Here is a 142,031-nt window from a genome sequence, read left to right on the forward strand (position 1 = left end):
AGGCTAAGGCCGTAGGCTCCCAAAATGTATAAAGGCTCTTAGTGCGAGGAGGCCTATTCTGCCGCGTGGTCCCAATTCAGGAAAGAACTGAGAACAAGGGCAGACTAGAAACTAGTTGCATACTCTGAGTTTAGTGCACGTCCAGTCCCTTACGCTCCCAATACGTATCAATGCTCTTACGGCGAACAGGCCTAGGCGGCCGTGTGTTCCCAGTTCAGGAAAGAACTTAGAACAAGGGCAGACTAGAAGCCAGTTGAATACTCCGAGTTAAGTGCACGTCCAGTCCCTTAGGCTTCCAATACGTATAAATGCTCATAAGGTGAAGAGGCCTATGCGGTCGTGTGTTCCCGGTTCTGGAAAGAGCTTAGAACAAGGGCAGACTGGAAGCCAGTTGAATACTCTGCGTTAAGTGCACGTCCAGTCCCTTCGACTTCCAAAATGGGTCAACCCTCTTAAGGCGAAGAGGCCTATACGGCCGTTTGTTCCCAGTTCAGGAAAGAACTTAGAACAAGGGTAGACTAGAAGCCAGTTGGATACTCTGAGTTAAGTGCACATCCAGTCCATTGTGCTTCCAATACGTATAAATGTTCTTTAGGCGAACAGGCCTGTGCGGCCGTGTGTTCCCAGTTCAGGAAAGACCTTAGAACCAGGGCAGACGAGGAGCCAGTTGGGTACTCTGAGTTAAGTGCACTTCTAATCCCTTAGGCTTCCAAATGTTATAAACGCTCTTAAGGCGAACAGGCCTATGCGGCCGTGTGTTCCCAGTTCCGAAAAGAACTTAGTACAAGGGCAGACAGGAATCTTGTTGGATACTCTGAGTCCGGGCACACAACGACGCTTATGCTTCCCAAACCTAAACGCGATCTTCAAGTGAAGATTCACAAATGGCAGTTTGTTCCCAGTTATGGAATGAAGTTAGAACCTGGGCGCACTGAAGGCAAGTTGAATACTCTAAGGTAAGTGCACGCTGTCCCTTCTGCTGCCAAAACGCGTATAATCGCTCTTAAGGTTAAGTCCCATAAGTGGCAGCCAGTTCCTCGGTGAGGAAAGATCTTAGAACAAGGGCAGACTAGAAACGTATTGGACACTCTGAGTTCAATTCAAGTGAAGGCCCTGATGCTTCCCAAACCTACAAACGCACTGAAGATGAACACTCCTAAACGGCAGGGTTTCCCCAGTGGAGGAAAGGTGTTCGAACAAGGGCGTTCTCTAGGCAGGTAGGAGACCGTGAGTTAAGTGCCGGGCAATGCACTTCTGCTTCCAAAACGTAAAATCCCGCTGAATTCTAAAACCCATTCTGGCAGTGTTTTCCCAGTTGAGGAAAGAAGTGAGAAGAAGGACGGTCTGAACGCTGCTTGTATACTCTGAGTGAACAGCACACCCAGTCCCTTTGACTGGCAAAACGTATCATCGCTCTTTAGGTGAAGTCTCAGTGGAGGCAGTGTGTTCGCAATTCAAGAAAGAACGCAGAGCAAAGGTGGACCACAAGCAGTTGTAAGCTCTAAGTAAAACCAGGCTAAGGCCGTAGGCTCCCAAAATGTATAAAGGCTCTTACGGCGAGGAGGCCTATTCTGCCGCGTGGTCCCAATTCAGGAAAGAACTGAGAACAAGGGCAGACTAGAAACTAGTTGCATACTCTGAGTTTAGTGCACGTCCAGTCCCTTACGCTTCCAATACGTATCAATGCTCTTACGGCGAACAGGCCTAGGCGGCCGTGTGTTCCCAGTTCAGGAAAGAACTTAGAACAAGGGCAGACTAGAAGCCAGTTGAATACTCCGAGTTAAGTGCACGTCCAGTCCCTTAGGCTTCCAATACGTATAAATGCTCATAAGTTGAAGAGGCCTATGCGGTCGTGTGTTCCCGGTTCTGGAAAGAGCTTAGAACAAGGGCAGACTGGAAGCCAGTTGAATACTCTGCGTTAAGTGCACGTCCAGTCCCTTCGACTTCCAAAATGGGTCAACCCTCTTAAGGCGAAGAGGCCTATACGGCCGTTTGTTCCCAGTTCAAGAAAGAACTTAGAACAAGGGTAGACTAGAAGCCAGTTGGATACTCTGAGTTAAGTGCACATCCAGTCCATTGTGCTTCCAATACGTATAAATGTTCTTTAGGCGAACAGGCCTGTGCGGCCGTGTGTTCCCAGTTCAGGAAAGACCTTAGAACCAGGGCAGACGAGGAGCCAGTTGGGTACTCTGAGTTAAGTGCACTTCTAATCCCTTAGGCTTCCAAATGTTATAAACGCTCTTAAGGCGAACAGGCCTATGCGGCCGTGTGTTCCCAGTTCCGCAAAGAACTTAGTACAAGGGCAGACAGGAATCTTGTTGGATACTCTGAGTTCGGGCACACAACGACGCTTATGCTTCCCAAACCTAAACGCGATCTTCAAGTGAAGATTCACAAATGGCAGTTTGTTCCCAGTTATGGAATGAAGTTAGAACCTGGGCGCACTGAAGGCAAGTTGAATACTCTAAGGTAAGTGCACGCTGTCCCTTCTGCTGCCAAAAGGCGTATAATCGCTCTTAAGGTTAAGTCCCATAAGTGGCAGCCAGTTCCTCGGTGAGGAAAGATCTTAGAACAAGGGCAGACTAGAAACGTATTGGACACTCTGAGTTCAATTCAAGTGAAGGCCCTGATGCTTCCCAAACCTACAAACGCACTGAAGATGAACACTCCTAAACGGCAGGGTTTCCCCAGTGGAGGAAAGGTGTTCGAACAAGGGCGTTCTCTAGGCAGGTAGGAGACCGTGAGTTAAGTGCCGGGCAATGCACTTCTGCTTCCAAAACGTAAAATCCCGCTGAATTCTAAAACCCATTCTGGCAGTGTTTTCCCAGTTGAGGAAAGAAGTGAGAAGAAGGACGGTCTGAACGCTGCTTGTATACTCTGAGTGAACAGCACACCCAGTCCCTTTGCCTGGCAAAACGTATCATCGCTCTTTAGGTGAAGTCTCATTGGAGGCAGTGTGTTCGCAGTTCAAGAAAGAACGCAGAGCAAAGGTGGACCACAAGCAGTTGTAAGCTCTAAGTAAAACCAGGCTAAGGCCGTAGGCTCCCAAAATGTATAAAGGCTCTTACGGCGAGGAGGCCTATTCTGCCGCGTGGTCCCAATTCAGGAAAGAACTGAGAACAAGGGCAGACTAGAAACTAGTTGCATACTCTGAGTTTAGTGCACGTCCAGTCCCTTACGCTTCCAATACGTATCAATGCTCTTACGGCGAACAGGCCTAGGCGGCCGTGTGTTCCCAGTTCAGGAAAGAACTTAGAACAAGGGCAGACTAGAAGCCAGTTGAATACTCCGAGTTAAGTGCACGTCCAGTCCCTTAGGCTTCCAATACGTATAAATGCTCATAAGGTGAAGAGGCCTATGCGGTCGTGTGTTCCCGGTTCTGGAAAGAGCTTAGAACAAGGGCAGACTGGAAGCCAGTTGAATACTCTGCGTTAAGTGCACGTCCAGTCCCTTCGACTTCCAAAATGGGTCAACCCTCTTAAGGCGAAGAGGCCTATACGGCCGTTTGTTCCCAGTTCAAGAAAGAACTTAGAACAAGGGTAGACTAGAAGCCAGTTGGATACTCTGAGTTAAGTGCACATCCAGTCCATTGTGCTTCCAATACGTATAAATGTTCTTTAGGCGAACAGGCCTGTGCGGCCGTGTGTTCCCAGTTCAGGAAAGACCTTAGAACCAGGGCAGACGAGGAGCCAGTTGGGTACTCTGAGTTAAGTGCACTTCTAATCCCTTAGGCTTCCAAAGGTTATAAACGCTCTTAAGGCGAACAGGCCTATGCGGCCGTGTGTTCCCAGTTCCGCAAAGAACTTAGTACAAGGGCAGACAGGAATCTTGTTGGATACTCTGAGTTCGGGCACACAACGACGCTTATGCTTCCCAAACCTAAACGCGATCTTCAAGTGAAGATTCACAAATGGCAGTTTGTTCCCAGTTATGGAATGAAGTTAGAACCTGGGCGCACTGAAGGCAAGTTGAATACTCTAAGGTAAGTGCACGCTGTCCCTTCTGCTGCCAAAAGGCGTATAATCGCTCTTAAGGTTAAGTCCCATAAGTGGCAGCCAGTTCCTCGGTGAGGAAAGATCTTAGAACAAGGGCAGACTAGAAACGTATTGGACACTCTGAGTTCAATTCAAGTGAAGGCCCTGATGCTTCCCAAACCTACAAACGCACTGAAGATGAACACTCCTAAACGGCAGGGTTTCCCCAGTGGAGGAAAGGTGTTCGAACAAGGGCGTTCTCTAGGCAGGTAGGAGACCGTGAGTTAAGTGCCGGGCAATGCACTTCTGCTTCCAAAACGTAAAATCCCGCTGAATTCTAAAACCCATTCTGGCAGTGTTTTCCCAGTTGAGGAAAGAAGTGAGAAGAAGGACGGTCTGAACGCTGCTTGTATACTCTGAGTGAACAGCACACCCAGTCCCTTTGCCTGGCAAAACGTATCATCGCTCTTTAGGTGAAGTCTCATTGGAGGCAGTGTGTTCGCAATTCAAGAAAGAACGCAGAGCAAAGGTGGACCACAAGCAGTTGTAAGCTCTAAGTAAAACCAGGCTAAGGCCGTAGGCTCCCAAAATGCATAAAGGCTCTTAGTGCGAGGAGGCCTATTCTGCCGCGTGGTCCCAATTCAGGAAAGAACTGAGAACAAGGGCAGACTAGAAACTAGTTGCATACTCTGAGTTTAGTGCACGTCCAGTCCCTTACGCTCCCAATACGTATCAATGCTCTTACGGCGAACAGGCCTAGGCGGCCGTGTGTTCCCAGTTCAGGAAAGAACTTAGAACAAGGGCAGACTAGAAGCCAGTTGAATACTCCGAGTTAAGTGCACGTCCAGTCCCTTAGGCTTCCAATACGTATAAATGCTCATAAGGTGAAGAGGCCTATGCGGTCGTGTGTTCCCGGTTCTGGAAAGAGCTTAGAACAAGGGCAGACTGGAAGCCAGTTGAATACTCTGCGTTAAGTGCACGTCCAGTCCCTTCGACTTCCAAAATGGGTCAACCCTCTTAAGGCGAAGAGGCCTATACGGCCGTTTGTTCCCAGTTCAAGAAAGAACTTAGAACAAGGGTAGACTAGAAGCCAGTTGGATACTCTGAGTTAAGTGCACATCCAGTCCATTGTGCTTCCAATACGTATAAATGTTCTTTAGGCGAACAGGCCTGTGCGGCCGTGTGTTCCCAGTTCAGGAAAGACCTTAGAACCAGGGCAGACGAGGAGCCAGTTGGGTACTCTGAGTTAAGTGCACTTCTAATCCCTTAGGCTTCCAAATGTTATAAACGCTCTTAAGGCGAACAGGCCTATGCGGCCGTGTGTTCCCAGTTCCGCAAAGAACTTAGTACAAGGGCAGACAGGAATCTTGTTGGATACTCTGAGTTCGGGCACACAACGACGCTTATGCTTCCCAAACCTAAACGCGATCTTCAAGTGAAGATTCACAAATGGCAGTTTGTTCCCAGTTATGGAATGAAGTTAGAACCTGGGCGCACTGAAGGCAAGTTGAATACTCTAAGGTAAGTGCACGCTGTCCCTTCTGCTGCCAAAACGCGTATAATCGCTCTTAAGGTTAAGTCCCATAAGTGGCAGCCAGTTCCTCGGTGAGGAAAGATCTTAGAACAAGGGCAGACTAGAAACGTATTGGACACTCTGAGTTCAATTCAAGTGAAGGCCCTGATGCTTCCCAAACCTACAAACGCACTGAAGATGAACACTCCTAAACGGCAGGGTTTCCCCAGTGGAGGAAAGGTGTTCGAACAAGGGCGTTCTCTAGGCAGGTAGGAGACCGTGAGTTAAGTGCCGGGCAATGCACTTCTGCTTCCAAAACGTAAAATCCCGCTGAATTCTAAAACCCATTCTGGCAGTGTTTTCCCAGTTGAGGAAAGAAGTGAGAAGAAGGACGGTCTGAACGCTGCTTGTATACTCTGAGTGAACAGCACACCCAGTCCCTTTGACTGGCAAAACGTATCATCGCTCTTTAGGTGAAGTCTCATTGGAGGCAGTGTGTTCGCAATTCAAGAAAGAACGCAGAGCAAAGGTGGACCACAAGCAGTTGTAAGCTCTAAGTAAAACCAGGCTAAGGCCGTAGGCTCCCAAAATGTATAAAGGCTCTTACGGCGAGGAGGCCTATTCTGCCGCGTGGTCCCAATTCAGGAAAGAACTGAGAACAAGGGCAGACTAGAAACTAGTTGCATACTCTGAGTTTAGTGCACGTCCAGTCCCTTACGCTTCCAATACGTATCAATGCTCTTACGGCGAACAGGCCTAGGCGGCCGTGTGTTCCCAGTTCAGGAAAGAACTTAGAACAAGGGCAGACTAGAAGCCAGTTGAATACTCCGAGTTAAGTGCACGTCCAGTCCCTTAGGCTTCCAATACGTATAAATGCTCATAAGGTGAAGAGGCCTATGCGGTCGTGTGTTCCCGGTTCTGGAAAGAGCTTAGAACAAGGGCAGACTGGAAGCCAGTTGAATACTCTGCATTAAGTGCACGTCCAGTCCCTTCGACTTCCAAAATGGGTCAACCCTCTTAAGGCGAAGAGGCCTATACGGCCGTTTGTTCCCAGTTCAAGAAAGAACTTAGAACAAGGGTAGACTAGAAGCCAGTTGGATACTCTGAGTTAAGTGCACATCCAGTCCATTGTGCTTCCAATACGTATAAATGTTCTTTAGGCGAACAGGCCTGTGCGGCCGTGTGTTCCCAGTTCAGGAAAGACCTTAGAACCAGGGCAGACGAGGAGCCAGTTGGGTACTCTGAGTTAAGTGCACTTCTAATCCCTTAGGCTTCCAAATGTTATAAACGCTCTTAAGGCGAACAGGCCTATGCGGCCGTGTGTTCCCAGTTCCGCAAAGAACTTAGTACAAGGGCAGACAGGAATCTTGTTGGATACTCTGAGTTCGGGCACACAACGACGCTTATGCTTCCCAAACCTAAACGCGATCTTCAAGTGAAGATTCACAAATGGCAGTTTGTTCCCAGTTATGGAATGAAGTTAGAACCTGGGCGCACTGAAGGCAAGTTGAATACTCTAAGGTAAGTGCACGCTGTCCCTTCTGCTGCCAAAAGGCGTATAATCGCTCTTAAGGTTAAGTCCCATAAGTGGCAGCCAGTTCCTCGGTGAGGAAAGATCTTAGAACAAGGGCAGACTAGAAACGTATTGGACACTCTGAGTTCAATTCAAGTGAAGGCCCTGATGCTTCCCAAACCTACAAACGCACTGAAGATGAACACTCCTAAACGGCAGGGTTTCCCCAGTGGAGGAAAGGTGTTCGAACAAGGGCGTTCTCTAGGCAGGTAGGAGACCGTGAGTTAAGTGCCGGGCAATGCACTTCTGCTTCCAAAACGTAAAATCCCGCTGAATTCTAAAACCCATTCTGGCAGTGTTTTCCCAGTTGAGGAAAGAAGTGAGAAGAAGGACGGTCTGAACACTGCTTGTATACTCTGAGTGAACAGCACACCCAGTCCCTTTGACTGGCAAAACGTATCATCGCTCTTTAGGTGAAGTCTCATTGGAGGCAGTGTGTTCGCAATTCAAGAAAGAACGCAGAGCAAAGGTGGACCACAAGCAGTTGTAAGCTCTAAGTAAAACCAGGCTAAGGCCGTAGGCTCCCAAAATGTATAAAGGCTCTTACGGCGAGGAGGCCTATTCTGCCGCGTGGTCCCAATTCAGGAAAGAACTGAGAACAAGGGCAGACTAGAAACTAGTTGCATACTCTGAGTTTAGTGCACGTCCAATCCCTTATGCTTCCAATACGTATCAATGCTCTTACGGCGAACAGGCCTAGGCGGCCGTGTGTTCCCAGTTCAGGAAAGAACTTAGAACAAGGGCAGACTAGAAGCCAGTTGAATACTCCGAGTTAAGTGCACGTCCAGTCCCTTAGGCTTCCAATACGTATAAATGCTCATAAGGTGAAGAGGCCTATGCGGTCGTGTGTTCCCGGTTCTGGAAAGAGCTTAGAACAAGGGCAGACTGGAAGCCAGTTGAATACTCTGCGTTAAGTGCACGTCCAGTCCCTTCGACTTCCAAAATGGGTCAACCCTCTTAAGGCGAAGAGGCCTATACGGCCGTTTGTTCCCAGTTCAAGAAAGAACTTAGAACAAGGGTAGACTAGAAGCCAGTTGGATACTCTGAGTTAAGTGCACATCCAGTCCATTGTGCTTCCAATACGTATAAATGTTCTTTAGGCGAACAGGCCTGTGCGGCCGTGTGTTCCCAGTTCAGGAAAGACCTTAGAACCAGGGCAGACGAGGAGCCAGTTGGGTACTCTGAGTTAAGTGCACTTCTAATCCCTTAGGCTTCCAAATGTTATAAACGCTCTTAAGGCGAACAGGCCTATGCGGCCGTGTGTTCCCAGTTCCGCAAAGAACTTAGTACAAGGGCAGACAGGAATCTTGTTGGATACTCTGAGTTCGGGCACACAACGACGCTTATGCTTCCCAAACCTAAACGCGATCTTCAAGTGAAGATTCACAAATGGCAGTTTGTTCCCAGTTATGGAATGAAGTTAGAACCTGGGCGCACTGAAGGCAAGTTGAATACTCTAAGGTAAGTGCACGCTGTCCCTTCTGCTGCCAAAACGCGTATAATCGCTCTTAAGGTTAAGTCCCATAAGTGGCAGCCAGTTCCTCGGTGAGGAAAGATCTTAGAACAAGGGCAGACTAGAAACGTATTGGACACTCTGAGTTCAATTCAAGTGAAGGCCCTGATGCTTCCCAAACCTACAAACGCACTGAAGATGAACACTCCTAAACGGCAGGGTTTCCCCAGTGGAGGAAAGGTGTTCGAACAAGGGCGTTCTCTAGGCAGGTAGGAGACCGTGAGTTAAGTGCCGGGCAATGCACTTCTGCTTCCAAAACGTAAAATCCCGCTGAATTCTAAAACCCATTCTGGCAGTGTTTTCCCAGTTGAGGAAAGAAGTGAGAAGAAGGACGGTCTGAACACTGCTTGTATACTCTGAGTGAACAGCACACCCAGTCCCTTTGACTGGCAAAACATATCATCGCTCTTTAGGTGAAGTCTCAGTGGAGGCAGTGTGTTCGCAATTCAAGAAAGAACGCAGAGCAAAGGTGGACCACAAGCAGTTGTAAGCTCTAAGTAAAACCAGGCTAAGGCCGTAGGCTCCCAAAATGTATAAAGGCTCTTACGGCGAGGAGGCCTATTCTGCCGCGTGGTCCCAATTCAGGAAAGAACTGAGAACAAGGGCAGACTAGAAACTAGTTGCATACTCTGAGTTTAGTGCACGTCCAGTCCCTTACGCTTCCAATACGTATCAATGCTCTTACGGCGAACAGGCCTAGGCGGCCGTGTGTTCTCAGTTCAGGAAAGAACTTAGAACAAGGGCAGACTAGAAGCCAGTTGAATACTCCGAGTTAAGTGCACGTCCAGTCCCTTAGGCTTCCAATACGTATAAATGCTCATAAGGTGAAGAGGCCTATGCGGTCGTGTGTTCCCGGTTCTGGAAAGAGCTTAGAACAAGGGCAGACTGGAAGCCAGTTGAATACTCTGCGTTAAGTGCACGTCCAGTCCCTTCGACTTCCAAAATGGGTCAACCCTCTTAAGGCGAAGAGGCCTATACGGCCGTTTGTTCCCAGTTCAAGAAAGAACTTAGAACAAGGGTAGACTAGAAGCCAGTTGGATACTCTGAGTTAAGTGCACATCCAGTCCATTGTGCTTCCAATACGTATAAATGTTCTTTAGGCGAACAGGCCTGTGCGGCCGTGTGTTCCCAGTTCAGGAAAGACCTTAGAACCAGGGCAGACGAGGAGCCAGTTGGGTACTCTGAGTTAAGTGCACTTCTAATCCCTTAGGCTTCCAAATGTTATAAACGCTCTTAAGGCGAACAGGCCTATGCGGCCGTGTGTTCCCAGTTCCGCAAAGAACTTAGTACAAGGGCAGACAGGAATCTTGTTGGATACTCTGAGTTCGGGCACACAACGACGCTTATGCTTCCCAAACCTAAACGCGATCTTCAAGTGAAGATTCACAAATGGCAGTTTGTTCCCAGTTATGGAATGAAGTTAGAACCTGGGCGCACTGAAGGCAAGTTGAATACTCTAAGGTAAGTGCACGCTGTCCCTTCTGCTGCCAAAACGCGTATAATCGCTCTTAAGGTTAAGTCCCATAAGTGGCAGCCAGTTCCTCGGTGAGGAAAGATCTTAGAACAAGGGCAGACTAGAAACGTATTGGACACTCTGAGTTCAATTCAAGTGAAGGCCCTGATGCTTCCCAAACCTACAAACGCACTGAAGATGAACACTCCTAAACGGCAGGGTTTCCCCAGTGGAGGAAAGGTGTTCGAACAAGGGCGTTCTCTAGGCAGGTAGGAGACCGTGAGTTAAGTGCCGGGCAATGCACTTCTGCTTCCAAAACGTAAAATCCCGCTGAATTCTAAAACCCATTCTGGCAGTGTTTTCCCAGTTGAGGAAAGAAGTGAGAAGAAGGACGGTCTGAACGCTGCTTGTATACTCTGAGTGAACAGCACACCCAGTCCCTTTGACTGGCAAAACGTATCATCGCTCTTTAGGTGAAGTCTCATTGGAGGCAGTGTGTTCGCAATTCAAGAAAGAACGCAGAGCAAAGGTGGACCACAAGCAGTTGTAAGCTCTAAGTAAAACCAGGCTAAGGCCGTAGGCTCCCAAAATGTATAAAGGCTCTTACGGCGAGGAGGCCTATTCTGCCGCGTGGTCCCAATTCAGGAAAGAACTGAGAACAAGGGCAGACTAGAAACTAGTTGCATACTCTGAGTTTAGTGCACGTCCAGTCCCTTACGCTTCCAATACGTATCAATGCTCTTACGGCGAACAGGCCTAGGCGGCCGTGTGTTCCCAGTTCAGGAAAGAACTTAGAACAAGGGCAGACTAGAAGCCAGTTGAATACTCCGAGTTAAGTGCACGTCCAGTCCCTTAGGCTTCCAATACGTATAAATGCTCATAAGGTGAAGAGGCCTATGCGGTCGTGTGTTCCCGGTTCTGGAAAGAGCTTAGAACAAGGGCAGACTGGAAGCCAGTTGAATACTCTGCGTTAAGTGCACGTCCAGTCCCTTCGACTTCCAAAATGGGTCAACCCTCTTAAGGCGAAGAGGCCTATACGGCCGTTTGTTCCCAGTTCAAGAAAGAACTTAGAACAAGGGTAGACTAGAAGCCAGTTGGATACTCTGAGTTAAGTGCACATCCAGTCCATTGTGCTTCCAATACGTATAAATGTTCTTTAGGCGAACAGGCCTGTGCGGCCGTGTGTTCCCACTTCAGGAAAGACCTTAGAACCAGGGCAGACGAGGAGCCAGTTGGGTACTCTGAGTTAAGTGCACTTCTAATCCCTTAGGCTTCCAAATGTTATAAACGCTCTTAAGGCGAACAGGCCTATGCGGCCGTGTGTTCCCAGTTCCGCAAAGAACTTAGTACAAGGGCAGACAGGAATCTTGTTGGATACTCTGAGTTCGGGCACACAACGACGCTTATGCTTCCCAAACCTAAACGCGATCTTCAAGTGAAGATTCACAAATGGCAGTTTGTTCCCACTTATGGAATGAAGTTAGAACCTGGGCGCACTGAAGGCAAGTTGAATACTCTAAGGTAAGTGCACGCTGTCCCTTCTGCTGCCAAAAGGCGTATAATCGCTCTTAAGGTTAAGTCCCATAAGTGGCAGCCAGTTCCTCGGTGAGGAAAGATCTTAGAACAAGGGCAGACTAGAAACGTATTGGACACTCTGAGTTCAATTCAAGTGAAGGCCCTGATGCTTCCCAAACCTACAAACGCACTGAAGATGAACACTCCTAAACGGCAGGGTTTCCCCAGTGGAGGAAAGGTGTTCGAACAAGGGCGTTCTCTAGGCAGGTAGGAGACCGTGAGTTAAGTGCCGGGCAATGCACTTCTGCTTCCAAAACGTAAAATCCCGCTGAATTCTAAAACCCATTCTGGCAGTGTTTTCCCAGTTGAGGAAAGAAGTGAGAAGAAGGACGGTCTGAACGCTGCTTGTATACTCTGAGTGAACAGCACACCCAGTCCCTTTGACTGGCAAAACGTATCATCGCTCTTTAGGTGAAGTCTCATTGGAGGCAGTGTGTTCGCAATTCAAGAAAGAACGCAGAGCAAAGGTGGACCACAAGCAGTTGTAAGCTCTAAGTAAAACCAGGCTAAGGCCGTAGGCTCCCAAAATGTATAAAGGCTCTTACGGCGAGGAGGCCTATTCTGCCGCGTGGTCCCAATTCAGGAAAGAACTGAGAACAAGGGCAGACTAGAAACTAGTTGCATACTCTGAGTTTAGTGCACGTCCAATCCCTTATGCTTCCAATACGTATCAATGCTCTTACGGCGAACAGGCCTAGGCGGCCGTGTGTTCCCAGTTCAGGAAAGAACTTAGAACAAGGGCAGACTAGAAGCCAGTTGAATACTCCGAGTTAAGTGCACGTCCAGTCCCTTAGGCTTCCAATACGTATAAATGCTCATAAGGTGAAGAGGCCTATGCGGTCGTGTGTTCCCGGTTCTGGAAAGAGCTTAGAACAAGGGCAGACTGGAAGCCAGTTGAATACTCTGCGTTAAGTGCACGTCCAGTCCCTTCGACTTCCAAAATGGGTCAACCCTCTTAAGGCGAAGAGGCCTATACGGCCGTTTGTTCCCAGTTCAAGAAAGAACTTAGAACAAGGGTAGACTAGAAGCCAGTTGGATACTCTGAGTTAAGTGCACATCCAGTCCATTGTGCTTCCAATACGTATAAATGTTCTTTAGGCGAACAGGCCTGTGCGGCCGTGTGTTCCCAGTTCAGGAAAGACCTTAGAACCAGGGCAGACGAGGAGCCAGTTGGGTACTCTGAGTTAAGTGCACTTCTAATCCCTTAGGCTTCCAAATGTTATAAACGCTCTTAAGGCGAACAGGCCTATGCGGCCGTGTGTTCCCAGTTCCGCAAAGAACTTAGTACAAGGGCAGACAGGAATCTTGTTGGATACTCTGAGTTCGGGCACACAACGACGCTTATGCTTCCCAAACCTAAACGCGATCTTCAAGTGAAGATTCACAAATGGCAGTTTGTTCCCAGTTATGGAATGAAGTTAGAACCTGGGCGCACTGAAGGCAAGTTGAATACTCTAAGGTAAGTGCACGCTGTCCCTTCTGCTGCCAAAACGCGTATAATCGCTCTTAAGGTTAAGTCCCATAAGTGGCAGCCAGTTCCTCGGTGAGGAAAGATCTTAGAACAAGGGCAGACTAGAAACGTATTGGACACTCTGAGTTCAATTCAAGTGAAGGCCCTGATGCTTCCCAAACCTACAAACGCACTGAAGATGAACACTCCTAAACGGCAGGGTTTCCCCAGTGGAGGAAAGGTGTTCGAACAAGGGCGTTCTCTAGGCAGGTAGGAGACCGTGAGTTAAGTGCCGGGCAATGCACTTCTGCTTCCAAAACGTAAAATCCCGCTGAATTCTAAAACCCATTCTGGCAGTGTTTTCCCAGTTGAGGAAAGAAGTGAGAAGAAGGACGGTCTGAACACTGCTTGTATACTCTGAGTGAACAGCACACCCAGTCCCTTTGACTGGCAAAACATATCATCGCTCTTTAGGTGAAGTCTCAGTGGAGGCAGTGTGTTCGCAATTCAAGAAAGAACGCAGAGCAAAGGTGGACCACAAGCAGTTGTAAGCTCTAAGTAAAACCAGGCTAAGGCCGTAGGCTCCCAAAATGTATAAAGGCTCTTACGGCGAGGAGGCCTATTCTGCCGCGTGGTCCCAATTCAGGAAAGAACTGAGAACAAGGGCAGACTAGAAACTAGTTGCATACTCTGAGTTTAGTGCACGTCCAGTCCCTTACGCTTCCAATACGTATCAATGCTCTTACGGCGAACAGGCCTAGGCGGCCGTGTGTTCTCAGTTCAGGAAAGAACTTAGAACAAGGGCAGACTAGAAGCCAGTTGAATACTCCGAGTTAAGTGCACGTCCAGTCCCTTAGGCTTCCAATACGTATAAATGCTCATAAGGTGAAGAGGCCTATGCGGTCGTGTGTTCCCGGTTCTGGAAAGAGCTTAGAACAAGGGCAGACTGGAAGCCAGTTGAATACTCTGCGTTAAGTGCACGTCCAGTCCCTTCGACTTCCAAAATGGGTCAACCCTCTTAAGGCGAAGAGGCCTATACGGCCGTTTGTTCCCAGTTCAAGAAAGAACTTAGAACAAGGGTAGACTAGAAGCCAGTTGGATACTCTGAGTTAAGTGCACATCCAGTCCATTGTGCTTCCAATACGTATAAATGTTCTTTAGGCGAACAGGCCTGTGCGGCCGTGTGTTCCCAGTTCAGGAAAGACCTTAGAACCAGGGCAGACGAGGAGCCAGTTGGGTACTCTGAGTTAAGTGCACTTCTAATCCCTTAGGCTTCCAAATGTTATAAACGCTCTTAAGGCGAACAGGCCTATGCGGCCGTGTGTTCCCAGTTCCGAAAAGAACTTAGTACAAGGGCAGACAGGAATCTTGTTGGATACTCTGAGTTCGGGCACACAACGACGCTTATGCTTCCCAAACCTAAACGCGATCTTCAAGTGAAGATTCACAAATGGCAGTTTGTTCCCAGTTATGGAATGAAGTTAGAACCTGGGCGCACTGAAGGCAAGTTGAATACTCTAAGGTAAGTGCACGCTGTCCCTTCTGCTGCCAAAACGCGTATAATCGCTCTTAAGGTTAAGTCCCATAAGTGGCAGCCAGTTCCTCGGTGAGGAAAGATCTTAGAACAAGGGCAGACTAGAAACGTATTGGACACTCTGAGTTCAATTCAAGTGAAGGCCCTGATGCTTCCCAAACCTACAAACGCACTGAAGATGAACACTCCTAAACGGCAGGGTTTCCCCAGTGGAGGAAAGGTGTTCGAACAAGGGCGTTCTCTAGGCAGGTAGGAGACCGTGAGTTAAGTGCCGGGCAATGCACTTCTGCTTCCAAAACGTAAAATCCCGCTGAATTCTAAAACCCATTCTGGCAGTGTTTTCCCAGTTGAGGAAAGAAGTGAGAAGAAGGACGGTCTGAACGCTGCTTGTATACTCTGAGTGAACAGCACACCCAGTCCCTTTGCCTGGCAAAACGTATCATCGCTCTTTAGGTGAAGTCTCATTGGAGGCAGTGTGTTCGCAATTCAAGAAAGAACGCAGAGCAAAGGTGGACCACAAGCAGTTGTAAGCTCTAAGTAAAACCAGGCTAAGGCCGTAGGCTCCCAAAATGTATAAAGGCTCTTAGTGCGAGGAGGCCTATTCTGCCGCGTGGTCCCAATTCAGGAAAGAACTGAGAACAAGGGCAGACTAGAAACTAGTTGCATACTCTGAGTTTAGTGCACGTCCAGTCCCTTACGCTCCCAATACGTATCAATGCTCTTACGGCGAACAGGCCTAGGCGGCCGTGTGTTCCCAGTTCAGGAAAGAACTTAGAACAAGGGCAGACTAGAAGCCAGTTGAATACTCCGAGTTAAGTGCACGTCCAGTCCCTTAGGCTTCCAATACGTATAAATGCTCATAAGGTGAAGAGGCCTATGCGGTCGTGTGTTCCCGGTTCTGGAAAGAGCTTAGAACAAGGGCAGACTGGAAGCCAGTTGAATACTCTGCGTTAAGTGCACGTCCAGTCCCTTCGACTTCCAAAATGGGTCAACCCTCTTAAGGCGAAGAGGCCTATACGGCCGTTTGTTCCCAGTTCAAGAAAGAACTTAGAACAAGGGTAGACTAGAAGCCAGTTGGATACTCTGAGTTAAGTGCACATCCAGTCCATTGTGCTTCCAATACGTATAAATGTTCTTTAGGCGAACAGGCCTGTGCGGCCGTGTGTTCCCACTTCAGGAAAGACCTTAGAACCAGGGCAGACGAGGAGCCAGTTGGGTACTCTGAGTTAAGTGCACTTCTAATCCCTTAGGCTTCCAAATGTTATAAACGCTCTTAAGGCGAACAGGCCTATGCGGCCGTGTGTTCCCAGTTCCGAAAAGAACTTAGTACAAGGGCAGACAGGAATCTTGTTGGATACTCTGAGTTCGGGCACACAACGACGCTTATGCTTCCCAAACCTAAACGCGATCTTCAAGTGAAGATTCACAAATGGCAGTTTGTTCCCACTTATGGAATGAAGTTAGAACCTGGGCGCACTGAAGGCAAGTTGAATACTCTAAGGTAAGTGCACGCTGTCCCTTCTGCTGCCAAAACGCGTATAATCGCTCTTAAGGTTAAGTCCCATAAGTGGCAGCCAGTTCCTCGGTGAGGAAAGATCTTAGAACAAGGGCAGACTAGAAACGTATTGGACACTCTGAGTTCAATTCAAGTGAAGGCCCTGATGCTTCCCAAACCTACAAACGCACTGAAGATGAACACTCCTAAACGGCAGGGTTTCCCCAGTGGAGGAAAGGTGTTCGAACAAGGGCGTTCTCTAGGCAGGTAGGAGACCGTGAGTTAAGTGCCGGGCAATGCACTTCTGCTTCCAAAACGTAAAATCCCGCTGAATTCTAAAACCCATTCTGGCAGTGTTTTCCCAGTTGAGGAAAGAAGTGAGAAGAAGGACGGTCTGAACGCTGCTTGTATACTCTGAGTGAACAGCACACCCAGTCCCTTTGACTGGCAAAACGTATCATCGCTCTTTAGGTGAAGTCTCATTGGAGGCAGTGTGTTCGCAATTCAAGAAAGAACGCAGAGCAAAGGTGGACCACAAGCAGTTGTAAGCTCTAAGTAAAACCAGGCTAAGGCCGTAGGCTCCCAAAATGTATAAAGGCTCTTACGGCGAGGAGGCCTATTCTGCCGCGTGGTCCCAATTCAGGAAAGAACTGAGAACAAGGGCAGACTAGAAACTAGTTGCATACTCTGAGTTTAGTGCACGTCCAGTCCCTTACGCTTCCAATACGTATCAATGCTCTTACGGCGAACAGGCCTAGGCGGCCGTGTGTTCCCAGTTCAGGAAAGAACTTAGAACAAGGGCAGACTAGAAGCCAGTTGAATACTCCGAGTTAAGTGCACGTCCAGTCCCTTAGGCTTCCAATACGTATAAATGCTCATAAGGTGAAGAGGCCTATGCGGTCGTGTGTTCCCGGTTCTGGAAAGAGCTTAGAACAAGGGCAGACTGGAAGCCAGTTGAATACTCTGCGTTAAGTGCACGTCCAGTCCCTTCGACTTCCAAAATGGGTCAACCCTCTTAAGGCGAAGAGGCCTATACGGCCGTTTGTTCCCAGTTCAAGAAAGAACTTAGAACAAGGGTAGACTAGAAGCCAGTTGGATACTCTGAGTTAAGTGCACATCCAGTCCATTGTGCTTCCAATACGTATAAATGTTCTTTAGGCGAACAGGCCTGTGCGGCCGTGTGTTCCCAGTTCAGGAAAGACCTTAGAACCAGGGCAGACGAGGAGCCAGTTGGGTACTCTGAGTTAAGTGCACTTCTAATCCCTTAGGCTTCCAAATGTTATAAACGCTCTTAAGGCAAACAGGCCTATGCGGCCGTGTGTTCCCAGTTCCGAAAAGAACTTAGTACAAGGGCAGACAGGAATCTTGTTGGATACTCTGAGTTCGGGCACACAACGACGCTTATGCTTCCCAAACCTAAACGCGATCTTCAAGTGAAGATTCACAAATGGCAGTTTGTTCCCAGTTATGGAATGAAGTTAGAACCTGGGCGCACTGAAGGCAAGTTGAATACTCTAAGGTAAGTGCACGCTGTCCCTTCTGCTGCCAAAACGCGTATAATCGCTCTTAAGGTTAAGTCCCATAAGTGGCAGCCAGTTCCTCGGTGAGGAAAGATCTTAGAACAAGGGCAGACTAGAAACGTATTGGACACTCTGAGTTCAATTCAAGTGAAGGCCCTGATGCTTCCCAAACCTACAAACGCACTGAAGATGAACACTCCTAAACGGCAGGGTTTCCCCAGTGGAGGAAAGGTGTTCGAACAAGGGCGTTCTCTAGGCAGGTAGGAGACCGTGAGTTAAGTGCCGGGCAATGCACTTCTGCTTCCAAAACGTAAAATCCCGCTGAATTCTAAAACCCATTCTGGCAGTGTTTTCCCAGTTGAGGAAAGAAGTGAGAAGAAGGACGGTCTGAACGCTGCTTGTATACTCTGAGTGAACAGCACACCCAGTCCCTTTGACTGGCAAAACGTATCATCGCTCTTTAGGTGAAGTCTCAGTGGAGGCAGTGTGTTCGCAATTCAAGAAAGAACGCAGAGCAAAGGTGGACCACAAGCAGTTGTAAGCTCTAAGTAAAACCAGGCTAAGGCCGTAGGCTCCCAAAATGTATAAAGGCTCTTAGTGCGAGGAGGCCTATTCTGCCGCGTGGTCCCAATTCAGGAAAGAACTGAGAACAAGGGCAGACTAGAAACTAGTTGCATACTCTGAGTTTAGTGCACGGCCAGTCCCTTACGCTTCCAATACGTATCAATGCTCTTACGGCGAACAGGCCTAGGCGGCCGTGTGTTCCCAGTTCAGGAAAGAACTTAGAACAAGGGCAGACTAGAAGCCAGTTGAATACTCCGAGTTAAGTGCACGTCCAGTCCCTTAGGCTTCCAATACGTATAAATGCTCATAAGGTGAAGAGGCCTATGCGGTCGTGTGTTCCCGGTTCTGGAAAGAGCTTAGAACAAGGGCAGACTGGAAGCCAGTTGAATACTCTGCGTTAAGTGCACGTCCAGTCCCTTCGACTTCCAAAATGGGTCAAGCCTCTTAAGGCGAAGAGGCCTATACGGCCGTTTGTTCCCAGTTCAAGAAAGAACTTAGAACAAGGGTAGACTAGAAGCCAGTTGGATACTCTGAGTTAAGTGCACATCCAGTCCATTGTGCTTCCAATACGTATAAATGTTCTTTAGGCGAACAGGCCTGTGCGGCCGTGTGTTCCCAGTTCAGGAAAGACCTTAGAACCAGGGCAGACGAGGAGCCAGTTGGGTACTCTGAGTTAAGTGCACTTCTAATCCCTTAGGCTTCCAAATGTTATAAACGCTCTTAAGGCGAACAGGCCTATGCGGCCGTGTGTTCCCAGTTCCGAAAAGAACTTAGTACAAGGGCAGACGGGAATCTTGTTGGATACTCTGAGTTCGGGCACACAACGACGCTTATGCTTCCCAAACCTAAACGCGATCTTCAAGTGAAGATTCACAAATGGCAGTTTGTTCCCAGTTATGGAATGAAGTTAGAACCTGGGCGCACTGAAGGCAAGTTGAATACTCTAAGGTAAGTGCACGCTGTCCCTTCTGCTGCCAAAACGCGTATAATCGCTCTTAAGGTTAAGTCCCATAAGTGGCAGCCAGTTCCTCGGTGAGGAAAGATCTTAGAACAAGGGCAGACTAGAAACGTATTGGACACTCTGAGTTCAATTCAAGTGAAGGCCCTGATGCTTCCCAAACCTACAAACGCACTGAAGATGAACACTCCTAAACGGCAGGGTTTCCCCAGTGGAGGAAAGGTGTTCGAACAAGGGCGTTCTCTAGGCAGGTAGGAGACCGTGAGTTAAGTGCCGGGCAATGCACTTCTGCTTCCAAAACGTAAAATCCCGCTGAATTCTAAAACCCATTCTGGCAGTGTTTTCCCAGTTGAGGAAAGAAGTGAGAAGAAGGACGGTCTGAACGCTGCTTGTATACTCTGAGTGAACAGCACACCCAGTCCCTTTGCCTGGCAAAACGTATCATCGCTCTTTAGGTGAAGTCTCATTGGAGGCAGTGTGTTCGCAATTCAAGAAAGAACGCAGAGCAAAGGTGGACCACAAGCAGTTGTAAGCTCTAAGTAAAACCAGGCTAAGGCCGTAGGCTCCCAAAATGTATAAAGGCTCTTAGTGCGAGGAGGCCTATTCTGCCGCGTGGTCCCAATTCAGGAAAGAACTGAGAACAAGGGCAGACTAGAAACTAGTTGCATACTCTGAGTTTAGTGCACGTCCAGTCCCTTACGCTCCCAATACGTATCAATGCTCTTACGGCGAACAGGCCTAGGCGGCCGTGTGTTCCCAGTTCAGGAAAGAACTTAGAACAAGGGCAGACTAGAAGCCAGTTGAATACTCCGAGTTAAGTGCACGTCCAGTCCCTTAGGCTTCCAATACGTATAAATGCTCATAAGGTGAAGAGGCCTATGCGGTCGTGTGTTCCCGGTTCTGGAAAGAGCTTAGAACAAGGGCAGACTGGAAGCCAGTTGAATACTCTGCGTTAAGTGCACGTCCAGTCCCTTCGACTTCCAAAATGGGTCAACCCTCTTAAGGCGAAGAGGCCTATACGGCCGTTTGTTCCCAGTTCAAGAAAGAACTTAGAACAAGGGTAGACTAGAAGCCAGTTGGATACTCTGAGTTAAGTGCACATCCAGTCCATTGTGCTTCCAATACGTATAAATGTTCTTTAGGCGAACAGGCCTGTGCGGCCGTGTGTTCCCAGTTCAGGAAAGACCTTAGAACCAGGGCAGACGAGGAGCCAGTTGGGTACTCTGAGTTAAGTGCACTTCTAATCCCTTAGGCTTCCAAATGTTATAAACGCTCTTAAGGCGAACAGGCCTATGCGGCCGTGTGTTCCCAGTTCCGCAAAGAACTTAGTACAAGGGCAGACAGGAATCTTGTTGGATACTCTGAGTTCGGGCACACAACGACGCTTATGCTTCCCAAACCTAAACGCGATCTTCAAGTGAAGATTCACAAATGGCAGTTTGTTCCCAGTTATGGAATGAAGTTAGAACCTGGGCGCACTGAAGGCAAGTTGAATACTCTAAGGTAAGTGCACGCTGTCCCTTCTGCTGCCAAAACGCGTATAATCGCTCTTAAGGTTAAGTCCCATAAGTGGCAGCCAGTTCCTCGGTGAGGAAAGATCTTAGAACAAGGGCAGACTAGAAACGTATTGGACACTCTGAGTTCAATTCAAGTGAAGGCCCTGATGCTTCCCAAACCTACAAACGCACTGAAGATGAACACTCCTAAACGGCAGGGTTTCCCCAGTGGAGGAAAGGTGTTCGAACAAGGGCGTTCTCTAGGCAGGTAGGAGACCGTGAGTTAAGTGCCGGGCAATGCACTTCTGCTTCCAAAACGTAAAATCCCGCTGAATTCTAAAACCCATTCTGGCAGTGTTTTCCCAGTTGAGGAAAGAAGTGAGAAGAAGGACGGTCTGAACGCTGCTTGTATACTCTGAGTGAACAGCACACCCAGTCCCTTTGACTGGCAAAACGTATCATCGCTCTTTAGGTGAAGTCTCATTTGAGGCAGTGTGTTCGCAATTCAAGAAAGAACGCAGAGCAAAGGTGGACCACAAGCAGTTGTAAGCTCTAAGTAAAACCAGGCTAAGGCCGTAGGCTCCCAAAATGTATAAAGGCTCTTACGGCGAGGAGGCCTATTCTGCCGCGTGGTCCCAATTCAGGAAAGAACTGAGAACAAGGGCAGACTAGAAACTAGTTGCATACTCTGAGTTTAGTGCACGTCCAGTCCCTTACGCTTCCAATACGTATCAATGCTCTTACGGCGAACAGGCCTAGGCGGCCGTGTGTTCCCAGTTCAGGAAAGAACTTAGAACAAGGGCAGACTAGAAGCCAGTTGAATACTCCGAGTTAAGTGCACGTCCAGTCCCTTAGGCTTCCAATACGTATAAATGCTCATAAGGTGAAGAGGCCTATGCGGTCGTGTGTTCCCGGTTCTGGAAAGAGCTTAGAACAAGGGCAGACTGGAAGCCAGTTGAATACTCTGCGTTAAGTGCACGTCCAGTCCCTTCGACTTCCAAAATGGGTCAACCCTCTTAAGGCGAAGAGGCCTATACGGCCGTTTGTTCCCAGTTCAAGAAAGAACTTAGAACAAGGGTAGACTAGAAGCCAGTTGGATACTCTGAGTTAAGTGCACATCCAGTCCATTGTGCTTCCAATACGTATAAATGTTCTTTAGGCGAACAGGCCTGTGCGGCCGTGTGTTCCCAGTTCAGGAAAGACCTTAGAACCAGGGCAGACGAGGAGCCAGTTGGGTACTCTGAGTTAAGTGCACTTCTAATCCCTTAGGCTTCCAAATGTTATAAACGCTCTTAAGGCAAACAGGCCTATGCGGCCGTGTGTTCCCAGTTCCGAAAAGAACTTAGTACAAGGGCAGACAGGAATCTTGTTGGATACTCTGAGTTCGGGCACACAACGACGCTTATGCTTCCCAAACCTAAACGCGATCTTCAAGTGAAGATTCACAAATGGCAGTTTGTTCCCAGTTATGGAATGAAGTTAGAACCTGGGCGCACTGAAGGCAAGTTGAATACTCTAAGGTAAGTGCACGCTGTCCCTTCTGCTGCCAAAACGCGTATAATCGCTCTTAAGGTTAAGTCCCATAAGTGGCAGCCAGTTCCTCGGTGAGGAAAGATCTTAGAACAAGGGCAGACTAGAAACGTATTGGACACTCTGAGTTCAATTCAAGTGAAGGCCCTGATGCTTCCCAAACCTACAAACGCACTGAAGATGAACACTCCTAAACGGCAGGGTTTCCCCAGTGGAGGAAAGGTGTTCGAACAAGGGCGTTCTCTAGGCAGGTAGGAGACCGTGAGTTAAGTGCCGGGCAATGCACTTCTGCTTCCAAAACGTAAAATCCCGCTGAATTCTAAAACCCATTCTGGCAGTGTTTTCCCAGTTGAGGAAAGAAGTGAGAAGAAGGACGGTCTGAACGCTGCTTGTATACTCTGAGTGAACAGCACACCCAGTCCCTTTGACTGGCAAAACGTATCATCGCTCTTTAGGTGAAGTCTCAGTGGAGGCAGTGTGTTCGCAATTCAAGAAAGAACGCAGAGCAAAGGTGGACCACAAGCAGTTGTAAGCTCTAAGTAAAACCAGGCTAAGGCCGTAGGCTCCCAAAATGTATAAAGGCTCTTAGTGCGAGGAGGCCTATTCTGCCGCGTGGTCCCAATTCAGGAAAGAACTGAGAACAAGGGCAGACTAGAAACTAGTTGCATACTCTGAGTTTAGTGCATGGCCAGTCCCTTACGCTTCCAATACGTATCAATGCTCTTACGGCGAACAGGCCTAGGCGGCCGTGTGTTCCCAGTTCAGGAAAGAACTTAGAACAAGGGCAGACTAGAAGCCAGTTGAATACTCCGAGTTAAGTGCACGTCCAGTCCCTTAGGCTTCCAATACGTATAAATGCTCATAAGGTGAAGAGGCCTATGCGGTCGTGTGTTCCCGGTTCTGGAAAGAGCTTAGAACAAGGGCAGACTGGAAGCCAGTTGAATACTCTGCGTTAAGTGCACGTCCAGTCCCTTCGACTTCCAAAATGGGTCAACCCTCTTAAGGCGAAGAGGCCTATACGGCCGTTTGTTCCCAGTTCAAGAAAGAACTTAGAACAAGGGTAGACTAGAAGCCAGTTGGATACTCTGAGTTAAGTGCACATCCAGTCCATTGTGCTTCCAATACGTATAAATGTTCTTTAGGCGAACAGGCCTGTGCGGCCGTGTGTTCCCAGTTCAGGAAAGACCTTAGAACCAGGGCAGACGAGGAGCCAGTTGGGTACTCTGAGTTAAGTGCACTTCTAATCCCTTAGGCTTCCAAATGTTATAAACGCTCTTAAGGCGAACAGGCCTATGCGGCCGTGTGTTCCCAGTTCCGCAAAGAACTTAGTACAAGGGCAGACAGGAATCTTGTTGGATACTCTGAGTTCGGGCACACAACGACGCTTATGCTTCCCAAACCTAAACGCGATCTTCAAGTGAAGATTCACAAATGGCAGTTTGTTCCCAGTTATGGAATGAAGTTAGAACCTGGGCGCACTGAAGGCAAGTTGAATACTCTAAGGTAAGTGCACGCTGTCCCTTCTGCTGCCAAAACGCGTATAATCGCTCTTAAGGTTAAGTCCCATAAGTGGCAGCCAGTTCCTCGGTGAGGAAAGATCTTAGAACAAGGGCAGACTAGAAACGTATTGGACACTCTGAGTTCAATTCAAGTGAAGGCCCTGATGCTTCCCAAACCTACAAACGCACTGAAGATGAACACTCCTAAACGGCAGGGTTTCCCCAGTGGAGGAAAGGTGTTCGAACAAGGGCGTTCTCTAGGCAGGTAGGAGACCGTGAGTTAAGTGCCGGGCATTGCACTTCTGCTTCCAAAACGTAAAATCCCGCTGAATTCTAAAACCCATTCTGGCAGTGTTTTCCCAGTTGAGGAAAGAAGTGAGAAGAAGGACGGTCTGAACGCTGCTTGTATACTCTGAGTGAACAGCACACCCAGTCCCTTTGCCTGGCAAAACGTATCATCGCTCTTTAGGTGAAGTCTCATTGGAGGCAGTGTGTTCGCAATTCAAGAAAGAACGCAGAGCAAAGGTGGACCACAAGCAGTTGTAAGCTCTAAGTAAAACCAGGCTAAGGCCGTAGGCTCCCAAAATGTATAAAGGCTCTTAGTGCGAGGAGGCCTATTCTGCCGCGTGGTCCCAATTCAGGAAAGAACTGAGAACAAGGGCAGACTAGAAACTAGTTGCATACTCTGAGTTTAGTGCACGTCCAGTCCCTTACGCTCCCAATACGTATCAATGCTCTTACGGCGAACAGGCCTAGGCGGTCGTGTGTTCCCAGTTCAGGAAAGAACTTAGAACAAGGGCAGACTAGAAGCCAGTTGAATACTCCGAGTTAAGTGCACGTCCAGTCCCTTAGGCTTCCAATACGTATAAATGCTCATAAGGTGAAGAGGCCTATGCGGTCGTGTGTTCCCGGTTCTGGAAAGAGCTTAGAACAAGGGCAGACTGGAAGCCAGTTGAATACTCTGCGTTAAGTGCACGTCCAGTCCCTTCGACTTCCAAAATGGGTCAACCCTCTTAAGGCGAAGAGGCCTATACGGCCGTTTGTTCCCAGTTCAAGAAAGAACTTAGAACAAGGGTAGACTAGAAGCCAGTTGGATACTCTGAGTTAAGTGCACATCCAGTCCATTGTGCTTCCAATACGTATAAATGTTCTTTAGGCGAACAGGCCTGTGCGGCCGTGTGTTCCCAGTTCAGGAAAGACCTTAGAACCAGGGCAGACGAGGAGCCAGTTGGGTACTCTGAGTTAAGTGCACTTCTAATCCCTTAGGCTTCCAAATGTTATAAACGCTCTTAAGGCGAACAGGCCTATGCGGCCGTGTGTTCCCAGTTCCGCAAAGAACTTAGTACAAGGGCAGACAGGAATCTTGTTGGATACTCTGAGTTCGGGCACACAACGACGCTTATGCTTCCCAAACCTAAACGCGATCTTCAAGTGAAGATTCACAAATGGCAGTTTGTTCCCAGTTATGGAATGAAGTTAGAACCTGGGCGCACTGAAGGCAAGTTGAATACTCTAAGGTAAGTGCACGCTGTCCCTTCTGCTGCCAAAACGCGTATAATCGCTCTTAAGGTTAAGTCCCATAAGTGGCAGCCAGTTCCTCGGTGAGGAAAGATCTTAGAACAAGGGCAGACTAGAAACGTATTGGACACTCTGAGTTCAATTCAAGTGAAGGCCCTGATGCTTCCCAAACCTACAAACGCACTGAAGATGAACACTCCTAAACGGCAGGGTTTCCCCAGTGGAGGAAAGGTGTTCGAACAAGGGCGTTCTCTAGGCAGGTAGGAGACCGTGAGTTAAGTGCCGGGCAATGCACTTCTGCTTCCAAAACGTAAAATCCCGCTGAATTCTAAAACCCATTCTGGCAGTGTTTTCCCAGTTGAGGAAAGAAGTGAGAAGAAGGACGGTCTGAACGCTGCTTGTATACTCTGAGTGAACAGCACACCCAGTCCCTTTGACTGGCAAAACGTATCATCGCTCTTTAGGTGAAGTCTCATTGGAGGCAGTGTGTTCGCAATTCAAGAAAGAACGCAGAGCAAAGGTGGACCACAAGCAGTTGTAAGCTCTAAGTAAAACCAGGCTAAGGCCGTAGGCTCCCAAAATGTATAAAGGCTCTTACGGCGAGGAGGCCTATTCTGCCGCGTGGTCCCAATTCAGGAAAGAACTGAGAACAAGGGCAGACTAGAAACTAGTTGCATACTCTGAGTTTAGTGCACGTCCAGTCCCTTACGCTTCCAATACGTATCAATGCTCTTACGGCGAACAGGCCTAGGCGGCCGTGTGTTCCCAGTTCAGGAAAGAACTTAGAACAAGGGCAGACTAGAAGCCAGTTGAATACTCCGAGTTAAGTGCACGTCCAGTCCCTTAGGCTTCCAATACGTATAAATGCTCATAAGGTGAAGAGGCCTATGCGGTCGTGTGTTCCCGGTTCTGGAAAGAGCTTAGAACAAGGGCAGACTGGAAGCCAGTTGAATACTCTGCGTTAAGTGCACGTCCAGTCCCTTCGACTTCCAAAATGGGTCAACCCTCTTAAGGCGAAGAGGCCTATACGGCCGTTTGTTCCCAGTTCAAGAAAGAACTTAGAACAAGGGTAGACTAGAAGCCAGTTGGATACTCTGAGTTAAGTGCACATCCAGTCCATTGTGCTTCCAATACGTATAAATGTTCTTTAGGCGAACAGGCCTGTGCGGCCGTGTGTTCCCAGTTCAGGAAAGACCTTAGAACCAGGGCAGACGAGGAGCCAGTTGGGTACTCTGAGTTAAGTGCACTTCTAATCCCTTAGGCTTCCAAATGTTATAAACGCTCTTAAGGCGAACAGGCCTATGCGGCCGTGTGTTCCCAGTTCCGCAAAGAACTTAGTACAAGGGCAGACAGGAATCTTGTTGGATACTCTGAGTTCGGGCACACAACGACGCTTATGCTTCCCAAACCTAAACGCGATCTTCAAGTGAAGATTCACAAATGGCAGTTTGTTCCCAGTTATGGAATGAAGTTAGAACCTGGGCGCACTGAAGGCAAGTTGAATACTCTAAGGTAAGTGCACGCTGTCCCTTCTGCTGCCAAAACGCGTATAATCGCTCTTAAGGTTAAGTCCCATAAGTGGCAGCCAGTTCCTCGGTGAGGAAAGATCTTAGAACAAGGGCAGACTAGAAACGTATTGGACACTCTGAGTTCAATTCAAGTGAAGGCCCTGATGCTTCCCAAACCTACAAACGCACTGAAGATGAACACTCCTAAACGGCAGGGTTTCCCCAGTGGAGGAAAGGTGTTCGAACAAGGGCGTTCTCTAGGCAGGTAGGAGACCGTGAGTTAAGTGCCGGGCATTGCACTTCTGCTTCCAAAACGTAAAATCCCGCTGAATTCTAAAACCCATTCTGGCAGTGTTTTCCCAGTTGAGGAAAGAAGTGAGAAGAAGGACGGTCTGAACGCTGCTTGTATACTCTGAGTGAACAGCACACCCAGTCCCTTTGCCTGGCAAAACGTATCATCGCTCTTTAGGTGAAGTCTCATTGGAGGCAGTGTGTTCGCAATTCAAGAAAGAACGCAGAGCAAAGGTGGACCACAAGCAGTTGTAAGCTCTAAGTAAAACCAGGCTAAGGCCGTAGGCTCCCAAAATGTATAAAGGCTCTTAGTGCGAGGAGGCCTATTCTGCCGCGTGGTCCCAATTCAGGAAAGAACTGAGAACAAGGGCAGACTAGAAACTAGTTGCATACTCTGAGTTTAGTGCACGTCCAGTCCCTTACGCTCCCAATACGTATCAATGCTCTTACGGCGAACAGGCCTAGGCGGTCGTGTGTTCCCAGTTCAGGAAAGAACTTAGAACAAGGGCAGACTAGAAGCCAGTTGAATACTCCGAGTTAAGTGCACGTCCAGTCCCTTAGGCTTCCAATACGTATAAATGCTCATAAGGTGAAGAGGCCTATGCGGTCGTGTGTTCCCGGTTCTGGAAAGAGCTTAGAACAAGGGCAGACTGGAAGCCAGTTGAATACTCTGCGTTAAGTGCACGTCCAGTCCCTTCGACTTCCAAAATGGGTCAACCCTCTTAAGGCGAAGAGGCCTATACGGCCGTTTGTTCCCAGTTCAAGAAAGAACTTAGAACAAGGGTAGACTAGAAGCCAGTTGGATACTCTGAGTTAAGTGCACATCCAGTCCATTGTGCTTCCAATACGTATAAATGTTCTTTAGGCGAACAGGCCTGTGCGGCCGTGTGTTCCCAGTTCAGGAAAGACCTTAGAACCAGGGCAGACGAGGAGCCAGTTGGGTACTCTGAGTTAAGTGCACTTCTAATCCCTTAGGCTTCCAAATGTTATAAACGCTCTTAAGGCGAACAGGCCTATGCGGCCGTGTGTTCCCAGTTCCGCAAAGAACTTAGTACAAGGGCAGACAGGAATCTTGTTGGATACTCTGAGTTCGGGCACACAACGACGCTTATGCTTCCCAAACCTAAACGCGATCTTCAAGTGAAGATTCACAAATGGCAGTTTGTTCCCAGTTATGGAATGAAGTTAGAACCTGGGCGCACTGAAGGCAAGTTGAATACTCTAAGGTAAGTGCACGCTGTCCCTTCTGCTGCCAAAACGCGTATAATCGCTCTTAAGGTTAAGTCCCATAAGTGGCAGCCAGTTCCTCGGTGAGGAAAGATCTTAGAACAAGGGCAGACTAGAAACGTATTGGACACTCTGAGTTCAATTCAAGTGAAGGCCCTGATGCTTCCCAAACCTACAAACGCACTGAAGATGAACACTCCTAAACGGCAGGGTTTCCCCAGTGGAGGAAAGGTGTTCGAACAAGGGCGTTCTCTAGGCAGGTAGGAGACCGTGAGTTAAGTGCCGGGCAATGCACTTCTGCTTCCAAAACGTAAAATCCCGCTGAATTCTAAAACCCATTCTGGCAGTGTTTTCCCAGTTGAGGAAAGAAGTGAGAAGAAGGACGGTCTGAACGCTGCTTGTATACTCTGAGTGAACAGCACACCCAGTCCCTTTGCCTGGCAAAACGTATCATCGCTCTTTAGGTGAAGTCTCATTGGAGGCAGTGTGTTCGCAATTCAAGAAAGAACGCAGAGCAAAGGTGGACCACAAGCAGTTGTAAGCTCTAAGTAAAACCAGGCTAAGGCCGTAGGCTCCCAAAATGTATAAAGGCTCTTAGTGCGAGGAGGCCTATTCTGCCGCGTGGTCCCAATTCAGGAAAGAACTGAGAACAAGGGCAGACTAGAAACTAGTTGCATACTCTGAGTTTAGTGCACGTCCAGTCCCTTACGCTCCCAATACGTATCAATGCTCTTACGGCGAACAGGCCTAGGCGGTCGTGTGTTCCCAGTTCAGGAAAGAACTTAGAACAAGGGCAGACTAGAAGCCAGTTGAATACTCCGAGTTAAGTGCACGTCCAGTCCCTTAGGCTTCCAATACGTATAAATGCTCATAAGGTGAAGAGGCCTATGCGGTCGTGTGTTCCCGGTTCTGGAAAGAGCTTAGAACAAGGGCAGACTGGAAGCCAGTTGAATACTCTGCGTTAAGTGCACGTCCAGTCCCTTCGACTTCCAAAATGGGTCAACCCTCTTAAGGCGAAGAGGCCTATACGGCCGTTTGTTCCCAGTTCAAGAAAGAACTTAGAACAAGGGTAGACTAGAAGCCAGTTGGATACTCTGAGTTAAGTGCACATCCAGTCCATTGTGCTTCCAATACGTATAAATGTTCTTTAGGCGAACAGGCCTGTGCGGCCGTGTGTTCCCAGTTCAGGAAAGACCTTAGAACCAGGGCAGACGAGGAGCCAGTTGGGTACTCTGAGTTAAGTGCACTTCTAATCCCTTAGGCTTCCAAATGTTATAAACGCTCTTAAGGCGAACAGGCCTATGCGGCCGTGTGTTCCCAGTTCCGAAAAGAACTTAGTACAAGGGCAGACAGGAATCTTGTTGGATACTCTGAGTTCGGGCACACAACGACGCTTATGCTTCCCAAACCTAAACGCGATCTTCAAGTGAAGATTCACAAATGGCAGTTTGTTCCCAGTTATGGAATGAAGTTAGAACCTGGGCGCACTGAAGGCAAGTTGAATACTCTAAGGTAAGTGCACGCTGTCCCTTCTGCTGCCAAAACGCGTATAATCGCTCTTAAGGTTAAGTCCCATAAGTGGCAGCCAGTTCCTCGGTGAGGAAAGATCTTAGAACAAGGGCAGACTAGAAACGTATTGGACACTCTGAGTTCAATTCAAGTGAAGGCCCTGATGCTTCCCAAACCTACAAACGCACTGAAGATGAACACTCCTAAACGGCAGGGTTTCCCCAGTGGAGGAAAGGTGTTCGAACAAGGGCGTTCTCTAGGCAGGTAGGAGACCGTGAGTTAAGTGCCGGGCAATGCACTTCTGCTTCCAAAACGTAAAATCCCGCTGAATTCTAAAACCCATTCTGGCAGTGTTTTCCCAGTTGAGGAAAGAAGTGAGAAGAAGGACGGTCTGAACGCTGCTTGTATACTCTGAGTGAACAGCACACCCAGTCCCTTTGACTGGCAAAACGTATCATCGCTCTTTAGGTGAAGTCTCATTGGAGGCAGTGTGTTCGCAATTCAAGAAAGAACGCAGAGCAAAGGTGGACCACAAGCAGTTGTAAGCTCTAAGTAAAACCAGGCTAAGGCCGTAGGCTCCCAAAATGTATAAAGGCTCTTACGGCGAGGAGGCCTATTCTGCCGCGTGGTCCCAATTCAGGAAAGAACTGAGAACAAGGGCAGACTAGAAACTAGTTGCATACTCTGAGTTTAGTGCACGTCCAGTCCCTTACGCTTCCAATACGTATCAATGCTCTTACGGCGAACAGGCCTAGGCGGCCGTGTGTTCCCAGTTCAGGAAAGAACTTAGAACAAGGGCAGACTAGAAGCCAGTTGAATACTCCGAGTTAAGTGCACGTCCAGTCCCTTAGGCTTCCAATACGTATAAATGCTCATAAGGTGAAGAGGCCTATGCGGTCGTGTGTTCCCGGTTCTGGAAAGAGCTTAGAACAAGGGCAGACTGGAAGCCAGTTGAATACTCTGCGTTAAGTGCACGTCCAGTCCCTTCGACTTCCAAAATGGGTCAACCCTCTTAAGGCGAAGAGGCCTATACGGCCGTTTGTTCCCAGTTCAAGAAAGAACTTAGAACAAGGGTAGACTAGAAGCCAGTTGGATACTCTGAGTTAAGTGCACATCCAGTCCATTGTGCTTCCAATACGTATAAATGTTCTTTAGGCGAACAGGCCTGTGCGGCCGTGTGTTCCCAGTTCAGGAAAGACCTTAGAACCAGGGCAGACGAGGAGCCAGTTGGGTACTCTGAGTTAAGTGCACTTCTAATCCCTTAGGCTTCCAAATGTTATAAACGCTCTTAAGGCAAACAGGCCTATGCGGCCGTGTGTTCCCAGTTCCGAAAAGAACTTAGTACAAGGGCAGACAGGAATCTTGTTGGATACTCTGAGTTCGGGCACACAACGACGCTTATGCTTCCCAAACCTAAACGCGATCTTCAAGTGAAGATTCACAAATGGCAGTTTGTTCCCAGTTATGGAATGAAGTTAGAACCTGGGCGCACTGAAGGCAAGTTGAATACTCTAAGGTAAGTGCACGCTGTCCCTTCTGCTGCCAAAACGCGTATAATCGCTCTTAAGGTTAAGTCCCATAAGTGGCAGCCAGTTCCTCGGTGAGGAAAGATCTTAGAACAAGGGCAGACTAGAAACGTATTGGACACTCTGAGTTCAATTCAAGTGAAGGCCCTGATGCTTCCCAAACCTACAAACGCACTGAAGATGAACACTCCTAAACGGCAGGGTTTCCCCAGTGGAGGAAAGGTGTTCGAACAAGGGCGTTCTCTAGGCAGGTAGGAGACCGTGAGTTAAGTGCCGGGCAATGCACTTCTGCTTCCAAAACGTAAAATCCCGCTGAATTCTAAAACCCATTCTGGCAGTGTTTTCCCAGTTGAGGAAAGAAGTGAGAAGAAGGACGGTCTGAACGCTGCTTGTATACTCTGAGTGAACAGCACACCCAGTCCCTTTGACTGGCAAAACGTATCATCGCTCTTTAGGTGAAGTCTCATTGGAGGCAGTGTGTTCGCAATTCAAGAAAGAACGCAGAGCAAAGGTGGACCACAAGCAGTTGTAAGCTCTAAGTAAAACCAGGCTAAGGCCGTAGGCTCCCAAAATGTATAAAGGCTCTTAGTGCGAGGAGGCCTATTCTGCCGCGTGGTCCCAATTCAGGAAAGAACTGAGAACAAGGGCAGACTAGAAACTAGTTGCATACTCTGAGTTTAGTGCACGGCCAGTCCCTTACGCTTCCAATACGTATCAATGCTCTTACGGCGAACAGGCCTAGGCGGCCGTGTGTTCCCAGTTCAGGAAAGAACTTAGAACAAGGGCAGACTAGAAGCCAGTTGAATACTCCGAGTTAAGTGCACGTCCAGTCCCTTAGGCTTCCAATACGTATAAATGCTCATAAGGTGAAGAGGCCTATGCGGTCGTGTGTTCCCGGTTCTGGAAAGAGCTTAGAACAAGGGCAGACTGGAAGCCAGTTGAATACTCTGCGTTAAGTGCACGTCCAGTCCCTTCGACTTCCAAAATGGGTCAACCCTCTTAAGGCGAAGAGGCCTATACGGCCGTTTGTTCCCAGTTCAAGAAAGAACTTAGAACAAGGGTAGACTAGAAGCCAGTTGGATACTCTGAGTTAAGTGCACATCCAGTCCATTGTGCTTCCAATACGTATAAATGTTCTTTAGGCGAACAGGCCTGTGCGGCCGTGTGTTCCCAGTTCAGGAAAGACCTTAGAACCAGGGCAGACGAGGAGCCAGTTGGGTACTCTGAGTTAAGTGCACTTCTAATCCCTTAGGCTTCCAAATGTTATAAACGCTCTTAAGGCAAACAGGCCTATGCGGCCGTGTGTTCCCAGTTCCGAAAAGAACTTAGTACAAGGGCAGACAGGAATCTTGTTGGATACTCTGAGTTCGGGCACACAACGACGCTTATGCTTCCCAAACCTAAACGCGATCTTCAAGTGAAGATTCACAAATGGCAGTTTGTTCCCAGTTATGGAATGAAGTTAGAACCTGGGCGCACTGAAGGCAAGTTGAATACTCTAAGGTAAGTGCACGCTGTCCCTTCTGCTGCCAAAACGCGTATAATCGCTCTTAAGGTTAAGTCCCATAAGTGGCAGCCAGTTCCTCGGTGAGGAAAGATCTTAGAACAAGGGCAGACTAGAAACGTATTGGACACTCTGAGTTCAATTCAAGTGAAGGCCCTGATGCTTCCCAAACCTACAAACGCACTGAAGATGAACACTCCTAAACGGCAGGGTTTCCCCAGTGGAGGAAAGGTGTTCGAACAAGGGCGTTCTCTAGGCAGGTAGGAGACCGTGAGTTAAGTGCCGGGCAATGCACTTCTGCTTCCAAAACGTAAAATCCCGCTGAATTCTAAAACCCATTCTGGCAGTGTTTTCCCAGTTGAGGAAAGAAGTGAGAAGAAGGACGGTCTGAACGCTGCTTGTATACTCTGAGTGAACAGCACACCCAGTCCCTTTGACTGGCAAAACGTATCATCGCTCTTTAGGTGAAGTCTCAGTTGAGGCAGTGTGTTCGCAATTCAAGAAAGAACGCAGAGCAAAGGTGGACCACAAGCAGTTGTAAGCTCTAAGTAAAACCAGGCTAAGGCCGTAGGCTCCCAAAATGTATAAAGGCTCTTAGTGCGAGGAGGCCTATTCTGCCGCGTGGTCCCAATTCAGGAAAGAACTGAGAACAAGGGCAGACTAGAAACTAGTTGCATACTCTGAGTTTAGTGCACGGCCAGTCCCTTACGCTTCCAATACGTATCAATGCTCTTACGGCGAACAGGCCTAGGCGGCCGTGTGTTCCCAGTTCAGGAAAGAACTTAGAACAAGGGCAGACTAGAAGCCAGTTGAATACTCCGAGTTAAGTGCACGTCCAGTCCCTTAGGCTTCCAATACGTATAAATGCTCATAAGGTGAAGAGGCCTATGCGGTCGTGTGTTCCCGGTTCTGGAAAGAGCTTAGAACAAGGGCAGACTGGAAGCCAGTTGAATACTCTGCGTTAAGTGCACGTCCAGTCCCTTCGACTTCCAAAATGGGTCAACCCTCTTAAGGCGAAGAGGCCTATACGGCCGTTTGTTCCCAGTTCAAGAAAGAACTTAGAACAAGGGTAGACTAGAAGCCAGTTGGATACTCTGAGTTAAGTGCACATCCAGTCCATTGTGCTTCCAATACGTATAAATGTTCTTTAGGCGAACAGGCCTGTGCGGCCGTGTGTTCCCAGTTCAGGAAAGACCTTAGAACCAGGGCCGACGAGGAGCCAGTTGGGTACTCTGAGTTAAGTGCACTTCTAATCCCTTAGGCTTCCAAATGTTATAAACGCTCTTAAGGCGAACAGGCCTATGCGGCCGTGTGTTCCCAGTTCCGAAAAGAACTTAGTACAAGGGCAGACAGGAATCTTGTTGGATACTCTGAGTTCGGGCACACAACGACGCTTATGCTTCCCAAACCTAAACGCGATCTTCAAGTGAAGATTCACAAATGGCAGTTTGTTCCCAGTTATGGAATGAAGTTAGAACCTGGGCGCACTGAAGGCAAGTTGAATACTCTAAGGTAAGTGCACGCTGTCCCTTCTGCTGCCAAAACGCGTATAATCGCTCTTAAGGTTAAGTCCCATAAGTGGCAGCCAGTTCCTCGGTGAGGAAAGATCTTAGAACAAGGGCAGACTAGAAACGTATTGGACACTCTGAGTTCAATTCAAGTGAAGGCCCTGATGCTTCCCAAACCTACAAACGCACTGAAGATGAACACTCCTAAACGGCAGGGTTTCCCCAGTGGAGGAAAGGTGTTCGAACAAGGGCGTTCTCTAGGCAGGTAGGAGACCGTGAGTTAAGTGCCGGGCAATGCACTTCTGCTTCCAAAACGTAAAATCCCGCTGAATTCTAAAACCCATTCTGGCAGTGTTTTCCCAGTTGAGGAAAGAAGTGAGAAGAAGGACGGTCTGAACGCTGCTTGTATACTCTGAGTGAACAGCACACCCAGTCCCTTTGACTGGCAAAACGTATCATCGCTCTTTAGGTGAAGTCTCATTGGAGGCAGTGTGTTCGCAATTCAAGAAAGAACGCAGAGCAAAGGTGGACCACAAGCAGTTGTAAGCTCTAAGTAAAACCAGGCTAAGGCCGTAGGCTCCCAAAATGTATAAAGGCTCTTACGGCGAGGAGGCCTATTCTGCCGCGTGGTCCCAATTCAGGAAAGAACTGAGAACAAGGGCAGACTAGAAACTAGTTGCATACTCTGAGTTTAGTGCACGTCCAGTCCCTTACGCTTCCAATACGTATCAATGCTCTTACGGCGAACAGGCCTAGGCGGCCGTGTGTTCCCAGTTCAGGAAAGAACTTAGAACAAGGGCAGACTAGAAGCCAGTTGAATACTCCGAGTTAAGTGCACGTCCAGTCCCTTAGGCTTCCAATACGTATAAATGCTCATAAGGTGAAGAGGCCTATGCGGTCGTGTGTTCCCGGTTCTGGAAAGAGCTTAGAACAAGGGCAGACTGGAAGCCAGTTGAATACTCTGCGTTAAGTGCACGTCCAGTCCCTTCGACTTCCAAAATGGGTCAACCCTCTTAAGGCGAAGAGGCCTATACGGCCGTTTGTTCCCAGTTCAAGAAAGAACTTAGAACAAGGGTAGACTAGAAGCCAGTTGGATACTCTGAGTTAAGTGCACATCCAGTCCATTGTGCTTCCAATACGTATAAATGTTCTTTAGGCGAACAGGCCTGTGCGGCCGTGTGTTCCCAGTTCAGGAAAGACCTTAGAACCAGGGCCGACGAGGAGCCAGTTGGGTACTCTCAGTTAAGTGCACTTCTAATCCCTTAGGCTTCCAAATGTTATAAACGCTCTTAAGGCGAACAGGCCTATGCGGCCGTGTGTTCCCAGTTCCGAAAAGAACTTAGTACAAGGGCAGACAGGAATCTTGTTGGATACTCTGAGTTCGGGCACACAACGACGCTTATGCTTCCCAAACCTAAACGCGATCTTCAAGTGAAGATTCACAAATGGCAGTTTGTTCCCAGTTATGGAATGAAGTTAGAACCTGGGCGCACTGAAGGCAAGTTGAATACTCTAAGGTACGTGCACGCTGTCCCTTCTGCTGCCAAAACGCGTATAATCGCTCTTAAGGTTAAGTCCCGTAAGTGGCAGCCAGTTCCTCGGTGAGGAAAGATCTTAGAACAAGGGCAGACTAGAAACGTATTGGACACTCTGAGTTCAATTCAAGTGAAGGCCCTGATGCTTCCCAAACCTACAAACGCACTGAAGATGAACACTCCTAAACGGCAGGGTTTCCCCAGTGGAGGAAAGGTGTTCGAACAAGGGCGTTCTCTAGGCAGGTAGGAGACCGTGAGTTAAGTGCCGGGCAATGCACTTCTGCTTCCAAAACGTAAAATCCCGCTGAATTCTAAAACCCATTCTGGCAGTGTTTTCCCAGTTGAGGAAAGAAGTGAGAAGAAGGACGGTCTGAACGCTGCTTGTATACTCTGAGTGAACAGCACACCCAGTCCCTTTGACTGGCAAAACGTATCATCGCTCTTTAGGTGAAGTCTCAGTTGAGGCAGTGTGTTCGCAGTTCAAGAAAGAACGCAGAGCAAAGGTGGACCACAAGCAGTTGTAAGCTCTAAGTAAAACCAGGCTAAGGCCGTAGGCTCCCAAAATGTATAAAGGCTCTTACGGCGAGGAGGCCTATTCTGCCGCGTGGTCCCAATTCAGGAAAGAACTGAGAACAAGGGCAGACTAGAAACTAGTTGCATACTCTGAGTTTAGTGCACGTCCAGTCCCTTACGCTTCCAATACGTATCAATGCTCTTACGGCGAACAGGCCTAGGCGGCCGTGTGTTCCCAGTTCAGGAAAGAACTTAGAACAAGGGCAGACTAGAAGCCAGTTGAATACTCCGAGTTAAGTGCACGTCCAGTCCCTTAGGCTTCCAATACGTATAAATGCTCATAAGGTGAAGAGGCCTATGCGGTCGTGTGTTCCCGGTTCTGGAAAGAGCTTAGAACAAGGGCAGACTGGAAGCCAGTTGAATACTCTGCGTTAAGTGCACGTCCAGTCCCTTCGACTTCCAAAATGGGTCAACCCTCTTAAGGCGAAGAGGCCTATACGGCCGTTTGTTCCCAGTTCAAGAAAGAACTTAGAACAAGGGTAGACTAGAAGCCAGTTGGATACTCTGAGTTAAGTGCACATCCAGTCCATTGTGCTTCCAATACGTATAAATGTTCTTTAGGCGAACAGGCCTGTGCGGCCGTGTGTTCCCAGTTCAGGAAAGACCTTAGAACCAGGGCAGACGAGGAGCCAGTTGGGTACTCTGAGTTAAGTGCACTTCTAATCCCTTAGGCTTCCAAATGTTATAAACGCTCTTAAGGCGAACAGGCCTATGCGGCCGTGTGTTCCCAGTTCCGAAAAGAACTTAGTACAAGGGCAGACAGGAATCTTGTTGGATACTCTGAGTTCGGGCACACAACGACGCTTATGCTTCCCAAACCTAAACGCGATCTTCAAGTGAAGATTCACAAATGGCAGTTTGTTCCCACTTATGGAATGAAGTTAGAACCTGGGCGCACTGAAAGCAAGTTGAATACTCTAAGGTAAGTGCACGCTGTCCCTTCTGCTGCCAAAACGCGTATAATCGCTCTTAAGGTTAAGTCCCATAAGTGGCAGCCAGTTCCTCGGTGAGGAAAGATCTTAGAACAAGGGCAGACTAGAAACGTATTGGACACTCTGAGTTCAATTCAAGTGAAGGCCCTGATGCTTCCCAAACCTACAAACGCACTGAAGATGAACACTCCTAAACGGCAGGGTTTCCCCAGTGGAGGAAAGGTGTTCGAACAAGGGCGTTCTCTAGGCAGGTAGGAGACCGTGAGTTAAGTGCCGGGCAATGCACTTCTGCTTCCAAAACGTAAAATCCCGCTTAATTCTAAAACCCATTCTGGCAGTGTTTTCCCAGTTGAGGAAAGAAGTGAGAAGAAGGACGGTCTGAACGCTGCTTGTATACTCTGAGTGAACAGCACACCCAGTCCCTTTGACTGGCAAAACGTATCATCGCTCTTTAGGTGAAGTCTCAGTTGAGGCAGTGTGTTCGCAGTTCAAGAAAGAACGCAGAGCAAAGGTGGACCACAAGCAGTTGTAAGCTCTAAGTAAAACCAGGCTAAGGCCGTAGGCTCCCAAAATGTATAAAGGCTCTTAGTGCGAGGAGGCCTATTCTGCCGCGTGGTCCCAATTCAGGAAAGAACTGAGAACAAGGGCAGACTAGAAACTAGTTGCATACTCTGAGTTTAGTGCACGTCCAGTCCCTTACGCTTCCAATACGTATCAATGCTCTTACGGCGAACAGGCCTAGGCGGCCGTGTGTTCCCAGTTCAGGAAAGAACTTAGAACAAGGGCAGACTAGAAGCCAGTTGAATACTCCGAGTTAAGTGCACGTCCAGTCCCTTAGGCTTCCAATACGTATAAATGCTCATAAGGTGAAGAGGCCTATGCGGTCGTGTGTTCCCGGTTCTGGAAAGAGCTTAGAACAAGGGCAGACTGGAAGCCAGTTGAATACTCTGCGTTAAGTGCACGTCCAGTCCCTTCGACTTCCAAAATGGGTCAACCCTCTTAAGGCGAAGAGGCCTATACGGCCGTTTGTTCCCAGTTCAAGAAAGAACTTAGAACAAGGGTAGACTAGAAGCCAGTTGGATACTCTGAGTTAAGTGCACATCCAGTCCATTGTGCTTCCAATACGTATAAATGTTCTTTAGGCGAACAGGCCTGTGCGGCCGTGTGTTCCCAGTTCAGGAAAGACCTTAGAACCAGGGCAGACGAGGAGCCAGTTGGGTACTCTGAGTTAAGTGCACTTCTAATCCCTTAGGCTTCCAAATGTTATAAACGCTCTTAAGGCGAACAGGCCTATGCGGCCGTGTGTTCCCAGTTCCGAAAAGAACTTAGTACAAGGGCAGACAGGAATCTTGTTGGATACTCTGAGTTCGAGCACACAACGACGCTTATGCTTCCCAAACCTAAACGCGATCTTCAAGTGGAGATTCACAAATGGCAGTTTGTTCCCACTTATGGAATGAAGTTAGAACCTGGGCGCACTGAAGGCAAGTTGAATACTCTAAGGTAAGTGCACGCTGTCCCTTCTGCTGCCAAAACGCGTATAATCGCTCTTAAGGTTAAGTCCCATAAGTGGCAGCCAGTTCCTAGGTGAGGAAAGATCTTAGAACAAGGGCAGACTAGAAACGTATTGGACACTCTGAGTTCAATTCAAGTGAAGGCCCTGATGCTTCCCAAACCTACAAACGCACTGAAGATGAACACTCCTAAACGGCAGGGTTTCCCCAGTGGAGGAAAGGTGTTCGAACAAGGGCGTTCTCTAGGCAGGTAGGAGACCGTGAGTTAAGTGCCGGGCAATGCACTTCTGCTTCCAAAACGTAAAATCCCGCTGAATTCTAAAACCCATTCTGGCAGTGTTTTCCCAGTTGAGGAAAGAAGTGAGAAGAAGGACGGTCTGAACGCTGCTTGTATACTCTGAGTGAACAGCACACCCAGTCCCTTTGACTGGCAAAACGTATCATCGCTCTTTAGGTGAAGTCTCAGTTGAGGCAGTGTGTTCGCAATTCAAGAAAGAACGCAGAGCAAAGGTGGACCACAAGCAGTTGTAAGCTCTAAGTAAAACCAGGCTAAGGCCGTAGGCTCCCAAAATGTATAAAGGCTCTTACGGCGAGGAGGCCTATTCTGCCGCGTGGTCCCAATTCAGGAAAGAACTGAGAACAAGGGCAGACTAGAAACTAGTTGCATACTCTGAGTTTAGTGCACGTCCAGTCCCTTACGCTTCCAATACGTATCAATGCTCTTACGGCGAACAGGCCTATGCGGCCGTGTGTTCCCAGTTCAGGAAAGAACTTAGAACAAGGGCAGACTAGAAGCCAGTTGAATACTCCGAGTTAAGTGCACGTCCAGTCCCTTAGGCTTCCAATACGTATAAATGCTCATAAGGTGAAGAGGCCTATGCGGTCGTGTGTTCCCGGTTCTGGAAAGAGCTTAGAACAAGGGCAGACTGGAAGCCAGTTGAATACTCTGCGTTAAGTGCACGTCCAGTCCCTTCGACTTCCAAAATGTGTCAACCCTCTTAAGGCGAAGAGGCCTATACGGCCGTTTGTTCCCAGTTCAAGAAAGAACTTAGAACAAGGGTAGACTAGAAGCCAGTTGGATACTCTGAGTTAAGTGCACATCCAGTCCATTGTGCTTCCAATACGTATAAATGTTCTTTAGGCGAACAGGCCTGTGCGGCCGTGTGTTCCCAGTTCAGGAAAGACCTTAGAACCAGGGCAGACGAGGAGCCAGTTGGGTACTCTGAGTTAAGTGCACTTCTAATCCCTTAGGCTTCCAAATGTTATAAACGCTCTTAAGGCGAACAGGCCTATGCGGCCGTGTGTTCCCAGTTCCGAAAAGAACTTAGTACAAGGGCAGACAGGAATCTTGTTGGATACTCTGAGTTCGGGCACACAACGACGCTTATGCTTCCCAAACCTAAACGCGATCTTCAAGTGGAGATTCACAAATGGCAGTTTGTTCCCAGTTATGGAATGAAGTTAGAACCTGGGCGCACTGAAGGCAAGTTGAATACTCTAAGGTAAGTGCACGCTGTCCCTTCTGCTGCCAAAACGCGTATAATCGCTCTTAAGGTTAAGTCCCATAAGTGGCAGCCAGTTCCTAGGTGAGGAAAGATCTTAGAACAAGGGCAGACTAGAAACGTATTGGACACTCTGAGTTCAATTCAAGTGAAGGCCCTGATGCTTCCCAAACCTACAAACGCACTGAAGATGAACACTCCTAAACGGCAGGGTTTCCCCAGTGGAGGAAAGGTGTTCGAACAAGGGCGTTCTCTAGGCAGGTAGGAGACCGTGAGTTAAGTGCCGGGCAATGCACTTCTGCTTCCAAAACGTAAAATCCCGCTTAATTCTAAAACCCATTCTGGCAGTGTTTTCCCAGTTGAGGAAAGAAGTGAGAAGAAGGACGGTCTGAACGCTGCTTGTATACTCTGAGTGAACAGCACACCCAGTCCCTTTGACTGGCAAAACGTATCATCGCTCTTTAGGTGAAGTCTCAGTTGAGGCAGTGTGTTCGCAATTCAAGAAAGAACGCAGAGCAAAGGTGGACCACAAGCAGTTGTAAGCTCTAAGTAAAACCAGGCTAAGGCCGTAGGCTCCCAAAATGTATAAAGGCTCTTAGTGCGAGGAGGCCTATTCTGCCGCGTGGTCCCAATTCAGGAAAGAACTGAGAACAAGGGCAGACTAGAAACTAGTTGCATACTCTGAGTTTAGTGCACGTCCAGTCCCTTACGCTCCCAATACGTATCAATGCTCTTACGGCGAACAGGCCTAGGCGGCCGTGTGTTCCCAGTTCAGGAAAGAACTTAGAACAAGGGCAGACTAGAAGCCAGTTGAATACTCCGAGTTAAGTGCACGTCCAGTCCCTTAGGCTTCCAATACGTATAAATGCTCATAAGGTGAAGAGGCCTATGCGGTCGTGTGTTCCCGGTTCTGGAAAGAGCTTAGAACAAGGGCAGACTGGAAGCCAGTTGAATACTCTGCGTTAAGTGCACGTCCAGTCCCTTCGACTTCCAAAATGGGTCAACCCTCTTAAGGCGAAGAGGCCTATACGGCCGTTTGTTCCCAGTTCAAGAAAGAACTTAGAACAAGGGTAGACTAGAAGCCAGTTGGATACTCTGAGTTAAGTGCACATCCAGTCCATTGTGCTTCCAATACGTATAAATGTTCTTTAGGCGAACAGGCCTGTGCGGCCGTGTGTTCCCAGTTCAGGAAAGACCTTAGAACCAGGGCAGACGAGGAGCCAGTTGGGTACTCTGAGTTAAGTGCACTTCTAATCCCTTAGGCTTCCAAATGTTATAAACGCTCTTAAGGCGAACAGGCCTATGCGGCCGTGTGTTCCCAGTTCCGAAAAGAACTTAGTACAAGGGCAGACAGGAATCTTGTTGGATACTCTGAGTTCGGGCACACAACGACGCTTATGCTTCCCAAACCTAAACGCGATCTTCAAGTGAAGATTCACAAATGGCAGTTTGTTCCCACTTATGGAATGAAGTTAGAACCTGGGCGCACTGAAGGCAAGTTGAATACTCTAAGGTAAGTGCACGCTGTCCCTTCTGCTGCCAAAACGCGTATAATCGCTCTTAAGGTTAAGTCCCATAAGTGGCAGCCAGTTCCTCGGTGAGGAAAGATCTTAGAACAAGGGCAGACTAGAAACGTATTGGACACTCTGAGTTCAATTCAAGTGAAGGCCCTGATGCTTCCCAAACCTACAAACGCACTGAAGATGAACACTCCTAAACGGCAGGGTTTCCCCAGTGGAGGAAAGGTGTTCGAACAAGGGCGTTCTCTAGGCAGGTAGGAGACCGTGAGTTAAGTGCCGGGCAATGCACTTCTGCTTCCAAAACGTAAAATCCCGCTGAATTCTAAAACCCATTCTGGCAGTGTTTTCCCAGTTGAGGAAAGAAGTGAGAAGAAGGACGGTCTGAACGCTGCTTGTATACTCTGAGTGAACAGCACACCCAGTCCCTTTGACTGGCAAAACGTATCATCGCTCTTTAGGTGAAGTCTCATTGGAGGCAGTGTGTTCGCAATTCAAGAAAGAACGCAGAGCAAAGGTGGACCACAAGCAGTTGTAAGCTCTAAGTAAAACCAGGCTAAGGCCGTAGGCTCCCAAAATGTATAAAGGCTCTTACGGCGAGGAGGCCTATTCTGCCGCGTGGTCCCAATTCAGGAAAGAACTGAGAACAAGGGCAGACTAGAAACTAGTTGCATACTCTGAGTTTAGTGCACGTCCAGTCCCTTACGCTTCCAATACGTATCAATGCTCTTACGGCGAACAGGCCTAGGCGGCCGTGTGTTCCCAGTTCAGGAAAGAACTTAGAACAAGGGCAGACTAGAAGCCAGTTGAATACTCCGAGTGAAGTGCACGTCCAGTCCCTTAGGCTTCCAATACGTATAAATGCTCATAAGGTGAAGAGGCCTATGCGGTCGTGTGTTCCCGGTTCTGGAAAGAGCTTAGAACAAGGGCAGACTGGAAGCCAGTTGAATACTCTGCGTTAAGTGCACGTCCAGTCCCTTCGACTTCCAAAATGGGTCAACCCTCTTAAGGCGAAGAGGCCTATACGGCCGTTTGTTCCCAGTTCAAGAAAGAACTTAGAACAAGGGTAGACTAGAAGCCAGTTGGATACTCTGAGTTAAGTGCACATCCAGTCCATTGTGCTTCCAATACGTATAAATGTTCTTTAGGCGAACAGGCCTGTGCGGCCGTGTGTTCCCAGTTCAGGAAAGACCTTAGAACCAGGGCAGACGAGGAGCCAGTTGGGTACTCTGAGTTAAGTGCACTTCTAATCCCTTAGGCTTCCAAATGTTATAAACGCTCTTAAGGCAAACAGGCCTATGCGGCCGTGTGTTCCCAGTTCCGAAAAGAACTTAGTACAAGGGCAGACAGGAATCTTGTTGGATACTCTGAGTTCGGGCACACAACGACGCTTATGCTTCCCAAACCTAAACGCGATCTTCAAGTGAAGATTCACAAATGGCAGTTTGTTCCCAGTTATGGAATGAAGTTAGAACCTGGGCGCACTGAAGGCAAGTTGAATACTCTAAGGTAAGTGCACGCTGTCCCTTCTGCTGCCAAAACGCGTATAATCGCTCTTAAGGTTAAGTCCCATAAGTGGCAGCCAGTTCCTAGGTGAGGAAAGATCTTAGAACAAGGGCAGACTAGAAACGTATTGGACACTCTGAGTTCAATTCAAGTGAAGGCCCTGATGCTTCCCAAACCTACAAACGCACTGAAGATGAACACTCCTAAACGGCAGGGTTTCCCCAGTGGAGGAAAGGTGTTCGAACAAGGGCGTTCTCTAGGCAGGTAGGAGACCGTGAGTTAAGTGCCGGGCAATGCACTTCTGCTTCCAAAACGTAAAATCCCGCTGAATTCTAAAACCCATTCTGGCAGTGTTTTCCCAGTTGAGGAAAGAAGTGAGAAGAAGGACGGTCTGAACGCTGCTTGTATACTCTGAGTGAACAGCACACCCAGTCCCTTTGACTGGCAAAACGTATCATCGCTCTTTAGGTGAAGTCTCAGTGGAGGCAGTGTGTTCGCAATTCAAGAAAGAACGCAGAGCAAAGGTGGACCACAAGCAGTTGTAAGCTCTAAGTAAAACCAGGCTAAGGCCGTAGGCTCCCAAAATGTATAAAGGCTCTTAGTGCGAGGAGGCCTATTCTGCCGCGTGGTCCCAATTCAGGAAAGAACTGAGAACAAGGGCAGACTAGAAACTAGTTGCATACTCTGAGTTTAGTGCACGGCCAGTCCCTTACGCTTCCAATACGTATCAATGCTCTTACGGCGAACAGGCCTAGGCGGCCGTGTGTTCCCAGTTCAGGAAAGAACTTAGAACAAGGGCAGACTAGAAGCCAGTTGAATACTCCGAGTTAAGTGCACGTCCAGTCCCTTAGGCTTCCAATACGTATAAATGCTCATAAGGTGAAGAGGCCTATGCGGTCGTGTGTTCCCGGTTCTGGAAAGAGCTTAGAACAAGGGCAGACTGGAAGCCAGTTGAATACTCTGCGTTAAGTGCACGTCCAGTCCCTTCGACTTCCAAAATGGGTCAACCCTCTTAAGGCGAAGAGGCCTATACGGCCGTTTGTTCCCAGTTCAAGAAAGAACTTAGAACAAGGGTAGACTAGAAGCCAGTTGGATACTCTGAGTTAAGTGCACATCCAGTCCATTGTGCTTCCAATACGTATAAATGTTCTTTAGGCGAACAGGCCTGTGCGGCCGTGTGTTCCCAGTTCAGGAAAGACCTTAGAACCAGGGCAGACGAGGAGCCAGTTGGGTACTCTGAGTTAAGTGCACTTCTAATCCCTTAGGCTTCCAAATGTTATAAACGCTCTTAAGGCGAACAGGCCTATGCGGCCGTGTGTTCCCAGTTCCGAAAAGAACTTAGTACAAGGGCAGACAGGAATCTTGTTGGATACTCTGAGTTCGGGCACACAACGACGCTTATGCTTCCCAAACCTAAACGCGATCTTCAAGTGAAGATTCACAAATGGCAGTTTGTTCCCAGTTATGGAATGAAGTTAGAACCTGGGCGCACTGAAGGCAAGTTGAATACTCTAAGGTAAGTGCACGCTGTCCCTTCTGCTGCCAAAACGCGTATAATCGCTCTTAAGGTTAAGTCCCATAAGTGGCAGCCAGTTCCTCGGTGAGGAAAGATCTTAGAACAAGGGCAGACTAGAAACGTATTGGACACTCTGAGTTCAATTCAAGTGAAGGCCCTGATGCTTCCCAAACCTACAAACGCACTGAAGATGAACACTCCTAAACGGCAGGGTTTCCCCAGTGGAGGAAAGGTGTTCGAACAAGGGCGTTCTCTAGGCAGGTAGGAGACCGTGAGTTAAGTGCCGGGCAATGCACTTCTGCTTCCAAAACGTAAAATCCCGCTGAATTCTAAAACCCATTCTGGCAGTGTTTTCCCAGTTGAGGAAAGAAGTGAGAAGAAGGACGGTCTGAACGCTGCTTGTATACTCTGAGTGAACAGCACACCCAGTCCCTTTGACTGGCAAAACGTATCATCGCTCTTTAGGTGAAGTCTCATTGGAGGCAGTGTGTTCGCAATTCAAGAAAGAACGCAGAGCAAAGGTGGACCACAAGCAGTTGTAAGCTCTAAGTAAAACCAGGCTAAGGCCGTAGGCTCCCAAAATGTATAAAGGCTCTTACGGCGAGGAGGCCTATTCTGCCGCGTGGTCCCAATTCAGGAAAGAACTGAGAACAAGGGCAGACTAGAAACTAGTTGCATACTCTGAGTTTAGTGCACGTCCAGTCCCTTACGCTTCCAATACGTATCAATGCTCTTACGGCGAACAGGCCTAGGCGGCCGTGTGTTCCCAGTTCAGGAAAGAACTTAGAACAAGGGCAGACTAGAAGCCAGTTGAATACTCCGAGTTAAGTGCACGTCCAGTCCCTTAGGCTTCCAATACGTATAAATGCTCATAAGGTGAAGAGGCCTATGCGGTCGTGTGTTCCCGGTTCTGGAAAGAGCTTAGAACAAGGGCAGACTGGAAGCCAGTTGAATACTCTGCGTTAAGTGCACGTCCAGTCCCTTCGACTTCCAAAATGGGTCAACCCTCTTAAGGCGAAGAGGCCTATACGGCCGTTTGTTCCCAGTTCAAGAAAGAACTTAGAACAAGGGTAGACTAGAAGCCAGTTGGATACTCTGAGTTAAGTGCACATCCAGTCCATTGTGCTTCCAATACGTATAAATGTTCTTTAGGCGAACAGGCCTGTGCGGCCGTGTGTTCCCAGTTCAGGAAAGACCTTAGAACCAGGGCCGACGAGGAGCCAGTTGGGTACTCTGAGTTAAGTGCACTTCTAATCCCTTAGGCTTCCAAATGTTATAAACGCTCTTAAGGCGAACAGGCCTATGCGGCCGTGTGTTCCCAGTTCCGAAAAGAACTTAGTACAAGGGCAGACAGGAATCTTGTTGGATACTCTGAGTTCGGGCACACAACGACGCTTATGCTTCCCAAACCTAAACGCGATCTTCAAGTGGAGATTCACAAATGGCAGTTTGTTCCCAGTTATGGAATGAAGTTAGAACCTGGGCGCACTGAAGGCAAGTTGAATACTCTAAGGTACGTGCACGCTGTCCCTTCTGCTGCCAAAACGCGTATAATCGCTCTTAAGGTTAAGTCCCGTAAGTGGCAGCCAGTTCCTCGGTGAGGAAAGATCTTAGAACAAGGGCAGACTAGAAACGTATTGGACACTCTGAGTTCAATTCAAGTGAAGGCCCTGATGCTTCCCAAACCTACAAACGCACTGAAGATGAACACTCCTAAACGGCAGGGTTTCCCCAGTGGAGGAAAGGTGTTCGAACAAGGGCGTTCTCTAGGCAGGTAGGAGACCGTGAGTTAAGTGCCGGGCAATGCACTTCTGCTTCCAAAACGTAAAATCCCGCTGAATTCTAAAACCCATTCTGGCAGTGTTTTCCCAGTTGAGGAAAGAAGTGAGAAGAAGGACGGTCTGAACGCTGCTTGTATACTCTGAGTGAACAGCACACCCAGTCCCTTTGACTGGCAAAACGTATCATCGCTCTTTAGGTGAAGTCTCAGTTGAGGCAGTGTGTTCGCAGTTCAAGAAAGAACGCAGAGCAAAGGTGGACCACAAGCAGTTGTAAGCTCTAAGTAAAACCAGGCTAAGGCCGTAGGCTCCCAAAATGTATAAAGGCTCTTACGGCGAGGAGGCCTATTCTGCCGCGTGGTCCCAATTCAGGAAAGAACTGAGAACAAGGGCAGACTAGAAACTAGTTGCATACTCTGAGTTTAGTGCACGTCCAGTCCCTTACGCTTCCAATACGTATCAATGCTCTTACGGCGAACAGGCCTAGGCGGCCGTGTGTTCCCAGTTCAGGAAAGAACTTAGAACAAGGGCAGACTAGAAGCCAGTTGAATACTCCGAGTTAAGTGCACGTCCAGTCCCTTAGGCTTCCAATACGTATAAATGCTCATAAGGTGAAGAGGCCTATGCGGTCGTGTGTTCCCGGTTCTGGAAAGAGCTTAGAACAAGGGCAGACTGGAAGCCAGTTGAATACTCTGCGTTAAGTGCACGTCCAGTCCCTTCGACTTCCAAAATGGGTCAACCCTCTTAAGGCGAAGAGGCCTATACGGCCGTTTGTTCCCAGTTCAAGAAAGAACTTAGAACAAGGGTAGACTAGAAGCCAGTTGGATACTCTGAGTTAAGTGCACATCCAGTCCATTGTGCTTCCAATACGTATAAATGTTCTTTAGGCGAACAGGCCTGTGCGGCCGTGTGTTCCCAGTTCAGGAAAGACCTTAGAACCAGGGCAGACGAGGAGCCAGTTGGGTACTCTGAGTTAAGTGCACTTCTAATCCCTTAGGCTTCCAAATGTTATAAACGCTCTTAAGGCGAACAGGCCTATGCGGCCGTGTGTTCCCAGTTCCGAAAAGAACTTAGTACAAGGGCAGACAGGAATCTTGTTGGATACTCTGAGTTCGGGCACACAACGACGCTTATGCTTCCCAAACCTAAACGCGATCTTCAAGTGAAGATTCACAAATGGCAGTTTGTTCCCAGTTATGGAATGAAGTTAGAACCTGGGCGCACTGAAAGCAAGTTGAATACTCTAAGGTAAGTGCACGCTGTCCCTTCTGCTGCCAAAACGCGTATAATCGCTCTTAAGGTTAAGTCCCATAAGTGGCAGCCAGTTCCTCGGTGAGGAAAGATCTTAGAACAAGGGCAGACTAGAAACGTATTGGACACTCTGAGTTCAATTCAAGTGAAGGCCCTGATGCTTCCCAAACCTACAAACGCACTGAAGATGAACACTCCTAAACGGCAGGGTTTCCCCAGTGGAGGAAAGGTGTTCGAACAAGGGCGTTCTCTAGGCAGGTAGGAGACCGTGAGTTAAGTGCCGGGCAATGCACTTCTGCTTCCAAAACGTAAAATCCCGCTGAATTCTAAAACCCATTCTGGCAGTGTTTTCCCAGTTGAGGAAAGAAGTGAGAAGAAGGACGGTCTGAACGCTGCTTGTATACTCTGAGTGAACAGCACACCCAGTCCCTTTGACTGGCAAAACGTATCATCGCTCTTTAGGTGAAGTCTCAGTTGAGGCAGTGTGTTCGCAGTTCAAGAAAGAACGCAGAGCAAAGGTGGACCACAAGCAGTTGTAAGCTCTAAGTAAAACCAGGCTAAGGCCGTAGGCTCCCAAAATGTATAAAGGCTCTTAGTGCGAGGAGGCCTATTCTGCCGCGTGGTCCCAATTCAGGAAAGAACTGAGAACAAGGGCAGACTAGAAACTAGTTGCATACTCTGAGTTTAGTGCACGTCCAGTCCCTTACGCTTCCAATACGTATCAATGCTCTTACGGCGAACAGGCCTAGGCGGCCGTGTGTTCCCAGTTCAGGAAAGAACTTAGAACAAGGGCAGACTAGAAGCCAGTTGAATACTCCGAGTTAAGTGCACGTCCAGTCCCTTAGGCTTCCAATACGTATAAATGCTCATAAGGTGAAGAGGCCTATGCGGTCGTGTGTTCCCGGTTCTGGAAAGAGCTTAGAACAAGGGCAGACTGGAAGCCAGTTGAATACTCTGCGTTAAGTGCACGTCCAGTCCCTTCGACTTCCAAAATGGGTCAACCCTCTTAAGGCGAAGAGGCCTATACGGCCGTTTGTTCCCAGTTCAAGAAAGAACTTAGAACAAGGGTAGACTAGAAGCCAGTTGGATACTCTGAGTTAAGTGCACATCCAGTCCATTGTGCTTCCAATACGTATAAATGTTCTTTAGGCGAACAGGCCTGTGCGGCCGTGTGTTCCCAGTTCAGGAAAGACCTTAGAACCAGGGCCGACGAGGAGCCAGTTGGGTACTCTGAGTTAAGTGCACTTCTAATCCCTTAGGCTTCCAAATGTTATAAACGCTCTTAAGGCGAACAGGCCTATGCGGCCGTGTGTTCCCAGTTCCGAAAAGAACTTAGTACAAGGGCAGACAGGAATCTTGTTGGATACTCTGAGTTCGGGCACACAACGACGCTTATGCTTCCCAAACCTAAACGCGATCTTCAAGTGGAGATTCACAAATGGCAGTTTGTTCCCACTTATGGAATGAAGTTAGAACCTGGGCGCACTGAAGGCAAGTTGAATACTCTAAGGTACGTGCACGCTGTCCCTTCTGCTGCCAAAACGCGTATAATCGCTCTTAAGGTTAAGTCCCATAAGTGGCAGCCAGTTCCTAGGTGAGGAAAGATCTTAGAACAAGGGCAGACTAGAAACGTATTGGACACTCTGAGTTCAATTCAAGTGAAGGCCCTGATGCTTCCCAAACCTACAAACGCACTGAAGATGAACACTCCTAAACGGCAGGGTTTCCCCAGTGGAGGAAAGGTGTTCGAACAAGGGCGTTCTCTAGGCAGGTAGGAGACCGTGAGTTAAGTGCCGGGCAATGCACTTCTGCTTCCAAAACGTAAAATCCCGCTGAATTCTAAAACCCATTCTGGCAGTGTTTTCCCAGTTGAGGAAAGAAGTGAGAAGAAGGACGGTCTGAACGCTGCTTGTATACTCTGAGTGAACAGCACACCCAGTCCCTTTGACTGGCAAAACGTATCATCGCTCTTTAGGTGAAGTCTCAGTTGAGGCAGTGTGTTCGCAGTTCAAGAAAGAACGCAGAGCAAAGGTGGACCACAAGCAGTTGTAAGCTCTAAGTAAAACCAGGCTAAGGCCGTAGGCTCCCAAAATGTATAAAGGCTCTTACGGCGAGGAGGCCTATTCTGCCGCGTGGTCCCAATTCAGGAAAGAACTGAGAACAAGGGCAGACTAGAAACTAGTTGCATACTCTGAGTTTAGTGCACGTCCAGTCCCTTACGCTTCCAATACGTATCAATGCTCTTACGGCGAACAGGCCTAGGCGGCCGTGTGTTCCCAGTTCAGGAAAGAACTTAGAACAAGGGCAGACTAGAAGCCAGTTGAATACTCCGAGTTAAGTGCACGTCCAGTCCCTTAGGCTTCCAATACGTATAAATGCTCATAAGGTGAAGAGGCCTATGCGGTCGTGTGTTCCCGGTTCTGGAAAGAGCTTAGAACAAGGGCAGACTGGAAGCCAGTTGAATACTCTGCGTTAAGTGCACGTCCAGTCCCTTCGACTTCCAAAATGGGTCAACCCTCTTAAGGCGAAGAGGCCTATACGGCCGTTTGTTCCCAGTTCAAGAAAGAACTTAGAACAAGGGTAGACTAGAAGCCAGTTGGATACTCTGAGTTAAGTGCACATCCAGTCCATTGTGCTTCCAATACGTATAAATGTTCTTTAGGCGAACAGGCCTGTGCGGCCGTGTGTTCCCAGTTCAGGAAAGACCTTAGAACCAGGGCAGACGAGGAGCCAGTTGGGTACTCTGAGTTAAGTGCACTTCTAATCCCTTAGGCTTCCAAATGTTATAAACGCTCTTAAGGCGAACAGGCCTATGCGGCCGTGTGTTCCCAGTTCCGAAAAGAACTAAGTACAAGGGCAGACAGGAATCTTGTTGGATACTCTGAGTTCGGGCACACAACGACGCTTATGCTTCCCAAACCTAAACGCGATCTTCAAGTGGAGATTCACAAATGGCAGTTTGTTCCCACTTATGGAATGAAGTTAGAACCTGGGCGCACTGAAGGCAAGTTGAATACTCTAAGGTAAGTGCACGCTGTCCCTTCTGCTGCCAAAACGCGTATAATCGCTCTTAAGGTTAAGTCCCATAAGTGGCAGCCAGTTCCTAGGTGAGGAAAGATCTTAGAACAAGGGCAGACTAGAAACGTATTGGACACTCTGAGTTCAATTCAAGTGAAGGCCCTGATGCTTCCCAAACCTACAAACGCACTGAAGATGAACACTCCTAAACGGCAGGGTTTCCCCAGTGGAGGAAAGGTGTTCGAACAAGGGCGTTCTCTAGGCAGGTAGGAGACCGTGAGTTAAGTGCCGGGCAATGCACTTCTGCTTCCAAAACGTAAAATCCCGCTGAATTCTAAAACCCATTCTGGCAGTGTTTTCCCAGTTGAGGAAAGAAGTGAGAAGAAGGACGGTCTGAACGCTGCTTGTATACTCTGAGTGAACAGCACACCCAGTCCCTTTGACTGGCAAAACGTATCATCGCTCTTTAGGTGAAGTCTCAGTTGAGGCAGTGTGTTCGCAATTCAAGAAAGAACGCAGAACAAAGGTGGACCACAAGCAGTTGTAAGCTCTAAGTAAAACCAGGCTAAGGCCGTAGGCTCCCAAAATGTATAAAGGCTCTTACGGCGAGGAGGCCTATTCTGCCGCGTGGTCCCAATTCAGGAAAGAACTGAGAACAAGGGCAGACTAGAAACTAGTTGCATACTCTGAGTTTAGTGCACGTCCAGTCCCTTACGCTTCCAATACGTATCAATGCTCTTACGGCGAACAGGCCTATGCGGCCGTGTGTTCCCAGTTCAGGAAAGAACTTAGAACAAGGGCAGACTAGAAGCCAGTTGAATACTCCGAGTTAAGTGCACGTCCAGTCCCTTAGGCTTCCAATACGTATAAATGCTCATAAGGTGAAGAGGCCTATGCGGTCGTGTGTTCCCGGTTCTGGAAAGAGCTTAGAACAAGGGCAGACTGGAAGCCAGTTGAATACTCTGCGTTAAGTGCACGTCCAGTCCCTTCGACTTCCAAAATGTGTCAACCCTCTTAAGGCGAAGAGGCCTATACGGCCGTTTGTTCCCAGTTCAAGAAAGAACTTAGAACAAGGGTAGACTAGAAGCCAGTTGGATACTCTGAGTTAAGTGCACATCCAGTCCATTGTGCTTCCAATACGTATAAATGTTCTTTAGGCGAACAGGCCTGTGCGGCCGTGTGTTCCCAGTTCAGGAAAGACCTTAGAACCAGGGCAGACGAGGAGCCAGTTGGGTACTCTGAGTTAAGTGCACTTCTAATCCCTTAGGCTTCCAAATGTTATAAACGCTCTTAAGGCGAACAGGCCTATGCGGCCGTGTGTTCCCAGTTCCGAAAAGAACTTAGTACAAGGGCAGACAGGAATCTTGTTGGATACTCTGAGTTCGGGCACACAACGACGCTTATGCTTCCCAAACCTAAACGCGATCTTCAAGTGGAGATTCACAAATGGCAGTTTGTTCCCACTTATGGAATGAAGTTAGAACCTGGGCGCACTGAAGGCAAGTTGAATACTCTAAGGTAAGTGCACGCTGTCCCTTCTGCTGCCAAAACGCGTATAATCGCTCTTAAGGTTAAGTCCCATAAGTGGCAGCCAGTTCCTAGGTGAGGAAAGATCTTAGAACAAGGGCAGACTAGAAACGTATTGGACACTCTGAGTTCAATTCAAGTGAAGGCCCTGATGCTTCCCAAACCTACAAACGCACTGAAGATGAACACTCCTAAACGGCAGGGTTTCCCCAGTGGAGGAAAGGTGTTCGAACAAGGGCGTTCTCTAGGCAGGTAGGAGACCGTGAGTTAAGTGCCGGGCAATGCACTTCTGCTTCCAAAACGTAAAATCCCGCTGAATTCTAAAACCCATTCTGGCAGTGTTTTCCCAGTTGAGGAAAGAAGTGAGAAGAAGGACGGTCTGAACGCTGCTTGTATACTCTGAGTGAACAGCACACCCAGTCCCTTTGACTGGCAAAACGTATCATCGCTCTTTAGGTGAAGTCTCAGTTGAGGCAGTGTGTTCGCAATTCAAGAAAGAACGCAGAGCAAAGGTGGACCACAAGCAGTTGTAAGCTCTAAGTAAAACCAGGCTAAGGCCGTAGGCTCCCAAAATGTATAAAGGCTCTTAGTGCGAGGAGGCCTATTCTGCCGCGTGGTCCCAATTCAGGAAAGAACTGAGAACAAGGGCAGACTAGAAACTAGTTGCATACTCTGAGTTTAGTGCACGTCCAGTCCCTTACGCTCCCAATACGTATCAATGCTCTTACGGCGAACAGGCCTAGGCGGCCGTGTGTTCCCAGTTCAGGAAAGAACTTAGAACAAGGGCAGACTAGAAGCCAGTTGAATACTCCGAGTTAAGTGCACGTCCAGTCCCTTAGGCTTCCAATACGTATAAATGCTCATAAGGTGAAGAGGCCTATGCGGTCGTGTGTTCCCGGTTCTGGAAAGAGCTTAGAACAAGGGCAGACTGGAAGCCAGTTGAATACTCTGCGTTAAGTGCACGTCCAGTCCCTTCGACTTCCAAAATGGGTCAACCCTCTTAAGGCGAAGAGGCCTATACGGCCGTTTGTTCCCAGTTCAAGAAAGAACTTAGAACAAGGGTAGACTAGAAGCCAGTTGGATACTCTGAGTTAAGTGCACATCCAGTCCATTGTGCTTCCAATACGTATAAATGTTCTTTAGGCGAACAGGCCTGTGCGGCCGTGTGTTCCCAGTTCAGGAAAGACCTTAGAACCAGGGCAGACGAGGAGCCAGTTGGGTACTCTGAGTTAAGTGCACTTCTAATCCCTTAGGCTTCCAAATGTTATAAACGCTCTTAAGGCGAACAGGCCTATGCGGCCGTGTGTTCCCAGTTCCGAAAAGAACTTAGTACAAGGGCAGACAGGAATCTTGTTGGATACTCTGAGTTCGGGCACACAACGACGCTTATGCTTCCCAAACCTAAACGCGATCTTCAAGTGAAGATTCACAAATGGCAGTTTGTTCCCACTTATGGAATGAAGTTAGAACCTGGGCGCACTGAAGGCAAGTTGAATACTCTAAGGTAAGTGCACGCTGTCCCTTCTGCTGCCAAAACGCGTATAATCGCTCTGAAGGTTAAGTCCCATAAGTGGCAGCCAGTTCCTCGGTGAGGAAAGATCTTAGAACAAGGGCAGACTAGAAACGTATTGGACACTCTGAGTTCAATTCAAGTGAAGGCCCTGATGCTTCCCAAACCTACAAACGCACTGAAGATGAACACTCCTAAACGGCAGGGTTTCCCCAGTGGAGGAAAGGTGTTCGAACAAGGGCGTTCTCTAGGCAGGTAGGAGACCGTGAGTTAAGTGCCGGGCAATGCACTTCTGCTTCCAAAACGTAAAATCCCGCTGAATTCTAAAACCCATTCTGGCAGTGTTTTCCCAGTTGAGGAAAGAAGTGAGAAGAAGGACGGTCTGAACGCTGCTTGTATACTCTGAGTGAACAGCACACCCAGTCCCTTTGACTGGCAAAACGTATCATCGCTCTTTAGGTGAAGTCTCAGTTGAGGCAGTGTGTTCGCAATTCAAGAAAGAACGCAGAGCAAAGGTGGACCACAAGCAGTTGTAAGCTCTAAGTAAAACCAGGCTAAGGCCGTAGGCTCCCAAAATGTATAAAGGCTCTTACGGCGAGGAGGCCTATTCTGCCGCGTGGTCCCAATTCAGGAAAGAACTGAGAACAAGGGCAGACTAGAAACTAGTTGCATACTCTGAGTTTAGAGCACGGCCAGTCCCTTACGCTTCCAATACGTATCAATGCTCTTACGGCGAACAGGCCTAGGCGGCCGTGTGTTCCCAGTTCAGGAAAGAACTTAGAACAAGGGCAGACTAGAAGCCAGTTGAATACTCCGAGTTAAGTGCACGTCCAGTCCCTTAGGCTTCCAATACGTATAAATGCTCATAAGGTGAAGAGGCCTATGCGGTCATGTGTTCCCGGTTCTGGAAAGAGCTTAGAACAAGGGCAGACTGGAAGCCAGTTGAATACTCTGCGTTAAGTGCACGTCCAGTCCCTTCGACTTCCAAAATGGGTCAACCCTCTTAAGGCGAAGAGGCCTATACGGCCGTTTGTTCCCAGTTCAAGAAAGAACTTAGAACAAGGGTAGACTAGAAGCCAGTTGGATACTCTGAGTTAAGTGCACATCCAGTCCATTGTGCTTCCAATACGTATAAATGTTCTTTAGGCGAACAGGCCTGTGCGGCCGTGTGTTCCCAGTTCAGGAAAGACCTTAGAACCAGGGCAGACGAGGAGCCAGTTGGGTACTCTGAGTTAAGTGCACTTCTAATCCCTTAGGCTTCCAAATGTTATAAACGCTCTTAAGGCGAACAGGCCTATGCGGCCGTGTGTTCCCAGTTCCGAAAAGAACTTAGTACAAGGGCAGACAGGAATCTTGTTGGATACTCTGAGTTCGGGCACACAACGACGCTTATGCTTCCCAAACCTAAACGCGATCTTCAAGTGGAGATTCACAAATGGCAGTTTGTTCCCACTTATGGAATGAAGTTAGAACCTGGGCGCACTGAAGGCAAGTTGAATACTCTAAGGTAAGTGCACGCTGTCCCTTCTGCTGCCAAAACGCGTATAATCGCTCTTAAGGTTAAGTCCCATAAGTGGCAGCCAGTTCCTAGGTGAGGAAAGATCTTAGAACAAGGGCAGACTAGAAACGTATTGGACACTCTGAGTTCAATTCAAGTGAAGGCCCTGATGCTTCCCAAACCTACAAACGCACTGAAGATGAACACTCCTAAACGGCAGGGTTTCCCCAGTGGAGGAAAGGTGTTCGAACAAGGGCGTTCTCTAGGCAGGTAGGAGACCGTGAGTTAAGTGCCGGGCAATGCACTTCTGCTTCCAAAACGTAAAATCCCGCTGAATTCTAAAACCCATTCTGGCAGTGTTTTCCCAGTTGAGGAAAGAAGTGAGAAGAAGGACGGTCTGAACGCTGCTTGTATACTCTGAGTGAACAGCACACCCAGTCCCTTTGACTGGCAAAACGTATCATCGCTCTTTAGGTGAAGTCTCAGTTGAGGCAGTGTGTTCGCAATTCAAGAAAGAACGCAGAGCAAAGGTGGACCACAAGCAGTTGTAAGCTCTAAGTAAAACCAGGCTAAGGCCGTAGGCTCCCAAAATGTATAAAGGCTCTTACGGCGAGGAGGCCTATTCTGCCGCGTGGTCCCAATTCAGGAAAGAACTGAGAACAAGGGCAGACTAGAAACTAGTTGCATACTCTGAGTTTAGTGCACGTCCAGTCCCTTACGCTTCCAATACGTATCAATGCTCTTACGGCGAACAGGCCTAGGCGGCCGTGTGTTCCCAGTTCAGGAAAGAACTTAGAACAAGGGCAGACTAGAAGCCAGTTGAATACTCCGAGTTAAGTGCACGTCCAGTCCCTTAGGCTTCCAATACGTATAAATGCTCATAAGGTGAAGAGGCCTATGCGGTCGTGTGTTCCCGGTTCTGGAAAGAGCTTAGAACAAGGGCAGACTGGAAGCCAGTTGAATACTCTGCGTTAAGTGCACGTCCAGTCCCTTCGACTTCCAAAATGGGTCAACCCTCTTAAGGCGAAGAGGCCTATACGGCCGTTTGTTCCCAGTTCAAGAAAGAACTTAGAACAAGGGTAGACTAGAAGCCAGTTGGATACTCTGAGTTAAGTGCACATCCAGTCCATTGTGCTTCCAATACGTATAAATGTTCTTTAGGCGAACAGGCCTGTGCGGCCGTGTGTTCCCAGTTCAGGAAAGACCTTAGAACCAGGGCAGACGAGGAGCCAGTTGGGTACTCTGAGTTAAGTGCACTTCTAATCCCTTAGGCTTCCAAATGTTATAAACGCTCTTAAGGCGAACAGGCCTATGCGGCCGTGTGTTCCCAGTTCCGAAAAGAACTTAGTACAAGGGCAGACAGGAATCTTGTTGGATACTCTGAGTTCGGGCACACAACGACGCTTATGCTTCCCAAACCTAAACGCGATCTTCAAGTGAAGATTCACAAATGGCAGTTTGTTCCCACTTATGGAATGAAGTTAGAACCTGGGCGCACTGAAGGCAAGTTGAATACTCTAAGGTAAGTGCACGCTGTCCCTTCTGCTGCCAAAACGCGTATAATCGCTCTTAAGGTTAAGTCCCATAAGTGGCAGCCAGTTCCTAGGTGAGGAAAGATCTTAGAACAAGGGCAGACTAGAAACGTATTGGACACTCTGAGTTCAATTCAAGTGAAGGCCCTGATGCTTCCCAAACCTACAAACGCACTGAAGATGAACACTCCTAAACGGCAGGGTTTCCCCAGTGGAGGAAAGGTGTTCGAACAAGGGCGTTCTCTAGGCAGGTAGGAGACCGTGAGTTAAGTGCCGGGCAATGCACTTCTGCTTCCAAAACGTAAAATCCCGCTGAATTCTAAAACCCATTCTGGCAGTGTTTTCCCAGTTGAGGAAAGAAGTGAGAAGAAGGACGGTCTGAACGCTGCTTGTATACTCTGAGTGAACAGCACACCCAGTCCCTTTGACTGGCAAAACGTATCATCGCTCTTTAGGTGAAGTCTCATTTGAGGCAGTGTGTTCGCAGTTCAAGAAAGAACGCAGAGCAAAGGTGGACCACAAGCAGTTGTGAGCTCTAAGTAAAACCAGGCTAAGGCCGTAGGCTCCCAAAATGTATAAAGGCTCTTACGGCGAGGAGGCCTATTCTGCCGCGTGGTCCCAATTCAGGAAAGAACTGAGAACAAGGGCAGACTAGAAACTAGTTGCATACTCTGAGTTTAGTGCACGTCCAGTCCCTTAAGCTTCCAATACGTATCAATGCTCTTACGGTGAACAGGCCTAGGCGGCCGTGTGTTCCCAGTTCAGGAAAGAACTTAGAACAAGGGCAGACTAGAAGCCAGTTGAATACTCCGAGTTAAGTGCACGTCCAGTCCCTTAGGCTTCCAATACGTATAAATGCTCATAAGGTGAAGAGGCCTATGCGGTCGTGTGTTCCCGGTTCTGGAAAGAGCTTAGAACAAGGGCAGACTGGAAGCCAGTTGAATACTCTGCGTTAAGTGCACGTCCAGTCCCTTCGACTTCCAAAATGTGTCAACCCTTAAGGCGAAGAGGCCTATACGGCCGTTTGTTCCCAGTTCAAGAAAGAACTTAGAACAAGGGTAGACTAGAAGCCAGTTGGATACTCTGAGTTAAGTGCACATCCAGTCCATTGTGCTTCCAATACGTATAAATGTTCTTTAGGCGAACAGGCCTGTGCGGCCTTGTGTTCCCAGTTCAGGAAAGACCTTAGAACCAGGGCAGACGAGGAGCCAGTTGGGTACTCTGAGTTAAGTGCACTTCTAATCCCTTAGGCTTCCAAATGTTATAAACGCTCTTAAGGCGAACAGGCCTATGCGGCCGTGTGTTCCCAGTTCCGAAAAGAACTTAGTACAAGGGCAGACAGGAATCTTGTTGGATACTCTGAGTTCGGGCACACAACGACGCTTATGCTTCCCAAACCTAAAAGCGATCTTCAAGTGAAGATTCACAAATGGCAGTTTGTTCCCACTTATGGAATGAAGTTAGAACCTGGGCGCACTGAAGGCAAGTTGAATACTCTAAGGTAAGTGCACGCTGTCCCTTCTGCTGCCAAAACGCGTATAATCGCTCTTAAGGTTAAGTCCCATAAGTGGCAGCCAGTTCCTCGGTGAGGAAAGATCTTAGAACAAGGGCAGACTAGAAACGTATTGGACACTCTGAGTTCAATTCAAGTGAAGGCCCTGATGCTTCCCAAACCTACAAACGCACTGACGATGAACACTCCTAAACGGCAGGGTTTCCCCAGTGGAGGAAAGGTGTTCGAACAAGGGCGTTCTCTAGGCAGGTAGGAGACCGTGAGTTAAGTGCCGGGCAATGCACTTCTGCTTCCAAAACGTAAAATCCCGCTGAATTCTAAAACCCATTCTGGCAGTGTTTTCCCAGTTGAGGAAAGAAGTGAGAAGAAGGACGGTCTGAACGCTGCTTGTATACTCTGAGTGAACAGCACACCCAGTCCCTTTGACTGGCAAAACGTATCATCGCTCTTTAGGTGAAGTCTCAGTGGAGGCAGTGTGTTTGCAATTCAAGAAAGAACGCAGAGCAAAGGTGGACCACAAGCAGTTGTGAGCTCTAAGTAAAACCAGGCTAAGGCCGTAGGCTCCCAAAATGTATAAAGGCTCTTACGGCGAGGAGGCCTATTCTGCCGCGTGGTCCCAATTCAGGAAAGAACTGAGAACAAGGGCAGACTAGAAACTAGTTGCATACTCTGAGTTTAGTGCACGTCCAGTCCCTTACGCTTCCAATACGTATCAATGCTCTTACGGCGAACAGGCCTAGGCGGCCGTGTGTTCCCAGTTCAGGAAAGAACTTAGAACAAGGGCAGACTAGAAGCCAGTTGAATACTCCGAGTTAAGTGCACGTCCAGTCCCTTAGGCTTCCAATACGTATAAATGCTCATAAGGTGAAGAGGCCTATGCGGTCGTGTGTTCCCGGTTCTGGAAAGAGCTTAGAACAAGGGCAGACTGGAAGCCAGTTGAATACTCTGCGTTAAGTGCACGTCCAGTCCCTTCGACTTCCAAAATGTGTCAACCCTCTTAAGGCGAAGAGGCCTATACGGCCGTTTGTTCCCAGTTCAAGAAAGAACTTAGAACAAGGGTAGACTAGAAGCCAGTTGGATACTCTGAGTTAAGTGCACATCCAGTCCATTGTGCTTCCAATACGTATAAATGTTCTTTAGGCGAACAGGCCTGTGCGGCCGTGTGTTCCCAGTTCAGGAAAGACCTTAGAACCAGGGCAGACGAGGAGCCAGTTGGGTACTCTGAGTTAAGTGCACTTCTAATCCCTTAGGCTTCCAAATGTTATAAACGCTCTTAAGGCGAACAGGCCTATGCGGCCGTGTGTTCCCAGTTCCGAAAAGAACTTAGTACAAGGGCAGACAGGAATCTTGTTGGATACTCTGAGTTCGGGCACACAACGACGCTTATGCTTCCCAAACCTAAACGCGATCTTCAAGTGAAGATTCACAAATGGCAGTTTGTTCCCAGTTATGGAATGAAGTTAGAACCTGGGCGCACTGAAGGCAAGTTGAATACTCTAAGGTAAGTGCACGCTGTCCCTTCTGCTGCCAAAACGCGTATAATCGCTCTTAAGGTTAAGTCCCATAAGTGGCAGCCAGTTCCTAGGTGAGGAAAGATCTTAGAACAAGGGCAGACTAGAAACGTATTGGACACTCTGAGTTCAATTCAAGTGAAGGCCCTGATGCTTCCCAAACCTACAAACGCACTGAAGATGAACACTCCTAAACGGCAGGGTTTCCCCAGTGGAGGAAAGGTGTTCGAACAAAGGCGTTCTCTAGGCAGGTAGGAGACCGTGAGTTAAGTGCCGGGCAATGCACTTCTGCTTCCAAAACGTAAAATCCCGCTTAATTCTAAAACCCATTCTGGCAGTGTTTTCCCAGTTGAGGAAAGAAGTGAGAAGAAGGACGGTCTGAACGCTGCTTGTATACTCTGAGTGAACAGCACACCCAGTCCCTTTGACTGGCAAAACGTATTATCGCTCTTTAGGTGAAGTCTCAGTGGAGGCAGTGTGTTCGCAGTTCAAGAAAGAACGCAGAGCAAAGGTGGACCACAAGCAGTTGTAAGCTCTAAGTAAAACCAGGCTAAGGCCGTAGGCTCCCAAAATGTATAAAGGCTCTTACGGCGAGGAGGCCTATTCTGCCGCGTGGTCCCAATTCAGGAAAGAACTGAGAACAAGGGCAGACTAGAAACTAGTTGCATACTCTGAGTTTAGTGCACGTCCAGTCCCTTACGCTTCCAATACGTATCAATGCTCTTACGGCGAACAGGCCTAGGCGGCCGTGTGTTCCCAGTTCAGGAAAGAACTTAGAACAAGGGCAGACTAGAAGCCAGTTGAATACTCCGAGTTAAGTGCACGTCCAGTCCCTTAGGCTTCCAATACGTATAAATGCTCATAAGGTGAAGAGGCCTATGCGGTCGTGTGTTCCCGGTTCTGGAAAGAGCTTAGAACAAGGGCAGACTGGAAGCCAGTTGAATACTCTGCGTTAAGTGCACGTCCAGTCCCTTCGACTTCCAAAATGTGTCAACCCTCTTAAGGCGAAGAGGCCTATACGGCCGTTTGTTCCCAGTTCAAGAAAGAACTTAGAACAAGGGTAGACTAGAAGCCAGTTGGATACTCTGAGTTAAGTGCACATCCAGTCCATTGTGCTTCCAATACGTATAAATGTTCTTTAGGCGAACAGGCCTGTGCGGCCGTGTGTTCCCAGTTCAGGAAAGACCTTAGAACCAGGGCAGACGAGGAGCCAGTTGGGTACTCTGAGTTAAGTGCACTTCTAATCCCTTAGGCTTCCAAATGTTATAAACGCTCTTAAGGCGAACAGGCCTATGCGGCCGTGTGTTCCCAGTTCCGAAAAGAACTTAGTACAAGGGCAGACAGGAATCTTGTTGGATACTCTGAGTTCGGGCACACAACGACGCTTATGCTTCCCAAACCTAAACGCGATCTTCAAGTGAAGATTCACAAATGGCAGTTTGTTCCCACTTATGGAATGAAGTTAGAACCTGGGCGCACTGAAGGCAAGTTGAATACTCTAAGGTAAGTGCACGCTGTCCCTTCTGCTGCCAAAACGCGTATAATCGCTCTTAAGGTTAAGTCCCATAAGTGGCAGCCAGTTCCTAGGTGAGGAAAGATCTTAGAACAAGGGCAGACTAGAAACGTATTGGACACTCTGAGTTCAATTCAAGTGAAGGCCCTGATGCTTCCCAAACCTACAAACGCACTGAAGATGAACACTCCTAAACGGCAGGGTTTCCCCAGTGGAGGAAAGGTGTTCGAACAAGGGCGTTCTCTAGGCAGGTAGGAGACCGTGAGTTAAGTGCCGGGCAATGCACTTCTGCTTCCAAAACGTAAAATCCCGCTTAATTCTAAAACCCATTCTGGCAGTGTTTTCCCAGTTGAGGAAAGAAGTGAGAAGAAGGACGGTCTGAACGCTGCTTGTATACTCTGAGTGAACAGCACACCCAGTCCCTTTGACTGGCAAAACGTATTATCGCTCTTTAGGTGAAGTCTCAGTTGAGGCAGTGTGTTCGCAGTTCAAGAAAGAACGCAGAGCAAAGGTGGACCACAAGCAGTTGTAAGCTCTAAGTAAAACCAGGCTAAGGCCGTAGGCTCCCAAAATGTATAAAGGCTCTTACGGCGAGGAGGCCTATTCTGCCGCGTGGTCCCAATTCAGGAAAGAACTGAGAACAAGGGCAGACTAGAAACTAGTTGCATACTCTGAGTTTAGTGCACGTCCAGTCCCTTACGCTTCCAATACGTATCAATGCTCTTACGGCGAACAGGCCTAGGCGGCCGTGTGTTCCCAGTTCAGGAAAGAACTTAGAACAAGGGCAGACTAGAAGCCAGTTGAATACTCCGAGTTAAGTGCACGTCCAGTCCCTTAGGCTTCCAATACGTATAAATGCTCATAAGGTGAAGAGGCCTATGCGGTCGTGTGTTCCCGGTTCTGGAAAGAGCTTAGAACAAGGGCAGACTGGAAGCCAGTTGAATACTCTGCGTTAAGTGCACGTCCAGTCCCTTCGACTTCCAAAATGTGTCAACCCTCTTAAGGCGAAGAGGCCTATACGGCCGTTTGTTCCCAGTTCAAGAAAGAACTTAGAACAAGGGTAGACTAGAAGCCAGTTGGATACTCTGAGTTAAGTGCACATCCAGTCCATTGTGCTTCCAATACGTATAAATGTTCTTTAGGCGAACAGGCCTGTGCGGCCGTGTGTTCCCAGTTCAGGAAAGACCTTAGAACCAGGGCAGACGAGGAGCCAGTTGGGTACTCTGAGTTAAGTGCACTTCTAATCCCTTAGGCTTCCAAATGTTATAAACGCTCTTAAGGCGAACAGGCCTATGCGGCCGTGTGTTCCCAGTTCCGAAAAGAACTTAGTACAAGGGCAGACAGGAATCTTGTTGGATACTCTGAGTTCGGGCACACAACGACGCTTATGCTTCCCAAACCTAAACGCGATCTTCAAGTGAAGATTCACAAATGGCAGTTTGTTCCCACTTATGGAATGAAGTTAGAACCTGGGCGCACTGAAGGCAAGTTGAATACTCTAAGGTAAGTGCACGCTGTCCCTTCTGCTGCCAAAACGCGTATAATCGCTCTTAAGGTTAAGTCCCATAAGTGGCAGCCAGTTCCTAGGTGAGGAAAGATCTTAGAACAAGGGCAGACTAGAAACGTATTGGACACTCTGAGTTCAATTCAAGTGAAGGCCCTGATGCTTCCCAAACCTACAAACGCACTGAAGATGAACACTCCTAAACGGCAGGGTTTCCCCAGTGGAGGAAAGGTGTTCGAACAAGGGCGTTCTCTAGGCAGGTAGGAGACCGTGAGTTAAGTGCCGGGCAATGCACTTCTGCTTCCAAAACGTAAAATCCCGCTGAATTCTAAAACCCATTCTGGCAGTGTTTTCCCAGTTGAGGAAAGAAGTGAGAAGAAGGACGGTCTGAACGCTGCTTGTATACTCTGAGTGAACAGCACACCCAGTCCCTTTGACTGGCAAAACGTATCATCGCTCTTTAGGTGAAGTCTCAGTTGAGGCAGTGTGTTCGCAGTTCAAGAAAGAACGCAGAGCAAAGGTGGACCACAAGCAGTTGTAAGCTCTAAGTAAAACCAGGCTAAGGCCGTAGGCTCCCAAAATGTATAAAGGCTCTTACGGCGAGGAGGCCTATTCTGCCGCGTGGTCCCAATTCAGGAAAGAACTGAGAACAAGGGCAGACTAGAAACTAGTTGCATACTCTGAGTTTAGTGCACGTCCAGTCCCTTACGCTTCCAATACGTATCAATGCTCTTACGGCGAACAGGCCTAGGCGGCCGTGTGTTCCCAGTTCAGGAAAGAACTTAGAACAAGGGCAGACTAGAAGCCAGTTGAATACTCCGAGTTATGTGCACGTCCAGTCCCTTAGGCTTCCAATACGTATAAATGCTCATAAGGTGAAGAGGCCTATGCGGTCGTGTGTTCCCGGTTCTGGAAAGAGCTTAGAACAAGGGCAGACTGGAAGCCAGTTGAATACTCTGCGTTAAGTGCACGTCCAGTCCCTTCGACTTCCAAAATGTGTCAACCCTCTTAAGGCGAAGAGGCCTATACGGCCGTTTGTTCCCAGTTCAAGAAAGAACTTAGAACAAGGGTAGACTAGAAGCCAGTTGGACACTCTGAGTTAAGTGCACATCCAGTCCATTGTGCTTCCAATACGTATAAATGTTCTTTAGGCGAACAGGCCTGTGCGGCCGTGTGTTCCCAGTTCAGGAAAGACCTTAGAACCAGGGCAGACGAGGAGCCAGTTGGGTACTCTGAGTTAAGTGCACTTCTAATCCCTTAGGCTTCCAAATGTTATAAACGCTCTTAAGGCGAACAGGCCTATGCGGCCGTGTGTTCCCAGTTCCGAAAAGAACTTAGTACAAGGGCAGACAGGAATCTTGTTGGATACTCTGAGTTCGGGCACACAACGACGCTTATGCTTCCCAAACCTAAACGCGATCTTCAAGTGAAGATTCACAAATGGCAGTTTGTTCCCACTTATGGAATGAAGTTAGAACCTGGGCGCACTGAAGGCAAGTTGAATACTCTAAGGTAAGTGCACGCTGTCCCTTCTGCTGCCAAAACGCGTATAATCGCTCTTAAGGTTAAGTCCCATAAGTGGCAGCCAGTTCCTAGGTGAGGAAAGATCTTAGAACAAGGGCGGACTAGAAACGTATTGGACACTCTGAGTTCAATTCAAGTGAAGGCCCTGATGCTTCCCAAACCTACAAACGCACTGAAGATGAACACTCCTAAACGGCAGGGTTTCCCCAGTGGAGGAAAGGTGTTCGAACAAGGGCGTTCTCTAGGCAGGTAGGAGACCGTGAGTTAAGTGCCGGGCAATGCACTTCTGCTTCCAAAACGTAAAATCCCGCTGAATTCTAAAACCCATTCTGGCAGTGTTTTCCCAGTTGAGGAAAGAAGTGAGAAGAAGGACGGTCTGAACGCTGCTTGTATACTCTGAGTGAACAGCACACCCAGTCCCTTTGACTGGCAAAACGTATCATCGCTCTTTAGGTGAAGTCTCAGTTGAGGCAGTGTGTTCGCAATTCAAGAAAGAACGCAGAGCAAAGGTGGACCACAAGCAGTTGTAAGCTCTAAGTAAAACCAGGCTAAGGCCGTAGGCTCCCAAAATGTATAAAGGCTCTTACGGCGAGGAGGCCTATTCTGCCGCGTGGTCCCAATTCAGGAAAGAACTGAGAACAAGGGCAGACTAGAAACTAGTTGCATACTCTGAGTTTAGTGCACGTCCAGTCCCTTACGCTTCCAATACGTATCAATGCTCTTACGGCGAACAGGCCTAGGCGGCCGTGTGTTCCCAGTTCAGGAAAGAACTTAGAACAAGGGCAGACTAGAAGCCAGTTGAATACTCCGAGTTAAGTGCACGTCCAGTCCCTTAGGCTTCCAATACGTATAAATGCTCATAAGGTGAAGAGGCCTATGCGGTCGTGTGTTCCCGGTTCTGGAAAGAGCTTAGAACAAGGGCAGACTGGAAGCCAGTTGAATACTCTGCGTTAAGTGCACGTCCAGTCCCTTCGACTTCCAAAATGGGTCAACCCTCTTAAGGCGAAGAGGCCTATACGGCCGTTTGTTCCCAGTTCAAGAAAGAACTTAGAACAAGGGTAGACTAGAAGCCAGTTGGATACTCTGAGTTAAGTGCACATCCAGTCCATTGTGCTTCCAATACGTATAAATGTTCTTTAGGCGAACAGGCCTGTGCGGCCGTGTGTTCCCAGTTCAGGAAAGACCTTAGAACCAGGGCAGACGAGGAGCCAGTTGGGTACTCTGAGTTAAGTGCACTTCTAATCCCTTAGGCTTCCAAATGTTATAAACGCTCTTAAGGCGAACAGGCCTATGCGGCCGTGTGTTCCCAGTTCCGAAAAGAACTTAGTACAAGGGCAGACAGGAATCTTGTTGGATACTCTGAGTTCGGGCACACAACGACGCTTATGCTTCCCAAACCTAAACGCGATCTTCAAGTGAAGATTCACAAATGGCAGTTTGTTCCCAGTTATGGAATGAAGTTAGAACCTGGGCGCACTGAAGGCAAGTTGAATACTCTAAGGTAAGTGCACGCTGTCCCTTCTGCTGCCAAAACGCGTATAATCGCTCTGAAGGTTAAGTCCCATAAGTGGCAGCCAGTTCCTCGGTGAGGAAAGATCTTAGAACAAGGGCAGACTAGAAACGTATTGGACACTCTGAGTTCAATTCAAGTGAAGGCCCTGATGCTTCCCAAACCTACAAACGCACTGAAGATGAACACTCCTAAACGGCAGGGTTTCCCCAGTGGAGGAAAGGTGTTCGAACAAGGGCGTTCTCTAGGCAGGTAGGAGACCGTGAGTTAAGTGCCGGGCAATGCACTTCTGCTTCCAAAACGTAAAATCCCGCTGAATTCTAAAACCCATTCTGGCAGTGTTTTCCCAGTTGAGGAAAGAAGTGAGAAGAAGGACGGTCTGAATGCTGCTTGTATACTCTGAGTGAACAGCACACCCAGTCCCTTTGACTGGCAAAACGTATCATCGCTCTTTAGGTGAAGTCTCATTGGAGGCAGTGTGTTCGCAATTCAAGAAAGAACGCAGAGCAAAGGTGGACCACAAGCAGTTGTAAGCTCTAAGTAAAACCAGGCTAAGGCCGTAGGCTCCCAAAACGTATAAAGGCTCTTACGGCGAGGAGGCCTATTCTGCCGCGTGGTCCCAATTCAGGAAAGAACTGAGAACAAGGGCAGACGAGAAACTAGTTGCATACTCTGAGTTTAGTGCACGTCCAGTCCCTTACGCTTCCAATACGTATCAATGCTCTTACGGCGAACAGGCCTAGGCGGCCGTGTGTTCCCAGTTCAGGAAAGAACTTAGAACAAGGGCAGACTAGAAGCCAGTTGAATACTCCGAGTTAAGTGCACGTCCAGTCCCTTAGGCTTCCAATACGTATAAATGCTCATAAGGTGAAGAGGCCTATGCGGTCGTGTGTTCCCGGTTCTGGAAAGAGCTTAGAACAAGGGCAGACTGGAAGCCAGTTGAATACTCTGCGTTAAGTGCACGTCCAGTCCCTTCGACTTCCAAAATGTGTCAACCCTCTTAAGGCGAAGAGGCCTATACGGCCGTTTGTTCCCAGTTCAAGAAAGAACTTAGAACAAGGGTAGACTAGAAGCCAGTTGGATACTCTGAGTTAAGTGCACATCCAGTCCATTGTGCTTCCAATACGTATAAATGTTCTTTAGGCGAACAGGCCTGTGCGGCCGTCTGTTCCCAGTTCAGGAAAGACCTTAGAACCAGGGCAGACGAGGAGCCAGTTGGGTACTCTGAGTTAAGTGCACTTCTAATCCCTTAGGCTTCCAAATGTTATAAACGCTCTTAAGGCGAACAGGCCTATGCGGCCGTGTGTTCCCAGTTCCGAAAAGAACTTAGTACAAGGGCAGACAGGAATCTTGTTGGATACTCTGAGTTCGGGCACACAACGACGCTTATGCTTCCCAAACCTAAACGCGATCTTCAAGTGAAGATTCACAAATGGCAGTTTGTTCCCAGTTATGGAATGAAGTTAGAACCTGGGCGCACTGAAGGCAAGTTGAATACTCTAAGGTAAGTGCACGCTGTCCCTTCTGCTGCCAAAACGCGTATAATCGCTCTGAAGGTTAAGTCCCATAAGTGGCAGCCAGTTCCTCGGTGAGGAAAGATCTTAGAACAAGGGCAGACTAGAAACGTATTGGACACTCTGAGTTCAATTCAAGTGAAGGCCCTGATGCTTCCCAAACCTACAAACGCACTGAAGATGAACACTCCTAAACGGCAGGGTTTCCCCAGTGGAGGAAAGGTGTTCGAACAAGGGCGTTCTCTAGGCAGGTAGGAGACCGTGAGTTAAGTGCCGGGCAATGCACTTCTGCTTCCAAAACGTAAAATCCCGCTGAATTCTAAAACCCATTCTGGCAGTGTTTTCCCAGTTGAGGAAAGAAGTGAGAAGAAGGACGGTCTGAACGCTGCTTGTATACTCTGAGTGAACAGCACACCCAGTCCCTTTGACTGGCAAAACGTATCATCGCTCTTTAGGTGAAGTCTCAGTTGAGGCAGTGTGTTCGCAATTCAAGAAAGAACGCAGAGCAAAGGTGGACCACAAGCAGTTGTAAGCTCTAAGTAAAACCAGGCTAAGGCCGTAGGCTCCCAAAATGTATAAAGGCTCTTACGGCGAGGAGGCCTATTCTGCCGCGTGGTCCCAATTCAGGAAAGAACTGAGAACAAGGGCAGACTAGAAACTAGTTGCATACTCTGAGTTTAGTGCACGTCCAGTCCCTTACGCTTCCAATACGTATCAATGCTCTTACGGCGAACAGGCCTAGGCGGCCGTGTGTTCCCAGTTCAGGAAAGAACTTAGAACAAGGGCAGACTAGAAGCCAGTTGAATACTCCGAGTTAAGTGCACGTCCAGTCCCTTAGGCTTCCAATACGTATAAATGCTCATAAGGTGAAGAGGCCTATGCGGTCGTGTGTTCCCGGTTCTGGAAAGAGCTTAGAACAAGGGCAGACTGGAAGCCAGTTGAATACTCTGCGTTAAGTGCACGTCCAGTCCCTTCGACTTCCAAAATGTGTCAACCCTCTTAAGGCGAAGAGGCCTATACGGCCGTTTGTTCCCAGTTCAAGAAAGAACTTAGAACAAGGGTAGACTAGAAGCCAGTTGGATACTCTGAGTTAAGTGCACATCCAGTCCATTGTGCTTCCAATACGTATAAATGTTCTTTAGGCGAACAGGCCTGTGCGGCCGTGTGTTCCCAGTTCAGGAAAGACCTTAGAACCAGGGCAGACGAGGAGCCAGTTGGGTACTCTGAGTTAAGTGCACTTCTAATCCCTTAGGCTTCCAAATGTTATAAACGCTCTTAAGGCGAACAGGCCTATGCGGCCGTGTGTTCCCAGTTCCGAAAAGAACTTAGTACAAGGGCAGACAGGAATCTTGTTGGATACTCTGAGTTCGGGCACACAACGACGCTTATGCTTCCCAAACCTAAACGCGATCTTCAAGTGAAGATTCACAAATGGCAGTTTGTTCCCACTTATGGAATGAAGTTAGAACCTGGGCGCACTGAAGGCAAGTTGAATACTCTAAGGTAAGTGCACGCTGTCCCTTCTGCTGCCAAAACGCGTATAATCGCTCTTAAGGTTAAGTCCCATAAGTGGCAGCCAGTTCCTCGGTGAGGAAAGATCTTAGAACAAGGGCAGACTAGAAACGTATTGGACACTCTGAGTTCAATTCAAGTGAAGGCCCTGATGCTTCCCAAACCTACAAACGCACTGAAGATGAACACTCCTAAACGGCAGGGTTTCCCCAGTGGAGGAAAGGTGTTCGAACAAGGGCGTTCTCTAGGCAGGTAGGAGACCGTGAGTTAAGTGCCGGGCAATGCACTTCTGCTTCCAAAACGTAAAATCCCGCTGAATTCTAAAACCCATTCTGGCAGTGTTTTCCCAGTTGAGGAAAGAAGTGAGAAGAAGGACGGTCTGAACGCTGCTTGTATACTCTGAGTGAACAGCACACCCAGTCCCTTTGACTGGCAAAACGTATCATCGCTCTTTAGGTGAAGTCTCATTGGAGGCAGTGTGTTCGCAATTCAAGAAAGAACGCAGAGCAAAGGTGGACCACAAGCAGTTGTAAGCTCTAAGTAAAACCAGGCTAAGGCCGTAGGCTCCCAAAATGTATAAAGGCTCTTAGTGCGAGGAGGCCTAATCTGCCGCGTGGTCCCAATTCAGGAAAGAACTGAGAACAAGGGCAGACTAGAAACTAGTTGCATACTCTGAGTTTAGTGCACGTCCAGTCCCTTACGCTTCCAATACGTATCAATGCTCTTACGGCGAACAGGCCTAGGCGGCCGTGTGTTCCCAGTTCAGGAAAGAACTTAGAACAAGGGCAGACTAGAAGCCAGTTGAATACTCCGAGTTAAGTGCACGTCCAGTCCCTTAGGCTTCCAATACGTATAAATGCTCATAAGGTGAAGAGGCCTATGCGGTCGTGTGTTCCCGGTTCTGGAAAGAGCTTAGAACAAGGGCAGACTGGAAGCCAGTTGAATACTCTGCGTTAAGTGCACGTCCAGTCCCTTCGACTTCCAAAATGTGTCAACCCTCTTAAGGCGAAGAGGCCTATACGGCCGTTTGTTCCCAGTTCAAGAAAGAACTTAGAACAAGGGTAGACTAGAAGCCAGTTGGATACTCTGAGTTAAGTGCACATCCAGTCCATTGTGCTTCCAATACGTATAAATGTTCTTTAGGCGAACAGGCCTGTGCGGCCGTGTGTTCCCAGTTCAGGAAAGACCTTAGAACCAGGGCAGACGAGGAGCCAGTTGGGTACTCTGAGTTAAGTGCACTTCTAATCCCTTAGGCTTCCAAATGTTATAAACGCTCTTAAGGCGAACAGGCCTATGCGGCCGTGTGTTCCCAGTTCCGAAAAGAACTTAGTACAAGGGCAGACAGGAATCTTGTTGGATACTCTGAGTTCGGGCACACAACGACGCTTATGCTTCCCAAACCTAAACGCGATCTTCAAGTGAAGATTCACAAATGGCAGTTTGTTCCCAGTTATGGAATGAAGTTAGAACCTGGGCGCACTGAAGGCAAGTTGAATACTCTAAGGTAAGTGCACGCTGTCCCTTCTGCTGCCAAAACGCGTATAATCGCTCTGAAGGTTAAGTCCCATAAGTGGCAGCCAGTTCCTCGGTGAGGAAAGATCTTAGAACAAGGGCAGACTAGAAACGTATTGGACACTCTGAGTTCAATTCAAGTGAAGGCCCTGATGCTTCCCAAACCTACAAACGCACTGAAGATGAACACTCCTAAACGGCAGGGTTTCCCCAGTGGAGGAAAGGTGTTCGAACAAGGGCGTTCTCTAGGCAGGTAGGAGACCGTGAGTTAAGTGCCGGGCAATGCACTTCTGCTTCCAAAACGTAAAATCCCGCTGAATTCTAAAACCCATTCTGGCAGTGTTTTCCCAGTTGAGGAAAGAAGTGAGAAGAAGGACGGTCTGAACGCTGCTTGTATACTCTGAGTGAACAGCACACCCAGTCCCTTTGACTGGCAAAACGTATCATCGCTCTTTAGGTGAAGTCTCAGTTGAGGCAGTGTGTTCGCAATTCAAGAAAGAACGCAGAGCAAAGGTGGACCACAAGCAGTTGTAAGCTCTAAGTAAAACCAGGCTAAGGCCGTAGGCTCCCAAAATGTATAAAGGCTCTTACGGCGAGGAGGCCTATTCTGCCGCGTGGTCCCAATTCAGGAAAGAACTGAGAACAAGGGCAGACTAGAAACTAGTTGCATACTCTGAGTTTAGTGCACGTCCAGTCCCTTACGCTTCCAATACGTAGCAATGCTCTTACGGCGAACAGGCCTAGGCGGCCGTGTGTTCCCAGTTCAGGAAAGAACTTAGAACAAGGGCAGACTAGAAGCCAGTTGAATACTCCGAGTTAAGTGCACGTCCAGTCCCTTAGGCTTCCAATACGTATAAATGCTCATAAGGTGAAGAGGCCTATGCGGTCGTGTGTTCCCGGTTCTGGAAAGAGCTTAGAACAAGGGCAGACTGGAAGCCAGTTGAATACTCTGCGTTAAGTGCACGTCCAGTCCCTTCGACTTCCAAAATGTGTCAACCCTCTTAAGGCGAAGCGGCCTATACGGCCGTTTGTTCCCAGTTCAAGAAAGAACTTAGAACAAGGGTAGACTAGAAGCCAGTTGGATACTCTGAGTTAAGTGCACATCCAGTCCATTGTGCTTCCAATAGGTATAAATGTTCTTTAGGCGAACAGGCCTGTGCGGCCGTGTGTTCCCAGTTCAGGAAAGACCTTAGAACCAGGGCAGACGAGGAGCCAGTTGGGTACTCTGAGTTAAGTGCACTTCTAATCCCTTAGGCTTCCAAATGTTATAAACGCTCTTAAGGCGAACAGGCCTATGCGGCCGTGTGTTCCCAGTTCCGAAAAGAACTTAGTACAAGGGCAGACAGGAATCTTGTTGGATACTCTGAGTTCGGGCACACAACGACGCTTATGCTTCCCAAACCTAAACGCGATCTTCAAGTGAAGATTCACAAATGGCAGTTTGTTCCCAGTTATGGAATGAAGTTAGAACCTGGGCGCACTGAAGGCAAGTTGAATACTCTAAGGTAAGTGCACGCTGTCCCTTCTGCTGCCAAAACGCGTATAATCGCTCTGAAGGTTAAGTCCCATAAGTGGCAGCCAGTTCCTCGGTGAGGAAAGATCTTAGAACAAGGGCAGACTAGAAACGTATTGGACACTCTGAGTTCAATTCAAGTGAAGGCCCTGATGCTTCCCAAACCTACAAACGCACTGAAGATGAACACTCCTAAACGGCAGGGTTTCCCCAGTGGAGGAAAGGTGTTCGAACAAGGGCGTTCTCTAGGCAGGTAGGAGACCGTGAGTTAAGTGCCGGGCAATGCACTTCTGCTTCCAAAACGTAAAATCCCGCTGAATTCTAAAACCCATTCTGGCAGTGTTTTCCCAGTTGAGGAAAGAAGTGAGAAGAAGGACGGTCTGAACGCTGCTTGTATACTCTGAGTGAACAGCACACCCAGTCCCTTTGACTGGCAAAACGTATCATCGCTCTTTAGGTGAAGTCTCAGTTGAGGCAGTGTGTTCGCAATTCAAGAAAGAACGCAGAGCAAAGGTGGACCACAAGCAGTTGTAAGCTCTAAGTAAAACCAGGCTAAGGCCGTAGGCTCCCAAAATGTATAAAGGCTCTTACGGCGAGGAGGCCTATTCTGCCGCGTGGTCCCAATTCAGGAAAGAACTGAGAACAAGGGCAGACTAGAAACTAGTTGCATACTCTGAGTTTAGTGCACGTCCAGTCCCTTACGCTTCCAATACGTATCAATGCTCTTACGGCGAACAGGCCTAGGCGGCCGTGTGTTCCCAGTTCAGGAAAGAACTTAGAACAAGGGCAGACTAGAAGCCAGTTGAATACTCCGAGTTAAGTGCACGTCCAGTCCCTTAGGCTTCCAATACGTATAAATGCTCATAAGGTGAAGAGGCCTATGCGGTCGTGTGTTCCCGGTTCTGGAAAGAGCTTAGAACAAGGGCAGACTGGAAGCCAGTTGAATACTCTGCGTTAAGTGCACGTCCAGTCCCTTCGACTTCCAAAATGTGTCAACCCTCTTAAGGCGAAGCGGCCTATACGGCCGTTTGTTCCCAGTTCAAGAAAGAACTTAGAACAAGGGTAGACTAGAAGCCAGTTGGATACTCTGAGTTAAGTGCACATCCAGTCCATTGTGCTTCCAATACGTATAAATGTTCTTTAGGCGAACAGGCCTGTGCGGCCGTGTGTTCCCAGTTCAGGAAAGACCTTAGAACCAGGGCAGACGAGGAGCCAGTTGGGTACTCTGAGTTAAGTGCACTTCTAATCCCTTAGGCTTCCAAATGTTATAAACGCTCTTAAGGCGAACAGGCCTATGCGGCCGTGTGTTCCCAGTTCCGAAAAGAACTTAGTACAAGGGCAGACAGGAATCTTGTTGGATACTCTGAGTTCGGGCACACAACGACGCTTATGCTTCCCAAACCTAAACGCGATCTTCAAGTGAAGATTCACAAATGGCAGTTTGTTCCCACTTATGGAATGAAGTTAGAACCTGGGCGCACTGAAGGCAAGTTGAATACTCTAAGGTAAGTGCACGCTGTCCCTTCTGCTGCCAAAACGCGTATAATCGCTCTTAAGGTTAAGTCCCATAAGTGGCAGCCAGTTCCTCGGTGAGGAAAGATCTTAGAACAAGGGCAGACTAGAAACGTATTGGACACTCTGAGTTCAATTCAAGTGAAGGCCCTGATGCTTCCCAAACCTACAAACGCACTGAAGATGAACACTCCTAAACGGCAGGGTTTCCCCAGTGGAGGAAAGGTGTTCGAACAAGGGCGTTCTCTAGGCAGGTAGGAGACCGTGAGTTAAGTGCCGGGCAATGCACTTCTGCTTCCAAAACGTAAAATCCCGCTGAATTCTAAAACCCATTCTGGCAGTGTTTTCCCAGTTGAGGAAAGAAGTGAGAAGAAGGACGGTCTGAACGCTGCTTGTATACTCTGAGTGAACAGCACACCCAGTCCCTTTGACTGGCAAAACGTATCATCGCTCTTTAGGTGAAGTCTCAGTTGAGGCAGTGTGTTCGCAATTCAAGAAAGAACGCAGAGCAAAGGTGGACCACAAGCAGTTGTAAGCTCTAAGTAAAACCAGGCTAAGGCCGTAGGCTCCCAAAATGTATAAAGGCTCTTACGGCGAGGAGGCCTATTCTGCCGCGTGGTCCCAATTCAGGAAAGAACTGAGAACAAGGGCAGACTAGAAACTAGTTGCATACTCTGAGTTTAGTGCACGTCCAGTCCCTTACGCTTCCAATACGTATCAATGCTCTTACGGCGAACAGGCCTAGGCGGCCGTGTGTTCCCAGTTCAGGAAAGAACTTAGAACAAGGGCAGACTAGAAGCCAGTTGAATACTCCGAGTTAAGTGCACGTCCAGTCCCTTAGGCTTCCAATACGTATAAATGCTCATAAGGTGAAGAGGCCTATGCGGTCGTGTGTTCCCGGTTCTGGAAAGAGCTTAGAACAAGGGCAGACTGGAAGCCAGTTGAATACTCTGCGTTAAGTGCACGTCCAGTCCCTTCGACTTCCAAAATGTGTCAACCCTCTTAAGGCGAAGCGGCCTATACGGCCGTTTGTTCCCAGTTCAAGAAAGAACTTAGAACAAGGGTAGACTAGAAGCCAGTTGGATACTCTGAGTTAAGTGCACATCCAGTCCATTGTGCTTCCAATACGTATAAATGTTCTTTAGGCGAACAGGCCTGTGCGGCCGTGTGTTCCCAGTTCAGGAAAGACCTTAGAACCAGGGCAGACGAGGAGCCAGTTGGGTACTCTGAGTTAAGTGCACTTCTAATCCCTTAGGCTTCCAAATGTTATAAACGCTCTTAAGGCGAACAGGCCTATGCGGCCGTGTGTTCCCAGTTCCGAAAAGAACTTAGTACAAGGGCAGACAGGAATCTTGTTGGATACTCTGAGTTCGGACACACAACGACGCTTATGCTTCCCAAACCTAAACGCGATCTTCAAGTGAAGATTCACAAATGGCAGTTTGTTTCCAGTTATGGAATGAAGTTAGAACCTGGGCGCACTGAAGGCAAGTTGAATACTCTAAGGTAAGTGCACGCTGTCCCTTCTGCTGCCAAAACGCGTATAATCGCTCTTAAGGTTAAGTCCCATAAGTGGCAGCCAGTTCCTAGGTGAGGAAAGATCTTAGAACAAGGGCAGACTAGAAACGTATTGGACACTCTGAGTTCAATTCAAGTGAAGGCCCTGATGCTTCCCAAACCTACAAACGCACTGAAGATGAACACTCCTAAACGGCAGGGTTTCCCCAGTGGAGGAAAGGTGTTCGAACAAGGGCGTTCTCTAGGCAGGTAGGAGACCGTGAGTTAAGTGCCGGGCAATGCACTTCTGCTTCCAAAACGTAAAATCCCGCTGAATTCTAAAACCCATTCTGGCAGTGTTTTCCCAGTTGAGGAAAGAAGTGAGAAGAAGGACGGTCTGAACGCTGCTTGTATACTCTGAGTGAACAGCACACCCAGTCCCTTTGACTGGCAAAACGTATCATCGCTCTTTAGGTGAAGTCTCAGTTGAGGCAGTGTGTTCGCAATTCAAGAAAGAACGCAGAGCCAAGGTGGACCACAAGCAGTTGTAAGCTCTAAGTAAAACCAGGCTAAGGCCGTAGGCTCCCAAAATGTATAAAGGCTCTTACGGCGAGGAGGCCTATTCTGCCGCGTGGTCCCAATTCAGGAAAGAACTGAGAACAAGGGCAGACTAGAAACTAGTTGCATACTCTGAGTTTAGTGCACGTCCAGTCCCTTACGCTTCCAATACGTATCAATGCTCTTACGGCGAACAGGCCTAGGCGGCCGTGTGTTCCCAGTTCAGGAAAGAACTTAGAACAAGGGCAGACTAGAAGCCAGTTGAATACTCCGAGTTAAGTGCACGTCCAGTCCCTTAGGCTTCCAATACGTATAAATGCTCATAAGGTGAAGAGGCCTATGCGGTCGTGTGTTCCCGGTTCTGGAAAGAGCTTAGAACAAGGGCAGACTGGAAGCCAGTTGAATACTCTGCGTTAAGTGCACGTCCAGTCCCTTCGACTTCCAAAATGTGTCAACCCTCTTAAGGCGAAGCGGCCTATACGGCCGTTTGTTCCCAGTTCAAGAAAGAACTTAGAACAAGGGTAGACTAGAAGCCAGTTGGATACTCTGAGTTAAGTGCACATCCAGTCCATTGTGCTTCCAATACGTATAAATGTTCTTTAGGCGAACAGGCCTGTGCGGCCGTGTGTTCCCAGTTCAGGAAAGACCTTAGAACCAGGGCAGACGAGGAGCCAGTTGGGTACTCTGAGTTAAGTGCACTTCTAATCCCTTAGGAGTCCAAATGTTATAAACGCTCTTAAGGCGAACAGGCCTATGCGGCCGTGTGTTCCCAGTTCCGAAAAGAACTTAGTACAAGGGCAGACAGGAATCTTGTTGGATACTCTGAGTTCGGACACACAACGACGCTTATGCTTCCCAAACCTAAACGCGATCTTCAAGTGAAGATTCACAAATGGCAGTTTGTTCCCAGTTATGGAATGAAGTTAGAACCTGGGCGCACTGAAGGCAAGTTGAATACTCTAAGGTAAGTGCACGCTGTCCCTTCTGCTGCCAAAACGCGTATAATCGCTCTTAAGGTTAAGTCCCATAAGTGGCAGCCAGTTCCTAGGTGAGGAAAGATCTTAGAACAAGGGCAGACTAGAAACGTATTGGACACTCTGAGTTCAATTCAAGTGAAGGCCCTGATGCTTCCCAAACCTACAAACGCACTGAAGATGAACACTCCTAAACGGCAGGGTTTCCCCAGTGGAGGAAAGGTGTTCGAACAAGGGCGTTCTCTAGGCAGGTAGGAGACCGTGAGTTAAGTGCCGGGCAATGCACTTCTGCTTCCAAAACGTAAAATCCCGCTGAATTCTAAAACCCATTCTGGCAGTGTTTTCCCAGTTGAGGAAAGAAGTGAGAAGAAGGACGGTCTGAACGCTGCTTGTATACTCTGAGTGAACAGCACACCCAGTCCCTTTGACTGGCAAAACGTATCATCGCTCTTTAGGTGAAGTCTCAGTTGAGGCAGTGTGTTCGCAATTCAAGAAAGAACGCAGAGCAAAGGTGGACCACAAGCAGTTGTAAGCTCTAAGTAAAACCAGGCTAAGGCCGTAGGCTCCCAAAATGTATAAAGGCTCTTACGGCGAGGAGGCCTATTCTGCCGCGTGGTCCCAATTCAGGAAAGAACTGAGAACAAGGGCAGACTAGAAACTAGTTGCATACTCTGAGTTTAGTGCACGTCCAGTCCCTTACGCTTCCAATACGTATCAATGCTCTTACGGCGAACAGGCCTAGGCGGCCGTGTGTTCCCAGTTCAGGAAAGAACTTAGAACAAGGGCAGACTAGAAGCCAGTTGAATACTCCGAGTTAAGTGCACGTCCAGTCCCTTAGGCTTCCAATACGTATAAATGCTCATAAGGTGAAGAGGCCTATGCGGTCGTGTGTTCCCGGTTCTGGAAAGAGCTTAGAACAAGGGCAGACTGGAAGCCAGTTGAATACTCTGCGTTAAGTGCACGTCCAGTCCCTTCGACTTCCAAAATGTGTCAACCCTCTTAAGGCGAAGCGGCCTATACGGCCGTTTGTTCCCAGTTCAAGAAAGAACTTAGAACAAGGGTAGACTAGAAGCCAGTTGGATACTCTGAGTTAAGTGCACATCCAGTCCATTGTGCTTCCAATACGTATAAATGTTCTTTAGGCGAACAGGCCTGTGCGGCCGTGTGTTCCCAGTTCAGGAAAGACCTTAGAACCAGGGCAGACGAGGAGCCAGTTGGGTACTCTGAGTTAAGTGCACTTCTAATCCCTTAGGCTTCCAAATGTTATAAACGCTCTTAAGGCGAACAGGCCTATGCGGCCGTGTGTTCCCAGTTCCGAAAAGAACTTAGTACAAGGGCAGACAGGAATCTTGTTGGATACTCTGAGTTCGGGCACACAACGACGCTTATGCTTCCCAAACCTAAACGCGATCTTCAAGTGAAGATTCACAAATGGCAGTTTGTTCCCAGTTATGGAATGAAGTTAGAACCTGGGCGCACTGAAGGCAAGTTGAATACTCTAAGGTAAGTGCACGCTGTCCCTTCTGCTGCCAAAACGCGTATAATCGCTCTTAAGGTTAAGTCCCATAAGTGGCAGCCAGTTCCTAGGTGAGGAAAGATCTTAGAACAAGGGCAGACTAGAAACGTATTGGACACTCTGAGTTCAATTCAAGTGAAGGCCCTGATGCTTCCCAAACCTCCAAACGCACTGAAGATGAACACTCCTAAACGGCAGGGTTTCCCCAGTGGAGGAAAGGTGTTCGAACAAGGGCGTTCTCTAGGCAGGTAGGAGACCGTGAGTTAAGTGCCGGGCAATGCACTTCTGCTTCCAAAACGTAAAATCCCGCTGAATTCTAAAACCCATTCTGGCAGTGTTTTCCCAGTTGAGGAAAGAAGTGAGAAGAAGGACGGTCTGAACGCTGCTTGTATACTCTGAGTGAACAGCACACCCAGTCCCTTTGACTGGCAAAACGTATCATCGCTCTTTAGGTGAAGTCTCAGTTGAGGCAGTGTGTTCGCAATTCAAGAAAGAACGCAGAGCAAAGGTGGACCACAAGCAGTTGTAAGCTCTAAGTAAAACCAGGCTAAGGCCGTAGGCTCCCAAAATGTATAAAGGCTCTTACGGCGAGGAGGCCTATTCTGCCGCGTGGTCCCAATTCAGGAAAGAACTGAGAACAAGGGCAGACTAGAAACTAGTTGCATACTCTGAGTTTAGTGCACGTCCAGTCCCTTACGCTTCCAATACGTATCAATGCTCTTACGGCGAACAGGCCTAGGCGGCCGTGTGTTCCCAGTTCAGGAAAGAACTTAGAACAAGGGCAGACTAGAAGCCAGTTGAATACTCCGAGTTAAGTGCACGTCCAGTCCCTTAGGCTTCCAATACGTATAAATGCTCATAAGGTGAAGAGGCCTATGCGGTCGTGTGTTCCCGGTTCTGGAAAGAGCTTAGAACAAGGGCAGACTGGAAGCCAGTTGAATACTCTGCGTTAAGTGCACGTCCAGTCCCTTCGACTTCCAAAATGTGTCAACCCTCTTAAGGCGAAGAGGCCTATACGGCCGTTTGTTCCCAGTTCAAGAAAGAACTTAGAACAAGGGTAGACTAGAAGCCAGTTGGATACTCTGAGTTAAGTGCACATCCAGTCCATTGTGCTTCCAATACGTATAAATGTTCTTTAGGCGAACAGGCCTGTGCGGCCGTGTGTTCCCAGTTCAGGAAAGACCTTAGAACCAGGGCAGACGAGGAGCCACTTGGGTACTCTGAGTTAAGTGCACTTCTAATCCCTTAGGCTTCCAAATGTTATAAACGCTCTTAAGGCGAACAGGCCTATGCGGCCGTGTGTTCCCAGTTCCGAAAAGAACTTAGTACAAGGGCAGACAGGAATCTTGTTGGATACTCTGAGTTCGGGCACACAACGACGCTTATGCTTCCCAAACCTAAACGCGATCTTCAAGTGAAGATTCACAAATGGCAGTTTGTTCCCAGTTATGGAATGAAGTTAGAACCTGGGCGCACTGAAGGCAAGTTGAATACTCTAAGGTAAGTGCACGCTGTCCCTTCTGCTGCCAAAACGCGTATAATCGCTCTTAAGGTTAAGTCCCATAAGTGGCAGCCAGTTCCTAGGTGAGGAAAGATCTTAGAACAAGGGCAGACTAGAAACGTATTGGACACTCTGAGTTCAATTCAAGTGAAGGCCCTGATGCTTCCCAAACCTACAAACGCACTGAAGATGAACACTCCTAAACGGCAGGGTTTCCCCAGTGGAGGAAAGGTGTTCGAACAAGGGCGTTCTCTAGGCAGGTAGGAGACCGTGAGTTAAGTGCCGGGCAATGCACTTCTGCTTCCAAAACGTAAAATCCCGCTGAATTCTAAAACCCATTCTGGCAGTGTTTTCCCAGTTGAGGAAAGAAGTGAGAAGAAGGACGGTCTGAACGCTGCTTGTATACTCTGAGTGAACAGCACACCCAGTCCCTTTGACTGGCAAAACGTATCATCGCTCTTTAGGTGAAGTCTCATTGGAGGCAGTGTGTTCGCAATTCAAGAAAGAACGCAGAGCAAAGGTGGACCACAAGCAGTTGTAAGCTCTAAGTAAAACCAGGCTAAGGCCGTAGGCTCCCAAAATGTATAAAGGCTCTTACGGCGAGGAGGCCTATTCTGCCGCGTGGTCCCAATTCAGGAAAGAACTGAGAACAAGGGCAGACTAGAAACTAGTTGCATACTCTGAGTTTAGTGCACGTCCAGTCCCTTACGCTTCCAATACGTATCAATGCTCTTACGGCGAACAGGCCTAGGCGGCCGTGTGTTCCCAGTTCAGGAAAGAACTTAGAACAAGGGCAGACTAGAAGCCAGTTGAATACTCCGAGTTAAGTGCACGTCCAGTCCCTTAGGCTTCCAATACGTATAAATGCTCATAAGGTGAAGAGGCCTATGCGGTCGTGTGTTCCCGGTTCTGGAAAGAGCTTAGAACAAGGGCAGACTGGAAGCCAGTTGAATACTCTGCGTTAAGTGCACGTCCAGTCCCTTCGACTTCCAAAATGTGTCAACCCTCTTAAGGCGAAGAGGCCTATACGGCCGTTTGTTCCCAGTTCAAGAAAGAACTTAGAACAAGGGTAGACTAGAAGCCAGTTGGATACTCTGAGTTAAGTGCACATCCAGTCCATTGTGATTCCAATACGTATAAATGTTCTTTAGGCGAACAGGCCTGTGCGGCCGTGTGTTCCCAGTTCAGGAAAGACCTTAGAACCAGGGCAGACGAGGAGCCAGTTGGGTACTCTGAGTTAAGTGCACTTCTAATCCCTTAGGCTTCCAAATGTTATAAACGCTCTTAAGGCGAACAGGATTATGCGGCCGTGTGTTCCCAGTTCCGAAAAGAACTTAGTACAAGGGCAGACAGGAATCTTGTTGGATACTCTGAGTTCGGGCACACAACGACGCTTATGCTTCCCAAACCTAAACGCGATCTTCAAGTGGAGATTCACAAATGGCAGTTTGTTCCCAGTTATGGAATGAAGTTAGAACCTGGGCGCACTGAAGGCAAGTTGAATACTCTAAGGTAAGTGCACGCTGTCCCTTCTGCTGCCAAAACGCGTAGAATCGCTCTTAAGGTTAAGTCCCATAAGTGGCAGCCAGTTCCTAGGTGAGGAAAGATCTTAGAACAAGGGCAGACTAGAAACGTATTGGACACTCTGAGTTCAATTCAAGTGAAGGCCCTGATGCTTCCCAAACCTACAAACGCACTGAAGATGAACACTCCTAAACGGCAGGGTTTCCCCAGTGGAGGAAAGGTGTTCGAACAAGGGCGTTCTCTAGGCAGGTAGGAGACCGTGAGTTAAGTGCCGGGCAATGCACTTCTGCTTCCAAAACGTAAAATCCCGCTGAATTCTAAAACCCATTCTGGCAGTGTTTTCCCAGTTGAGGAAAGAAGTGAGAAGAAGGACGGTCTGAACGCTGCTTGTATACTCTGAGTGAACAGCACACCCAGTCCCTTTGACTGGCAAAACGTATCATCGCTCTTTAGGTGAAGTCTCAGTGGAGGCAGTGTGTTCGCAATTCAAGAAAGAACGCAGAGCAAAGGTGGACCACAAGCAGTTGTAAGCTCTAAGTAAAACCAGGCTAAGGCCGTAGGCTCCCAAAATGTATAAAGGCTCTTACGGCGAGGAGGCCTATTCTGCCGCGTGGTCCCAATTCAGGAAAGAACTGAGAACAAGGGCAGACTAGAAACTAGTTGCATACTCTGAGTTTAGTGCACGTCCAGTCCCTTACGCTTCCAATACGTATCAATGCTCTTACGGCGAACAGGCCTAGGCGGCCGTGTGTTCCCAGTTCAGGAAAGAACTTAGAACAAGGGCAGACTAGAAGCCAGTTGAATACTCCGAGTTAAGTGCACGTCCAGTCCCTTAGGCTTCCAATACGTATAAATGCTCATAAGGTGAAGAGGCCTATGCGGTCGTGTGTTCCCGGTTCTGGAAAGAGCTTAGAACAAGGGCAGACTGGAAGCCAGTTGAATACTCTGCGTTAAGTGCACGTCCAGTCCCTTCGACTTCCAAAATGTGTCAACCCTCTTAAGGCGAAGAGGCCTATACGGCCGTTTGTTCCCAGTTCAAGAAAGAACTTAGAACAAGGGTAGACTAGAAGCCAGTTGGATACTCTGAGTTAAGTGCACATCCAGTCCATTGTGCTTCCAATACGTATAAATGTTCTTTAGGCGAACAGGCCTGTGCGGCCGTGTGTTCCCAGTTCAGGAAAGACCTTAGAACCAGGGCAGACGAGGAGCCAGTTGGGTACTCTGAGTTAAGTGCACTTCTAATCCCTTAGGCTTCCAAATGTTATAAACGCTCTTAAGGCGAACAGGCCTATGCGGCCGTGTGTTCCCAGTTCCGAAAAGAACTTAGTACAAGGGCAGACAGGAATCTTGTTGGATACTCTGAGTTCGGGCACACAACGACGCTTATGCTTCCCAAACCTAAACGCGATCTTCAAGTGGAGATTCACAAATGGCAGTTTGTTCCCAGTTATGGAATGAAGTTAGAACCTGGGCGCACTGAAGGCAAGTTGAATACTCTAAGGTAAGTGCACGCTGTCCCTTCTGCTGCCAAAACGCGTAGAATCGCTCTTAAGGTTAAGTCCCATAAGTGGCAGCCAGTTCCTAGGTGAGGAAAGATCTTAGAACAAGGGCAGACTAGAAACGTATTGGACACTCTGAGTTCAATTCAAGTGAAGGCCCTGATGCTTCCCAAACCTACAAACGCACTGAAGATGAACACTCCTAAACGGCAGGGTTTCCCCAGTGGAGGAAAGGTGTTCGAACAAGGGCGTTCTCTAGGCAGGTAGGAGACCGTGAGTTAAGTGCCGGGCAATGCACTTCTGCTTCCAAAACGTAAAATCCCGCTTAATTCTAAAACCCATTCTGGCAGTGTTTTCCCAGTTGAGGAAAGAAGTGAGAAGAAGGACGGTCTGAACGCTGCTTGTATACTCTGAGTGAACAGCACACCCAGTCCCTTTGACTGGCAAAACGTATCATCGCTCTTTAGGTGAAGTCTCAGTGGAGGCAGTGTGTTCGCAATTCAAGAAAGAACGCAGAGCAAAGGTGGACCACAAGCAGTTGTAAGCTCTAAGTAAAACCAGGCTAAGGCCGTAGGCTCCCAAAATGTATAAAGGCTCTTACGGCGAGGAGGCCTATTCTGCCACGTGGTCCCAATTCAGGAAAGAACTGAGAACAAGGGCAGACTAGAAACTAGTTGCATACTCTGAGTTTAGTGCACGTCCAGTCCCTTACGCTTCCAATACGTATCAATGCTCTTACGGCGAACAGGCCTATGCGGCCGTGTGTTCCCAGTTCAGGAAAGAACTTAGAACAAGGGCAGACTAGAAGCCAGTTGAATACTCCGAGTTAAGTGCACGTCCAGTCCCTTAGGCTTCCAATACGTATAAATGCTCATAAGGTGAAGAGGCCTATGCGGTCGTGTGTTCCCGGTTCTGGAAAGAGCTTAGAACAAGGGCAGACTGGAAGCCAGTTGAATACTCTGCGTTAAGTGCACGTCCAGTCCCTTCGACTTCCAAAATGTGTCAACCCTCTTAAGGCGAAGAGGCCTATACGGCCGTTTGTTCCCAGTTCAAGAAAGAACTTAGAACAAGGGTAGACTAGAAGCCAGTTGGATACTCTGAGTTAAGTGCACATCCAGTCCATTGTGCTTCCAATACGTATAAATGTTCTTTAGGCGAACAGGCCTGTGCGGCCGTGTGTTCCCAGTTCAGGAAAGACCTTAGAACCAGGGCAGACGAGGAGCCAGTTGGATACTCTGAGTTAAGTGCACTTCTAATCCCTTAGGCTTCCAAATGTTTTAAACGCTCTTAAGGCGAACAGGCCTATGCGGCCGTGTGTTCCCAGTTCCGAAAAGAACTTAGTACAAGGGCAGACAGGAATCTTGTTGGATACTCTGAGTTCGGGCACACAACGACGCTTATGCTTCCCAATCCTAAACGCGATCTTCAAGTGAAGATTCACAAATGGCAGTTTGTTCCCACTTATGGAATGAAGTTAGAACCTGGGCGCACTGAAGGCAAGTTGAATACTCTAAGGTAAGTGCACGCTGTCCCTTCTGCTGCCAAAACGCGTATAATCGCTCTTAAGGTTAAGTCCCATAAGTGGCAGCCAGTTCCTAGGTGAGGAAAGATCTTAGAACAAGGGCAGACTAGAAACGTATTGGACACTCTGAGTTCAATTCAAGTGAAGGCCCTGATGCTTCCCAAACCTACAAACGCACTGAAGATGAACACTCCTAAACGGCAGGGTTTCCCCAGTGGAGGAAAGGTGTTCGAACAAGGGCGTTCTCTAGGCAGGTAGGAGACCGTGAGTTAAGTGCCGGGCAATGCACTTCTGCTTCCAAAACGTAAAATCCCGCTTAATTCTAAAACCCATTCTGGCAGTGTTTTCCCAGTTGAGGAAAGAAGTGAGAAGAAGGACGGTCTGAACGCTGCTTGTATACTCTGAGTGAACAGCACACCCAGTCCCTTTGACTGGCAAAACGTATCATCGCTCTTTAGGTGAAGTCTCAGTAGAGGCAGTGTGTTCGCAATTCAAGAAAGAACGCAGAGCAAAGGTGGACCACAAGCAGTTGTAAGCTCTAAGTAAAACCAGGCTAAGGCCGTAGGCTCCCAAAATGTATAAAGGCTCTTACGGCGAGGAGGCCTATTCTGCCGCGTGGTCCCAATTCAGGAAAGAACTGAGAACAAGGGCAGACTAGAAACTAGTTGCATACTCTGAGTTTAGTGCACGTCCAGTCCCTTACGCTTCCAATACGTATCAATGCTCTTACGGCGAACAGGCCTATGCGGCCGTGTGTTCCCAGTTCAGGAAAGAACTTAGAACAAGGGCAGACTAGAAGCCAGTTGAATACTCCGAGTTAAGTGCACGTCCAGTCCCTTAGGCTTCCAATACGTATAAATGCTCATAAGGTGAAGAGGCCTATGCGGTCGTGTGTTCCCGGTTCTGGAAAGAGCTTAGAACAAGGGCAGACTGGAAGCCAGTTGAATACTCTGCGTTAAGTGCACGTCCAGTCCCTTCGACTTCCAAAATGTGTCAACCCTCTTAAGGCGAAGAGGCCTATACGGCCGTTTGTTCCCAGTTCAAGAAAGAACTTAGAACAAGGGTAGACTAGAAGCCAGTTGGATACTCTGAGTTAAGTGCACATCCAGTCCATTGTGCTTCCAATACGTATAAATGTTCTTTAGGCGAACAGGCCTGTGCGGCCGTGTGTTCCCAGTTCAGGAAAGACCTTAGAACCAGGGCAGACGAGGAGCCAGTTGGGTACTCTGAGTTAAGTGCACTTCTAATCCCTTAGGCTTCCAAATGTTTTAAACGCTCTTAAGGCGAACAGGATTATGCGGCCGTGTGTTCCCAGTTCCGAAAAGAACTTAGTACAAGGGCAGACAGGAATCTTGTTGGATACTCTGAGTTCGGGCACACAACGACGCTTATGCTTCCCAAACCTAAACGCGATCTTCAAGTGGAGATTCACAAATGGCAGTTTGTTCCCAGTTATGGAATGAAGTTAGAACCTGGGCGCACTGAAGGCAAGTTGAATACTCTAAGGTAAGTGCACGCTGTCCCTTCTGCTGCCAAAACGCGTATAATCGCTCTTAAGGTTAAGTCCCATAAGTGGCAGCCAGTTCCTAGGTGAGGAAAGATCTTAGAACAAGGGCAGACTAGAAACGTATTGGACACTCTGAGTTCAATTCAAGTGAAGGCCCTGATGCTTCCCAAACCTACAAACGCACTGAAGATGAACACTCCTAAACGGCAGGGTTTCCCCAGTGGAGGAAAGGTGTTCGAACAAGGGCGTTCTCTAGGCAGGTAGGAGACCGTGAGTTAAGTGCCGGGCAATGCACTTCTGCTTCCAAAACGTAAAATCCCGCTTAATTCTAAAACCCATTCTGGCAGTGTTTTCCCAGTTGAGGAAAGAAGTGAGAAGAAGGACGGTCTGAACGCTGCTTGTATACTCTGAGTGAACAGCACACCCAGTCCCTTTGACTGGCAAAACGTATCATCGCTCTTTAGGTGAAGTCTCATTTGAGGCAGTGTGTTCGCAATTCAAGAAAGAACGCAGAGCAAAGGTGGACCACAAGCAGTTGTAAGCTCTAAGTAAAACCAGGCTAAGGCCGTAGGCTCCCAAAATGTATAAAGGCTCTTACGGCGAGGAGGCCTATTCTGCCACGTGGTCCCAATTCAGGAAAGAACTGAGAACAAGGGCAGACTAGAAACTAGTTGCATACTCTGAGTTTAGTGCACGTCCAGTCCCTTACGCTTCCAATACGTATCAATGCTCTTACGGCGAACAGGCCTATGCGGCCGTGTGTTCCCAGTTCAGGAAAGAACTTAGAACAAGGGCAGACTAGAAGCCAGTTGAATACTCCGAGTTAAGTGCACGTCCAGTCCCTTAGGCTTCCAATACGTATAAATGCTCATAAGGTGAAGAGGCCTATGCGGTCGTGTGTTCCCGGTTCTGGAAAGAGCTTAGAACAAGGGCAGACTGGAAGCCAGTTGAATACTCTGCGTTAAGTGCACGTCCAGTCCCTTCGACTTCCAAAATGTGTCAACCCTCTTAAGGCGAAGAGGCCTATACGGCCGTTTGTTCCCAGTTCAAGAAAGAACTTAGAACAAGGGTAGACTAGAAGCCAGTTGGATACTCTGAGTTAAGTGCACATCCAGTCCATTGGGCTTCCAATACGTATAAATGTTCTTTAGGCGAACAGGCCTGTGCGGCCGTGTGTTCCCAGTTCAGGAAAGACCTTAGAACCAGGGCAGACGAGGAGCCAGTTGGATACTCTGAGTTAAGTGCACTTCTAATCCCTTAGGCTTCCAAATGTTTTAAACGCTCTTAAGGCGAACAGGCCTATGCGGCCGTGTGTTCCCAGTTCCGAAAAGAACTTAGTACAAGGGCAGACAGGAATCTTGTTGGATACTCTGAGTTAGGGCACACAACGACGCTTATGCTTCCCAATCCTAAACGCGATCTTCAAGTGAAGATTCACAAATGGCAGTTTGTTCCCACTTATGGAATGAAGTTAGAACCTGGGCGCACTGAAGGCAAGTTGAATACTCTAAGGTAAGTGCACGCTGTCCCTTCTGCTGCCAAAACGCGTATAATCGCTCTTAAGGTTAAGTCCCATAAGTGGCAGCCAGTTCCTAGGTGAGGAAAGATCTTAGAACAAGGGCAGACTAGAAACGTATTGGACACTCTGAGTTCAATTCAAGTGAAGGCCCTGATGCTTCCCAAACCTACAAACGCACTGAAGATGAACACTCCTAAACGGCAGGGTTTCCCCAGTGGAGGAAAGGTGTTCGAACAAGGGCGTTCTCTAGGCAGGTAGGAGACCGTGAGTTAAGTGCCGGGCAATGCACTTCTGCTTCCAAAACGTAAAATCCCGCTGAATTCTAAAACCCATTCTGGCAGTGTTTTCCCAGTTGAGGAAAGAAGTGAGAAGAAGGACGGTCTGAACGCTGCTTGTATACTCTGAGTGAACAGCACACCCAGTCCCTTTGACTGGCAAAACGTATCATCGCTCTTTAGGTGAAGTCTCATTTGAGGCAGTGTGTTCGCAATTCAAGAAAGAACGCAGAGCAAAGGTGGACCACAAGCAGTTGTAAGCTCTAAGTAAAACCAGGCTAAGGCCGTAGGCTCCCAAAATGTATAAAGGCTCTTACTGCGAGGAGGCCTATTCTGCCGCGTGGTCCCAATTCAGGAAAGAACTGAGAACAAGGGCAGACTAGAAACTAGTTGCATACTCTGAGTTTAGTGCACGTCCAGTCCCTTACGCTTCCAATACGTATCAATGCTCTTACGGCGAACAGGCCTAGGCGGCCGTGTGTTCCCAGTTCAGGAAAGAACTTAGAACAAGGGCAGACTAGAAGCCAGTTGAATACTCCGAGTTAAGTGCACGTCCAGTCCCTTAGGCTTCCAATACGTATAAATGCTCATAAGGTGAAGAGGCCTATGCGGTCATGTGTTCCCGGTTCTGGAAAGAGCTTAGAACAAGGGCAGACTGGAAGCCAGTTGAATACTCTGCGTTAAGTGCACGTCCAGTCCCTTCGACTTCCAAAATGTGTCAACCATCTTAAGGCGAAGAGGCCTATACGGCCGTTTGTTCCCAGTTCAAGAAAGAACTTAGAACAAGGGTAGACTAGAAGCCAGTTGGATACTCTGAGTTAAGTGCACATCCAGTCCATTGGGCTTCCAATACGTATAAATGTTCTTTAGGCGAACAGGCCTGTGCGGCCGTGTGTTCCCAGTTCAGGAAAGACCTTAGAACCAGGGCAGACGAGGAGCCAGTTGGATACTCTGAGTTAAGTGCACTTCTAATCCCTTAGGCTTCCAAATGTTTTAAACGCTCTTAAGGCGAACAGGCCTATGCGGCCGTGTGTTCCCAGTTCCGAAAAGAACTTAGTACAAGGGCAGACAGGAATCTTGTTGGATACTCTGAGTTAGGGCACACAACGACGCTTATGCTTCCCAATCCTAAACGCGATCTTCAAGTGAAGATTCACAAATGGCAGTTTGTTCCCACTTATGGAATGAAGTTAGAACCTGGGCGCACTGAAGGCAAGTTGAATACTCTAAGGTAAGTGCACGCTGTCCCTTCTGCTGCCAAAACGCGTATAATCGCTCTTAAGGTTAAGTCCCATAAGTGGCAGCCAGTTCCTAGGTGAGGAAAGATCTTAGAACAAGGGCAGACTAGAAACGTATTGGACACTCTGAGTTCAATTCAAGTGAAGGCCCTGATGCTTCCCAAACCTACAAACGCACTGAAGATGAACACTCCTAAACGGCAGGGTTTCCCCAGTGGAGGAAAGGTGTTCGAACAAGGGCGTTCTCTAGGCAGGTAGGAGACCGTGAGTTAAGTGCCGGGCAATGCACTTCTGCTTCCAAAACGTAAAATCCCGCTTAATTCTAAAACCCATTCTGGCAGTGTTTTCCCAGTTGAGGAAAGAAGTGAGAAGAAGGACGGTCTGAACGCTGCTTGTATACTCTGAGTGAACAGCACACCCAGTCCCTTTGACTGGCAAAACGTATCATCGCTCTTTAGGTGAAGTCTCATTTGAGGCAGTGTGTTCGCAATTCAAGAAAGAACGCAGAGCAAAGGTGGACCACAAGCAGTTGTAAGCTCTAAGTAAAACCAGGCTAAGGCCGTAGGCTCCCAAAATGTATAAAGGCTCTTACTGCGAGGAGGCCTATTCTGCCGCGTGGTCCCAATTCAGGAAAGAACTCAGAACAAGGGCAGACTAGAAACTAGTTGCATACTCTGAGTTTAGTGCACGTCCAGTCCCTTACGCTTCCAATACGTATCAATGCTCTTACGGCGAACAGGCCTATGCGGCCGTGTGTTCCCAGTTCAGGAAAGAACTTAGAACAAGGGCAGACTAGAAGCCAGTTGAATACTCCGAGTTAAGTGCACGTCCAGTCCCTTAGGCTTCCAATACGTATAAATGCTCATAAGGTGAAGAGGCCTATGCGGTCGTGTGTTCCCGGTTCTGGAAAGAGCTTAGAACAAGGGCAGACTGGAAGCCAGTTGAATACTCTGCGTTAAGTGCACGTCCAGTCCCTTCGACTTCCAAAATGTGTCAACCCTCTTAAGGCGAAGAGGCCTATACGGCCGTTTGTTCCCAGTTCAAGAAAGAACTTAGAACAAGGGTAGACTAGAAGCCAGTTGGATACTCTGAGTTAAGTGCACATCCAGTCCATTGTGCTTCCAATACGTATAAATGTTCTTTAGGCGAACAGGCCTGTGCGGCCGTGTGTTCCCAGTTCAGGAAAGACCTTAGAACCAGGGCAGACGAGGAGCCAGTTGGGTACTCTGAGTTAAGTGCACTTCTAATCCCTTAGGCTTCCAAATGTTATAAACGCTCTTAAGGCGAACAGGCCTATGCGGCCGTGTGTTCCCAGTTCCGAAAAGAACTTAGTACAAGGGCAGACAGGAATCTTGTTGGATACTCTGAGTTCGGGCACACAACGACGCTTATGCTTCCCAAACCTAAACGCGATCTTCAAGTGAAGATTCACAAATGGCAGTTTGTTCCCACTTATGGAATGAAGTTAGAACCTGGGCGCACTGAAGGCAAGTTGAATACTCTAAGGTAAGTGCACGCTGTCCCTTCTGCTGCCAAAACGCGTATAATCGCTCTTAAGGTTAAGTCCCATAAGTGGCAGCCAGTTCCTAGGTGAGGAAAGATCTTAGAACAAGGGCAGACTAGAAACGTATTGGACACTCTGAGTTCAATTCAAGTGAAGGCCCTGATGCTTCCCAAACCTACAAACGCACTGAAGATGAACACTCCTAAACGGCAGGGTTTCCCCAGTGGAGGAAAGGTGTTCGAACAAGGGCGTTCTCTAGGCAGGTAGGAGACCGTGAGTTAAGTGCCGGGCAATGCACTTCTGCTTCCAAAACGTAAAATCCCGCTTAATTCTAAAACCCATTCTGGCAGTGTTTTCCCAGTTGAGGAAAGAAGTGAGAAGAAGGACGGTCTGAACGCTGCTTGTATACTCTGAGTGAACAGCACACCCAGTCCCTTTGACTGGCAAAACGTATCATCGCTCTTTAGGTGAAGTCTCAGTTGAGGCAGTGTGTTCGCAGTTCAAGAAAGAACGCAGAGCAAAGGTGGACCACAAGCAGTTGTAAGCTCTAAGTAAAACCAGGCTAAGGCCGTAGGCTCCCAAAATGTATAAAGGCTCTTACGGCGAGGAGGCCTATTCTGCCGCGTGGTCCCAATTCAGGAAAGAACTGAGAACAAGGGCAGACTAGAAACTAGTTGCATACTCTGAGTTTAGTGCACGTCCAGTCCCTTACGCTTCCAATACGTATCAATGCTCTTACGGCGAACAGGCCTAGGCGGCCGTGTGTTCCCAGTTCAGGAAAGAACTTAGAACAAGGGCAGACTAGAAGCCAGTTGAATACTCCGAGTTAAGTGCACGTCCAGTCCCTTAGGCTTCCAATACGTATAAATGCTCATAAGGTGTAGAGGCCTATGCGGTCGTGTGTTCCCTGTTCTGGAAAGAGCTTAGAATAAGGGCAGACTGGAAGCCAGTTGAATACTCTGCGTTAAGTGCACGTCCAGTCCCTTCGACTTCCAAAATGTGTCAACCCTCTTAAGGCGAAGAGGCCTATACGGCCGTTTGTTCCCAGTTCAAGAAAGAACTTAGAACAAGGGTAGACAAGAAGCCAGTTGGATACTCTGAGTTAAGTGCACATCCAGTCCATTGTGCTTCCAATACGTATAAATGTTCTTTAGGCGAACAGGCCTCTGCGGCCGTGTGTTCCCACTTCAGGAAAGACCTTAGAACCAGGGCTGACGAGGAGCCAGTTGGATACTCTGAGTTAAGTGCACTTCTAATCCCTTAGGCTTCCAAATATTTTAAACGCTCTTAAGGCGAACAGGCCTGTGCGGCCGTGTGTTCCCAGTTCAGGAAAGACCTTAGAACCAGGGCAGAGGAGGAGCCAGTTGTGTACTCTGAGTTAAGTGCACTTCTAAACCCTTAGGCTTCCAAATGTTATAAACGCTCTTAAGGCGAACAGGCCTATGCGGCCGTGTGTTCCCAGTTCCGAAAAGAACTTAGTACAAGGGCAGACAGGAATCTTGTTGGATACTCTGAGTTCGGGCACACAACGACGCTTATGCTTCCCAAACCTAAACGCGATCTTCAAGTGAAGATTCACAAATGGCAGTTTGTTCCCACTTATGGAATGAAGTTAGAACCTGGGCGCACTGAAGGCAAGTTGAATACTCTAAGGTAAGTGCACGCTGTCCCTTCTGCTGCCAAAACGCGTATAATCGCTCTTAAGGTTAAGTCCCATAAGTGGCAGCCAGTTCCTAGGTGAGGAAAGATCTTAGAACAAGGGCAGACTAGAAACGTATTGGACACTCTGAGTTCAATTCAAGTGAAGGCCCTGATGCTTCCCAAACCTACAAACGCACTGAAGATGAACACTCCTAAACGGCAGGGTTTCCCCAGTGGAGGAAAGGTGTTCGAACAAGGGCGTTCTCTAGGCAGGTAGGAGACCGTGAGTTAAGTGCCGGGCAATGCACTTCTGCTTCCAAAACGTAAAATCCCGCTTAATTCTAAAACCCATTCTGGCAGTGTTTTCCCAGTTGAGGAAAGAAGTGAGAAGAAGGACGGTCTGAACGCTGCTTGTATACTCTGAGTGAACAGCACACCCAGTCCCTTTGACTGGCAAAACGTATCATCGCTCTTTAGGTGAAGTCTCAGTTGAGGCAGTGTGTTCGCAGTTCAAGAAAGAACGCAGAGCAAAGGTGGACCACAAGCAGTTGTAAGCTCTAAGTAAAACCAGGCTAAGGCCGTAGGCTCCCAAAATGTATAAAGGCTCTTACGGCGAGGAGGCCTATTCTGCCGCGTGGTCCCAATTCAGGAAAGAACTGAGAACAAGGGCAGACTAGAAACTAGTTGCATACTCTGAGTTTAGTGCACGTCCAGTCCCTTACGCTTCCAATACGTATCAATGCTCTTACGGCGAACAGGCCTAGGCGGCCGTGTGTTCCCAGTTCAGGAAAGAACTTAGAACAAGGGCAGACTAGAAGCCAGTTGAATACTCCGAGTTAAGTGCACGTCCAGTCCCTTAGGCTTCCAATACGTATAAATGCTCATAAGGTGAAGAGGCCTATGCGGTCGTGTGTTCCCGGTTCTGGAAAGAGCTTAGAACAAGGGCAGACTGGAAGCCAGTTGAATACTCTGCGTTAAGTGCACGTCCAGTCCCTTCGACTTCCAAAATGTGTCAACCCTCTTAAGGCGAAGCGGCCTATACGGCCGTTTGTTCCCAGTTCAAGAAAGAACTTAGAACAAGGGTAGACTAGAAGCCAGTTGGATACTCTGAGTTAAGTACACATCCAGTCCATTGTGCTTCCAATACGTATAAATGTTCTTTAGGCGAACAGGCCTGTGCGGCCGTGTGTTCCCAGTTCAGGAAAGACCTTAGAACCAGGGCAGACGAGGAGCCAGTTGGGTCCTCTGAGTTAAGTGCACTTCTAATCCCTTAGGCTTCCAAATGTTATAAACGCTCTTAAGGCGAACAGGCCTATGCGGCCGTGTGTTCCCAGTTCCGAAAAGAACTTAGTACAAGGGCAGACAGGAATCTTGTTGGATACTCTGAGTTCGGGCACACAACGACGCTTATGCTTCCCAAACCTAAACGCGATCTTCAAGTGAAGATTCACAAATGGCAGTTTGTTCCCAGTTATGGAATGAAGTTAGAACCTGGGCGCACTGAAGGCAAGTTGAATACTCTAAGGTAAGTGCACGCTGTCCCTTCTGCTGCCAAAACGCGTATAATCGCTCTTAAGGTTAAGTCCCATAAGTGGCAGCCAGTTCCTAGGTGAGGAAAGATCTTAGAACAAGGGCAGACTAGAAACGTATTGGACACTCTGAGTTCAATTCAAGTGAAGGCCCTGATGCTTCCCAAACCTACAAACGCACTGAAGATGAACACTCCTAAACGGCAGGGTTTCCCCAGTGGAGGAAAGGTGTTCGAACAAGGGCGTTCTCTAGGCAGGTAGGAGACCGTGAGTTAAGTGCCGGGCAATGCACTTCTGCTTCCAAAACGTAAAATCCCGCTGAATTCTAAAACCCATTCTGGCAGTGTTTTCCCAGTTGAGGAAAGAAGTGAGAAGAAGGACGGTCTGAACGCTGCTTGTATACTCTGAGTGAACAGCACACCCAGTCCCTTTGACTGGCAAAACGTATCATCGCTCTTTAGGTGAAGTCTCAGTTGAGGCAGTGTGTTCGCAATTCAAGAAAGAACGCAGAGCAAAGGTGGACCACAAGCAGTTGTAAGCTCTAAGTAAAACCAGGCTAAGGCCGTAGGCTCCCAAAATGTATAAAGGCTCTTACGGCGAGGAGGCCTATTCTGCCGCGTGGTCCCAATTCAGGAAAGAACTGAGAACAAGGGCAGACTAGAAACTAGTTGCATACTCTGAGTTTAGTGCACGTCCAGTCCCTTACGCTTCCAATACGTATCAATGCTCTTACGGCGAACAGGCCTAGGCGGCCGTGTGTTCCCAGTTCAGGAAAGAACTTAGAACAAGGGCAGACTAGAAGCCAGTTGAATACTCCGAGTTAAGTGCACGTCCAGTCCCTTAGGCTTCCAATACGTATAAATGCTCATAAGGTGAAGAGGCCTATGCGGTCGTGTGTTCCCGGTTCTGGAAAGAGCTTAGAACAAGGGCAGACTGGAAGCCAGTTGAATACTCTGCGTTAAGTGCACGTCCAGTCCCTTCGACTTCCAAAATGTGTCAACCCTCTTAAGGCGAAGAGGCCTATACGGCCGTTTGTTCCCAGTTCAAGAAAGAACTTAGAACAAGGGTAGACTAGAAGCCAGTTGGATACTCTGAGTTAAGTGCACATCCAGTCCATTGTGCTTCCAATACGTATAAATGTTCTTTAGGCGAACAGGCCTGTGCGGCCGTGTGTTCCCAGTTCAGGAAAGACCTTAGAACCAGGGCAGACGAGGAGCCACTTGGGTACTCTGAGTTAAGTGCACTTCTAATCCCTTAGGCTTCCAAATGTTATAAACGCTCTTAAGGCGAACAGGCCTATGCGGCCGTGTGTTCCCAGTTCCGAAAAGAACTTAGTACAAGGGCAGACAGGAATCTTGTTGGATACTCTGAGTTCGGGCACACAACGACGCTTATGCTTCCCAAACCTAAACGCGATCTTCAAGTGAAGATTCACAAATGGCAGTTTGTTCCCAGTTATGGAATGAAGTTAGAACCTGGGCGCACTGAAGGCAAGTTGAATACTCTAAGGTAAGTGCACGCTGTCCCTTCTGCTGCCAAAACGCGTATAATCGCTCTTAAGGTTAAGTCCCATAAGTGGCAGCCAGTTCCTAGGTGAGGAAAGATCTTAGAACAAGGGCAGACTAGAAACGTATTGGACACTCTGAGTTCAATTCAAGTGAAGGCCCTGATGCTTCCCAAACCTACAAACGCACTGAAGATGAACACTCCTAAACGGCAGGGTTTCCCCAGTGGAGGAAAGGTGTTCGAACAAGGGCGTTCTCTAGGCAGGTAGGAGACCGTGAGTTAAGTGCCGGGCAATGCACTTCTGCTTCCAAAACGTAAAATCCCGCTGAATTCTAAAACCCATTCTGGCAGTGTTTTCCCAGTTGAGGAAAGAAGTGAGAAGAAGGACGGTCTGAACGCTGCTTGTATACTCTGAGTGAACAGCACACCCAGTCCCTTTGACTGGCAAAACGTATCATCGCTCTTTAGGTGAAGTCTCATTGGAGGCAGTGTGTTCGCAATTCAAGAAAGAACGCAGAGCAAAGGTGGACCACAAGCAGTTGTAAGCTCTAAGTAAAACCAGGCTAAGGCCGTAGGCTCCCAAAATGTATAAAGGCTCTTACGGCGAGGAGGCCTATTCTGCCACGTGGTCCCAATTCAGGAAAGAACTGAGAACAAGGGCAGACTAGAAACTAGTTGCATACTCTGAGTTTAGTGCACGTCCAGTCCCTTACGCTTCCAATACGTATCAATGCTCTTACGGCGAACAGGCCTAGGCGGCCGTGTGTTCCCAGTTCAGGAAAGAACTTAGAACAAGGGCAGACTAGAAGCCAGTTGAATACTCCGAGTTAAGTGCACGTCCAGTCCCTTAGGCTTCCAATACGTATAAATGCTCATAAGGTGAAGAGGCCTATGCGGTCGTGTGTTCCCGGTTCTGGAAAGAGCTTAGAACAAGGGCAGACTGGAAGCCAGTTGAATACTCTGCGTTAAGTGCACGTCCAGTCCCTTCGACTTCCAAAATGTGTCAACCCTCTTAAGGCGAAGAGGCCTATACGGCCGTTTGTTCCCAGTTCAAGAAAGAACTTAGAACAAGGGTAGACTAGAAGCCAGTTGGATACTCTGAGTTAAGTGCACATCCAGTCCATTGTGCTTCCAATACGTATAAATGTTCTTTAGGCGAACAGGCCTGTGCGGCCGTGTGTTCCCAGTTCAGGAAAGACCTTAGAACCAGGGCAGACGAGGAGCCAGTTGGGTACTCTGAGTTAAGTGCACTTCTAATCCCTTAGGCTTCCAAATGTTATAAACGCTCTTAAGGCGAACAGGATTATGCGGCCGTGTGTTCCCAGTTCCGAAAAGAACTTAGTACAAGGGCAGACAGGAATCTTGTTGTATACTCTGAGTTCGGGCACACAACGACGCTTATGCTTCCCAAACCTAAACGCGATCTTCAAGTGGAGATTCACAAATGGCAGTTTGTTCCCAGTTATGGAATGAAGTTAGAACCTGGGCGCACTGAAGGCAAGTTGAATACTCTAAGGTAAGTGCACGCTGTCCCTTCTGCTGCCAAAACGCGTATAATCGCTCTTAAGGTTAAGTCCCATAAGTGGCAGCCAGTTCCTAGGTGAGGAAAGATCTTAGAACAAGGGCAGACTAGAAACGTATTGGACACTCTGAGTTCAATTCAAGTGAAGGCCCTGATGCTTCCCAAACCTACAAACGCACTGAAGATGAACACTCCTAAACGGCAGGGTTTCCCCAGTGGAGGAAAGGTGTTCGAACAAGGGCGTTCTCTAGGCAGGTAGGAGACCGTGAGTTAAGTGCCGGGCAATGCACTTCTGCTTCCAAAACGTAAAATCCCGCTGAATTCTAAAACCCATTCTGGCAGTGTTTTCCCAGTTGAGGAAAGAAGTGAGAAGAAGGACGGTCTGAACGCTGCTTGTATACTCTGAGTGAACAGCACACCCAGTCCCTTTGACTGGCAAAACGTATCATCGCTCTTTAGGTGAAGTCTCAGTGGAGGCAGTGTGTTCGCAATTCAAGAAAGAACGCAGAGCAAAGGTGGACCACAAGCAGTTGTAAGCTCTAAGTAAAACCAGGCTAAGGCCGTAGGCTCCCAAAATGTATAAAGGCTCTTACGGCGAGGAGGCCTATTCTGCCACGTGGTCCCAATTCAGGAAAGAACTGAGAACAAGGGCAGACTAGAAACTAGTTGCATACTCTGAGTTTAGTGCACGTCCAGTCCCTTACGCTTCCAATACGTATCAATGCTCTTACGGCGAACAGGCCTATGCGGCCGTGTGTTCCCAGTTCAGGAAAGAACTTAGAACAAGGGCAGACTAGAAGCCAGTTGAATACTCCGAGTTAAGTGCACGTCCAGTCCCTTAGGCTTCCAATACGTATAAATGCTCATAAGGTGAAGAGGCCTATGCGGTCGTGTGTTCCCGGTTCTGGAAAGAGCTTAGAACAAGGGCAGACTGGAAGCCAGTTGAATACTCTGCGTTAAGTGCACGTCCAGTCCCTTCGACTTCCAAAATGTGTCAACCCTCTTAAGGCGAAGAGGCCTATACGGCCGTTTGTTCCCAGTTCAAGAAAGAACTTAGAACAAGGGTAGACTAGAAGCCAGTTGGATACTCTGAGTTAAGTGCACATCCAGTCCATTGTGCTTCCAATACGTATAAATGTTCTTTAGGCGAACAGGCCTGTGCGGCCGTGTGTTCCCAGTTCAGGAAAGACCTTAGAACCAGGGCAGACGAGGAGCCAGTTGGGTACTCTGAGTTAAGTGCACTTCTAATCCCTTAGGCTTCCAAATGTTATAAACGCTCTTAAGGCGAACAGGCCTATGCGGCCGTGTGTTCCCAGTTCCGAAAAGAACTTAGTACAAGGGCAGACAGGAATCTTGTTGGATACTCTGAGTTCGGGCACACAACGACGCTTATGCTTCCCAAACCTAAACGCGATCTTCAAGTGAAGATTCACAAATGGCAGTTTGTTCCCAGTTATGGAATGAAGTTAGAACCTGGGCGCACTGAAGGCAAGTTGAATACTCTAAGGTAAGTGCACGCTGTCCCTTCTGCTGCCAAAACGCGTATAATCGCTCTTAAGGTTAAGTCCCATAAGTGGCAGCCAGTTCCTAGGTGAGGAAAGATCTTAGAACAAGGGCAGACTAGAAACGTATTGGACACTCTGAGTTCAATTCAAGTGAAGGCCCTGATGCTTCCCAAACCTACAAACGCACTGAAGATGAACACTCCTAAACGGCAGGGTTTCCCCAGTGGAGGAAAGGTGTTCGAACAAGGGCGTTCTCTAGGCAGGTAGGAGACCGTGAGTTAAGTGCCGGGCAATGCACTTCTGCTTCCAAAACGTAAAATCCCGCTGAATTCTAAAACCCATTCTGGCAGTGTTTTCCCAGTTGAGGAAAGAAGTGAGAAGAAGGACGGTCTGAACGCTGCTTGTATACTCTGAGTGAACAGCACACCCAGTCCCTTTGACTGGCAAAACGTATCATCGCTCTTTAGGTGAAGTCTCAGTAGAGGCAGTGTGTTCGCAATTCAAGAAAGAACGCAGAGCAAAGGTGGACCACAAGCAGTTGTAAGCTCTAAGTAAAACCAGGCTAAGGCCGTAGGCTCCCAAAATGTATAAAGGCTCTTACGGCGAGGAGGCCTATTCTGCCACGTGGTCCCAATTCAGGAAAGAACTGAGAACAAGGGCAGACTAGAAACTAGTTGCATACTCTGAGTTTAGTGCACGTCCAGTCCCTTACGCTTCCAATACGTATCAATGCTCTTACGGCGAACAGGCCTATGTGGCCGTGTGTTCCCAGTTCAGGAAAGAACTTAGAACAAGGGCAGACTAGAAGCCAGTTGAATACTCCGAGTTAAGTGCACGTCCAGTCCCTTAGGCTTCCAATACGTATAAATGCTCATAAGGTGAAGAGGCCTATGCGGTCGTGTGTTCCCGGTTCTGGAAAGAGCTTAGAACAAGGGCAGACTGGAAGCCAGTTGAATACTCTGCGTTAAGTGCACGTCCAGTCCCTTCGACTTCCAAAATGTGTCAACCCTCTTAAGGCGAAGAGGCCTATACGGCCGTTTGTTCCCAGTTCAAGAAAGAACTTAGAACAAGGGTAGACTAGAAGCCAGTTGGATACTCTGAGTTAAGTGCACATCCAGTCCATTGTGCTTCCAATACGTATAAATGTTCTTTAGGCGAACAGGCCTGTGCGGCCGTGTGTTCCCAGTTCAGGAAAGACCTTAGAACCAGGGCAGACGAGGAGCCAGTTGGGTACTCTGAGTTAAGTGCACTTCTAATCCCTTAGGCTTCCAAATGTTATAAACGCTCTTAAGGCGAACAGGATTATGCGGCCGTGTGTTCCCAGTTCCGAAAAGAACTTAGTACAAGGGCAGACAGGAATCTTGTTGGATACTCTGAGTTCGGGCACACAACGACGCTTATGCTTCCCAAACCTAAACGCGATCTTCAAGTGGAGATTCACAAATGGCAGTTTGTTCCCAGTTATGGAATGAAGTTAGAACCTGGGCGCACTGAAGGCAAGTTGAATACTCTAAGGTAAGTGCACGCTGTCCCTTCTGCTGCCAAAACGCGTATAATCGCTCTTAAGGTTAAGTCCCATAAGTGGCAGCCAGTTCCTAGGTGAGGAAAGATCTTAGAACAAGGGCAGACTAGAAACGTATTGGACACTCTGAGTTCAATTCAAGTGAAGGCCCTGATGCTTCCCAAACCTAGAAACGCACTGAAGATGAACACTCCTAAACGGCAGGGTTTCCCCAGTGGAGGAAAGGTGTTCGAACAAGGGCGTTCTCTAGGCAGGTAGGAGACCGTGAGTTAAGTGCCGGGCAATGCACTTCTGCTTCCAAAACGTAAAATCCCGCTTAATTCTAAAACCCATTCTGGCAGTGTTTTCCCAGTTGAGGAAAGAAGTGAGAAGAAGGACGGTCTGAATGCTGCTTGTATACTCTGAGTGAACAGCACACCCAGTCCCTTTGACTGGCAAAACGTATCATCGCTCTTTAGGTGAAGTCTCAGTGGAGGCAGTGTGTTCGCAATTCAAGAAAGTACGCAGAGCAAAGGTGGACCACAAGCAGTTGTAAGCTCTAAGTAAAACCAGGCTAAGGCCGTAGGCTCCCAAAATGTATAAAGGCTCTTACGGCGAGGAGGCCTATTCTGCCACGTGGTCCCAATTCAGGAAAGAACTGAGAACAAGGGCAGACTAGAAACTAGTTGCATACTCTGAGTTTAGTGCACGTCCAGTCCCTTACGCTTCCAATACGTATCAATGCTCTTACGGCGAACAGGCCTATGCGGCCGTGTGTTCCCAGTTCAGGAAAGAACTTAGAACAAGGGCAGACTAGAAGCCAGTTGAATACTCCGAGTTAAGTGCACGTCCAGTCCCTTAGGCTTCCAATACGTATAAATGCTCATAAGGTGAAGAGGCCTATGCGGTCGTGTGTTCCCGGTTCTGGAAAGAGCTTAGAACAAGGGCAGACTGGAAGCCAGTTGAATACTCTGCGTTAAGTGCACGTCCAGTCCCTTCGACTTCCAAAATGTGTCAACCCTCTTAAGGCGAAGAGGCCTATACGGCCGTTTGTTCCCAGTTCAAGAAAGAACTTAGAACAAGGGTAGACTAGAAGCCAGTTGGATACTCTGAGTTAAGTGCACATCCAGTCCATTGTGCTTCCAATACGTATAAATGTTCTTTAGGCGAACAGGCCTGTGCGGCCGTGTGTTCCCAGTTCAGGAAAGACCTTAGAACCAGGGCAGACGAGGAGCCAGTTGGGTACTCTGAGTTAAGTGCACTTCTAATCCCTTAGGCTTCCAAATGTTATAAACGCTCTTAAGGCGAACAGGCCTATGCGGCCGTGTGTTCCCAGTTCCGAAAAGAACTTAGTACAAGGGCAGACAGGAATCTTGTTGGATACTCTGAGTTCGGGCACACAACGACGCTTATGCTTCCCAAACCTAAACGCGATCTTCAAGTGAAGATTCACAAATGGCAGTTTGTTCCCAGTTATGGAATGAAGTTAGAACCTGGGCGCACTGAAGGCAAGTTGAATACTCTAAGGTAAGTGCACGCTGTCCCTTCTGCTGCCAAAACGCGTATAATCGCTCTTAAGGTTAAGTCCCATAAGTGGCAGCCAGTTCCTAGGTGAGGAAAGATCTTAGAACAAGGGCAGACTAGAAACGTATTGGACACTCTGAGTTCAATTCAAGTGAAGGCCCTGATGCTTCCCAAACCTACAAACGCACTGAAGATGAACACTCCTAAACGGCAGGGTTTCCCCAGTGGAGGAAAGGTGTTCGAACAAGGGCGTTCTCTAGGCAGGTAGGAGACCGTGAGTTAAGTGCCGGGCAATGCACTTCTGCTTCCAAAACGTAAAATCCCGCTGAATTCTAAAACCCATTCTGGCAGTGTTTTCCCAGTTGAGGAAAGAAGTGAGAAGAAGGACGGTCTGAACGCTGCTTGTATACTCTGAGTGAACAGCACACCCAGTCCCTTTGACTGGCAAAACGTATCATCGCTCTTTAGGTGAAGTCTCAGTAGAGGCAGTGTGTTCGCAATTCAAGAAAGAACGCAGAGCAAAGGTGGACCACAAGCAGTTGTAAGCTCTAAGTAAAACCAGGCTAAGGCCGTAGGCTCCCAAAATGTATAAAGGCTCTTACGGCGAGGAGGCCTATTCTGCCACGTGGTCCCAATTCAGGAAAGAACTGAGAACAAGGGCAGACTAGAAACTAGTTGCATACTCTGAGTTTAGTGCACGTCCAGTCCCTTACGCTTCCAATACGTATCAATGCTCTTACGGCGAACAGGCCTATGTGGCCGTGTGTTCCCAGTTCAGGAAAGAACTTAGAACAAGGGCAGACTAGAAGCCAGTTGAATACTCCGAGTTAAGTGCACGTCCAGTCCCTTAGGCTTCCAATACGTATAAATGTTCATAAGGTGAAGAGGCCTATGCGGTCGTGTGTTCCCGGTTCTGGAAAGAGCTTAGAACAAGGGCAGACTGGAAGCCAGTTGAATACTCTGCGTTAAGTGCACGTCCAGTCCCTTCGACTTCCAAAATGTGTCAACCCTCTTAAGGCGAAGAGGCCTATACGGCCGTTTGTTCCCAGTTCAAGAAAGAACTTAGAACAAGGGTAGACTAGAAGCCAGTTGGATACTCTGAGTTAAGTGCACATCCAGTCCATTGTGCTTCCAATACGTATAAATGTTCTTTAGGCGAACAGGCCTGTGCGGCCGTGTGTTCCCAGTTCAGGAAAGACCTTAGAACCAGGGCAGACGAGGAGCCAGTTGGGTACTCTGAGTTAAGTGCACTTCTAATCCCTTAGGCTTCCAAATGTTATAAACGCTCTTAAGGCGAACAGGCCTATGCGGCCGTGTGTTCCCAGTTCCGAAAAGAACTTAGTACAAGGGCAGACAGGAATCTTGTTGGATACTCTGAGTTAGGGCACACAACGACGCTTATGCTTCCCAAACCTAAACGCGATCTTCAAGTGGAGATTCACAAATGGCAGTTTGTTCCCAGTTATGGAATGAAGTTAGAACCTGGGCGCACTGAAGGCAAGTTGAATACTCTAAGGTAAGTGCACGCTGTCCCTTCTGCTGCCAAAACGCGTATAATCGCTCTTAAGGTTAAGTCCCATAAGTGGCAGCCAGTTCCTAGGTGAGGAAAGATCTTAGAACAAGGGCAGACTAGAAACGTATTGGACACTCTGAGTTCAATTCAAGTGAAGGCCCTGATGCTTCCCAAACCTACAAACGCACTGAAGATGAACACTCCTAAACGGCAGGGTTTCCCCAGTGGAGGAAAGGTGTTCGAACAAGGGCGTTCTCTAGGCAGGTAGGAGACCGTGAGTTAAGTGCCGGGCAATGCACTTCTGCTTCCAAAACGTAAAATCCCGCTTAATTCTAAAACCCATTCTGGCAGTGTTTTCCCAGTTGAGGAAAGAAGTGAGAAGAAGGACGGTCTGAACGCTGCTTGTATACTCTGAGTGAACAGCACACCCAGTCCCTTTGACTGGCAAAACGTATCATCGCTCTTTAGGTGAAGTCTCAGTGGAGGCAGTGTGTTCGCAATTCAAGAAAGAACGCAGAGCAAAGGTGGACCACAAGCAGTTGTAAGCTCTAAGTAAAACCAGGCTAAGGCCGTAGGCTCCCAAAATGTATAAAGGCTCTTACGGCGAGGAGGCCTATTCTGCCACGTGGTCCCAATTCAGGAAAGAACTGAGAACAAGGGCAGACTAGAAACTAGTTGCATACTCTGAGTTTAGTGCACGTCCAGTCCCTTACGCTTCCAATACGTATCAATGCTCTTACGGCGAACAGGCCTATGCGGCCGTGTGTTCCCAGTTCAGGAAAGAACTTAGAACAAGGGCAGACTAGAAGCCAGTTGAATACTCCGAGTTAAGTGCACGTCCAGTCCCTTAGGCTTCCAATACGTATAAATGCTCATAAGGTGAAGAGGCCTATGCGGTCGTGTGTTCCCGGTTCTGGAAAGAGCTTAGAACAAGGGCAGACTGGAAGCCAGTTGAATACTCTGCGTTAAGTGCACGTCCAGTCCCTTCGACTTCCAAAATGTGTCAACCCTCTTAAGGCGAAGAGGCCTATACGGCCGTTTGTTCCCAGTTCAAGAAAGAACTTAGAACAAGGGTAGACTAGAAGCCAGTTGGATACTCTGAGTTAAGTGCACATCCAGTCCATTGTGCTTCCAATACGTATAAATGTTCTTTAGGCGAACAGGCCTGTGCGGCCGTGTGTTCCCAGTTCAGGAAAGACCTTAGAACCAGGGCAGACGAGGAGCCAGTTGGATACTCTGAGTTAAGTGCACTTCTAATCCCTTAGGCTTCCAAATGTTTTAAACGCTCTTAAGGCGAACAGGCCTATGCGGCCGTGTGTTCCCAGTTCCGAAAAGAACTTAGTACAAGGGCAGACAGGAATCTTGTTGGATACTCTGAGTTAGGGCACACAACGACGCTTATGCTTCCCAATCCTAAACGCGATCTTCAAGTGAAGATTCACAAATGGCAGTTTGTTCCCACTTATGGAATGAAGTTAGAACCTGGGCGCACTGAAGGCAAGTTGAATACTCTAAGGTAAGTGCACGCTGTCCCTTCTGCTGCCAAAACGCGTATAATCGCTCTTAAGGTTAAGTCCCATAAGTGGCAGCCAGTTCCTAGGTGAGGAAAGATCTTAGAACAAGGGCAGACTAGAAACGTATTGGACACTCTGAGTTCAATTCAAGTGAAGGCCCTGATGCTTCCCAAACCTACAAACGCACTGACGATGAACACTCCTAAACGGCAGGGTTTCCTCAGTGGAGGAAAGGTGTTCGCTCAAGGGCGTTCTCTAGGCAGGTAGGAGACCGTGAGTTAAGTGCCGGGCAATGCACTTCTGCTTCCAAAACGTAAAATCCCGCTGAATTCTAAAACCCATTCTGGCAGTGTTTTCCCAGTTGAGGAAAGAAGTGAGAAGAAGGACGGTCTGAACGCTGCTTGTATACTCTGAGTGAACAGCACACCCAGTCCCTTTGACTGGCAAAACGTATCATCGCTCTTTAGGTGAAGTCTCATTTGAGGCAGTGTGTTCGCAATTCAAGAAAGAACGCAGAGCAAAGGTGGACCACAAGCAGTTGTAAGCTCTAAGTAAAACCAGGCTAAGGCCGTAGGCTCCCAAAATGTATAAAGGCTCTTACGGCGAGGAGGCCTATTCTGCCGCGTGGTCCCAATTCAGGAAAGAACTGAGAACAAGGGCAGACTAGAAACTAGTTGCATACTCTGAGTTTAGTGCACGTCCAGTCCCTTACGCTTCCAATACGTATCAATGCTCTTACGGCGAACAGGCCTATGCGGCCGTGTGTTCCCAGTTCAGGAAAGAACTTAGAACAAGGGCAGACTAGAAGCCAGTTGAATACTCCGAGTTAAGTGCACGTCCAGTCCCTTAGGCTTCCAATACGTATAAATGCTCATAAGGTGAAGAGGCCTATGCGGTCGTGTGTTCCCGGTTCTGGAAAGAGCTTAGAACAAGGGCAGACTGGAAGCCAGTTGAATACTCTGCGTTAAGTGCACGTCCAGTCCCTTCGACTTCCAAAATGTGTCAACCCTCTTAAGGCGAAGAGGCCTATACGGCCGTTTGTTCCCAGTTCAAGAAAGAACTTAGAACAAGGGTAGACTAGAAGCCAGTTGGATACTCTGAGTTAAGTGCACATCCAGTCCATTGGGCTTCCAATACGTATAAATGTTCTTTAGGCGAACAGGCCTGTGCGGCCGTGTGTTCCCAGTTCAGGAAAACCTTAGAACCAGGGCAGACGAGGAGCCAGTTGGATACTCTGAGTTAAGTGCACTTCTAATCCCTTAGGCTTCCAAATGTTTTAAACGCTCTTAAGGCGAACAGGCCTATGCGGCCGTGTGTTCCCAGTTCCGAAAAGAAATTAGCACAAGGGCAGCCAAGAATCTTGTTGGATACTCTGAGTTAGGGCACACAACGACGCTTATGCTTCCCAAACCTAAACGCGATCTTCAAGTGGAGATTCACAAATGGCAGTTTGTTCCCAGTTATGGAATGAAGTTAGAACCTGGGCGCACTGAAGGCAAGTTGAATACTCTAAGGTAAGTGCACGCTGTCCCTTCTGCTGCCAAAACGCGTATAATCGCTCTTAAGGTTAAGTCCCATAAGTGGCAGCCAGTTCCTAGGTGAGGAAAGATCTTAGAACAAGGGCAGACTAGAAACGTATTGGACACTCTGAGTTCAATTCAAGTGAAGGCCCTGATGCTTCCCAAACCTACAAACGCACTGAAGATGAACACTCCTAAACGGCAGGGTTTCCCCAGTGGAGGAAAGGTGTTCGAACAAGGGCGTTCTCTAGGCAGGTAGGAGACCGTGAGTTAAGTGCCGGGCAATGCACTTCTGCTTCCAAAACGTAAAATCCCGCTTAATTCTAAAACCCATTCTGGCAGTGTTTTCCCAGTTGAGGAAAGAAGTGAGAAGAACTACGGTCTGAACGCTGCTTGTATACTCTGAGTGAACAGCACACCCAGTCCCTTTGACTGGCAAAACGTATCATCGCTCTTTAGGTGAAGTCTCATTTGAGGCAGTGTGTTCGCAATTCAAGAAAGAACGCAGAGCAAAGGTGGACCACAAGCAGTTGTAAGCTCTAAGTAAAACCAGGCTAAGGCCGTAGGCTCCCAAAATGTATAAAGGCTCTTACGGCGAGGAGGCCTATTCTGCCACGTGGTCCCAATTCAGGAAAGAACTGAGAACAAGGGCAGACTAGAAACTAGTTGCATACTCTGAGTTTAGTGCACGTCCAGTCCCTTACGCTTCCAATACGTATCAATGCTCTTACGGCGAACAGGCCTATGCGGCCGTGTGTTCCCAGTTCAGGAAAGAACTTAGAACAAGGGCAGACTAGAAGCCAGTTGAATACTCCGAGTTAAGTGCACGTCCAGTCCCTTAGGCTTCCAATACGTATAAATGCTCATAAGGTGAAGAGGCCTATGCGGTCGTGTGTTCCCGGTTCTGGAAAGAGCTTAGAACAAGGGCAGACTGGAAGCCAGTTGAATACTCTGCGTTAAGTGCACGTCCAGTCCCTTCGACTTCCAAAATGTGTCAACCCTCTTAAGGCGAAGAGGCCTATACGGCCGTTTGTTCCCAGTTCAAGAAAGAACTTAGAACAAGGGTAGACTAGAAGCCAGTTGGATACTCTGAGTTAAGTGCACATCCAGTCCATTGGGCTTCCAATACGTATAAATGTTCTTTAGGCGAACAGGCCTGTGCGGCCGTGTGTTCCCAGTTCAGGAAAGACCTTAGAACCAGGGCAGACGAGGAGCCAGTTGGATACTCTGAGTTAAGTGCACTTCTAATCCCTTAGGCTTCCAAATGTTTTAAACGCTCTTAAGGCGAACAGGCCTATGCGGCCGTGTGTTCCCAGTTCCGAAAAGAACTTAGTACAAGGGCAGACAGGAATCTTGTTGGATACTCTGAGTTAGGGCACACAACGACGCTTATGCTTCCCAATCCTAAACGCGATCTTCAAGTGAAGATTCACAAATGGCACTTTGTTCCCACTTATGGAATGAAGTTAGAACCTGGGCGCACTGAAGGCAAGTTGAATACTCTAAGGTAAGTGCACGCTGTCCCTTCTGCTGCCAAAACGCGTATAATCGCTCTTAAGGTTAAGTCCCATAAGTGGCAGCCAGTTCCTAGGTGAGGAAAGATCTTAGAACAAGGGCAGACTAGAAACGTATTGGACACTCTGAGTTCAATTCAAGTGAAGGCCCTGATGCTTCCCAAACCTACAAACGCACTGAAGATGAACACTCCTAAACGGCAGGGTTTCCCCAGTGGAGGAAAGGTGTTCGAACAAGGGCGTTCTCTAGGCAGGTAGGAGACCGTGAGTTAAGTGCAGGGCAATGCACTTCTGCTTCCAAAACGTAAAATCCCGCTTAATTCTAAAACCCATTCTGGCAGTGTTTTCCCAGTTGAGGAAAGAAGTGAGAAGAAGGACGGTCTGAACGCTGCTTGTATACTCTGAGTGAACAGCACACCCAGTCCCTTTGACTGGCAAAACGTATCATCGCTCTTTAGGTGAAGTCTCATTTGAGGCAGTGTGTTCGCAATTCAAGAAAGAACGCAGAGCAAAGGTGGACCACAAGCAGTTGTAAGCTCTAAGTAAAACCAGGCTAAGGCCGTAGGCTCCCAAAATGTATAAAGGCTCTTACTGCGAGGAGGCCTATTCTGCCGCGTGGTCCCAATTCAGGAAAGAACTCAGAACAAGGGCAGACTAGAAACTAGTTGCATACTCTGAGTTTAGTGCACGTCCAGTCCCTTACGCTTCCAATACGTATCAATGCTCTTACGGCGAACAGGCCTATGCGGCCGTGTGTTCCCAGTTCAGGAAAGAACTTAGAACAAGGGCAGACTAGAAGCCAGTTGAATACTCCGAGTTAAGTGCACGTCCAGTCCCTTAGGCTTCCAATACGTATAAATGCTCATAAGGTGAAGAGGCCTATGCGGTCGTGTGTTCCCGGTTCTGGAAAGAGCTTAGAACAAGGGCAGACTGGAAGCCAGTTGAATACTCTGCGTTAAGTGCACGTCCAGTCCCTTCGACTTCCAAAATGGGTCAACCCTCTTAAGGCGAAGAGGCCTATACGGCCGTTTGTTCCCAGTTCAAGAAAGAACTTAGAACAAGGGTAGACTAGAAGCCAGTTGGATACTCTGAGTTAAGTGCACATCCAGTCCATTGGGCTTCCAATACGTATAAATGTTCTTTAGGCGAACAGGCCTGTGCGGCCGTGTGTTCCCAGTTCAGGAAAGACCTTAGAACCAGGGCAGACGAGGAGCCAGTTGGATACTCTGAGTTAAGTGCACTTCTAATCCCTTAGGCTTCCAAATGTTTTAAACGCTCTTAAGGCGAACAGGCCTATGCGGCCGTGTGTTCCCAGTTCCGAAAAGAACTTAGTACAAGGGCAGACAGGAATCTTGTTGGATACTCTGAGTTAGGGCACACAACGACGCTTATGCTTCCCAATCCTAAACGCGATCTTCAAGTGAAGATTCACAAATGGCAGTTTGTTCCCACTTATGGAATGAAGTTAGAACCTGGGCGCACTGAAGGCAAGTTGAATACTCTAAGGTAAGTGCACGCTGTCCCTTCTGCTGCCAAAACGCGTATAATCGCTCTTAAGGTTAAGTCCCATAAGTGGCAGCCAGTTCCTAGGTGAGGAAAGATCTTAGAACAAGGGCAGACTAGAAACGTATTGGACACTCTGAGTTCAATTCAAGTGAAGGCCCTGATGCTTCCCAAACCTACAAACGCACTGAAGATGAACACTCCTAAACGGCAGGGTTTCCCCAGTGGAGGAAAGGTGTTCGAACAAGGGCGTTCTCTAGGCAGGTAGGAGACCGTGAGTTAAGTGCCGGGCAATGCACTTCTGCTTCCAAAACGTAAAATCCCGCTTAATTCTAAAACCCATTCTGGCAGTGTTTTCCCAGTTGAGGAAAGAAGTGAGAAGAAGGACGGTCTGAACGCTGCTTGTATACTCTGAGTGAACAGCACACCCAGTCCCTTTGACTGGCAAAACGTATCATCGCTCTTTAGGTGAAGTCTCATTTGAGGCAGTGTGTTCGCAATTCAAGAAAGAACGCAGAGCAAAGGTGGACCACAAGCAGTTGTAAGCTCTAAGTAAAACCAGGCTAAGGCCGTAGGCTCCCAAAATGTATAAAGGCTCTTACTGCGAGGAGGCCTATTCTGCCGCGTGGTCCCAATTCAGGAAAGAACTGAGAACAAGGGCAGACTAGAAACTAGTTGCATACTCTGAGTTTAGTGCACGTCCAGACCCTTACGCTTCCAATACGTATCAATGCTCTTACGGCGAACAGGCCTAGGCGGCCGTGTGTTCCCAGTTCAGGAAAGAACTTAGAACAAGGGCAGACTAGAAGCCAGTTGAATACTCCGAGTTAAGTGCACGTCCAGTCCCTTAGGCTTCCAATACGTATAAATGCTCATAAGGTGAAGAGGCCTATGCGGTCATGTGTTCCCGGTTCTGGAAAGAGCTTAGAACAAGGGCAGTCTGGAAGCCAGTTGAATACTCTGCGTTAAGTGCACGTCCAGTCCCTTCGACTTCCAAAATGTGTCAACCATCTTAAGGCGAAGAGGCCTATACGGCCGTTTGTTCCCAGTTCAAGAAAGAACTTAGAACAAGGGTAGACTAGAAGCCAGTTGGATACCCTGAGTTAAGTGCACATCCAGTCCATTGGGCTTCCAATACGTATAAATGTTCTTTAGGCGAACAGGCCTGTGCGGCCGTGTGTTCCCAGTTCAGGAAAGACCTTAGAACCAGGGCAGACGAGGAGCCAGTTGGATACTCTGAGTTAAGTGCACTTCTAATCCCTTAGGCTTCCAAATGTTTTAAACGCTCTTAAGGCGAACAGGCCTATGCGGCCGTGTGTTCCCAGTTCCGAAAAGAACTTAGTACAAGGGCAGACAGGAATCTTGTTGGATACTCTGAGTTAGGGCACACAACGACGCTTATGCTTCCCAATCCTAAACGCGATCTTCAAGTGAAGATTCACAAATGGCAGTTTGTTCCCACTTATGGAATGAAGTTAGAACCTGGGCGCACTGAAGGCAAGTTGAATACTCTAAGGTAAGTGCACGCTGTCCCTTCTGCTGCCAAAACGCGTATAATCGCTCTTAAGGTTAAGTCCCATAAGTGGCAGCCAGTTCCTAGGTGAGGAAAGATCTTAGAACAAGGGCAGACTAGAAACGTATTGGACACTCTGAGTTCAATTCAAGTGAAGGCCCTGATGCTTCCCAAACCTACAAACGCACTGAAGATGAACACTCCTAAACGGCAGGGTTTCCCCAGTGGAGGAAAGGTGTTCGAACAAGGGCGTTCTCTAGGCAGGTAGGAGACCGTGAGTTAAGTGCCGGGCAATGCACTTCTGCTTCCAAAACGTAAAATCCCGCTTAATTCTAAAACCCATTCTGGCAGTGTTTTCCCAGTTGAGGAAAGAAGTGAGAAGAAGGACGGTCTGAACGCTGCTTGTATACTCTGAGTGAACAGCACACCCAGTCCCTTTGACTGGCAAAACGTATCATCGCTCTTTAGGTGAAGTCTCATTTGAGGCAGTGTGTTCGCAATTCAAGAAAGAACGCAGAGCAAAGGTGGACCACAAGCAGTTGTAAGCTCTAAGTAAAACCAGGCTAAGGCCGTAGGCTCCCAAAATGTATAAAGGCTCTTACTGCGAGGAGGCCTATTCTGCCGCGTGGTCCCAATTCAGGAAAGAACTCAGAACAAGGGCAGACTAGAAACTAGTTGCATACTCTGAGTTTAGTGCACGTCCAGTCCCTTACGCTTCCAATACGTATCAATGCTCTTACGGCGAACAGGCCTATGCGGCCGTGTGTTCCCAGTTCAGGAAAGAACTTAGAACAAGGGCAGACTAGAAGCCAGTTGAATACTCCGAGTTAAGTGCACGTCCAGTCCCTTAGGCTTCCAATACGTATAAATGCTCATAAGGTGAAGAGGCCTATGCGGTCGTGTGTTCCCGGTTCTGGAAAGAGCTTAGAACAAGGGCAGACTGGAAGCCAGTTGAATACTCTGCGTTAAGTGCACGTCCAGTCCCTTCGACTTCCAAAATGTGTCAACCCTCTTAAGGCGAAGAGGCCTATACGGCCGTTTGTTCCCAGTTCAAGAAAGAACTTAGAACAAGGGTAGACTAGAAGCCAGTTGGATACTCTGAGTTAAGTGCACATCCAGTCCATTGTGCTTCCAATACGTATAAATGTTCTTTAGGCGAACAGGCCTGTGCGGCCGTGTGTTCCCAGTTCAGGAAAGACCTTAGAACCAGGGCAGACGAGGAGCCAGTTGGGTACTCTGAGTTAAGTGCACTTCTAATCCCTTAGGCTTCCAAATGTTATAAACGCTCTTAAGGCGAACAGGCCTATGCGGCCGTGTGTTCCCAGTTCCGAAAAGAACTTAGTACAAGGGCAGACAGGAATCTTGTTGGATACTCTGAGTTCGGGCACACAACGACGCTTATGCTTCCCAAACCTAAACGCGATCTTCAAGTGAAGATTCACAAATGGCAGTTTGTTCCCACTTATGGAATGAAGTTAGAACCTGGGCGCACTGAAGGCAAGTTGAATACTCTAAGGTAAGTGCACGCTGTCCCTTCTGCTGCCAAAACGCGTATAATCGCTCTTAAGGTTAAGTCCCATAAGTGGCAGCCAGTTCCTAGGTGAGGAAAGATCTTAGAACAAGGGCAGACTAGAAACGTATTGGACACTCTGAGTTCAATTCAAGTGAAGGCCCTGATGCTTCCCAAACCTACAAACGCACTGAAGATGAACACTCCTAAACGGCAGGGTTTCCCCAGTGGAGGAAAGGTGTTCGAACAAGGGCGTTCTCTAGGCAGGTAGGAGACCGTGAGTTAAGTGCCGGGCAATGCACTTCTGCTTCCAAAACGTAAAATCCCGCTTAATTCTAAAACCCATTCTGGCAGTGTTTTCCCAGTTGAGGAAAGAAGTGAGAAGAAGGACGGTCTGAACGCTGCTTGTATACTCTGAGTGAACAGCACACCCAGTCCCTTTGACTGGCAAAACGTATCATCGCTCTTTAGGTGAAGTCTCAGTTGAGGCAGTGTGTTCGCAGTTCAAGAAAGAACGCAGAGCAAAGGTGGACCACAAGCAGTTGTAAGCTCTAAGTAAAACCAGGCTAAGGCCGTAGGCTCCCAAAATGTATAAAGGCTCTTACGGCGAGGAGGCCTATTCTGCCGCGTGGTCCCAATTCAGGAAAGAACTGAGAACAAGGGCAGACTAGAAACTAGTTGCATACTCTGAGTTTAGTGCACGTCCAGTCCCTTACGCTTCCAATACGTATCAATGCTCTTACGGCGAACAGGCCTATGCGGCCGTGTGTTCCCAGTTCCGAAAAGAACTTAGTACAAGGGCAGACAGGAATCTTGTTGGTTACTCTGAGTTCGGGCACACAACGACGCTTATGCTTCCCAAACCTAAACGCGATCTTCAAGTGAAGATTCACAAATGGCAGTTTGTTCCCACTTATGGAATGAAGTTAGAACCTGGGCGCACTGAAGGCAAGTTGAATACTCTAAGGTAAGTGCACGCTGTCCCTTCTGCTGCCAAAACGCGTATAATCGCTCTTAAGGTTAAGTCCCATAAGTGGCAGCCAGTTCCTCGGTGAGGAAAGATCTTAGAACAAGGGCAGAGTAGAAACGTATTGGACACTCTGAGTTCAATTCAAGTGAAGGCCCTGATGCTTCCCAAACCTACAAACGCACTGAAGATGAACACTCCTAAACGGCAGGGTTTCCCCAGTGGAGGAAAGGTGTTCGAACAAGGGCGTTCTCTAGGCAGGTAGGAGACCGTGAGTTAAGTGCCGGGCAATGCACTTCTGCTTCCAAAACGTAAAATCCCGCTGAATTCTAAAACCCATTCTGGCAGTGTTTTCCCAGTTGAGGAAAGAAGTGAGAAGAAGGACGGTCTGAACGCTGCTTGTATACTCTGAGTGAACAGCACACCCAGTCCCTTTGACTGGCAAAACGTATCATCGCTCTTTAGGTGAAGTCTCATTGGAGGCAGTGTGTTCGCAATTCAAGAAAGAACGCAGAGCAAAGGTGGACCACAAGCAGTTGTAAGCTCTAAGTAAAACCAGGCTAAGGCCGTAGGCTCCCAAAATGTATAAAGGCTCTTAGTGCGAGGAGGCCTATTCTGCCGCGTGGTCCCAATTCAGGAAAGAACTGAGAACAAGGGCAGACTAGAAACTAGTTGCATACTCTGAGTTTAGTGCACGTCCAGTCCCTTACGCTTCCAATACGTATCAATGCTCTTACGGCGAACAGGCCTATGCGGCCGTGTGTTCCCAGTTCAGGAAAGAACTTAGAACAAGGGCCGACTAGAAGCCAGTTGAATACTCCGAGTTAAGTGCACGTCCAGTCCCTTAGGCTTCCAATACGTATAAATGCTCATAAGGTGAAGAGGCCTATGCGGTCGTGTGTTCCCAGTTCTGGAAAGAGCTTAGAACAAGGGCAGACTGGAAGCCAGTTGAATACTCTGCGTTAAGTGCACGTCCAGTCCCTTAGACTTCCAAAATGTGTCAACCCTCTTAAGGCGAAGAGGCCTATACGGCCGTTTGTTCCCAGTTCAAGAAAGAACTTAGAACAAGGGTAGACTAGAAGCCAGTTGGATACTCTGAGTTAAGTGCACATCCAGTCCATTGTGCTTCCAATACGTATAAATGTTCTTTAGGCGAACAGGCCTGTGCGGCCGTGTGTTCCCAGTTCAGGAAAGACCTTAGAACCAGGGCAGACGAGGAGCCAGTTGGGTACTCTGAGTTAAGTGCACTTCTAATCCCTTAGGCTTCCAAATGTTATAAACGCTCTTAAGGCGAACAGGCCTATGCGGCCGTGTGTTCCCAGTTCCGAAAAGAACTTAGTACAAGGGCAGACAGGAATCTTGTTGGATACTCTGAGTTCGGGCACACAACGACGCTTATGCTTCCCAAACCTAAACGCGATCTTCAAGTGAAGATTCACAAATGGCAGTTTGTTCCCACTTATGGAATGAAGTTAGAACCTGGGCGCACTGAAGGCAAGTTGAATACTCTAAGGTAAGTGCACGCTGTCCCTTCTGCTGCCAAAACGCGTATAATCGCTCTTAAGGTTAAGTCCCATAAGTGGCAGCCAGTTCCTAGGTGAGGAAAGATCTTAGAACAAGGGCAGACTAGAAACGTATTGGACACTCTGAGTTCAATTCAAGTGAAGGCCCTGATGCTTCCCAAACCTACAAACGCACTGAAGATGAACACTCCTAAACGGCAGGGTTTCCCCAGTGGAGGAAAGGTGTTCGAACAAGGGCGTTCTCTAGGCAGGTAGGAGACCGTGAGTGAAGTGCCGGGCAATGCACTTCTGCTTCCAAAACGTAAAATCCCGCTTAATTCTAAAACCCATTCTGGCAGTGTTTTCCCAGTTGAGGAAAGAAGTGAGAAGAAGGACGGTCTGAACGCTGCTTGTATACTCTGAGTGAACAGCACACCCAGTCCCTTTGACTGGCAAAACGTATCATCGCTCTTTAGGTGAAGTCTCAGTTGAGGCAGTGTGTTCGCAGATCAAGAAAGAACGCAGAGCAAAGGTGGACCACAAGCAGTTGTAAGCTCTAAGTAAAACCAGGCTAAGGCCATAGGCTCCCAAAATGTATAAAGGCTCTTACGGCGAGGAGCCCTATTCTGCCGCGTGGTCCCAATTCAGGAAAGAACTGAGAACAAGGGCATACTAGAAACTAGTTGCATACTCTGAGTTTAGTGCACGTCCAGTCCCTTACGCTTCCAATACGTATCAATGCTCTCACGGCAAACAGGCCTAAGCGGCCCTGTGTTCCCAGTTCAGGAAAGAACTTAGAACAAGGGTAGACTAGAAGCCAGTTGAATACTCCGAGTTAAGTGCACGTCCAGTCCCTAAGGCTTCCAATACGTATCAATGCTCATAAGGTGAAGAGGCCTATGCGGTCGTGCGTTCCCAGCACTGGAAAGAGCTTAGAACAAGGGCAGACTGGAAGCCAGTTGAATACTCTGCGTTAAGTGCACGTCCAGTCCCTTAGACTTCCAAAATGTGTAAACCCTCCTAAGGCGAAGGGGCCTATACGGCCGTTTGTTCCCAGTTCAAGAAAGAACTTAGAACAAGGGTAGACTAGAAGCCAGTTGGATACTCTGAGTTAAGTGCACATCCAGTCCATTGTGCTTCCAATACGTATAAATGTTCTTTAGGCGAACAGGCCTATGCGGCCGTGTGTTCCCAGTTCAGGAAAGACCTTAGAACCAGGGCAGACGAGGAGCCAGTTGGATACTCTGGGTTACGTGCATTTCTGATCCCTTAGGCTTCCAAATGTTATAAACGCTCTTCAGGCGACCAGGCCTATGCGGCCGTGTGTTCCCAGTTCCGAAAAGAACTTAGTACAAGGGCAGACAGGAATCTTGTTGGATACTCTGAGTTAGGGCACACAACGACGCTTATGCTTCCCAAACCTAAACGCGATCTTCAAGTGAAGATTCACAAATGGCAGTTTGTTCCCCGTTATGGAATGAAGTTAGAACCTGGGCGCCCTGAAGGCAAGTTGAATACTCTAAGGTAAGTGCACGCTGTCCCTTCTGCTACCAAAACGTATAATCGCTCTTAAGGTTAAGTCCCGTAAGTGGCAGACAATTCCTAGGTGAGGAAAGATCTTAGAACAACGGCAGACTAGAAACCTATTGGACACTCTGAGTTCAATTCAAGTGAAGGCCCTGATGCTTCCCAAACCTACAAACACACTGAAGATGAACACTCCTAAACGGCAGGGTTTCCCCAGTGGAGGAAAGGTGTTCGAACAAGGGCGTTCTCTAGGCAGGTAGGAGACCGTGAGTTAAGTGCCGGGCAATGCACTTCTGCTTCCAAAACGTAAAATCCCGCTGAATTCTAAAACCCATTCTGGCAGTGTTTTCCCAGTTGAGGAAAGAAGTGAGAAGAAGGACGGTCTGAACGCCGCTTGTATACTCTGAGTGAACAGCACACCCAGCCCCTTTGACTGGCAAAACGTATCATCGCTCTTTAGGTGAAGTCTCATTTGAGGCAGTGTGTTCGCAATTCAAGAAAGAATGCAGAGCAAAGGTGGACCACAAGCAGTTGTGAGCTCTAAGTAAAAGCAGGCTAAGGCCGTAGGCTTCCAAAATGTATAAAGGCTCTTACTGCGAGGAGGCCTATTCTGCCGCGTGTTCCCAATTCAGGAAAGAACTTAGAACAAGGGCAGACGAGAAACTAGTTGCATACCCTGAGTTTAGTGCACGTCCAGTCCCTTACGCTTCCAATACGTATCAATGCTCCTACGGCAAACAGGCCTATGCGGCCCTGTGTTCCCAGTTCAGGAAAGAACTTAGAACAAGGGCAGACTAGAAGCCAGTTGAATACTCCGAGTTAAGTGCACGTCCAGTCCCTTAGGCTTCCAATACGTATAAATGCTCATAAGGTGAAGAGGCCTATGCGGTCGTGTGTTCCCAGCTCTGGAAGGAGCTTAGACCAAGGGCAGACTGGAAGCCAGTTGAATACTCTGCGTTAAGTGCACGTCCAGTCCCTTCGACTTCCAAAATGTGTCAACCCTCTTAAGGCGAAGAGGCCTATACGGCCGTTTGTTCCCAGTTCAAGAAAGAACTTAGAACAAGGGTAGACTAGAAGCCAGTTGGATACTCTGAGTTAAGTGCACATCCAGTCCATTGTGCTTCCAATACGTATAAATGTTCTTTAGGCGAACAGGCCTCTGCGGCCGTGTGTTCCCACTTCAGGAAAGACCTTAGAACCAGGGCTGACGAGGAGCCAGTTGGATACTCTGAGTTAAGTGCACTTCTAATCCCTTAGGCTTCCAAATGTTTTAAACGCTCTTAAGGCGAACAGGCCTATGCGGCCGTGTGTTCCCAGTTCCGAAAAGAACTTAGTACAAGGGCAGACAGGAATCTTGTTGGATACTCTGAGTTAGGGCACACAACGACGCTTATGCTTCCCAAACCTAAACGCGATCTTCAAGTGAAGATTCACAAATGGCAGTTTGTTCCAGTTATGGAATGAAGTTAGAACCTGGGCGCACTGAAGGCAAGTTGAATACTCTAAGGTAAGTGCACGCTGTCCCTTCTGCTGCCAAAACGCGTATAATCGCTCTTAAGGTTAAGTCCCATAAGTGGCAGCCAGTTCCTAGGTGAGGAAAGATCTTAGAACAAGGGCAGACTAGAAACGTATTGGACACTCTGAGTTCAATTCAAGTGAAGGCCCTGATGCTTCCCAAACCTACAAACGCACTGAAGATGAACACTCCTAAACGGCAGGGTTTCCCCAGTGGAGGAAAGGTGTTCGAACAAGGGCGTTCTCTAGGCAGGTAGGAGACCGTGAGTTAAGTGCCGGGCAATGCACTTCTGCGTCCAAAACGTAAAATCCCGCTTAATTCTAAAACCCATTCTGGCAGTGTTTTCCCAGTTGAGGAAAGAAGTGAGAAGAAGGACGGTCTGAACGCTGCTTGTATACTCTGAGTGAACAGCACACCCAGTCCCTTTGACTGGCAAAACGTATCATCGCTCTTTAGGTGAAGTCTCATTGGAGGCAGTGTGTTCGCAATTCAAGAAAGAACGCAGAGCAAAGGTGGACCACAAGCAGTTGTAAGCTCTAAGTAAAACCAGGCTAAGGCCGTAGGCTCCCAAAATGTATAAAGGCTCTTACTGCGAGGAGGCCTATTCTGCCGCGTGGTCCCAATTCAGGAAAGAACTGAGAACAAGGGCAGACTAGAAACTAGTTGCATACTCTGAGTTTAGTGCACGTCCAGTCCCTTACGCTTCCAATACGTATCAATGCTCTTACGGCGAACAGGCCTATGCGGCCGTGTGTTCCCAGTTCAGGAAAGAACTTAGAACAAGGGCAGACTAGAAGCCAGTTGAATACTCCGAGTTAAGTGCACGTCCAGTCCCTTAGGCTTCCAATACTTATAAATGCTCATAAGGTGAAGAGGCTTATGCGGTCGTGTGTTCCCAGTTCTGGAAAGAGCTTAGAACAAGGGCAGACTGGAAGCCAGTTGAATACTCTGCGTTAAGTGCACGTCCAGTCCCTTCGACTTCCAAAATGTGTCAACCCTCTTAAGGCGAAGAGGCCTATACGGCCGTTTGTTCCCAGTTCAAGAAAGAACTTAGAACAAGGGTAGACTAGAAGCGAGTTGGATACTCTGTGTTAAGTGCACATCCAGTCCATTGTGCTTCCAATACGTATAAATGTTCTTTAGGCGAACAGGCCTGTGCGGCCGTGTGTTCCCACTTCAGGAAAGACCTTAGAACCAGGGCAGACGAGGAGCCAGTTGGATACTCTGAGTCAAGTGCACTTCTAATCCCTTAGGCTTCCAAATGTTATAAACGCTCTTAAGGCGAACAGGCCTATGCGGCCGTGTGTTCCCAGTTCTGAAAAGAACTTAGTACAAGGGCAGACAAGAATCTTGTTGGATACTCTGAGTTAGGGCACACAACGACGCTTATGCTTCCCAAACCTAAACGCGATCTTCAAGTGAAGATTCACAAATGGCAGTTTGTTCCCACTTATGGAATGAAGTTAGAACCTGGGCGCACTGAAGGCACGTTGAATTCTCTAAGGTAAGTGCACGCTGTCCCTTCTGCTGCCAAAACGCGTATAATCGCTCTTAAGGTTAAGTCCCATAAGTGGCAGCCAGTTCCTAGGTGAGGAAAGATCTTAGAACAAGGGCAGACTAGAAACGTATTGGACACTCTGAGTTCAATTCAAGTGAAGGCCCTGATGCTTCCCAAACCTACAAACGCACTGAAGATGAACACTCCTAAACGGCAGGGTTTCCCCAGTGGAGGAAAGGTGTTCGAACAAGGGCGTTCTCTAGGCAGGTAGGAGACCGTGAGTTAAGTGCCGGGCAATGCACTTCTGCTTCCAAAACGTAAAATCCCGCTTAATTCTAAAACCCATTCTGGCAGTGTTTTCCCAGTTGAGGAAAGAAGTGAGAAGAAGGACGGTCTGAACGCTGCTTGTATACTCTGAGTGAACAGCACACCCAGTCCCTTTGACTGGCAAAACGTATCATCGCTCTTTAGGTGAAGTCTCATTTGAGGCAGTGTGTTCGCAATTCAAGAAAGAACGCAGAGCAAAGGTGGACCACAAGCAGTTGTAAGCTCTAAGTAAAACCAGGCTAAGGCCGTAGGCTCCCAAAATGTATAAAGGCTCTTACGGCGAGGAGGCCTATTCTGCCGCGTGGTCCCAATTCAGGAAAGAACTGAGAACAAGGGCAGACTAGAAACTAGTTGCATACTCTGAGTTTAGTGCACGTCCAGTCCCTTACGCTTCCAATACGTATCAATGCTCTTACGGCGAACAGGCCTATGCGGCCGTGTGTTCCCAGTTCAGGAAAGAACTTAGAACAAGGGCAGACTAGAAGCCAGTTGAATACTCCGAGTTAAGTGCACGTCCAGTCCCTTAGGCTTCCAATACGTATAAATGCTCATAAGGTGAAGTGGCCTATGCGGTCGTGTGTTCCCAGTTCTGGAAAGAGCTTAGAACAAGGGCAGACTGGAAGCCAGTTGAATACTCTGCGTTAAGTGCACGTCCAGTCCCTTCGACTTCCAAAATGTGTCAACCCTCTTAAGGCGAAGAGGCCTATACGGCCGTTTGTTCCCAGTTCAAGAAAGAACTTAGAACAAGGGTAGACTAGAAGCCAGTTGGATACTCTGAGTTAAGTGCACATCCAGTCCATTGTGCTTCCAATACGTATAAATGTTCTTTAGGCGAACAGGCCTCTGCGGCCGTGTGTTCCCACTTCAGGAAAGACCTTAGAACCAGGGCTGACGAGGAGCCAGTTGGATACTCTGAGTTAAGTGCACTTCTAATCCCTTAGGCTTCCAAATGTTTTAAACGCTCTTAAGGCGAACAGGCCTATGCGGCCGTGTGTTCCCAGTTCCGAAAAGAACTTAGTACAAGGGCAGACAAGAATCTTGTTGGATACTCTGAGTTAGGGCACACAACGACGCTTATGCTTCCCAAACCTAAACGCGATCTTCAAGTGAAGATTCACAAATGGCAGTTTGTTCCCACTTATGGAATGAAGTTAGAACCTGGGCGCACTGAAGGCAAGTTGAATACTCTAAGGTAAGTGCACGCTGTCCCTTCTGCTGCCAAAACGCGCATAATCGCTCTTAAGGTTAAGTCCCATAAGTGGCAGCCAGTTCCTAGGTGAGGAAAGATCTTAGAACAAGGGCAGACTAGAAACGTATTGGACACTCTGAGTTCAATTCAAGTGAAGGCCCTGATGCTTCCCAAACCTACAAACGCACTGAAGATGAACACTCCTAAACGGCAGGGTTTCCCCAGTGGAGGAAAGGTGTTCGAACAAGGGCGTTCTCTAGGCAGGTAGGAGACCGTGAGTTAAGTGCCGGGCAATGCACTTCTGCTTCCAAAACGTAAAATCCCGCTGAATTCTAAAACCCATTCTGGCAGTGTTTTCCCAGTTGAGGAAAGAAGTGAGAAGAAGGACGGTCTGAACGCTGCTTGTATACTCTGAGTGAACAGCACACCCAGTCCTTTGACTGGCAAAACGTATCATCGCTCTTTAGGTGAAGTCTCATTTGAGGCAGTGTGTTCGCAATTCAAGAAAGAACGCAGAGCAAAGGTGGACCACAAGCAGTTGTAAGCTCTAAGTAAAACCAGGCTAAGGCCGTAGGCTCCCAAAATGTATAAAGGCTCTTACTGCGAGGAGGCCTATTCTGCCGCGTGGTCCCAATTCAGGAAAGAACTGAGAACAAGGGCAGACTAGAAACTAGTTGCATACTCTGAGTTTAGTGCACGTCCAGTCCCTTACGCTTCCAATACGTATCAATGCTCTTACGGCGAACAGGCCTATGCGGCCGTGTGTTCCCAGTTCAGGAAAGAACTTAGAACAAGGGCAGACTAGAAGCCAGTTGGATACTCTGAGTTAAGTGCACATCCAGTCCATTGTGCTTCCAATACGTATAAATGTTCTTTAGGCGAACAGGCCTGTGCGGCCGTGTGTTCCCAGTTCAGGAAAGACCTTAGAACCAGGGCAGACGAGGAGCCAGTTGGGTACTCTGAGTTAAGTGCACTTCTAATCCCTTAGGCTTCCAAATGTTATAAACGCTCTTAAGGCGAACAGGCCTATGCGGCCGTGTGTTCCCAGTTCCGAAAAGAACTTAGTACAAGGGCAGACAAGAATCTTGTTGGATACTCTGAGTTCGGGCACACAACGACGCTTATGCTTCCCAAACCTAAACGCGATCTTCAAGTGAAGATTCACAAATGGCAGTTTGTTCCCAGTTATGGAATGAAGTTAGAACCTGGGCGCACTGAAGGCAAGTTGAATTCTCTAAGGTAAGTGCACGCTGTCCCTTCTGCTGCCAAAACGCGTATAATCGCTCTTAAGGTTAAGTCCCATAAGTGGCAGCCAGTTCCTAGGTGAGGAAAGATCTTAGAACAAGGGCAGACTAGAAACGTATTGGACACTCTGAGTTCAATTCAAGTGAAGGCCCTGATGCTTCCCAAACCTACAAACGCACTGAAGATGAACACTCCTAAACGGCAGGGTTTCCCCAGTGGAGGAAAGGTGTTCGAACAAGGGCGTTCTCTAGGCAGGTAGGAGACCGTGAGTTAAGTGCCGGGCAATGCACTTCTGCTTCCAAAACGTAAAATCCCGCTTAATTCTAAAACCCATTCTGGCAGTGTTTTCCCAGTTGAGGAAAGAAGTGAGAAGAAGGACGGTCTGAACGCTGCTTGTATACTCTGAGTGAACAGCACACCCAGTCCCTTTGACTGGCAAAACGTATCATCGCTCTTTAGGTGAAGTCTCATTGGAGGCAGTGTGTTCGCAATTCAAGAAAGAACGCAGAGCAAAGGTGGACCACAAGCAGTTGTAAGCTCTAAGTAAAACCAGGCTAAGGCCGTAGGCTCCCAAAATGTATAAAGGCTCTTACGGCGAGGAGGCCTATTCTGCCGCGTGGTCCCAATTCAGGAAAGAACTGAGAACAAGGGCAGACTAGAAACTAGTTGCATACTCTGAGTTTAGTGCACGTCCAGTCCCTTACGCTTCCAATACGTATCAATGCTCTTACGGCGAACAGGCCTATGCGGCCGTGTGTTCCCAGTTCAGGAAAGAACTTAGAACAAGGGCAGACTAGAAGCCAGTTGAATACTCCGAGTTAAGTGCACGTCCAGTCCCTTAGGCTTCCAATACATATAAATGCTCATAAGGTGAAGAGGCCTATGCGGTCGTGTGTTCCCAGTTCTGGAAAGAGCTTAGAACAAGGGCAGAGTGGAAGCCAGTTGAATACTCTGCGTTAAGTGCACGTCCAGTCCCTTCGACTTCCAAAATGTGTCAACCCTCTTAAGGCGAAGAGGCCTATACGGCCGTTTGTTCCCAGTTCAAGAAAGAACTTAGAACAAGGGTAGACTAGAAGCCAGTTGAATACTCCGAGTTAAGTGCACGTCCAGTCCCTTAGGCTTCCAATACGTATAAATGCTCATAAGGTGAAGAGGCCTATGCGGTCGTGTGTTCCCGGTTCTGGAAAGAGCTTAGAACAAGGGCAGACTGGAAGCCAGTTGAATACTCTGCGTTAAGTGCACGTCCAGTCCCTTCGACTTCCAAAATGTGTCAACCCTCTTAAGGCGAAGAGGCCTATACGGCCGTTTGTTCCCAGTTCAAGAAAGAACTTAGAACAAGGGTAGACTAGAAGCCAGTTGGATACTCTGAGTTAAGTGCACATCCAGTCCATTGTGCTTCCAATACGTATAAATGTTCTTTAGGCGAACAGGCCTGTGCGGCCGTGTGTTCCCAGTTCAGGAAAGACCTTAGAACCAGGGCAGACGAGGAGCCAGTTGGATACTCTGAGTTAAGTGCACTTCTAATCCCTTAGGCTTCCAAATGTTTTAAACGCTCTTAAGGCGAACATGCCTATGCGGCCGTGTGTTCCCAATTCCGAACAGAACTTAGTACAAGGGGAGACAAGAATCTTGTTGGATACTCTGAGTTAGGGCACACAACGACGCTTATGCTTCCCAAACCTAAACGCGATCTTCAAGTGAAGATTCACAAATGGCAGTTTGTTCACACTTATGGAATGAAGTTAGAACCTGGGCGCACTGAAGGCAAGTTGAATACTCTAAGGTAAGTGCACGCTGTCCCTTCTGCTGCCAAAACGCGTATAATCGCTCTTAAGGTTAAGTCCCATAAGTGGCAGCGAGTTCCTAGGTGAGGAAAGATCTTAGAACAAGGGCAGACTAGAAACGTATTGGACACTCTGAGTTCAATTCAAGTGAAGGCCCTGATGCTTCCCAAACCTACAAACGCACTGAAGATGAACACTCCTAAACGGCAGGGTTTCCCCAGTGGAGGAAAGGTGTTCGAACAAGGGCGTTCTCTAGGCAGGTAGGAGACCGTGAGTTAAGTGCCGGGCAATGCACTTCTGCTTCCAAAACGTAAAATCCCGCTGAATTCTAAAACCCATTCTGGCAGTGTTTTCCCAGCTGAGGAAAGAAGTGAGAAGAAGGACGGTCTGAACGCTGCTTGTATACTCTGAGTGAACAGCACACCCAGTCCCTTTGACCGGCAAAAAGTATCATCGCTCTTTAGGTGAAGTCTCATTTGAGGCAGTGTGTTCGCAATTCAAGAAAGAACGCAGAGCAAAGGTGGACCACAAGCAGTTGTAAGCTCTAAGTAAAACCAGGCTAAGGCCGTAGGCTCCCAAATTGTATAAAGGCTCTTACTGCGAGGAGGCCTATTCTGCCGCGTGGTCCCAATTCAGGAAAGAACTGAGAACAAGGGCAGACTAGAAACTAGTTGCATACTCTGAGTTTAGTGCACGTCCAGTCCCTTACGCTTCCAATACGTATCAATGCTCTTACGGCGAACAGGCCTATGCGGCCGTGTGTTCCCAGTTCAGGAAAGAACTTAGAACAAGGGCAGACTAGAAGCCAGTTGAATACTCCGAGTTAAGTGCACGTCCAGTCCCTTAGGCTTCCAATACGTATAAATGCTCATAAGGTGAAGAGGCCTATGCGGTCGTGTGTTCCCGGTTCTGGAAAGAGCTTAGAACAAGGGCAGACTGGAAGCCAGTTGAATACTCTGCGTTAAGTGCACGTCCAGTCCCTTCGACTTCCAAAATGGGTCAACCCTCTTAAGGCGAAGAGGCCTATACGGCCGTTTGTTCCCAGTTCAAGAAAGAACTTAGAACAAGGGTAGACTAGAAGCCAGTTGGATACTCTGAGTTAAGTGCACATCCAGTCCATTGTGCTTCCAATACGTATAAATGTTCTTTAGGCGAACAGGCCTGTGCGGCCGTGTGTTCCCACTTCAGGAAAGACCTTAGAACCAGGGCAGACGAGGAGCCAGTTGGATACTCTGAGTTAAGTGCACTTCTAATCCCTTCGGCTTCCAAATGTTTTAAACGCTCTTAAGGCGAACAGGCCTATGCGGCCGTGTGTTCCCAGTTCCGAAAAGAACTTAGTACAAGGGCAGACAAGAATCTTGTTGGATACTCTGAGTTAGGGCACACAACGACGCTTATGCTTCCCAAACCTAAACGCGATCTTCAAGTGAAGATTCACAAATGGCAGTTTGTTCCCACTTATGGAATGAAGTTAGAACCTGGGCGCACTGAAGGCAAGTTGAATACTCTAAGGTAAGTGCACGCTGTCCCTTCTGCTGCCAAAACGCGTATAATCGCTCTTAAGGTTAAGTCCCATAAGTGGCAGCCAGTTCCTAGGTGAGGAAAGATCTTAGAACAAGGGCAGACTAGAAACGTATTGGACACTCTGAGTTCAATTCAAGTGAAGGCCCTGATGCTTCCCAAACCTACAAACGCACTGAAGATGAACACTCCTAAACGGCAGGGTTTCCCCAGTGGAGGAAAGGTGTTCGAACAAGGGCGTTCTCTAGGCAGGTAGGAGACCGTGAGTTAAGTGCCGGGCAATGCACTTCTGCTTCCAAAACGTAAAATCCCGCTTAATTCTAAAACCCATTCTGGCAGTGTTTTCCCAGTTGAGGAAAGAAGTGAGAAGAAGGACGGTCTGAACGCTGCTTGTATACTCTGAGTGAACAGCACACCCAGTCCCTTTGACTGGCAAAACGTATCATCGCTCTTTAGGTGAAGTCTCAGTTGAGGCAGTGTGTTCGCAGTTCAAGAAAGAACGCAGAGCAAAGGTGGACCACAAGCAGTTGTAAGCTCTAAGTAAAACCAGGCTAAGGCCGTAGGCTCCCAAAATGTATAAAGGCTCTTAGTGCGAGGAGGCCTATTCTGCCGCGTGGTCCCAATTCAGGAAAGAACTGAGAACAAGGGCAGACTAGAAACTAGTTGCATACTCTGAGTTTAGTGCACGTCCAGTCCCTTACGCTTCCAATACGTATCAATGCACTTACGGCGAACAGGCCTAGGCGGCCGTGTTCCCAGTTCAGGAAAGAACTTAGAACAAGGGCAGACTAGAAGCCAGTTGAATACTCCGAGTTAAGTGCACGTCCAGTCCCTTAGGCTTCCAATACGTATAAATGCTCATAAGGTGAAGAGGCCTATGCGGTCGTGTGTTCCCGGTTCTGGAAAGAGCTTAGAACAAGGGCAGACTGGAAGCCAGTTGAATACTCTGCGTTAAGTGCACGTCCCGTCCCTTCGACTTCCAAAATGGGTCAACCCTCTTAAGGCGAAGAGGCCTATACGGCCGTTTGTTCCCAGTTCAAGAAAGAACTTAGAACAAGGGTAGACTAGAAGCCAGTTGGATACTCTGAGTTAAGTGCACATCCAGTCCATTGTGCTTCCAATACATATAAATGTTCTTTAGGCGAACAGGCCTGTGCGGCCGTGTGTTCCCAGTTCAGGAAAGACCTCAGAACCAGGGCAGACGAGGAGCCAGTTGGATACTCTGAGTTAAGTGCACTTCTAATCCCTTAGGCTTCCAAATGTTTTAAACGCTCTTAAGGCGAACAGGCCTATGCGGCCGTGTGTTCCCAGTTCCGAAAAGAACTTAGTACAAGGGCAGACAGGAATCTTGTTGGATACTCTGAGTTAGGGCACACAACGACGCTTATGCTTCCCAAACCTAAACGCGATCTTCAAGTGAAGATTCACAAATGGCAGTTTGTTCCAGTTATGGAATGAAGTTAGAACCTGGGCGCACTGAAGGCAAGTTGAATACTCTAAGGTAAGTGCACGCTGTCCCTTCTGCTGCCAAAACGCGTATAATCGCTCTTAAGGTTAAGTCCCATAAGTGGCAGCCAGTTCCTAGGTGAGGAAAGATCTTAGAACAAGGGCAGACTAGAAACGTATTGGACACTCTGAGTTCAATTCAAGTGAAGGCCCTGATGCTTCCCAAACCTACAAACGCACTGAAGATGAACACTCCTAAACGGCATGGTTTCCCCAGTGGAGGAACGGTGTTCGAACAAGGGCGTTCTCTAGGCAGGTAGGAGACCGTGAGTTAAGTGCCGGGCAATGCACTTCTGCTTCCAAAACGTAAAATCCCGCTTAATTCTAAAACCCATTCTGGCAGTGTTTTCCCAGTTGAGGAAAGAAGTGAGAAGAAGGACGGTCTGAACGCTGCTTGTATACTCTGAGTGAACAGCACACCCAGTCCCTTTGACTGGCAAAACGTATTTTCGCTCTTTAGGTGAAGTCTCAGTTGAGGCAGTGTGTTCGCAATTCAAGAAAGACGCTGAGCAAAGGTGGACCACAAGCAGTTGTAAGCTCTAAGTAAAACCAGGCTAAGGCCGTAGGCTCCCAAAATGTATAAAGGCTCTTAGTGCGAGGAGGCCTATTCTGCCGCGTGGTCCCAATTCAGGAAAGAACTGAGAACAAGGGCAGACTAGAAACTAGTTGCATACTCTGAGTTTAGTGCACGTCCAGTCCCTTACGCTTCCAATACGTATCAATGCTCTTACGGCGAACAGGCCTATGCGGCCGTGTGTTCCCAGTTCCGAAAAGAACTTAGTACAAGGGCAGACAGGAATCTTGTTGGTTACTCTGAGTTCGGGCACACAACGACGCTTATGCTTCCCAAACCTAAACGCGATCTTCAAGTGAAGATTCACAAATGGCAGTTTGTTCCCAGTTATGGAATGAAGTTAGAACCTGGGCGCACTGAAGGCAAGTTGAATACTCTAAGGTAAGTGCACGCTGTCCCTTCTGCTGCCAAAACGCGTATAATCGCTCTTAAGGTTAAGTCCCATAAGTGGCAGCCAGTTCCTAGGTGAGGAAAGATCTTAGAACAAGGGCAGACTAGAAACGTATTGGACACTCTGAGTTCAATTCAAGTGAAGGCCCTGATGCTTCCCAAACCTACAAACGCACTGAAGATGAACACTCCTAAACGGCAGGGTTTCCCCAGTGGAGGAAAGGTGTTCGAACAAGGGCGTTCTCTAGGCAGGTAGGAGACCGTGAGTTAAGTGCCGGGCAATGCACTTCTGCTTCCAAAACGTAAAATCCCGCTGAATTCTAAAACCCATTCTGGCAGTGTTTTCCCAGTTGAGGAAAGAAGTGAGAAGAAGGACGGTCTGAACGCTGCTTGTATACTCTGAGTGAACAGCACACCCAGTCCCTTTGACTGGCAAAACGTATCATCGCTCTTTAGGTGAAGTCTCAGTGGAGGCAGTGTGTTCGCAGTTCAAGAAAGAACGCAGAGCAAAGGTGGACCACAAGCAGTTGTAAGCTCTAAGTAAAACCAGGCTAAGGCCGTAGGCTCCCAAAATGTATAAAGGCTCTTACGGCGAGGAGGCCTATTCTGCCGCGTGGTCCCAATTCAGGAAAGAACTGAGAACAAGGGCAGACTAGAAACTAGTTGCATACTCTGAGTTTAGTGCACGTCCAGTCCCTTACGCTTCCAATACGTATCAATGCTCTTACGGCGAACAGGCCTAGGCGGCCGTGTGTTCCCAGTTCAGGAAAGAACTTAGAACAAGGGCAGACTAGAAGCCAGTTGAATACTCCGAGTTAAGTGCACGTCCAGTCCCTTAGGCTTCCAATACGTATAAATGCTCATAAGGTGAAGAGGCCTATGCGGTCGTGTGTTCCCGGTTCTGGAAAGAGCTTAGAACAAGGGCAGACTGGAAGCCAGTTGAATACTCTGCGTTAAGTGCACGTCCAGTCCCTTCGACTTCCAAAATGTGTCAACCCTCTTAAGGCGAAGAGGCCTATACGGCCGTTTGTTCCCAGTTCAAGAAAGAACTTAGAACAAGGGTAGACTAGAAGCCAGTTGGATACTCTGAGTTAAGTGCACATCCAGTCCATTGTGCTTCCAATACGTATAAATGTTCTTTAGGCGAACGGGCCTGTGCGGCCGTGTGTTCCCAGTTCAGGAAAGACCTTAGAACCAGGGCAGACGAGGAGCCAGTTGGGTACTCTGAGTTAAGTGCACTTCTAATCCCTTAGGCTTCCAAATGTTATAAACGCTCTTAAGGCGAACAGGCCTATGCGGCCGTGTGTTCCCAGTTCCGAAAAGAACTTAGTACAAGGGCAGACAAGAATCTTGTTGGATACTCTGAGTTAGGGCACACAACGACGCTTATGCTTCCCAAACCTAAACGCGATCTTCAAGTGAAGATTCACAAATGGCAGTTTGTTCCCAGTTATGGAATGAAGTTAGAACCTGGGCGCACTGAAGGCAAGTTGAATACTCTAAGGTAAGTGCACGCTGTCCCTTCTGCTGCCAAAACGCGTATAATCGCTCTTAAGGCTAAGTCCCATAAGTGGCAGCGAGTTCCTAGGTGAGGAAAGATCTTAGAACAAGGGCAGACTAGAAACGTATTGGACACTCTGAGTTCAATTCAAGTGAAGGCCCTGATGCTTCCCAAACCTACAAACGCACTGAAGATGAACACTCCTAAACGGCAGGGTTTCCCCAGTGGAGGAAAGGTGTTCGAACAAGGGCGTTCTCTAGGCAGGTAGGAGACCGTGAGTTAAGTGCTGGGCAATGCACTTCTGCTTCCAAAACGTAAAATCCCGCTGAATTCTAAAACCCATTCTGGCAGTGTTTTCCCAGTTGAGGAAAGAAGTGAGAAGAAGGACGGTCTGAACGCTGCTTGTATACTCTGAGTGAACAGCACACCCAGTCCCTTTGACTGGCAAAACGTATCATCGCTCTTTAGGTGAAGTCTCAGTGGAGGCAGTGTGTTCGCAATTCAAGAAAGAACGCAGAGCAAAGGTGGACCACAAGCAGTTGTAAGCTCTAAGTAAAACCAGGCTAAGGCCGTAGGCTCCCAAAATGTATAAAGGCTCTTACGGCGAGGAGGCCTATTCTGCCGCGTGGTCCCAATTCAGGAAAGAACTGAGAACAAGGGCAGACTAGAAACTAGTTGCATACTCTGAGTTTAGTGCACGTCCAGTCCCTTACGCTTCCAATACGTATCAATGCTCTTTCGGCGAACAGGCCTAGGCGGCCGTGTGTTCCCAGTTCAGGAAAGAACTTAGAACAAGGGCAGACTAGAAGCCAGTTGAATACTCCGAGTTAAGTGCACGTCCAGTCCCTTAGGCTTCCAATACGTATAAATGCTCATAAGGTGAAGAGGCCTATGCGGTCGTGTGTTCCCGGTTCTGGAAAGAGCTTAGAATAAGGGCAGACTGGAAGCCAGTTGAATACTCTGCGTTAAGTGCACGTCCAGTCCCTTAGACTTCCAAAATGTGTCAACCCTCTTAAGGCGAAGAGGCCTATACGGCCGTTTGTTCCCAGTTCAAGAAAGAACTTAGAACAAGGGTAGACTAGAAGCCAGTTGGATACTCTGAGTTAAGTGCACATCCAGTCCATTGTGCTTCCAATACGTATAAATGTTCTTTAGGCGAACAGGCCTGTGCGGCCGTGTGTTCCCAGTTCAGGAAAGACCTTAGAACCAGGGCAGACGAGCAGCCAGTTGGATACTCTGAGTTAAGTGCACTTCTAATCCCTTAGGCTTCCAAATGTTATAAACGCTCTTAAGGCGAACAGGCCTATGCGGCCGTGTGTTCCCAGTTCCGAAAATAACTTAGTACAAGGGCAGACAAGAATCTTGTTGGATACTCTGAGTTAGGGCACACAACGACGCTTATGCTTCCCAAACCTAAACGCGATCTTCAAGTGAAGATTCACAAATGGCAGTTTGTTCCCAGTTATGGAATGAAGTTAGAACCTGGGCACACTGAAGGCAAGTTGAATTCTCTAAGGTAAGCGCACGCTGTCCCTTCTGCTGCCAAAACGCGTATAATCGCTCTTAAGGTTAAGTCCCATAAGTGGCAGCCAGTTCCTAGGTGAGGAAAGATCTTAGAACAAGGGCAGACTAGAAACGTATTGGACACTCTGAGTTCAATTCAAGTGAAGGCCCTGATGCTTCCCAAACCTACAAACGCACTGAAGATGAACACTCCTAAACGGCAGGGTTTCCCCAGTGGAGGAAAGGTGTTCGAACAAGGGCGTTCTCTAGGCAGGTAGGAGACCGTGAGTTAAGTGCCGGGCAATGCACTTCTGCTTCCAAAACGTAAAATCCCGCTGAATTCTAAAACCCATTCTGGCAGTGTTTTCCCAGTTGAGGAAAGAAGTGAGAAGAAGGACGGTCTGAACGCTGCTTGTATACTCTGAGTGAACAGCACACCCAGTCCCTTTGACTGGCAAAACGTATCATCGCTCTTTAGGTGAAGTCTCAGTTGAGGCAGTGTGTTCACAATTCAAGAAAGAACGCAGAGCAAAGGTGGACCACAAGCTGTTGTAAGCTCTAAGTAAAACCAGGCTAAGGCCGTAGGCTCCCAAAATGTATAAAGGCTCTTACGGCGAGGAGGCCTATTCTGCCGCGTGGTCCCAATTCAGGAAAGAACTGAGAACAAGGGCAGACTAGAAACTAGTTGCATACTCTGAGTTTAGTGCACGTCCAGTCCCTTACGCTTCCAATACGTATCAATGCTCTTACGGCGAACAGGCCTAGGCGGCCGTGTGTTCCCAGTTCAGGAAAGAACTTAGAACAAGGGCAGACTAGAAGCCAGTTGAATACTCCGAGTTAAGTGCACGTCCAGTCCCTTAGGCTTCCAATACGTATAAATGCTCATAAGGTGAAGAGGCCTATGCGGTCGTGTGTTCCCGGTTCTGGAAAGAGCTTAGAACAAGGGCAGACTGGAAGCCAGTTGAATACTCTGCGTTAAGTGCACGTCCAGTCCCTTCGACTTCCAAAATGTGTCAACCCTCTTAAGGCGAAGAGGCCTATACGGCCGTTTGTTCCCAGTTCAAGAAAGAACTTAGAACAAGGGTAGACTAGAAGCCAGTTGGATACTCTGAGTTAAGTGCACATCCAGTCCATTGTGCTTCCAATACGTATAAATGTTCTTTAGGCGAACGGGCCTGTGCGGCCGTGTGTTCCCAGTTCAGGAAAGACCTTAGAACCAGGGCAGACGAGGAGCCAGTTGGGTACTCTGAGTTAAGTGCACTTCTAATCCCTTAGGCTTCCAAATGTTATAAACGCTCTTAAGGCGAACAGGCCTATGCGGCCGTGTGTTCCCAGTTCCGAAAAGAACTTAGTACAAGGGCAGACAAGAATCTTGTTGGATACTCTGAGTTAGGGCACACAACGACGCTTATGCTTCCCAAACCTAAACGCGATCTTCAAGTGAAGATTCACAAATGGCAGTTTGTTCCCACTTATGGAATGAAGTTAGAACCTGGGCGCACTGAAGGCAAGTTGAATACTCTAAGGTAAGTGCACGCTGTCCCTTCTGCTGCCAAAACGCGTATAATCGCTCTTAAGGCTAAGTCCCATAAGTGGCAGCGAGTTCCTAGGTGAGGAAAGATCTTAGAACAAGGGCAGACTAGAAACGTATTGGACACTCTGAGTTCAATTCAAGTGAAGGCCCTGATGCTTCCCAAACCTACAAACGCACTGAAGATGAACACTCCTAAACGGCAGGGTTTCCCCAGTGGAGGAAAGGTGTTCGAACAAGGGCGTTCTCTAGGCAGGTAGGAGACCGTGAGTTAAGTGCCGGGCAATGCACTTCTGCTTCCAAAACGTAAAATCCCGCTGAATTCTAAAACCCATTCTGGCAGTGTTTTCCCAGTTGAGGAAAGAAGTGAGAAGAAGGACGGTCTGAACGCTGCTTGTATACTCTGAGTGAACAGCACACCCAGTCCCTTTGACTGGCAAAACGTATCATCGCTCTTTAGGTGAAGTCTCATTTGAGGCAGTGTGTTCGCAATTCAAGAAAGAACGCAGAGCAAAGGTGGACCACAAGCAGTTGTAAGCTCTAAGTAAAACCAGGCTAAGGCCGTAGGCTCCCAAAATGTATAAAGGCTCTTACGGCGAGGAGGCCTATTCTGCCGCGTGGTCCCAATTCAGGAAAGAACTGAGAACAAGGGCAGACTAGAAACTAGTTGCATACTCTGAGTTTAGTGCACGTCCAGTCCCTTACGCTTCCAATACGTATCAATGCTCTTACGGCGAACAGGCCTAGGCGGCCGTGTGTTCCCAGTTCAGGAAAGAACTTAGAACAAGGGCAGACTAGAAGCCAGTTGAATACTCCGAGTTAAGTGCACGTCCAGTCCCTTAGGCTTCCAATACGTATAAATGCTCATAAGGTGAAGAGGCCTATGCGGTCGTGTGTTCCCAGTTCTGGAAAGAGCTTAGAATAAGGGCAGACTGGAAGCCAGTTGAATACTCTGCGTTAAGTGCACGTCCAGTCCCTTAGACTTCCAAAATGTGTCAACCCTCTTAAGGCGAAGAGGCCTATACGGCCGTTTGTTCCCAGTTCAAGAAAGAACTTAGAACAAGGGTAGACTAGAAGCCAGTTGGATACTCTGAGTTAAGTGCACATCCAGTCCATTGTGCTTCCAATACGTATAAATGTTCTTTAGGCGAACGGGCCTGTGCGGCCGTGTGTTCCCAGTTCAGGAAAGACCTTAGAACCAGGGCAGACGAGGAGCCAGTTGGATACTCTGAGTTATGTGCACTTCTAATCCCTTAGGCTTCCAAATGTTTTAAACGCTCTTAAGGCAAACAGGCCTATGCGGCCGTGTGTTCCCAGTTCCGAAAAGAACTTAGTACAAGGGCAGACAAGAATCTTGTTGGATACTCTGAGTTAGGGCACACAACGACGCTTATGCTTCCCAAACCTAAACGCGATCTTCAAGTGAAGATTCACAAATGGCAGTTTGTTCCCACTTATGGAATGAAGTTAGAACCTGGGCGCACTGAAGGCAAGTTGAATACTCTAAGGTAAGTGCACGCTGTCCCTTCTGCTGCCAAAACGCGTATAATCGCTCTTAAGGTTAAGTCCCATAAGTGGCAGCCAGTTCCTCGGTGAGGAAAGATCTTAGAACAAGGGCAGACTAGAAACGTATTGGACACTCTGAGTTCAATTCAAGTGAAGGCCCTGATGCTTCCCAAACCTACAAACGCACTGAAGATGAACACTCCTAAACGGCAGGGTTTCCCCAGTGGAGGAAAGGTGTTCGAACAAGGGCGTTCTCTAGGCAGGTAGGAGACCGTGAGTTAAGTGCCGGGCAATGCACTTCTGCTTCCAAAACGTAAAATCCCGCTTAATTCTAAAACCCATTCTGGCAGTGTTTTCCCAGTTGAGGAAAGAAGTGAGAAGAAGGACGGTCTGAACGCTGCTTGTATACTCTGAGTGAACAGCACACCCTGTCCCTTTGACTGGCAAAACGTATCATCGCTCTTTAGGTGAAGTCTCAGTTGAGGCAGTGTGTTCGCAATTCAAGAAAGAACGCAGAGCAAAGGTGGACCACAAGCAGTTGTAAGCTCTAAGTAAAACCAGGCTAAGGCCGTAGGCTCCCAAAATGTATAAAGGCTCTTACGGCGAGGAGGCCTATTCTGCCGCGTGGTCCCAATTCAGGAAAGAACTGAGAACAAGGGCAGACTAGAAACTAGTTGCATACTCTGAGTTTAGTGCACGTCCAGTCCCTTACGCTTCCAATACGTATCAATGCTCTTACGGCGAACAGGCCTAGGCGGCCGTGTGTTCCCAGTTCAGGAAAGAACTTAGAACAAGGGCAGACTAGAAGCCAGTTGAATACTCCGAGTTAAGTGCACGTCCAGTCCCTTAGGCTTCCAATACGTATAAATGCTCATAAGGTGAAGAGGCCTATGCGGTCGTGTGTTCCCGGTTCTGGAAAGAGCTTAGAACAAGGGCAGACTGGAAGCCAGTTGAATACTCTGCGTTAAGTGCACGTCCAGTCCCTTCGACTTCCAAAATGGGTCAACCCTCTTAAGGCGAAGAGGCCTATACGGCCGTTTGTTCCCAGTTCAAGAAAGAACTTAGAACAAGGGTAGACTAGAAGCCAGTTGGATACTCTGAGTTAAGTGCACATCCAGTCCATTGTGCTTCCAATACGTATAAATGTTCTTTAGGCGAACAGGCCTGTGCGGCCGTGTGTTCCCAGTTCAGGAAAGACCTTAGAACCAGGGCAGACGAGGAGCCAGTTGGGTACTCTGAGTTAAGTGCACTTCTAATCCCTTAGGCTTCCAAATGTTATAAACGCTCTTAAGGCGAACAGGCCTATGTGGCCGTGTGCTCCCAGTTCCGAAAAGAACTTAGTACAAGGGCAGACAGGAATCTTGTTGGATACTCTGAGTTCGGGCACACAACGACGCTTATGCTTCCCAAACCTAAACGCGATCTTCAAGTGAAGATTCACAAATGGCAGTTTGTTCCCACTTATGGAATGAAGTTAGAACCTGGGCGCACTGAAGGCAAGTTGAATACTCTAAGGTAAGTGCACGCTGTCCCTTCTGCTGCCAAAACGCGTATAATCGCTCTTAAGGTTAAGTCCCATAAGTGGCAGCCAGTTCCTAGGTGAGGAAAGATCTTAGAACAAGGGCAGACTAGAAACGTATTGGACACTCTGAGTTCAATTCAAGTGAAGGCCCTGATGCTTCCCAAACCTACAAACGCACTGAAGATGAACACTCCTAAACGGCAGGGTTTCCCCAGTGGAGGAAAGGTGTTCGAACAAGGGCGTTCTCTAGGCAGGTAGGAGACCGTGAGTTAAGTGCCGGGCAATGCACTTCTGCTTCCAAAACGTAAAATCCCGCTTAATTCTAAAACCCATTCTGGCAGTGTTTTCCCAGTTGAGGAAAGAAGTGAGAAGAAGGACGGTCTGAACGCTGCTTGTATACTCTGAGTGAACAGCACACCCAGTCCCTTTGACTGGCAAAACGTATCATCGCTCTTTAGGTGAAGTCTCAGTGGAGGCAGTGTGTTCGCAATTCAAGAAAGAACGCAGAGCAAAGGTGGACCACAAGCAGTTGTAAGCTCTAAGTAAAACCAGGCTAAGGCCGTAGGCTCCCAAAATGTATAAAGGCTCTTACGGCGAGGAGGCCTATTCTGCCGCGTGGTCCCAATTCAGGAAAGAACTCAGAACAAGGGCAGACTAGAAACTAGTTGCATACTCTGAGTTTAGTGCACGTCCAGTCCCTTACGCTTCCAATACGTATCAATGCTCTTACGGCGAACAGGCCTATGCGGCCGTGTGTTCCCAGTTCAGGAAAGAACTTAGAACAAGGGCAGATTAGAAGCCAGTTGAATACTCCGAGTTAAGTGCACGTCCAGTCCCTTAGGCTTCCAATACGTATAAATGCTCATAAGGTGAAGAGGCCTATGCGGTCGTGTGTTCCCGGTTCTGGAAAGAGCTTAGAACAAGGGCAGACTGGAAGCCAGTTGAATACTCTGCGTTAAGTGCACGTCCAGTCCCTTCGACTTCCAAAATGTGTCAACCCTCTTAAGGCGAAGAGGCCTATACGGCCGTTTGTTCCCAGTTCAAGAAAGAACTTAGAACAAGGGTAGACTAGAAGCCAGTTGGATACTCTGAGTTAAGTGCACATCCAGTCCATTGTGCTTCCAATACGTATAAATGTTCTTTAGACGAACAGGCCTGTGCGGCCGTGTGTTCCCAGTTCAGGAAAGACCTTAGAACCAGGGCAGACGAGGAGCCAGTTGGGTACTCTGAGTTAAGTGCACTTCTAATCCCTTAGGCTTCCAAATGTTATAAACGCTCTTAAGGCGAACAGGCCTATGCGGCCGTGTGTTCCCAGTTCCGAAAAGAACTTAGTACAAGGGCAGACAGGAATCTTGTTGGATACTCTGAGTTAGGGCACACAACGACGCTTATGCTTCCCAAACCTAAACGCGATCTTCAAGTGAAGATTCACAAATGGCAGTTTGTTCCCAGTTATGGAATGAAGTTAGAACCTGGGCGCACTGAAGGCAAGTTGAATACTCTAAGGTAAGTGCACGCTGTCCCTTCTGCTGCCAAAACGCGTATAATCGCTCTTAAGGTTAAGTCCCATAAGTGGCGGCCAGTTCCTAGGTGAGGAAAGATCTTAGAACAAGGGCAGACTAGAAACGTATTGGACACTCTGAGTTCAATTCAAGTGAAGGCCCTGATGCTTCCCAAACCTACAAACGCACTGAAGATGAACACTCCTAAACGGCAGGGTTTCCCCAGTGGAGGAAAGGTGTTCGAACAAGGGCGTTCTCTAGGCAGGTAGGAGACCGTGAGTTAAGTGCCGGGCAATGCACTTCTGCTTCCAAAACGTAAAATCCCGCTTAATTCTAAAACCCATTCTGGCAGTGTTTTCCCAGTTGAGGAAAGAAGTGAGAAGAAGGACGGTCTGAACGCTGCTTGTATACTCTGAGTGAACAGCACACCCAGTCCCTTTGACTGGCAAAACGTATCATCGCTCTTTAGGTGAAGTCTCAGTGGAGGCAGTGTGTTCGCAATTCAAGAAAGAACGCAGAGCAAAGGTGGACCACAAGCAGTTGTAAGCTCTAAGTAAAACCAGGCTAAGGCCGTAGGCTCCCAAAATGTATAAAGGCTCTTACGGCGAGGAGGCCTATTCTGCCGCGTGGTCCCAATTCAGGAAAGAACTGAGAACAAGGGCAGACTAGAAACTAGTTGCATACTCTGAGTTTAGTGCACGTCCAGTCCCTTACGCTTCCAATACGTATCAATGCTCTTACGGCGAACAGGCCTAGGCGGCCGTGTGTTCCCAGTTCAGGAAAGAACTTAGAACAAGGGCAGACTAGAAGCCAGTTGAATACTCCGAGTTAAGTGCACGTCCAGTCCCTTAGGCTTCCAATACGTATAAATGCTCATAAGGTGAAGAGGCCTATGCGGTCGTGTGTTCCCGGTTCTGGAAAGAGCTTAGAACAAGGGCAGACTGGAAGCCAGTTGAATACTCTGCGTTAAGTGCACGTCCAGTCCCTTCGACTTCCAAAATGGGTCAACCCTCTTAAGGCGAAGAGGCCTATACGGCCGTTTGTTCCCAGTTCAAGAAAGAACTTAGAACAAGTGTAGACTAGAAGCCAGTTGGATACTCTGAGTTAAGTGCACATCCAGTCCATTGTGCTTCCAATACGTATAAATGTTCTTTAGGCGAACAGGCCTGTGCGGCCGTGTGTTCCCAGTTCAGGAAAGACCTTAGAACCAGGGCAGACGAGGAGCCAGTTGGGTACTCTGAGTTAAGTGCACTTCTAATCCCTTAGGCTTCCAAATGTTATAAACGCTCTTAAGGCGAACAGGCCTATGCGGCCGTGTGTTCCCAGTTCCGCAAAGAACTTAGTACAAGGGCAGACAGGAATCTTGTTGGATACTCTGAGTTCGGGCACACAACGACGCTTATGCTTCCCAAACCTAAACGCGATCTTCAAGTGAAGATTCACAAATGGCAGTTTGTTCCCAGTTATGGAATGAAGTTAGAACCTGGGCGCACTGAAGGCAAGTTGAATACTCTAAGGTAAGTGCACGCTGTCCCTTCTGCTGCCAAAACGCGTATAATCGCTCTTAAGGTTAAGTCCCATAAGTGGCAGCCAGTTCCTCGGTGAGGAAAGATCTTAGAACAAGGGCAGACTAGAAACGTATTGGACACTCTGATTTCAATTCAAGTGAAGGCCCTGATGCTTCCCAAACCTACAAACGCACTGAAGATGAACACTCCTAAACGGCAGGGTTTCCCCAGTGGAGGAAAGGTGTTCGAACAAGGGCGTTCTCTAGGCAGGTAGGAGACCGTGAGTTAAGTGCCGGGCAATGCACTTCTGCTTCCAAAACGTAAAATCCCGCTGAATTCTAAAACCCATTCTGGCAGTGTTTTCCCAGTTGAGGAAAGAAGTGAGAAGAAGGACGGTCTGAACGCTGCTTGTATACTCTGAGTGAACAGCACACCCAGTCCCTTTGACTGGCAAAACGTATCATCGCTCTTTAGGTGAAGTCTCATTTGAGGCAGTGTGTTCGCAATTCAAGAAAGAACACAGAGCAAAGGTGGACCACAAGCAGTTGTAAGCTCTAAGTAAAACCAGGCTAAGGCCGTAGGCTCCCAAAATGTATAAAGGCTCTTACTGCGAGGAGGCCTATTCTGCCGCGTGGTCCCAATTCAGGAAAGAACTGAGAACAAGGGCAGACGAGAAACTAGTTGCATACTCTGAGTTTAGTGCACGTCCAGTCCCTTACGCTTCCAATACGTATCAATGCTCTTACGGCGAACAGGCCTAGGCGGCCGTGTGTTCCCAGTTCAGGAAAGAACTTAGAACAAGGGCAGACTAGAAGCCAGTTGAATACTCCGAGTTAAGTGCACGTCCAGTCCCTTAGGCTTCCAATACGTATAAATGCTCATAAGGTGAAGAGGCCTATGCGGTCGTGTGTTCCCGGTTCTGGAAAGAGCTTAGAACAAGGGCAGACTGGAAGCCAGTTGAATACTCTGCGTTAAGTGCACGTCCAGTCCCTTCGACTTCCAAAATGTGTCAACCCTCTTAAGGCGAAGAGGCCTATACGGCCGTTTGTTCCCAGTTCAAGAAAGAACTTAGAACAAGGGTAGACTAGAAGCCAGTTGGATACTCTGAGTTAAGTGCACATCCAGTCCATTGTGCTTCCAATACGTATAAATGTTCTTTAGGCGAACAGGCCTGTGCGGCCGTCTGTTCCCAGTTCAGGAAAGACCTTAGAACCAGGGCAGACGAGGAGCCAGTTGGGTACTCTGAGTTAAGTGCACTTCTAATCCCTTAGGCTTCCAAATGTTATAAACGCTCTTAAGGCGAACAGGCCTATGCGGCCGTGTGTTCCCAGTTCCGAAAAGAACTTAGTACAAGGGCAGACAGGAATCTTGTTGGATACTCTGAGTTCGGGCACACAACGACGCTTATGCTTCCCAAACCTAAACGCGATCTTCAAGTGAAGATTCACAAATGGCAGTTTGTTCCCAGTTATGGAATGAAGTTAGAACCTGGGTGCACTGAAGGCAAGTTGAATACTCTAAGGTAAGTGCACGCTGTCCCTTCTGCTGCCAAAACGCGTATAATCGCTCTTAAGGTTAAGTCCCATAAGTGGCAGCCAGTTCCTAGGTGAGGAAAGATCTTAGAACAAGGGCAGACTAGAAACGTATTGGACACTCTGAGTTCAATTCAAGTGAAGGCCCTAATTCTTCCCAAACCTACAAACGCACTGAAGATGAACACTCCTAAACGGCAGGGTTTCCCCAGTGGAGGAAAGGTGTTCGAACAACGGCGTTCTCTAGGCAGGTAGGAGACCGTGAGTTAAGTGCCGGGCAATGCACTTCTGCTTCCAAAACGTAAAATCCCGCTGAATTCTAAAACCCATTCTGGCAGTGTTTTCCCAGTTGAGGAAAGAAGTGAGAAGAAGGACGGTCTGAATGCTGCTTGTATACTCTGAGTGAACAGCACACCCAGTCCCTTTGACTGGCAAAACGTATCATCGCTCTTTAGGTGAAGTCTCATTTGAGGCAGTGTGTTCGCAATTCAAGAAAGAACGCAGAGCAAAGGTGGACCACAAGCAGTTGTAAGCTCTAAGTAAAACCAGGCTAAGGCCGTAGGCTCCCAAAATGTATAAAGGCTCTTACGGCGAGGAGGCCTATTCTGCCGCGTGGTCCCAATTCAGGAAAGAACTGAGAACAAGGGCAGACTAGAAACTAGTTGCATACTCTGAGTTTAGTGCACGTCCAGTCCCTTACGCTTCCAATACGTATCAATGCTCTTACGGCGAACAGGCCTAGGCGGCCGTGTGTTCCCAGTTCAGGAAAGAACTTAGAACAAGGGCAGACTAGAAGCCAGTTGAATACTCCGAGTTAAGTGCACGTCCAGTCCCTTAGGCTTCCAATACGTATAAATGCTCATAAGGTGAAGAGGCCTATGCGGTCGTGTGTTCCCGGTTCTGGAAAGAGCTTAGAACAAGGGCAGACTGGAAGCCAGTTGAATACTCTGCGTTAAGTGCACGTCCAGTCCCTTCGACTTCCAAAATGGGTCAACCCTCTTAAGGCGAAGAGGCCTATACGGCCGTTTGTTCCCAGTTCAAGAAAGAACTTAGAACAAGGGTAGACTAGAAGCCAGTTGGATACTCTGAGTTAAGTGCACATCCAGTCCATTGTGCTTCCAATACGTATAAATGTTCTTTAGGCGAACAGGCCTGTGCGGCCGTCTGTTCCCAGTTCAGGAAAGACCTTAGAACCAGGGCAGACGAGGAGCCAGTTGGGTACTCTGAGTTAAGTGCACTTCTAATCCCTTAGGCTTCCAAATGTTATAAACGCTCTTAAGGCGAACAGGCCTATGCGGCCGTGTGTTCCCAGTTCCGAAAAGAACTTAGTACAAGGGCAGACAGGAATCTTGTTGGATACTCTGAGTTCGGGCACACAACGACGCTTATGCTTCCCAAACCTAAACGCGATCTTCAAGTGAAGATTCACAAATGGCAGTTTGTTCCCAGTTATGGAATGAAGTTAGAACCTGGGCGCACTGAAGGCAAGTTGAATACTCTAAGGTAAGTGCACGCTGTCCCTTCTGCTGCCAAAACGCGTATAATCGCTCTTAAGGTTAAGTCCCATAAGTGGCAGCCAGTTCCTAGGTGAGGAAAGATCTTAGAACAAGGGCAGACTAGAAACGTATTGGACACTCTGAGTTCAATTCAAGTGAAGGCCCTGATGCTTCCCAAACCTACAAACGCACTGAAGATGAACACTCCTAAACGGCAGGGTTTCCCCAGTGGAGGAAAGGTGTTCGAACAAGGGCGTTCTCTAGGCAGGTAGGAGACCGTGAGTTAAGTGCCGGGCAATGCACTTCTGCTTCCAAAACGTAAAATCCCGCTGAATTCTAAAACCCATTCTGGCAGTGTTTTCCCAGTTGAGGAAAGAAGTGAGAAGAAGGACGGTCTGAACGCTGCTTGTATACTCTGAGTGAACAGCACACCCAGTCCCTTTGACTGGCAAAACGTATCATCGCTCTTTAGGTGAAGTCTCAGTGGAGGCAGTGTGTTCGCAATTCAAGAAAGAACGCAGAGCAAAGGTGGACCACAAGCAGTTGTAAGCTCTAAGTAAAACCAGGCTAAGGCCGTAGGCTCCCAAAATGTATAAAGGCTCTTACGGCGAGGAGGCCTATTCTGCCGCGTGGTCCCAATTCAGGAAAGAACTGAGAACAAGGGCAGACTAGAAACTAGTTGCATACTCTGAGTTTAGTGCACGTCCAGTCCCTTACGCTTCCAATACGTATCAATGCTCTTACGGCGAACAGGCCTAGGCGGCCGTGTGTTCCCAGTTCAGGAAAGAACTTAGAACAAGGGCAGACTAGAAGCCAGTTGAATACTCCGAGTTAAGTGCACGTCCAGTCCCTTAGGCTTCCAATACGTATAAATGCTCATAAGGTGAAGAGGCCTATGAGGTCGTGTGTTCCCGGTTCTGGAAAGAGCTTAGAACAAGGGCAGACTGGAAGCCAGTTGAATACTCTGCGTTAAGTGCACGTCCAGTCCCTTCGACTTCCAAAATGTGTCAACCCTCTTAAGGCGAAGAGGCCTATACGGCCGTTTGTTCCCAGTTCAAGAAAGAACTTAGAACAAGGGTAGACTAGAAGCCAGTTGGATACTCTGAGTTAAGTGCACATCCAGTCCATTGTGCTTCCAATACGTATAAATGTTCTTTAGGCGAACAGGCCTGTGCGGCCGTGTGTTCCCAGTTCAGGAAAGACCTTAGAACCAGGGCAGACGAGGAGCCAGTTGGGTACTCTGAGTTAAGTGCACTTCTAATCCCTTAGGCTTCCAAATGTTATAAACGCTCTTAAGGCGAACAGGCCTATGCGGCCGTGTGTTCCCAGTTCCGAAAAGAACTTAGTACA

The sequence above is a fragment of the Meles meles genome, chromosome 6 (genome assembly GCF_922984935.1).
Source record: "Meles meles chromosome 6, mMelMel3.1 paternal haplotype, whole genome shotgun sequence".
NCBI classification, from domain to species: Eukaryota; Metazoa; Chordata; class Mammalia; order Carnivora; family Mustelidae; genus Meles; species Meles meles.